A 143,609-nucleotide genomic window follows, 5' to 3' on the forward strand; every position below is an offset into this window, starting at 1 on the left:
GATGTTTGTTCAAGTGTTCGTTCTTCTGATCAGTTTGGTTTTAATTCGTTATTTGATGCTATAAAAACGGGGGTTAAACGTCATGATTGACAGCCGAGATTGACTGTGGTGTGCTCGCGATTGGGTCGGGCAGGTGTATGGGCACTTTGATACCGCGGCTCCACCCCCCGATCGCCACTGCGCAGATTCTGGCTCCAAATTATGTCACCAACACAAGATGGCAGGAGCCGTATCCGGGAGAGTTTGGCTTCATTTTTGTACTTGGAGGAAGTAGAAAGGCGTCGGCTGTCTTTACATGCAGTCTGTGGTGGAAACGCGTCGGCCATCTTTACATACTGTCCGTGGCGGAGACGCGTCCTTTGATATACAGTCTGTGGAATAAACACACACACCTCAGCAGGAGGAGCTGAGACTCGAACATCCAACTCAGAAACTCACCTGCAGCCAGATGTCACAGTTATACTTTATAGATGTTATATTTCCATGTGTTCATTTCAAACATTATTATTATCAGAAATAATAATAATAATAATGATAACATCATTATGGTGGCCAACAGGTTGAAGTTGTAACCATCTGATCATGTCCAATAAAGATATTTATTATTTCAAATTATTAGTTTGATTGTTTTTGGGGGGAAAATCCAGAAAACAAACAATAAATAAACATGGCTGCTGTGCAAAGCATGATGGGGTTTTTCTTCATCTGCATCTCCAGTCGTTTTCCTCCTCCTGTGTGATGAGTGTGTGATCTTCAGACTGGAGCCCCGACATGTTCGTGTGGATCTGACGATTATTAACCTATTAAAGGTCCCATATTGTAGAAAGTGAGATGTCCATGTCTTGTTGGATTATAAAGCATATATAAATACTGTATCAAAGTATCAAAACACTCTGTCCAGGAATACACACAGTCTGTATTCAGACTCAGTACCTTTAAACAAGCTGTCAGGACTTCTGTTAAGTTATGATGTCACAACTACTGGACTCTGGATCCAAATGACGTGAGGAGGCGGAGACACGTTGGCCATCTTTATATACAGTCTGTGTCTACACTCTTTGATTTCCAGATTTAAGGGATCTTTATCAAAAGTGTTTGTTTACATGAAGCATTTATGTTAAATATGTTATCAGACCTTTTGATTTCTCAGACATCGACAGACTTTAATAATATGTTAATGTTACGTGTTCAACACAACAGAAAACATGAACGAAACTCTAACTGGCTGCAGTGACGTACAGGTGTACTCCAGGACACTGTGACATCACTGTCGGGTGTGGTTATAGGCGCAACAGAGCACACACCTGACCTCACCTATCAGTGATGATGAACCAGAGGTCAGAGGTGAAACAGACTTCGAGTTTCTTTTAATAACTGAAAGCTAAATGCTAAGCTAACCATTTTCATTTCCTAAATTTAAGTTTCAAATTTGCATTTTATTGCTATAAAATTGCATAGAAGACTGAGAAATAACGTCCTGACATCCACAAAGGACCATAAAAATAAACAAATAAGACTTACTTGATCTAATAAGAATTCCAGGTCTCAGGAGGACCTGATCTGTGATTCAGTATCAGGTTCAGAGTCACTGACGTGTAAATATGAAGAGATCCAGCAGGAAGTGTGTGTGTTTTATAAATTAAAAGTTCTGTTTATAAAATCATTTCAGTTGATGTCAGAGGTCAGTTTTCATTCAGCTTCTTCCTGTTTGTTTTGTTCTGTTCAGTCCTGGACCTGGACCCTCCACCTCCACTCACTGATAAGATAAACCATAAACCTTTGAGCAGGGCAGCAGGCCGATAAGCGTCACTGTCAGCTGACTTTATGGTTTTGTTTGAGCAGCTGAAGCTCAAAAGCACAAAGTGAACCACTGATCTGGATCAGCTTAGTCCTTCAGAACTACAAGGTGAAGACTCAGGCAGATCTGGATCAACTCAGTCCCTCTGAACCACAAGGTCAAGACAGATCCGGATTAGAGAGAGTTCTTAGCTAATTTTTGTCCTTCATCCAGGACAGAGGACAAAAAATACTGGACTCAATCTGGAAACAGTTCTGGTAGGTCCAGCAGGTTTCAGGAGGTCCGTCGGGTTTCTCAATGTCTGGCAGGGTTCAGATGGTCCAGGAGGTTTTAAACTGGTTTCCGGAGGTTCAGCAGTTTTCTGGAGGTCTGGCAAGTTTAAGAAGGTCCGGCAGCTTTCAGAAGGTCTAGGAGGTCCATCTGTGTGGAGGTCTGGAGTTTTGACCTGGTGGACGGAGGCTTAACAGAACAAGGATGAAGAGGGGAACCAGGGCCGGTCTGACAGGTCTGCAGAATCCTGGACTGGAGCTGGAGATGACAGGAAGCACCAACACAATCCAGGTGAGTCTGAGCCAGAACCAGAGCCAGGTTCTGACTGTTTGTTTCAGCCTGCTGGGAGTCCCAGTAACCCATCCAGCTCGCCCAGCAGAATAAAACAACCCTAACAGTCCACTTTCACTTGTGAGAGCTAATAAAAACATAAAGTCAAAGTCCTGCAAACCTTCCTGAAGTAAAAGTCTAAGTATTCTCAGTATCAGCAGGTCCTGTGAGAACCACATATTCATTTTCCAGCTGATCAGAGGAGGGTTTAAATACACTGCTCAAAAAATTAAAGGAACACTTTGAAAACACATCAGATCTCAATGGGAAAAAAGTCATGCTGGATATCTATACAGATATGGACTGTGTAATGTGTTAGAAACTAAAGGATGCCACATCGTTTGATGGAAATGAAAATTATCAACCTACAGAGGACTGAATTCAAAGACACCCTGAAAATCCAAGTGAAAAAATGATGCAGCAGGCTAGTCAATTTTGCTGAAATTCCATTGTAGCAACTCAAAATGGTACTCAGTACTGTGTATTGCCCCCACGTGCTTGTAAGCATGCCTGACAACGTCGGGGCATGCTCCTAATGAGACGACGGATGGTGTCCTGGGGTATCTCCTCCCAGATCTGGACCAGGGCATCACTGAGCTCCTGGACAGTCTGAGGTGCAACCTGGCGGCGTCGGATGGACCGAAACATAATGTCCCAGAGGTGTTCTATTGGATTCAGGTCAGGCGAGCGTGGGGGCCAGTCAATGGTATCAATTCCTTCATCCTCCAGGAACTGCCTGCGTACTCTCGCCACATGAGGCCAGGCATTGTCGTGCACCAGGAGGAACCCAGGACCCACTGCACCAGCGTAGAGTCTGACAATGGGTCCAAGGATTTCATCCCGATACCTAATGGCAGTCAAGGTGCCGTTGTCTAGCCTGTAGAGGTCTGTGCGTGCCTCCATGGATATGCCTCCCCAGACCATCACTGAGCCACCACCAAACTGGTCATGCTGAAAGATGTTACAGGCAGCATAACGTTCTCCACGGCTTCTCCAGACCCTTTCACGTCTGTCACATGTGCTCAGGGTGAACCTGCTCTCATCTGTGAAAAGCACAGGGCGCCAGTGGCGGACCTGCCAATTCTGGTGTTCTATGGCAAATGCCAATCGAGCTCCACGGTGCCGGGCAGTGAGCACAGGGCCCACTAGAGGACGTTGGGCCCTCAGGCCACCCTCATGAAGTCCGTTTCTGATTGTTTGGTCAGAGACATTCACACCAGTGGCCTGCTGGAGGCCATTTTGTAGGGCTCTGGCAGTTAACCCATCAGCAGATACCGGTCCTGCTCATGGGTTAAGGACCTTCTACGGCCCTGTCCAGCTCTCCTAGAGTAACTGCCTGTCTCCTGGAATCTCCTCCATGCTCTTGAGACTGTGCTGGGAGACACAGCAAACCTTCTGGCAATGGCACGTATTGATGTGCCGTCCTGGAGCAGTTGGACTGCCTGTGCAACCTCTGTAGGGTCCAGGTATCGCCTCATGCTACCAGTAGTGACACTGACCCGAGCCAAATGCAAAACTAGTGAAAAACGGTCAGAAAAGATGAGGAGGGAAAAAATGTCAGTGGCCTCCACCTGGAAAACCATTCCTGTTTTGGGGGTCGTCTCATTGTTGCCCCTCTAGTGCACCTGTTGTTAATTTCATTAACACCAAAGCAGCTGAAACTGATTAACAAACCCCTCTGCTACTTAACTGATCAGATCAATATCCCAGAAGTTTAATTAACTTGATGCTATACTCTGATTAAAAAGTGTTCCTTTAATTTTTGAGCAGTGTAGTTTATTTAGCTCAAGAAGGAGGAGAATGTTCTCAACACATGAAGGGACACTTCATCCTTCAGTTCATCACAAACATCTGGAGATACACGGTTCATTACAAACATCTGGAGATACATGGTTTTCTCTGGACAGGAAGTAACTAGTAACTAAAGCTGTCAGACAGATGTGGTGCAGTAAAAAGTAGAATATTTCCCTCTGAGATGTAGTGATGTAGAAGAAGTACCCCAAATATGTACTTAAATACAGTACTTGAGTAAATGTGCTTGTACATGTATATTGCACCACTGTCCTCAGGTCTCTATTTCTCCTCAGGCCTCTGTTTGTCCTCAGGTCTCTGGGTGTCGTCAAGTCTCGGGGTATCCTCAGGTCTCAGGGTGTCCTCAGGGGTCCAGGTCCTCACTGTCAGCAGCAGTGAAGGCTGCAGCTCAGTGGGCGTCGTACTCCTGCGGCCGCAGGAAGCTGGGGAGAAAATTGACAGGTGACACACAGAGACACCAGGTGGTTTTTCAGTCAGATCAGCAGATCAGGATTTATTAATGTTAATATTGATGATTAACATTCAGGTGTTCAGCTGGAAAAGAAGTACAGAGGTCTGGCTGAGGATGATGAAGGTGATGAAGAGCAGAGAGACGAAACTGACACAACAAATAAAAACCAACAGCTGAATAAAAAACTGCTGAATCACTTCAGGCAGCTGGCTGCTACAAACCAGGATACCGACCAGGTAACATATAAACATTAATATGAACCAGAACACAGACCAGGTAACGCCATCCAGGTACGTACTACTGTACTATGAAGCAGGATTAGAGGTTAGCGAGGTACCTTCAGGGTTAACCCTGTGTTTTCAGGGTCACAACAGTGGTTCACTTCTTGCCGGGATATATCACCATGGTAACTTATGCTGTACACCTAACCTGCTCCAGAGATCAACTAGTATAAAAGCACCGCCTACTGACCAATCAACTCTCTTGGAAAACGACCTCACCCTCTCTTAGGGGGGCAGAGTGTTCAGAGAGTGGCAGCCCTTTGTCTTTCCCTGACGGTGTTTAATATGAGAGATATAGATTCTGGTCGGAGCGAATGACTCCTGTTTACTGATATCATCCTCCAGCAGAGACTGACTGAAGCACTGAAGCCTTGTACTTGTTGTTCTTAGAAGATATGAAAGTAAGCCTACTCACCGCTTTGAACCATGTTTTTATATGTATGTTTTATTTGCTCTGTCTTAAACTCCTGGGCTGCAGCTGACAGAATAAGACTAAAACTGTCACAAGACTGTAATCAACACGCCATAAGAATTAAAAAAATCTCAGCAACACATGAATTTAATAGAATACACAAATGTAATGACAGTAAGATCTCCTTGTGCCCTAATGATGGGGCAGTGATATTAGAAGCCTTCAGTCGTTCAGTCGATCATTTGCCAGCTGTCCTTCCTGCATCTGGCATCTGCAGCTGTGCTGCTTTCAGCCTGGATGATGTGTTTAACTTCTTCATATTTGTCTAATATTGTAGTTTCCTGTTCGGTTGTAAAATATGCCACTGTGCTGCCAGTAGACTTGTCCATGTTTGTGATTGGTCAGATGCTGCAAACCCTGCCCCTCTTACGTAAGCGCACTCATGGCTAGATTGTGAAACCCTGGGTTGATTTACAGAGTTGATAACCACTATTGTGTGATCGCTTAGCAGGATCGCGGGTGTTAGGCTCAGTGACGCCAGATAACAGAAAGATATCCTGGGTACATTGAACTTGCTTTGTAGTACAGGCCTCAGGTGACACCAACCAGGTAACACAAACTAGGTAACATGCAAATATTAATATCTGATGATCAGATAGGTGTCTTATTAATGTACCAGCAGCTTCACAGTTGGTGAAGAAATGTCAGTTTAAAATCCTCCTGAACATATTCGTGTGTTTGTGCAGGTGGACCTTCAGTTTCTGGATGAAGTTATCTCAGATGGAGCCGATCCTAACAGCTCAGACAGATACGGACAGACCATCCTGCACGAGGTCAACACGTGACTTTAATTTTTATTTATTCTACACTTTGTTTATGTTAATAATAATAAATAATACAGCGGTTGTCAATATCATTACACAAAGCAACCACAAAGAGACACAAAACTACGAGACACAAAACGACCACAAAAAGACGCGGAACTACAAAACACTTCACAACTTTTCTTGTGACTCCAATCCAACCTTAACCCAATCTGCACTGTGTTTATGCTGCATTTCAGAGGTGAAGAGTTTACCAGCAAAAGTGACCATCACAACTTCAAGTCATTATTTGATGACGGTTATTTGCATGTGACCCTCTGTTAAATGCATATGCAATAAGGAGAGAGACCCACCTTGCAAACACTCAGTAAATGAATCAAACTGTGACTCAAGCCTTAGTCTGCAGTATAATGTGTCACATCTGAACCTGAAAAAAAGGCACAAAAGCCTTTCAATGATTCTGGCCCACAGTGTTAGTGATTTGAGTGAACTAAGCCTTTAAGATGTTTCCTGAATACAGCTACTGGTGGTTTATCTTCCTTTATTATTATTTAGAGACAAACTTGATAAAAACATAGCGAAGAGTTTTATTTGCAGTTCTTGTACGATAAAGTTTGTTGCCAAAATCTGGTGTGTGTGTTCAGATCTCCAGGGCGTGGAGTGTGGATGTGATGCGGTTCTTCTTGGACCGGGGATCAGACCTCCTCCGGCCAGATCAGTTTGGAGTCACAGCGCTTCACGTGGCCTCTGCACTGAATTACCTGGACATGGTTCAGTTCCTGCTGGACCAAAAAGGTCTATGAGGAAGAGTCCAGGAGAGAGTTAAAGGAACACTTTTTTGTTATCTTTCTAACCCAGAGTCAGTCCATAGCTACAGTAATCAGTGAGGCCCAGTCCCCAGAAACACTCCAGCAGCATCTATCATTTTTCCAACCTACTTCTTATCTCATTTGTGGTCTGATAAACAGGAAGTTCATCACATTCAGTCCTCATGTCTCTATTTTACAAGCTAAGTTACTGTTGCTGCCATGCAGTCAACCACAGCGGCTCAGTATGAAGCAGTGTGCTGTGCTCAGGGCTCAGAAGAAAGTGGGCTTTTAGGGAGGCGGGCCTTGAAGAGACAGGAGCTCAGACGGCTTGTGTCAGACAGAGGGTGAACTGAGGGGCCGCATGAAGGGCCACAATAAGATGAAGAAGGACTTATTAGATCTGTGAATCATGCAGAGCTGCTCTAGTGGAGTCCCAGAATAAAGATAGAGAGCTGGACATGAGCAGAATACCTCCTCTTTAATAGTCCACCTATAGCAAAGACTCATGGGAACTGTAGTTGTTGAATGTACAGATCAGATGTACAGATCCTGATCAATAAGGGTGTGTGTGTGTGTGTGTGTGTGTGTGTGTTGTCCTCAGCTGATCCGGAGGCTCGGACTCTTCTGGACCAGCAGACTCCTCTTCATTACGCTGCAAAGAACGAAGCTGTAGGTTCCATCAGACTGCTGCTGCAGGCCGGAGCCTCCATCAGCTGCACCGACTACAAACACAGAACTCCTCTGCAGCTCGCCGCAAACATGGGTACCACTGGCATCATCAGTGACATCACTACTAATATTACCCCTGACATCACTACTCGGGGCAGCATGGTGGTGACTGTCGCATGGAAGGTAGAGCAGGGTAGAGCGGGTAGGGTGTCCTTGAGCAAGACACTGAACTCTAACTTGCTCCCGATGGAGACCAGCACCTTGTATGGTAGAGTGAGTGAATGGGTGAATGATACCTGATCTGTAAAGCGCTTTGGGAACTGTTAAGGTTGAAGAGCGCTATGTAAGTGAAGACCATTTACATCACCACTGACATCACCACTGACACTACTTACACTACAAATCGCTACTGGCTCTACTGACTCCACTGGGTCAGTACTGACACAGCACTGTCGGTGTGTGTTTTCAGAGCGTAGAGAAGCAGCTCGGGTGCTGTTGGAGCTTGGGGCGGAGGCAGGGATGAAGGACTCTGATGGACAGCTCTGTATAACTGCTCTGATTAGTCGGATGAGTCCAGTGGTAAGCTATTGACAGGGCTGTGATTGGTCCAAAAAAGTCAAATTAAAACTTCCAACTTTTTAATATTGTTGTTTTTCTATTTCCTTCAAGAAATGCACATTTGATTTCAGATCATATTGTAAAATATAGAAAGATGAAGCTAAGAATAGACCAGGGTGTATCCTGGTGATGATGAATGTGGTTGTATGTTGTGTTCAGGCCCGGCTGGCACTCAGTCAGTTCCATGTGACGGACAGAATGACCAGGCAGCAGTACTACTACCTGAACCTGCTGGAACCAGAACCACACTCATCTGAGACCCACCTGCAAGGTAACACTGCTATTACTGCTATTCAATTCAATTCATTTCAATTAAATTTTATTTATGTAGTGTCAAATCACAACAAAAGTCATCTCATGACACTTTACAAACAGAGCAGGTCTAGACCGACTCTTGATAATATTATTACTGAGACCCAACAGTTCCCACCATGAGCAAGCTACCGCAGTACTACTACAGAACTACCCTGGTTTATTACAGTACTACTACCTGAACCTGCTGTAACCATAACCATGGTCACCTGGCCCCCTCCATTGGTCTTTCACTGGTCCCCTACTGGTCATTCAATTTTCAACCTGAATGCCCCCTAACGATAATACTGCAATACTGCTGTAGTTCTACTATAGTACTGTTTGTATCACTGCTTATTCTGCTGCTGCTTTTTTACAGACAATACTACCATTCATGATACAGTGCTGTTTCATTCATTGACTCTACCTGTCTGTCTGACTGTCCTTCTGTTGTGTTGTGTTTTGTAGAAGAAGTCGTCAGTGAGCCGATGTCTCCAGTAAGTTCCATAAGTTAACTGTATTTCAGTTCAGTGTGTAGTTAACTGAACTGGACTGTGTTATACTACACTGTGTTGTATTGTACAGTGCGCAGTGAACTGTGCGCAGTGCAGTGTGAACTGTGTACAGTGAACAGTGAACTGTGTGTAGTGAACTGTGTACAGTGAACAGTGTGCAGTGCACAGTGAACTGTGTACAGTGGGCTGTGTTTAACTGTATTGTTCCTGTGGTGTCAGCTGGAGGTGGTGGTGCAGCAGGGGAAACTGGACCTCATCATGAATCCAGTCTTTCTCAAACTGATACAGGTCAAATGGAAACTGTACGGCAGGTAAACTCCACTCTGATTGGTTTGATTTATTTTATATCATCACTCAGTGAACTCTCAGGTGGAAGGTCACTGCTCTACCTGTCTGTCTATCTGTCTGTGCTGCTGCCAGGTTAGGGGCGTGGCTCCTCCTTATCCTCAACTTCCTGTTCAACGTTTCCTGGACAACCGTCGCCATCTCTGTGTCCTTCCACAGAGACTCAACTGATTGCTATGTCCTCCCCCAGGTGACCTACCTGTCTTTATGTCTGTCACCTGTGTCTTTCTACCTGTCTGTCTGTGTCTTCACCTGTCTGTCTGTCTCAGGACTGGTGGCGTGTCCTCCTTGTGATCCTGGCGCTCCTGTTGACTCTGGAGGAGGTGCTGAGGGAGGTGCAGGACATCCTGCGTTCGAGGGGGAAGCTCCGCCTCTGGCAGCGGTGGGCCGAACGTCGTCTCCATGATGACCTGCGCTGCTCACATCCCATGTGGCCTCAGGTAGGAATTAACATGTTTACAGTTTTTTTGGATTGCTTACATGTCAAAACCTTTCACACAGTCAGTGGAACAGAAGTCTGTGTGGACCAAACTCTGAATCACATTTCATTGCTTTAACACAAAATGCATTCAATGCCCACATTTTCCAAAATCCATGAAGTCTTTTCTCATTCATACTTCACCACCTGCAATACATTTTTCAAATGCTAACACACTGTTTTCAAAACTCAAATTTGCATTTCTGCAGTGGAACCCTACCTATGTTTTTACTGTAGTCTCGTTACCAAACAGTGAAATTTGCTTTGGAATTATTTTGTTTGGAAACCTGGATCAAGGAAGTCCAGTTGGTGGGGGAAGAAGAGTGGCAGGGAGAGGGAGAATGAGCAGAGGACAAAGGAGAGGAAGATCAAGAGGTGGTCTCTGATGAGATAAGGGCCACAATCATTGACCCTGTTGTAAACATGGTCTCTCTGTGAGAGAGGATCCAACCAAATCTGCATCGTTCAACAGTTCCATCAATAGTACAAATTTGTTTGTTTATTCAAACTTTTCACTTTTCAAATGACTATATGCAAAGAGAAAATGATATTGAAGCAAATTGCTGTATTTCTGATTATTTCTTGTTATATGTACTTTAGTACAGTCAATACAGTGAAAAGGTGTTATTCTATAATGAAGTACTGATTTATGTGAAGTCATTCAGTTCATCTTTGATGTAATGCTCCTTGTTGTTATTGTTTGTTCGGTATGTGTGAGTGACAGTGGATACTTTCTGAGGGAGAGCTGTTGCCAGCGTTTTGGTTGAAAGAGCTTATTTTGAGATGTATGAAGTGTTCTGGTGGTCTGAGGTGAGATTAAGACTGTATGAAGAGTTTTGAAAAAGTGGCTCCAGTATTGACCAATATTTGTTAGCAATCGAAAAAACTGTAAAGGGACAGTTTACTGAAATAGGAAGCTACAGCCAGCTACTGGTTAGCTTTGCTTAGCATAAACACTGGAAATGGGGGAAACAGCTAGCCTGGCTCTGTCCAAAGCCGAGGGGGTTTAAGTGTTTGAGGGGTGGTCCACAGCGTGTCAGACCTCTGATATAATGTGTGTGTGTGTGTGTGTGCAGGACAAAGTTTTCCTTTTGGATCAGAACAAACAGATTCACAGGATGAGAGGAAGCTACAGCCAAGACCTGTGGTAACACACATACACGCACACACACGAAAAGTATTAACATTACAAGAATAAAGTCAGAATTTAAAAATAAACACAATATTGGTAAATAAAGCACATTTTGGTGAGAATAAAGTAAGAATACAGGAATAAAGCTGTAATTTTACCAGAATGAATATGTGAGAAAGTAGAAAGACAAACCTGTGCGTGTGTGTATGTGTGTTGTCAGGAACGTGTTTGATTGGCTAGTGTACTCTCTCCTGGCGGTGTCGTTCAGCGTCCACATGGCTGACGTGTTTCGTCCGTCTGCCCGTCTTCACACCGCCAGCCTGCGTCTGTTCTCCGTCACCATCATCTTCCTGTGGCTGAGATTGATGAAGCACGTCAGAGCCTTCAGGTACAAACACACACACCTGAACAATAATCACACACCTGTTGTGTCCAACACCAAACACACTGACACACACAGATTTTTACATGATTTCCTCCATCATCAGTCCATGTTGTCTAAACGTGTTACTGTTACCACGGCAACGTCTTGTCGAAACGCGTTAATGTTACCATGGCAACATGTTGTGCCTGTGTGTGTGTGTGTGTGTGTGTGTGTCTGCGTGTATGTGTGTGTGTGTGTGTGTGCAGGTTGATGGGTCCATTCATCGTCATGTTGGGGAACATCGTTGGGGACGTGATGTGTTTCCTCTTCTTGTACGCTGAGATCTTTGTTCCCTACGCCTGCAGCTTCTGGATCATATTTGGAGGTCAGTGTGTGCATGACTTCCTGTTTTCTGTCTTTGTTTGATTGGTTGATCTCACCAACTTAGTTTATTCTTCTTTGTTTTGATGAACTGTCAAAACTGTTTTCATTTGCAAAACAGCGAAAGTTAAAATGTTCTGCGTTCTTCAAACTCTTCATACAATCAGAGGTGAAGGAAGTATTCAGATCCTTTACTGAGGTAAAAGTACTAATCCCAGCTGACATTGGGCGACCCCTGGAGCCAGCCAATCACAGGGCTGACATAGAGACAGACGCTCACAGTCACAACCAGACGTATAGCTTGCTGTTACGCACAGCAACAGTGCTAACCACTGCACCACCGTGTCGTCCACAAATAAATGTCCTTCACTAAAAGTATGTAAATATAATCAGGAAAATTTACTTAAAGTATTAAAAGCAGTAAAATGTCCCCTGTGACTGTTCTACTATTATATAGCAGAGCCCAAAGTGACACCTTCACAATGCTTGTTGTGTCCAAGCAACAGTCCAAAGCTCCACATTATTAACAGTACATTACAATTACTAACGGCATTCAGAGGAAAAGCAGCAAATCTTCATCTGAGAAACTGGAACCAGAAGATGTTTTACACATTCATATTTTATAAACTCTTCATATGTTTTGTGTAAAAATCTTAATTTGTAAAGTAACTAGTAACTAACCCCCCCCCAGGCTCGTCCTCAGTTCCCAGCATGCAGTCTGTCCCGGGCCTGCTCTACAGTCTATATCGCATCACTCTGGTGGACGAGTACGAGTACGCTGCCATGGCAACGGTTGACGGCGTCATGGCTCCTCTGCTGTGTGGGACATTTCTGGCTGCGTCCTCCATCCTGTGTGTCAACCTGCTGATCGCCCTGCTGACCGACACCTTCCAGAGGTCAGAGGTCAGAGTCTGTCCACACCTGAGGCTATCCTCCTCCATTTATTAACTTTCAAAAAGCAAAAACAAGATGAAGATGTATGTCATTAACCACAAAGATATCTTTAATAAAGAGGAGAAACTCATCCTCTCTGACTTCTGAAGGAAACCACCGCCATAATCAATCAGTGAAGGAAGTAAAGAGACTGGAGTCACTTAACTGTTGACACCCAGAGACACAGTCTCTGTGAGGAGAATCACACCAACTGTAACTGAACAATTCAGTTCAGTTCAGTTCAATTCAATTCAGTTCAGTTCAATTCAGTTCAGTTCAATTCCGTTGTGTGACATCAGATCAGTGTTTTACAGTCAGAATTACTGTTGGCTCCAGATGTTCATGTGTGTGTTTCTGTGTGTGTGTGTGTGTGTGTGTGTGTGTTTATATATATATATATATATATATATATATATATAGGGTGCACGATAATTCGCAGGCTAATGCTGTGATGCAGCAGGCTGCCGTCATCCTGCAGGTGGAGGAGTCCATGCCCCTTCTCCGCCGTTTCTATGACAACCAGTACATCTCCAACCACTGTGCGCCGCTGAATGACGCCTACGATGATGACATCACAACAAACCCCCGTTACCACGATGAGATGGGCCACATCAGCACACAGATCAAAGTGAGTGAAAAAGAAAAAGGTTTTATTTAAAGTGAAGTTTAGGAAGTAAAGGTGTATGTGTATGTGTGTGTGTGCGTGTGGTTGTGTATGTGTGTGTGTGTGTGTGTGTGTGTGTGTGTCCTGTAGGAGACTCTGGATCAGTTCCTGGCCCTGCAGAGAGACATGAAGACAGTCGGAGATTCTGGGTGAGAATCACAGAAAGGGTTCATTTAATGGTCATTTTACAACACAAGCTTGTATCATGAAATGTGCATCTGTTGTCCCTTCACACACACAAATAACACAGAGAAAAACATAACAACAAACTAGTGAGGCGGTTTAAAAGCCTCGCAGTTTTCAGTAGCAGGCTCATCTGTAGAGCTCGCAGTGGATGACGTACTAACTGGAACAAGATGCCTTCTATTAATATTCTTGGAAAATGTAAGTCACCTGCACACGAGACGGCGTGGGGATACGATGGTGAGTAGCAGTAAAATTCCGTATCTGGACTGGACCTCCTGACACAAACACAATCATTCAGACTCACCTGCTATCACAGGTTGAGCTGAGTCGGGACAACAACTCCCCTTTGTTACATAATATTGCAATTATTATTATTATTATTATTATTATTATTATGCAATGTTGAAAAGAAAGAGCATTTTTAAGAGCATTGCTCAAAACAGACACTTTTTCCACTGAAGTTTTGCCCTTCTGTGTTTTAAACATAGAAAAGTCATTTTCAGGAAAGGTTGAGTATAAATTTGCAAATACACCAATCAGGCATAACATTATGGCCACTGACAGGTGAAGTGAATAACACTGATTATCTCTTCATCATGGCACCTGGGATATATTAGCAACAAATGAACATGTTGTCCTCAAGGTTGATGTGTTAGAAGCAGGAAAAATGGGCAAGCGTAAGGATTTGAGCAAGTTTGCCAAGGGCCAAATTGTGATGGCTAGACGACTGGGTCAGAGCATCTCCAAAACTGCAGCTCTTGTGGGGTGTTCCTGGTCTGCAGTGGTCAGTATCTATCAAAAGTGGTCCAAGGAAGGAACAGTGGTGAGCCAGCGACAGGGTCATGATGCACGTGGGGAGCGAAGGCTGGCCCGGGTGGTCCGATCCAACAGACGAGCTACTGTAGCTCAAATTGCCAAAGAAGTTAATGCTGGTTGTGATAGAAAGGTGTCAGAATACACAGTGCATCGCAGTTTGATATTATCCATGTGGATGTTACTTTGACACGTACCACCTACCTAAGCATTGTTGCAGACTATGTACACCCTTTCATGGAAACGATATTCCCTGATGGCTGTGGCCTCTTTCAGCAGGATAATGCGCCCTGCCACAAAGCAAAAATGGTTCAGGAATGGTTTGAAGAGCACAACAACGAGTTTGAGGTGTTGACTTGGCCTCCAAATTCCCCAGATCTCAATCCAATCGAGCATCTGTGGGAAGTGCTGGACAAGTCTGTTCCATGGAGGCCCCACCTCGCAACTTACAGGACTTAAAGGATCTGCTGCTAACATCTTGGTGCCAGATACCACAGCACACCTTCAGGGGTCTAGTGGAGTCCATGCCTCGACGGTCAGGGCTGTTTTGGCAGCAAAAGGGGGACCAACACAATATTAGGCAGGTGGTCATAATGTTATGCCTGATCGGTGTATATATATATGTATATATATATGTACATGTATATGTAATACAGACAGGAATGTAAATAAGTACATTTACTCAACTACTGCACTTCAGTACAATTTGGAGGTACTTGTACTTTACTTGAGTAGTTCCATTTTAATCTATTTTATACTTCTACTCCACTACATTTATCTGATAACTTACTTTGATTATAAATACAAAACATAATCAACTAATAAATGATGATGTATAAATACAGATTAAACTATCCAGCAGAATATAAAGGTATTTAAATGAGAAACATGAATGCATCAATAATTATAATTCAAGAGACACGTGATGCGGGAAAGAAGATGGCTGCTTGAAAGACTCCTCTGTCCGCCCGGCAGTTAAACTTTAAATAACCTTGCGAAAGTTAGTTTTTGTTGGATTACACACTATATTCTGACAGGGTAAGGCAAGATGCCCCAGGGCGGCTACAAAAAAGTTGGAAATCCAAAATTGTTTTCAAGTTTCACCGCGGCCAACACAAAGGCTACTTATCAAGCTAACAAGGCTAGTGCGGACATGTCCACACGTCAGGCGCTAGCAAGTAACGAAGCACCTGTGGCCACCGACAGCGAAGTGGCGAGAGAGATAGCCAAGATGTCCAAGCTTATCAAAGAAACATCTGAAGCTCATGACAAGAAACTCGAGGATATTAAAAGATCTACGGCTGCAGTTGAAACTAATGGTGTTTCCCGACTACTCCAAGACTGTCACTGACAAACACCTGCGCTTCAACGAATGCAAGAAGTTGCTCCATGATCAACATGTGAAGTTCTCCTTGGTGTTCCCCGCTTTGCTTGTTATCCGGACGCCGGAGGGTCGCTGCGAATTCGATGATCCAAAGAAGGCACTCGCCTACATTCGTTCCCTGGGTTAGCGTGTCGCGCTTTCTATTCCCGTGCATCCACATGGCCAGACGGACTATGTCCATTTTCCGCAGGGTTATTGGCCTTTACATCTTTTTTCAACTGAATTTTCTTTTTCTTTTTCATCCTCTCTCTCTTCTCCCGGCTCAAGATGGGCATATGGCAAAATAAAAAGAAAGGCAAGGCCCTTTTTATTCTTTCTCACAAGAGAGAAAATAATTTTTGATGCCTTCTCCAGTGAATAGTTTTTTTCTCTCTTTTTTCTTCCCTTTTGGAATAACTTTATTTGTTATTACCGAATTGACATTTGTTGCCTTGACTCGCTGCTACAGAGGACGGGATTGTTTGAACAGGAAGGATTTGTTATATTTCCCAGCTCATGATGGACACACGGTAAAAAGGGCAAGGCCTATTTATTATTATTTTATAGTTATTTCTTCACATAAGAGAACGGCTCGAGCCGGCAGGGGTGTCTGAGCATCATATTAAGACATGTAACGTTAATATGCTTCAGGGTTTGTGGTGTTATAAAGCATAGAATTTTCGAATCCAATATGTCCTTAAGTTTGTATATAACTAGTATGTCTGGCTTTTGCATTTCTTTTTTTTTCTATGCCGCTCCCGTTGTCGCTGCGCTTGAGGAGTGGAGTGGGACGCGTCCCGGTGGTTGCTCCTCTCGTTCGCGGTGCTGAGAGGGCGGTTGTGATGACATCAGAGCGGGGCGGCTGTCTGGAAAGCAGCGGTCGAGTTATAGTGTCACGGTCCAAATAATGGTTTATATTTTTTGGCATCCTGTTCAGGAGATGCCAGTTGGTGACTGTGGGTCATCTGAGGTTTAGTGTTCGTTTTGCTTTTGTTTGTGTTTGTGTCTTTGTCTTTGTTTTTGTTTTTTTGCTATTGGTGCGCTTTTTTTCGGTAGTTATGGAGTTGCAGCATTTAAATATATTGAGTACTCATCCACATTATGTCAGTCAGTAATAGTGACCTAAACCTTATGACGTGGAATGTTAGTGGCCTTAACCATCCCATTAAAAAGAAAAAGGAATTACGTTTCATTAAATCAAAGAAGTGTGACATTGTTTTTCTGCAAGAGACCCACCTATTAGCGCAGGAATCACAGAAACTACGCCGTGACTGGGTTGGCTTCGTTGCAGCCTTTTGTGGGAGTAGGAATAGCAGGGGAGTCGCTATATTAATCAACAAACGTTTACAATTTAAGTGTCTTAAGGAAAGTACAGATGAGGCTGGGAGGATAGTGTTAATATTTTCCTAGATCCAGGGCCATAAAGTGGTATTAGCAAATGTGTATGTCACAAACATAGTGGACCCAGCATTTATTGGCCTGCTGGAGAGCAAGCTGATTGACATGGGGAACCTCCCAATAATCATGGGTGGGGACTTTAACGAGGTGTTAGACCCGACATTAGACCGCAGCACACCTGCGCAGCGCCCCACAAGGACTTGCGTTGTTCTGCAAGATATGTGTAAAACTTATGGGTGGGTGGACATTTGGCGCTTACACAACCCGACTAGCAGGGACTATACATTTTATTCCTCACCACATAAATCTCTCCAGAATAGATCTTATTTTGGTGTCTAATTCTATGATATCCTCCACCATATCAAGTTACATTGGCAGCATTATTATATCAGACCATGCACCAGTGTTCCTCCACATGGCTCCCTTTAGCAAGTCAGACAGATCACCTAGGTGGAGGCTCAATTCTACCCTTTTAATGGATATGACCTTTAGGGAGTCTCTGAGAACTCAGATTATTCTCTTTAAAGAAACCAACCTACACTCTTCGCCATCACTAGAAGTAGCTTGGGAAGCTTTCAAAGCTTTTATCAGAGGCCCTATAATCCAACACGCCTCCTTCAAGAAGAGGGAAAACATGGCCAAACAGTTGGATCTAGAAAAGCAGATCAGGGCGGCTGACACCAACTTTAAACAGAACATGTCTCCTGATAATCTGACAAAGCTGACTAGGTTGAAGTGCGAGCTCAACGCCATTCTCTCTCGTAAGGCGGAATTTTCTCTCTTCAGGGCAAGACAGAAATATTTTGAAGAGGGCGATAGGGCTGGGAAGCTTCTCGCAAGATACATCAAACAGAGAGAAACAATGAGCACTATACCAGCCATCAGAGGAGAGAGGGGTAACTTACTTTCCAGTACTAAGGAGATGAATAAAGCCTTTAGAACATTCTATGTGAAGCTCTACACCTCAGAGGCACTTATCTCCCTCATCCTGAAAAGTGGTAAGGACCCGTTCGAATGCAAAAATTATAGGCCCATTAGTTTGATCTCATGTGACAGTAAAATTTCATCCAAAATCCTTACAAACAGGCTGGACAGGGTTATAACATCTTTGATCCACCCTGACCAAGTTGGATTCATACGCTCTTGCTCCTCTGCTGATAATGTTAGGCGTCTCATTGACATCATGTGGGCAACACAGAATGATAATTCACCCGCTGCAGCCATTTCAATAGATGCTGAGAAGGCATTTGATAAGGTGGAGTGGCACTATCTATTCTCCACCCTAGAAACCTTTGGTTTTAGTAGCAAGTTCGTTGACTGGATTAAACTTATTTAACAATATATATATATATATATATATATATATATATATAACAATTTGATAGATTATTCAACACATTTTTATGGAACAACAAACGACCCAAACTCAATCTACGCAAACTGCAGAAACCAATTGACTGTGGTGAGTTGGGGGTTCCAAACCTTATGCTTTACCATCGTGCATTTAGTCTTAGACACATGGCACACTGGTTCTTGCCCCCGGAGAGAGCTCCACCCTGGTTTGTTTTGGAAAGTGCTCTGTGCAGCCCTCTTTCTCCAGTACATTTCATCACGGCTAAATTGCCCCCAGGGGTAAATACACATCCAGTTGTCTCTCATATACAATGGGTTTGGAGGAGAGTTGCGTTGAGTTACAAAGTCAGCCCCTATCTCCATCTGCATGCGGGAATCTGGTTAAATCCGAAGCTCTGTATAGGCAAAGCACCCTTTTTTTGGAAGCTGTGGTATCAAAAAGGGATCAAGGTTTTAGGTGACCTTTATGATGAGGGAACAATGAGATCATTTGAAAATCTAAAACAGCAATTCGATATTCCTCAGAGTCAGTTCTAGAGATACCTTCAGCTGAGGCATCTGCTGATACAGACCTTTGGCTCGACCTCTGTGCCCCCCCTGTGTGAACATCTGGTGTCGCATACTAGACATTTTTGGAAAGGGTCACGAGGCCGTAGCCTACTACTCCATGCTGCTTCTTAATTCTGACGGAAATACGTTGTCCCTCAGATTGACATGGGAAGCTGACCTCAATGTTGATTTCACAGAGGAGGATTGGAGTTTAATTCTTAGAAATTCAAAAAAAATGTCAAGGGAATTGAAAACAAGACTAGAGTGGGGCTGCAGGATGATGCGGGCTGTTGGAAGTGTAATGAAAACAATGGTACTCTGGTTCACATGCTGTGGAGCTGCCCGAAAGTACAAGAGTTTTGGTTAACTATCCATGACTATATTCAAATAATTATTGGCCAGGATGTCCCTTTCACTCCAGGCTTGTACATTTTGGGGGACCCCACGGTGTTAGACGATCTAACTCCTTCTGATGCAGATTGGGTCCAAACTGCCCTCATGCTGGGACGGAAACTCATTGTTATGAATTGGAAAGCCTCCTCTGCACCTACAGCTTCTCACTGGCACATCCAGCTGGGTAAGCTAGCTACACTAGAAAATCTATCATTCAGGTTACTCAATAGGGTGGAGGTCTGTCTCCGGAAGTGGGAGTGATATCATGCTTATATGGAAAGGGGTTAACAGGGTTGGATCGTCATAAGGCCAGTGCAACTTAATGGAACTGACGCTGTGGAATACTAGCTATTATATAATGCTGCTAACTATGTGTCTTCCCTATGTGCACCATTGTATGTATTTTTGTATTGTATTATTCTGTATTTTGTTTTATTTACTGTTTCTATTTTGAGTTATTTAGTTTTATTTTGTATGTATTTACGTTCAGGCATTTCTATTTTCATTTTTCTTCTTATACAGCTGTATATATTTTCTTTATTCATTTACTGTGTAATTATCTTCTGAAAACTCAAAATGTGAATCATACAAAAAAATAAAATAATAATAATTATAATTCAATAATATAATCTATTATTCTGCAGAATGAGGACTTTTAATTTTGGTATTTTAAGTATATTTTGATGTACTTTTACTTCTGAATGCAGGATTTTTACTTGTAACAGAGTATTTCTTTGCTGTGGTATTAGTACTTTCACTGAAGTAAAAGATCGGGGTACTTATTCCATTGTTGTCTATCAGACAGACATAATAATAGATAATATGTATATATATATATATATATATATATATATATAATTATTTAAACAACTGCAGAGGGTTTTGATCTTTCATAGATAAACCATTTCACTCAACTTCTGCTCCAACATGAATCAGGCTTCAGGTCTGTATTAAAATAAGTTCATCATTTAGATCCAGATGTTTCGCAGTCAAGTAAATATCAGGTGTTTAGTACGTACCTGCAGACTCAAACCAACACGGAATACATCCACTACAGTCCAAACCGGAGATTCTGAGGGAGCTGGTGGTCTAATAGTTATTCTTCTCTCTACCAGAGGCCCAAATCAGCACCAGAAATTGCAGAAGAAGGAGCTTCAGGACCATGAGATTCAGAACCAGGAGCTTCAGGACCAAAGCCTGCAGAGCCAGGAGCTTCAGGGCCAGAACCAGGAGCTTTGGGACCAGAGCCTGCAGAACCAGGAGCTTCAGGCTATCCAAGCAGAGCTGAAGCAGCTCCGGAGTCTGGTCCAGCAGCTGGTTCAGAACAGGACTGACTCAGGTTAACAGATCTTAGAGGAGATAAAACCTGTGAGGTCCAGACCAGATCAGCAGAGGAGCAGTGATCTAAATGTGTTTAAATACAACAGCATGCAGCTTTCTTCATCTCTCTGATTGCACATCAGAAATGTAAAATAAAATTAAATGATAATAAATTTGATTAAGTACGTTTTCTGTACTGGTAGCTGCTTTTCATGATGTAACTGCAGCATTTAAAAATGCAAATGAGATGTTTTATGTAGTTATGATTAGATTTTTGATGTATTTTTGAAGCCTCGTCAATCACTGTTTTCCTCTGTGTAAAGATTTGATTCAGTTCTCTGTCTTCATTGTATGGAACATTTCCTTCAGCAGAGAAAGGACACAGATGAAAAGTTTGTCACAATAAAAGAAAATGCACTTAGTAAGTCGACTTTAATGGAGAGATAAAAAGTCAAACTGATGTCTTTATTGTGAAAATCTTTTCATATACTATATTTTTCTTTAATTGGCGGAAGTGGGCTTCCACATGCATGTGCTGTTGGAAACTTGCTATTTAAAAAGTTCCGGCCCCGCCCACTCTGCTCCTCCGCCCCGCACTCTCAGCTGTTCATGATTTCCGGTTCCGGGTTCTTCTTCTTCCAGCAGTCACAGAACAGAGGGAGGAAAGATGGCGGCGGCCCAGTCCGACAGAGATCCACCGTCCGCTTTATGTTCTGAATTCCTGAATTTCTCCGCCAAAGACACCGCGTCGGTAAGCGGCGCCTCGAGCTGTCAGCCCCGCTGACCCTCACCTGTGCTGTCACTGCGTCACACTGACGTCTTTCACCTGCTGAACGACGTGTTTAGTGGTTAATCTGCCTCCGGCTCGGCTTGTTTTTCAGCCCAGCTCGGCTACACGGAGCTAATGCTAATCCTAGTGCTAAATGCTAGTGCTAGTGTTAGCTGCGCTGCTCGCAGGGATCTGTAAAACATCTGGATGTGAGGTTAAAGCTGTCAGAACCAGCTGCTGTGTGTCTGTCAGAACGAGCTCACATCTTAAACACAAACTCTTTGTTTTATTAAATTACATCTGCATGTTTTTCCTAGTTAAACCAGTTTCTGAACGTTTATTTAACATTAAAACCGCCTGTAACCATCTTGTTTTCCAGCTGTCATGAGCCTAGAGATAGATCGACTCTTTATTTTGACATATTTGACCAAACAATACGTTTTAAATGAGCTCAGAAATACTGACAGTATACTGATACTGTGATAACCAGTGATCTGTGTACACATACAAGGAATCTGACTCCGACTCTTTGTTGCTCTAATGTACACACACAGATATAGACACACATACACATTAAACTATAAATATACAAAACAAGAATAGTGCTGAAATAAATCTGATGAATGTAACAGGTTCTTTGTACACATGAGGCAGGTGGACCTGACAGTAGTTACAGTGTACACAGCGTGCAGAGGTTTGTGTTGAGTGATATTAATGAGATTATATATAATATAGGTGGATGTTTGTCGCAGGGATTGTTCTTGACACTGTGTGACTGGTGTCAGGTGTTCGTCAGAGTGATGGCTTGTGGGTAGTAGCTGTTCTTGTGTTGGGTTGTTTTGACGTTCAGTGCTCTGTAGCGCCCCCAGAGGGGAGCAGTTGGAACAGGTTGTGTGGTGGATCTGCAGTGAAGTTTCCTGACTGTCCGTTGTCCTGTTTGGTGGTTGATCCAAACCAGGCAGTGATGGATGTGCAGAGGAAGGACTGAATAATGGAGGTGTAAAGGTAGATCAGCAGCTCCTGAGGCAGGTTGAAGTACTTCCTCTGCTGGGCCCTGATGATGGAAGAGTAACACTTTTTTGTTCATAGCTATCTGAATTTGTGACTGTGTCTAATAATTATTTGGGCACCATTTCTGGTTACAGCCCAAAAATAACATCTGCAGTGACAGCATGTAGGTAAAACTGCTGTTAGCTGTTAGCTCCTGTTAGCTTTCTGCTTTATAGAGTAATATGTATTCGTTTCACAGGGAATGATCACAGTAGTCAGGTTATTAAAACATTTCTACATTATAATACGTGTTGTCAGGTGTTGTTTATTATTATTATTAGTATTATCAGTATTATTAGTATTATTATTATTATTGTGTCCATACCATCATGTGGGGAATACCTATTGAGGGTGGATGATATAAAATATAACTACACCATGATATTTATATAAACTGTGACATAGAAAACTTCAGGGTTTTCTATAAAGTCTGGAGTAGCCAGACATATTTGTCAAACACTGAAGACGACTCTATTCAGCAGCAGAGGTGTAGCGCTGTCTTTTTAATGATGTGACTCGTTTCAGAGTTTATGTTAGGACTGTTCCCACAGTCCACAAGTTTACATACATCAGTCAACTGTAACTGACCACACCATCAAATGTTAGACTGAATGTATGAAGAGTTTCATCATTATGAGAATATTGCGTGGCAGTCACCATGACGAATGATGAAGCGTAGCATTAAGCAATATAGGCCAATGAACACAAGCAGTTTGTGTTTTGAATGATTTCATTTACTTACTTGGAAACATCCAAAGTAGCAGTTCATGCAGCGGTCAAGCTCATCTAACACGCTAGGCTATGAAAGCTAAGCTAAGCTAACTTTCATTTCCTGCAGGCATTGTGGATGCAGCACAAGCTGTTTAACAGCTGTTTCTGTGAAACCATCAGAAGAGAGAATGATGGATGAAAGATGTGTTGCTGCTTTTCATCTTTACTAGTTAATTAGTTTAACGTTAGTGAGCTGTAGACTGGAGAAACCGGCAACTTTTAAGGTAGAATGTTTTTTTCCAAGTTATTTAATGCATGAGTTGACATTGTGAATCAATCAACACACCTTAAATGTCAATATGACAACTTTGACCAGTCGTTTGTTTTTATTGGCTCTCTTCATGATGATGATTGGATCTTCAAGCGCTTAAAAAAGATATATTAATCTAAACCGATTGATTTCCTCACTTGTCGCTCTGGTCATGTCACCTATCGGCAGCTGAAAGTAGCCGGCTGGTTTTAAATGAGTAGTCGGCTGTTTGGCCGGCAGCTGCAGAAACTTTCTGGACACACAGTTGAGAAGCCATTTTTAGATCAAAGAATTAGAGGGGAATTTAAATCCAGTGAATTAGATACTTAACTAATCAGGGTACATCAATGGCAAACCCTGAAAACCCAATATTACCAAAACCAGTCCTGCTCACCAGTCCTGTCTATAATGGTCGGTTCGGCTGTGTTCCAGGGCAGCAGCTTGTCATGTGACCATGTTAACTCAGCGGTGTTAGCAGTGTTAGCAGTGTTAGCGGTGTTGTCAGGTCGTATCCAGGTCAGTGTGTCACTGAGCCTCAGCAGGTAACACTAACTGACTGTGACAGCTGATCAACCTGCTGATGATCACTATACTACAGTACAGGAGTATTACATATAGTACAGTAGTACTGCGTACGGTTCAGGAATACTACATACATTACAGGAGTACTACATACAAACCACATATAGTACAGTAGTGCTGCCTACAGTTCAGTAGTACAATACTCCAGCACAGAATAAAGTTGTCTCAGTTCAGTATTCCTGACTGTTAGAAAATATTTGCTTCTTTGATAAAAGCTAAAGAAGTCGACTACGACTCCCAGGGTGCATTTCACTAACAGAAAATAACAGAGCTTCAGACCAACGGTGAGCTGAAGATAAAGATCACACTGATTTGATGACATGCAGCTTTAATTCATTCAGTTTCTGATTCTGGATCAGATCAGAATCAGAAATACTTTATTGATCCCTGGGGGGAAATTATACAAGATCAGAGGGTTTTACAGTTTCTGTGTGCACTTTAAACATTAGCTGACTTGTCAAGTGAATTTTAAGAGAACTTTTGAAATGTCGAAAAAAATAAATACTAATAGAGTCCTGCAGGGAGGACGTCTTCATGCAGGCTAACCCTGAAGTTAGCATCGCCCTGGTTCCCTCCGCAAACAGCCAATGAGATTCTTCCGTTGGATTTTGGATTATTGCAGAAAATAAACTCTGTGGCAAACAAATGTTTATGATACTTAAACGTTTTGTTCAGCAAGATAATCTTCACACATGAACATGATTTTTGATGGAATGGAATCTCAGAAAGTAAAAAGCTAATGTTAGACTATAAAGGAACTACACTACGGTCGCATTACTTCAACGTCACCACCACTAAGCTTAACTTTAAGAGAATATAGATAGATATAGATATATAGACAGATAGATATAGTATTAACACAACAAAGCTGTAAAGGCGGACTAGTGAGTAGATGACTTTCTGTGTTCGACATGAAGACGTTAATGTCCACGACAACCACTGTAGTCTCATTTAGCCACTTGTTCAGTTAAGTAAAACGTGGAAAAAATTCACGAGTGGGTTATCTACTGACGTATTTTATGTTGTAGAACAACCTTGTGTTAACCACAGACCTTATTTCAGGCATCTAACCAAAAACCCATTCAACAAACCTATTGACTTCGAGACGACCCTGTGTGGTCAATTCTTCATTGTCACTGAGAAACCAAAGGGGGTCTTGTGGTCTAATACATTGATCTGAATTAATTAGATTTATTAGTATGTCTTTGAACATTGTTTCAAAATGTGCTGTCCATGTCACCATGTTGGATGGGTAACTTAGAGCTTGTTGTTGTTCTACATATTCCAGAATTGATTTTGATTAATGGTTCAATATCTTCAAGTTTCATGTGGGTATCATTTAGGTTTTTGTTCCTATTTGTTAATTTATTATTTGTTTAAAATGTCCTCTTTATTCTTTTCCTCTTTATTCCTCCTTCCTTTTTATTTAATCTCACCTCCCTCCTCCTCCTCCTTCCTCCTCATCAGCGGTGGCTGGCGGCGACCGACCTGCAGCAGGAAGTGTACCATCACCTGGCCGTGTATGTACCCAGAATCCTTTGCCTGGGTCCGAGCGGGGGCAGCAGCAGGGAAGAGCAGAGGGAGGAGCAGAGGGAGGAGCTGGCCTGTCAGCTGCTCCTCCTGGCTCCTCTGGAGTGGCTCTTGCTGGGGGAGGAGCCAGCCGTTGGCCTGGCCCTCCTGCGGGAGAAGAACCAGCCGTCACCGCTGTGTGGACACGTGTTCAAGGTGGGAGAGCCCACCTACTCCTGCAGGTAACACACACGCACACACACACACACACACACACACACACACACACACACACACACACACACACACACACACTCTGTTCAGGTATTAACCAATTTCTGTGTGTGTGTGTGCATGTTCAGGGAGTGTGCAGCTGACCCAACCTGTGTTCTGTGCATGCAGTGTTTCCTGGGCAGCGTTCACAAAGAGCATCGATACAGGGTGAGTACACACACACACACACACACACACACACACACACAGGTAACACACACTCACACACAGGTAATGCACACACACCAGCTGGCTGATGTGAGAGCAGAAATGTGACACACTGCCATTACAGAGACACATACAGTCCTAAAACCTGGATGCGTCTGTAGCCCTAACACCTGGACACATTTGTAGTCCTAAAACCTGGAGGTCTCTGTAGTCCTAAAACCTGGAGGTGTCTGTAGTCCTAAAACCTGAACGTGTCTGTAGCCCTAAAACCTGAACGTGTCTCTAGTCCTAAAACGTGAACTTGTCTGTAGCCCTAAAAACTGGACACGTGTGTAGTCCTAAAACCGGGACGTGTCTGTAGCCCTAAAACCTGAACGTGTCTGTAGCCCTAAAACCTGGACATGTGTGTAGTCCTAAAACCTGAACGTGTCTGTAGTCCTAAAACCTGAACGTGTCTGTAGCCCTAAAACCTGGACACGTGTGTAGTCCTAAAACCTGAACGTGTCTGTAGCCCTAAAACCTGAACGTGTCTGTAGCCCTAAAATCTGGAGGTGTCTGTAGCCCTAAAACCTGGACGTGTCTGTAGTCCTAAAACTTGAATGTGTCTGTAGCCCTAAAACCTGGAGGTATCTGTAGGCCTAAAACCTGAACGTGTCTGTAGCCCTGAAACCTGTACACGTGTGTAGCCCTAAAACCTGAACGTGTCTGTAGCCCTAACAAATGGACACGTGTGTAGTCCTAAAACCAGGATGTGTCTGTAGTCCTAAAACCTGGACACGTGTGTAGTCCTAAAACCTGAACGTATCTGTAGCCCTAAAACCTTGAGGTGTCTGTAGCCCTAAAACCTGGACGTGTCTGTAGTCCTGGAGGTGAATCAGGTTGAAACCGGGTTCCTGTGTAGTCTTCATGATGATCTGTATCTGGTCAGGCAGCTCTGAGGTCAAAGGTCGACCTGTCAGCTGCACAAAGAGCTGCTGAGACACTTCAGCTGAGAGTCTGTCTGCTGCATGTGACACTACCAACACACACACACACACACTGTAGCTGCATGTTCACACTGTGTACATCTTAATATGTTAATATCTACCTTTCACTGTTATTTATGTATTTCTTCTATATAGGGCTGGGTGATAAAGCTGAAACTTTTATCACAATGAAATGTTTCATTTCAGTAGATATTGATAATTATTAATGAATGTTTAATGAAGACCAGGAGAAAACAGGTTGAATTGAACCACTCTAAATGTACATGTAAATGTAACCTGTGTCCTCTCCGCCTCCACTCCACCTGTTCAGTGATTGGCTGTTTGCGCTCGTTTGATTCGATATGTGCTTTCATGGTGGTTTGTATTTAATGCATTTAAGTGAAACTATTGAACATTCGATCAAACAGTTTTCTTTTTTCTATTGAAGCATCTATCGTCGGCACTTATCACTATTGTCTTATTGCCGGGGCCGACTTTATCTTATCTTATGGTTAGATGCAAAACTGCATTTTGTGTCTCAGTACTTGTACTCCGTGCAATGACAATAAAGTTGAATCTAATCTAATTTGTGTGTGTGTGGTAGATGACCACGTCAGGAGGTGGAGGTTTCTGTGACTGTGGAGATGCTGAAGCCTGGAAGAAGGGTCCTTACTGCCAGAAACACACACCTACAGCCAACAACAGAGACACAGAGGAAGTGAGACAGATACCTGTCTGTCTGTCTCTCCATCTCTCTCTCTACCTGTCTGTCTCTCTGTCAGTGTCTTGCTGCAGTATTGTCACTCTTTACTGTTTGTCCCTTCAGGACCCTGTAGCTCAGCTTCCAGCTGACATGGTTGCCCGTGGTTACAGCATCTTCTCCATAATCCTGAAGTACGCTGTGGACATGCTGACCTGGGATCAGGAGGACCAGCTACCTGCAGGACTGGAACCACCGTACGCACATGCGCAAACACACAATTCACAATCTTTAACGATCTCCTCCACATGTTAGGCATGCAGGGATGGAGCTCGGGATGAAGCGGGGGTAGAGCTGGGGTGTTGAGGGTGTGGGACCGAGATGTTGCGGGATGGTCATTTTCTCCATCATTAACCTCTCAGCTACAGAGCGACCATGACTCAGCAGTTTGTGTTGATGTGAGAGGATGACAAAACGCTCCAAATCTTCATCAGTGTGTTTCAGCAAGTATCAGAGTCTTCACAACAGGATCTGTACATTTTTTCCTGATGGCTGAAATATTTGAGACTGTTAAAAGCTCATGTCAAACCATCTGTGCAGGTGTTCTGACCTGTGTCATACACCAACATGTCTGCCTTTAAGAACAGATAAATAAATGTTTTCAGGTTGCAGCATGTAGGGCACACTGAAAGCACATTATACTGGTTATTATATTGTTTATTATACTGTTATACTGCTGTACTGATACTTCCTGTCTGTGTGCGTGTGTTCAGGGAGAGAGGAGACACCTACTATTGCATGTTGTTTAATGATGAAGTCCACACTTATGAACAAGTGATCTACACTCTGCAAAAAGCCGTCAACTGCAGCCAGAAAGAAGCCGTCAGTTTCGCCACCACCGTGGACAGAGACGTCAGTAATTACTCATTATATATAAAACAAAACACATCACTCATTATGTACATATGAAACACATCACACTGTTACCTGTTGGTTACAAATGTTAACATGTTTCTATGATATAGCAGATTAGTTTACCTGCAGCAGCACAGGTGAGGTTAACAGGACGAAATCCTTCAGTTAAATCAAACCAGAGAGGACGAGGACGAGGAGGAGGAGGAGAAGGAGAAGGAGAAGAAGAAGAAGAAGAAGAAGAAGAAGAAGAAGTGCCCAGGAGGTGAACTGGCACCTCTCCAGCTACCACTCCACAGTCCGTGTTTTGGCTCCCAAGCCAAGTCCCTACAGACTGAGCTACTACCGCCCCAGTTGTGGGAGGAGGAAGTTAGAAATATGAGGAGGAGGTCCATGTTATCAGTTGACAGGTCCAGGTGATGTTTACCTGCTGTCTGTCTGTCTGTGCAGGGCAGGAAGTCAGTTCGGTACGGAGATTTCCAGTTCTGTGAACAGGCCAAGTCTGTTATAGTGGTGAGTGTCTTTCTCTATATTAACATGACTGCTAACCTGGTTACTAACATGACTATAAATCTGGTTACTAACATGATGACTAACATGACTATGAATCTGGTTACTAACATGACTATGAATCTGGTTACTAACATGACTACCAATCTGGTTACTGACCTGGTTACTAACATGACTATGAATCTGGTTACTATCATGACTATTAATCTGGTTACAAACATGAGTACTAGCCTGGTTACTATCATGACTATTAATCTGATGACTAACATGACTATTAATCTGGTTACTAACATGATGACTTAGTCATGTTAGTCATCTTATTGTTTGTGGACAGTGGAGGGCTTGAATGCACTAACTCCCCCCACCCCATCTCATGCTCTCCCCCCCGTCAGAGGAACACCAGCCGTCAGTCGAAGCCTCTCAGGGTTGAAGTGATGCACTCGTCTGTTGTTGCTCATCAGTGTTTTGCTCTGAGGGCTCTCAGCTGGCTGGGACAGGTCATTCAGTACTCTGGTACGTCTGGACTTCATTACATGTGTCTGTGTCTGTGTCTGTGTGCCATGGATGTACAATAAAACCTGGATACAGCGTTGGAGACGGGGCCCCATTCATTCCTATTCAGCTATTAGTGAATTTTACAACTTTTAGGACATAATGATTTAAATATGAGCTGTTTAAGTGTTCGTACTGAAGTTGATAAAATATCTGCTGATGTACAGACGTCTCTGTCTCAATGTAAATCTATGGGAAGTCTTTCTGGGCCAGGGTGCATCATGTGATGAACCCGGAAGTTGTAATTACACCGTCTGGCAACTGTGTCAAACTGGCTTCAAAGCCCGGCACATGTCCTGGGGGCTTGTTGTCCAAGCTGCTGCATGTGTTTGCATGTGTTCCAGACGGTCTGAGGAGGATCCTATGTCAGGTCGGCCTGCAGAGAGGTCCTGAGGGAGAAAATTCCTCGCTGGTCGACCAGCTGATGCTCAACGACTCCAAGATGTGGAAAGGTACCAACATTCACCTCACACACACACACATATATATATATATATATATATATATATATATATATATATATATATATATGTCACCTTGTCTGTACAGCCAAAGATGTTTTATTAGAGGCTGTGTTGTTTCATGTAAGTCATCTGCCTGTCTGTCTCTCTCTCTGTAGGAGCGAGAAACATCTACCACCAGCTGCTGATGAACAGCCTCCTCATGGACCTCAAGTACAAGAAGATCTTTGCCATCCAGTTTGCCAAGGTAACACACCTGATCAATACACCAGAGTCATCAGAATCAGAAATACTTTATTGATCCCCGGCAGGGAAATTACACAGTTACAGGTGCTCCCATTCAAGAGTAGAAAAGTAGCATACATTTAGAAATGAGAAGTATGTACAAATAAAGATATAAAAATAAAGTGAAAAAAATATATATATATACACAGTAACAGTGTGTGTGTGTGTGTGTATATATATATATATATATATATATATATATACACACACATATATATGTGTATTGCACTAGTCGATGAAATAAATCCAGAATCAGTGTGTTTCTTCTGAGTGTCTGACACTCAGAGGGAGGAGTTGAACAGTTTGATGGCCACAAGCAGGAATGATTTCCTGTGGCGCTCTGTTGTACATTTGGGAGGAATGAGTCTCCCACAGAAGGTGCTCTTGTGGCTGAGGAGAGGATGTGAGACATTGACAAAGATCTGATCTCAGACCAGCAGCCCCCCTCAATAAGTTTTGTAACTAAGAGTTTCCTCTGAAGAACATTTCACAAAGCTCCTGAGACAAGAGAAGGATGACCTCATCATGACATCATGTTTCATCTATGAACTTCTTCACTATCTCCTCAGTGATTGGCTGTCAGGTGACAGTGAATGTGAAATAAATTATTCATCAATACGTAGGAGGAACTCATGCTAGATTTAGACAGACAGACAGGTAACTGACCTTCATGGTTTCATCCCACACTTGACACCAACTTTACTTTATTGTTTGTGTGAGTGACATCCGTCCTCAGGATTGAACCTCCTCTCTGAGGTCGTAACGAGCATGGGGACACTGTGAAGTTACCGGAAACGCGCCGCACATTGAGATACTGACTTGTCACTAATACTGCAAGTGTGTGTGATGGGACGAACCCATTGTTACTCAGGTTACTCTGGTTTTTAAAGATGGCGGTTGCTGGTACTGCATTGGCTCATGTGTTCAACCAATCAACAAACACTTACGTCACTCCAGGTCCCTCTTGTGCTGGGAGAGTACCTACTCTGAAGTAGGAGCTGAAATAGTCCCTCCAAACGGCGTTCTAAGAACTCCGATCATTCCCAGTTCTTGCGGTGCGAACACAATAAAAAGGGGCGGGGTCCTCCAACTGTTCTAGAACGATGAAAAAGTTCCTCCGGTCCAAAAACACCTCATGTCATCATGATGTCATGCTTCTTTCAGTTCCTCAGTGATCAGATATCTAATCAATGCCACCTCTAATTGACTGTAGATCCTGACTGATACATCAGCTGCTCCATGTTATCAGCAGATCAATCAGTATCTGCGTGTGGTCTGATCAGGTTTATCTTTACTCTGGAAAATGTTTCTGTATCAAACATGTTTATGTTGAAAAACAAGTTTATATTGATGATCAGCTTCAAACAGTCAAACCTGCTTTCAAAGTTCAGTCTTCACCTCGAAACAAATGTTCTCAAAGGTTGTTCAACTTTTGATCACACCACATGATTTTCATCGGTAGATGGAGTTTTTTGGACTTTTAATCCAATTTAACAAGAAATCCTTAAAAAGTTTAGATCTGAACATCCACATCTTCATGACAGCTAGGAAAACTAGGCCAAATTCCATCTGCTTAGGAAGATCATGTGACAAGGACAGATACTAAATGTGTCAAGGACCCCATGTCCTGACAACAATCGATCTTAGAAGTTGGTAGAAGAAGATGAGCTGAACTGAACTACAGACATCAGAGTCCTGGTCTGAGTTCAGGGCTCTTACAGACCTCTGTGAAGACTGTAAAACAAGTGCATTTGTTGGGGAATATTTCCAGCGGCAGATTAATCCACATGTGGTGCTCGAGATGAAATCAAGACATGTGGTCCTGGGGAGGCCTCACAGTTTGTAAACCTCTGCTTTAAAGAATCTGCAGTGAAGGCAGGGTTCAGGTTGATTCCAGACTGAGTTGTATCAGGGTCTGTTGGGGTTTAACATGGGGGGTTGGGGGGGACATCGGCCCGGCAGCAGCGACCTGTGACCCAGAGGTGAAATGTCGCCCCCCCCCCCTCTAGAACTACAGACGCCTCCAGACAGATTTTATGGAGGACGACCACGAGCGAGTGGTGTCAGTGACCTCACTGTCTGTTCAGCTCTTCACCGTCCCGACCATGGTGAGTACTCCTCCTCCTCCTCCGCACCTCCACACACCTGTCTCTCTCTCTGCCTGTCTCTCTCTCTCCTGCTGGTAGAGTTATGAACGCTTGCAGTGCGACTACGTGAGAGACGACCACGACCGTGAGTTCTCCATCACTGACCTGTCAGTACAAATATTCACCGTCCCGTCACTGGTGAGTTTAGTGTGTTTGTGTTGGAGGTGAGAAATGTTCCTCACTACAGGAAGTACAGCTGCTCCTCAAGTTCACCTCTTTAACCCTTTCAGTCACAGAAACTTCTTCTACTTCCAATTATGTGCCTCTCAAGTTTCTTGTGTAGTTTAAAATATGGATTTGTTGTACATTTTCTTTTTGTAACCAGCACTGTTTGACACAAACGTCCACTTGGACACAAGGATGAACTGATTAAAATTTGGTGGTCAAAGGTCACTGTGACCTCACAAAACACGTTTTGGACTTTAACTCAAGAACTGATGACCATATTTCACAGTTGATACTCTTTATTTTAAAATAACGTTATAAAGCGTACCATCCAGACCTACTCTATATGGAAAGTGCCCTGAGATAACTTCTGTTATTGTTGGCAATATTTAAATAAAATTGAATTGGTGACACTTTTGACTCAAAGGTCACTGTGACCTCAAAATGACCTTGACAAACACATTTTTGGCCATGACTCAAGAATTGATGCAGTAATTAGGACAAACTTTCATACAGATGATTTTGAGTTTGATGGGATACAACAATGAAGTGATGCCATTTTTTACCTAAAGGTCAACTTCACTGTGACATCATGAAGTCCATCATTCAGCACCATGACTCAGGAACAGAAGGGCGGACTGTGAACATCTCTCACAGCTGATCGGACACTGAATAGATGACACTTTTGACCCAAAGGTCACTGTGACCTCCAAAATAGGTTTTTAGCTATAATTTATGGGCTTTTCTCCATCTCGTCCATCCTGCCTTTCCTTACATTTTAATGTTTTGGAAACCTCACATATATCTACATCCTACAAACAACAACGGGCCGAACACTGAGCCTTGAGCAACACCATACGTAACCTGTAAGAAATATGTATCTGAACATATTGATACCCGTTTTCCAGGTAGCTACTTAACCAGCAGTGTGCAACCCTTCAAAGGTGAAGTAGTTGTACCGGTTTTAAAACCGTATTGCTGTTCACATAGCACATAATGTTTAGTGGTAAAAGCATTTTGTTATCTGTGCATGTTGCAGGCCCGGATGCTGATGGTGGAGGAGAACCTGATGACGACCATCATCCGGACCTTTGCGGATCACCTCCGTCACAGAGACCTGCAGGGGCGCTTCCAGTTCGACCGCTACACTGCCCAGCAGGCCTTCAAGTTCGGACGAGTCCAGAGCCTCATCGGAGACCTCAAGTTAGGACTAGTTACATAGCAGTTTATATTAGGGTTGGGCGACGGTATACACCAGTTATACACCTGCTATAGACCAGCAAATACATATATTGCGCTTGTGTACCAGTTTCACACCAGTAACACTACTGACATGAGTAAAATCAGTTCCACCAGCAAAACCTGTGTGTGTGCGCGTGTGTGTGTGTGTGCGCAGGTACGTCCTCATCAGTCGTCCCTCTGAGTGGAGCGATCAGCTCAGACTGAAGTTTCTAGAAGGTCTGGATGCTTTTTTGGAGCTGCTCAAGTGTATGCAGGTAACACACACACCTCACACTTACCTGGACAGGTAGAGCCCGTCTGTCTCTCAGTCTCTCTCTCTGTCTGTCTCTCTGTGTCTGAACCTGTCTCTCTCTCTCTCTCTCTCTCTCTCTCTCTCTCTCTCTCTCTCTCTCTCTCTCTCTCTCTCTCTCTCTCTCACCGAAACTGTGTGTCTCTCTGTGTCTGAACCTGTGACTCTGATCCTGTCTCTATCTCTCTGTGTCTGAACCTGTCTCTCTCTCTCTCTCTCTCTCTCTCTCACTGAAACTGTGTGTCTCTCTGTGTCTGAACCTGTGACTCTGATCCTGTCTCTATCTCTCTGTGTCTGAACCTGTCTCTCTCTCTCTCTCTCTCTCTCTCTCTCTCTCTCTCTCTCTCACTGAAACTGTGTGTCTCTCTGTGTCTGAACCTGTGACTCTGATCCTGTCTCTATCTCTCTGTGTCTGAACCTGTCTCTCTCTCTCTGAACCTGTCTCTCTCTCTGTGTCTAAACCTCTCTCTCTGTCTGTCTTTCTGTCTGAACCTGTCTGTGTAAACCTCTCTGTCTTTCTGAAGCTGTCTCTCTGTCTAAACCTGTCTGACTCTCTGTGAACCTCTCTCTCACACTCTGTCTCTGTCTTTCTCTCTCTTTCATACCCTCTCTCTGTCTGTGTCTGAACCTGTCTGTCTTCTCTCAGGGTATGGACCCGGTGGTGAGACAGGTGGGGCAGCACATAGAGATGGAGCCTGAGTGGGAGGCAGCGTTCACTCTGCAGATGAAACTGACTCACATCATCTCCATGATCCAGGAGTGGTGCTCCACTGACGTGAGACCACACACCACACACTGCTACTGCACACGACTATGTACTACTACATACAACTTCACCCTACTACTACACACTGCTACGTACGACTACGCTCTACTACTGCACACTACTACGTACTGCTACGTACTACTACGCACAACTACGTATTACTACTACACACTATTACGCACTACATATTACTACTGCACATACTACATACTAGTACGTACTACTACATACTACTACTGAGTATTTCTTAAATACACGTGTGTTTTTGTGTGTCAGGAGCGTGTGCTAATTGAGGCCTACAGGAAGTGTCTGAGCGCGCTCAGTCACTGTCACAGCAGCCTTCCAGACGGTGAGCAACCAATCAGCTTGAGTCTGGCCGGTCACTGTGTGGAGACGTTCAGGTACCAGGTGTCTCAAGACAAAGTGTCCATACACCTGCCGGTCTGCAGACTGCTGGCAGGTAAACACACACACTCAGACAGAGTGAGGCATACGTTTCCTATTGATGGGACAATTTGGAACCAGTTCTCGATTCCCATCCCTATAAATAACATAGCTTGCTAAGTCGTTGTATTCAGCTGATCCTGATAGCTGATTGGTTACTGTGGGAATCTCTATAAAACAGGTCAGACACTAACTGACATTCTCAATTCCTCCCCCCTCCAGGTCTCCATGTTCTCCTCAGCAGGACTGAAGTCGCGTCTCGCTTCCCTGAGCAGCTTCCTCTGGTCAGTAACCTGTCTGTCGGTCAGCTGGTCAGTAACCTGTCTATCAGTCAGCTGGTCAGTAACCTGTCTGTGTGTGTGTCTGCCTGTCCGCTGGTCAGTAACCTGTCTGTCTGTCTGTCTGGCAGCTGGTCAGTGACCTGTCTGTCTGGCAGCTGGTCAGTGACCTGTCTGTCTGGCAGCTGGTCAGTGACCTGTCTGTCTGGCAGCTGGTCAGTAGCCTGTCTGTCTGTCTGTCAGCCAGCTGCTCAGTAACCTGTCTGTCTGTCAGTCAGCTGCTCAGTAACCTGTCTGTCTGTCTGTCTGTTTGTTGACAGGATGAATAAACTGTATATTAAATTCTTTACATTTCTATGAAGATTGTTTATGTTTTCAAAATGACTGTCGACCGTTATGCCGTTATCTGTTTTATTAAACTTTCATCTGTCTGAACACCTTTACACCTGTTGACTCTGTTTAAATTGATACAGATCAATACACCAGTGTTAACATGTGTGTGTCCTCAGGGGGAACTCAGCCCCCCACTCCTGATTGAACTCCCCCTCCGCTGCCTGGTGCTCTGTGCCCAGGTGCATGCTGGGATGTGGAGGAGGAACGGCTTCTCCCTGATAAACCAGGTGAGTCGTCAATACTGAAGTGATCAGCTGCTGGGACTCTCAGGGATATCTCAGACAGGAGCAGACATCCCATAATACACATCCAGATGTAAACAACAAGCAGCAGGTAGACGACAAAGATAGCAGGTGTTCCACATACACCTGTTGTCTTCTTCCTGGAGGCGGGTCTTACTATGCAGAGGGCCACTGTGACACGTGCAAGCTGTCAATCTCAGAGACGCCTGACAGACTACATATTGTCTGGACAGGACTCCCTTTAACAAACATCATAACTGTCACTTATTGTATCAGTGACAGTGTCATTGAAGTGAGTGATACAACAGTGTGGAGATGCAAGTTAATTCTGGAATAAAGGACAGTTAATGAATAACCGGAAGAATGAATCACAGCTATCTAGCTGCTAGCTAACACCCAGTGGGTGATATGGGTCACACAAAAAATACATTTTCGGCTTCACCTCCGCTGCTACAACTCCATCCTCAGGGGAAAAACTGGAGCTGGTTATGAAGTCAAACATTATAAACCTACTGTTGAACAGTGTTATCTACTCGATTCAGAAGTCTGTCCGAAAATATTTATAGTTTGATACATTTCTTTAATAAAACGTTTGACGTTCAGACATAAAAGAGATGTGGGAAAATATTCTCTCTGTCTCTACATGATGTATAAATGAAATTCTGTTTCTGCTGAACTAACAGAGAATGACTCTGTGTGTTTCAGATTTATTATTATCACAATGTGAAATGCAGAGTGGAGATGTTCGACAAAGACCTCATCATGCTGCAGGTACAAACACACTACTGACTGTTAGTGCTGGGTGATAGAGCCAGATATATATGACAGTATATATCAGAATCAGAATATATATATATATATATATATATATATATGTATATAATATCCATATGTATGTGTGTATATATACATATATGTATATATGTACAATATACATATATGTATATATGTGTGTGTATATATGTGTTTATATATATATAAAAAACAGACACACATATACATATATACATATACATATATACACACATATGTATGTATATATATATATATGTGTATATATATACACATACAGTGCTTAACAAATTTATTCGACCACCACCCATTGTAAGGTGTTTGCCGCCGCTGCCCTAAATGAACAGTATTGCTGATTACCAAAATATTTTTAATTTTTCTGTAATGGTTAATCCACCAGTATGTGCAAGCTCTTTAATCAAAATTATATCTTTAATGCTAAAATATAATTATTGTTGTTATCCATGAATTTTCAAATTTACTGTTTTACAAAAAAGCAGAAAAAAATAGTAAAGCACATTATTATTTTTTGATTGAGATGCCAAATTACAGTTATTTACTTGCATTCCTCAACAGAAAAATGTGTTTTAGTGGTTGTATGTTATTCTTGATTAATTTCTGACTTCTCAGAGAATTCCAGTGTGCTGGCTCAAATGTGGGTATAAAAAGTGAAATCAGTTTGAAATTCCTCACCAAAATGGTGAAGCATAGGGAACTCACTGAGAAAGAAAGAGTCCGAATTAAAGTACTTCATGATGCTGGATGGTCTTTGAGACAAATAGGGCAAGACATAAAGTGTTCTCACAGTGTGGTCAAGTATGCCTTGGACTCAATTGCAGAGACTGGTACTTACAAAATGCGTCAAGGAAGAGGCCGAAAATGAAAGCTAACTGAAGCAGATGTCAGGCACCTCAAGATTTTAAGTACTAGAGACAGAAGGAAGACCACTGCTGATCTTCAGGCAGAGATTAATGCTTCTAGATCAGAATCTGAGAAAGTCTCCAGAATGACCATAAGCAGACGACTGAAGGAACAAGGCTTAAAGGGAAGAATAGCTGCTAAGAAGCCATTATTGAGGCCTGCAAACATCCACAAACGAATGAATCCTATTGAACAGATCTGGGATTTATTGAATTCAAAAATAGATCGCACAAAAGTTTCATCCAAAGCAAGTCTCTGGGAACAGCTACAAACTATTTGGAACTCAATAACAAAAGAGGCTGTTGAAAAGTACATAAAAACAATGCCAGCAAGAATGCAAGCTGTTATCAGGGCCAAAGGAGGTCATACAAAATGTTAAGGTTTTTGGTTAATATATGTGAATAAGGACTATTTAGTTGTTCCAGTTTGTTATTTGCCTAATAAACAACAATATAATTTTTAGATTGAAACAAGTTTCTGACAGATTTCTAAAATATTTGTGTTTACTCATTTTTATGACAGGTGGTCTAATAAATTTGTTAAGCACTGTATATATATATGTATATATATATGTATATATGTGTATATATATATATATATATGTATATATATGTATATATGTATGTATATGTGTATATGTATGTATATATGTATATATATGTAAATATATATGTATATGTAAATATATATATGTATATATGTATGTATATGTATATATGTATGTATATGTATGTAAATATGTATGTATATGTATATATGTGTATATGTATGTATATATGTGTATATGTATGTATATATATGTGTATATGTATATATATGTATATGTATATATATGTATATATGTGTATATATATGTATATGTATGTATATGTTTATATATGTGTGTATATGTATATATATATGTATGTATATATATGTATGTGTATATATATGTGTGTGTATATGTATGTGTGTGTATATATATGTGTGTATATGTATGTGTATATATATGTATATGTATATATATATGTGTGTATATATATATGTATATATATGTATATATGTACACTACTCACAATAAGTTAGGGATATTGTTATTTACATGAGTGCTTGTCCTATTTGGTCTGAATTTTAATGAAATAAGTAAAAGTTCCCTTTGATATTACTAATAATGAATGAGAAGAAACACCATTTTCATTAGTTTGATATTTATTACCCCAAAAATTTAGACAATAACAAGGATAGCCCCAAATAACAAAAATTGACAATGTCAGTAGCGGGTGTTTCCACCATTTGCCGCAATGACAGCTTGACAGCGACGTCTCATGCTCCTCACTAGCCTCATGATGTTGTTCTGAGGCAATGCGTTCCACTCTTCCACAAGTGCTACACGCAGTTCTGCCAGGTCACGTGGGGGTGGGGTACGATCATCCAGTCTCTGCTTCAGCTGGTCCCAGACGTGCTGCATGGGGTTCAGGTCAGGGGACATTGCTGGCCATACCATATAAGGCACTCCGACTTCCTGAAGTCGAGCTGTGACAATTCTGGCACGATGTGGTGGAGCATTATCATCCATGAACAGAAAGTTGGGGGTGTGCTGGCGGAATTGGGGGATGATGATGGGTTCTATGATGTCTCTGAGGTAAGAACGTGCAGTGACTGAGCCATCTACAATAACCAAATCTGTTTTGCGCTGACTGGTGATGCCTGCCCAGACTGTTGCACCTCCTCCACCAAAGCGAACCCTGGGGACCATGTTGACCTCGGCGTATCGCTCATCTCGCCTTCTCCAGCAACGCTGACGACCATCATTTCTGTGCAAGGTGACCCGACACTCATCAGTGAACAGGACGGTAGACCACTGCTGCATTGTCCAGGTCACATGGTCTTGTGCCCACTGCAAACGTTCACGGCGGTGTCTTGGTGTCAGTGGAGTCACCTGCAACGGTCGTCTGGCATTCAAGCCAAAGCGGTGGAGTCGGTTGCGAATGGTTTGTCTGGAAACCCTAGTACCCCTCACATCTCGTAAACGGGCCTGCAGCTGTGTGGCAGTTGCATAACGATGTCTGAGTGCATAGGTCCTTAGGTACTGGTCATCGTTGCGGTCTGTCACTCGTGGGGCTCCACTCCTGGGTCTGTCACGAACTCTGCCAGTAGTTCTGTGTCTTGATGCAAGTCTGCTGATGACACTTTGAGACACACCAAGTTCACGAGCAACATCTGACTGCCTGCCACCGACCCGAAGGCGCGCTATGGCCAGGTGGCGCTGCTTGTCCGTTAAGTGACGTTGTGTGTTCATGGCTGTTTGAATGATGAACTTGGAATGACTTACTGACAATACCAGCTTTTTATACCCACAGAATGTTGAAATTGATGCCACATTGAAAAGGGTTGTCTTTTGGTATTTTTTGGTATTGGCCCCAATATGTAAGGCACACTGTACACAGTGAGACCATTACGTGGAAAACACAAAATGAGGTGTGTCTATCACCCCAATACAATTTCCTCCCTATCCCAAAAATCTCTGAAGTGAAACAAACACCGTATGTATGACATCCACTGAGTCTCTCACAATATCCCTAACTTATTGTGAGTAGTGTATGTATATACAGTTGCAATCAGAAATATTCAACCACCTCACCTCAAAAGACATTATAGTGATGTGGATGAAAGGTAATGACAATAAATGACAAAAAACCTCATTAAACAACAAAATATTTATTGATACATATTTGAGTTATTTTGACAACAGAAGTTGACTTAACTTTAAAGTTCAAATGAAAAATGTAACTCTTTTAACACATGTGCATGTGCAGTATTATTCAACCCCCAGCTTCAGTACTTTGTGGAGCATCCTTTAGCTTTTATAAACAAACTTTTATAAACAAACTTTTCTAACAAACGTTTTCGGTAAGTGCTGACAAGCTTCTTACACCTCTCGTTCGGAATCTTTGCCCATTCTTCCAGGGCCAGGCAGGTTTGCAGCTGTTCCATAAGTTTTAAACTTCCTTATAATGCTCCCAATGGTGTCTCTTGGAATGTTAAATGTTTTGGAAATCTTCTTATACCCAAGGCCCTTCAGGTGTGATGAAATAATCTCCTCTCTCAGCTTTTGTGGAAGCTCCTTTGTCTTTCCCATGACTGCAATTCACCTTGAATACCTTTATGGGAGGGGTTTATATATGCATCACAGCTGAAGCAAATGAAGGATCATTATAGAGCTCCCAAAGGCTTAATTATGTTTCAACTCCACTTTAGGCCATAAAAACTGTCAGAAAGCTTTAAAAACAACAATATTATATAGGTGTTGAATAATTGTGACATGGCTATCTTAACAAAATATACTGTTACACACAAATACCACATCATGCATTTTCTGTGTTGATTTTATGTATCACTCAACTCATAAAGAAGTCATCCAAAGCAGAATCTTGCTCTTTGAAAAAACTTTAGTTGATAAATCCTTAAAATCTTTGGGGGGTTGAATATTTCTGATTGCAACTGTATATGTATATATGTACAGTACTGTGCAAAAGTTTTAGGCAGGTGTGAAAAAATGCTGTAAACTAAGAATGCTTTCAAAAATATAAATAATTGTTTATTTTTATCAATTTACAAAATGCAAAGTGAGCGAACAAAAGAAAAATCTAAATCAAATCAACATTTGGTGTTACTACCCTTCAAACCAGCATCAATTCTTATAGGTATACTTGCACAAAGTCAGGGCATTCTTAGTTTACAGCATTTTTTCACACCTGCCTAAAACTTTTGCACAGTACTGTATGTATATATGTGTATATATATATATATGTATATATATATATATGTATGTATATATATATATATACATATATATATATATAATATAGTGTATATATGTATATATATATATATATAATATAGTGTATATATATATATACACTATATTGCCAAAAGTATTCACTCACCCATCCAAATAATTGAAATCAGGTGTTCCAATCACTTCCATGGCCACAGGTGTATAAAATCATGCACCAAGGCATGCAGACTGTTTCTACAAACATTTGTGAAAGAATGGGTCGCTCTCAGGAGCTCAGTGAATTCCAGTGTGGTACTGTGATAGGATGCCACCTGTGCAACAAGTCCAGTCGTGAAATTTCCTCGCTCCTAAATATTCCACAGTCAACTGTCAGTGGTATTATAACAAAGTGGAAGCAATTGGGAACGATAGCAACTCAGCCACGAAGTGGTAGGCCACGTAAAATGACGGAGCAGGGTCAGCGGATGCTGAGGCGCATAGTGCACAGAGGTCGCCAACTTTCTGCAGAGTCAATCGCTACAGACCTCCAAACTTCATGTGGCCTTCAGATTAGCTCAAGAACAGTGCGTAGAGAGCTTCATGGAATGGGTTTCCATGGCCGAGCAGCTGCATCCAAGCCATACATCACCAAGTGCAATGCAAAGCGTCGGATGCAGTGGTGTAAAGCACGCCGCCACTGGACTCTAGAGCAGTGGAGACGCGTTCTCTGGAGTGACGAATCGCGCTTCACCACCTGGCGATCTGATGGACGAGTCTGGGTTTGGCGGTTGCCAGGAGAACGGTACTTGTCTGACTGCATTGTGCCAAGTGTAAAGTTTGGTGGAGGGGGGATTATGGTGTGGGGTTGTTTTTCAGGAGCTGGGCTTGGCGCCTTAGTTCCAGTGAAAGGAACTCTGAATGCTTCAGCATACCAAGAGATTTTGGATAATTCCTTGCTCCCAACTTTGTGGGAACAGTTTGGGGGTGGCCCCTTCCTGTTCCAACATGACTGTGCACCAGTGCACAAAGCAAGGTCCATAAAGACATGGACGAGAGAGTTTGGTGTGGATGAACTTGACTGGCCTGCACAGAGTCCTGACCTCAACCCGATAGAACACCTTTGGGATGAATTAGAGGGGAGACTGAGAGCCAGGCCTTCTCGTCCAACATCAGTGTGTCACCTCACAGATGCGCTTCTGGAAGAATGGTCAAAAATTCCCATAAACACACTCCTAAACCTTGTGGAAAGCCTTCCCAGAAGAGTTGAAGCTGTTATAGCTGCAAAGGGTGGACCGACATCATATTAAACTCTATGGACTAAGAATGGGATGTCACTTAAGTTCATATGCGAGTCAAGGCAGGTGAGCCAATACTTTTGGCAATATAGTGTGTATATATAAGTCTCTGAAGGTTGTTTCTGTTTCCATGCAGGCAGGGGCGTCCATGATGGATCCAAACCACTTCCTGATGATTGTTCTGAGTCGATTCGAACTTTTTCACATTTTCAGCTCTGTAGACTGTAGAAAGAGATACAGAGAGGCCAACAAGGTCAGTGCTGACACCCTAAAGACACTGTACTAACACTACTGACACACTACTGACACTCTACTAACACTACTGACACTCTACTGACTACTGAAACCCTAAAGACACTGTACTGACACTGTACTGACACTGTACTGACACCCCACTGACGCTGTACTGACGCCCCACTGACACCCCACTAACACTACTGACACCTCACTGACACTCTACTGACACACTACTAACACTACTGACACCCCACTGACACTCTACTGACACCCTAAAGACACTGTACTGACTCTACTGGCACCCTAAAGACACTCTACTGACACTCTACTGACACTCTACTGACACTCTACTGACACCCTACTGACACTACTGACATTCTACTGACTCCACTGACACCCTAAAGACACTGTACTAACTCCCCTGACACTCTCCTGACACTACTGACACCCTTCTAACACTACTGACACCTTACTGACACCCTACTGACTCCACTGACACTCCCCTGACCCTACTGATGCCCTACTGACGCCCTACTGACGCCCTAGTGACTCCACTGACACTCCACTGACGCCTAACTGACTCTACTGTCTGTATGACAGGATGTGGTCCAGCAGAACAATACTCTGATCGAGGAGATGCTTCACCTCATCATCATGGTCGTTGGTGAGTCTGTCTGTGCTGTTTCAACTTTATTAAAAAGAAAAGTTTAGTTTCTAGACATTTCAAACCAGAATCAGAGGAACAGTGATACTTTATACTACAATACTTTGGTTTATAACCAAATACATGCAGAACTAATGACATTCCCATCAGCCTCAGCTGTACTTTGTGTTGATAATAAGCTAATGTTAGTATGTTAACATGCTAAACTAAGATGAAAATTATAAACATACCTGTTAAACATAAGCATGTTAGCATTGTCATTGTGAGCATGTGAACATGCTGGTGTTAGCATTTAGCTCACAAAGCTGCTAGCATGGTTGTAGACTGTTAGTCAACTGTAAACTGTTGGTTTAAATGTGTGTGTGTTGTTTCTTTGTGTGGTACGGTACAGGTGAGCGGTACGTGTCAGGTGTCGGCCAGGTGGAGCCCTTTGATGAGGTCAGGAGAGAAATCATCCACCAGCTGTCAATCAGACCAATGGCTCACAGTGAGCTGGTGAAGGCTCTGCCAGAGAATGTGAGACACTGACCTGTCTGTCTGCCTGTCTCTCTGTTTACCTGTCTGTCTGTTTACATACCTCTCTGACTTGTTTTCTCTACAGGGGAACAAGGAGACGGGTCTGGAGAGAGTCATCGACAGCGTGGCTTCATTCAAGTCAGTCTGTTTCCTTCAACACTTCCACCTTAAATACTCATTCACCTTAACAACCACCAGTCCACCTTAAATACACATTTACCTGAACAACCACCAGTCCACCTTAAATACACATTCACCTGAACAACCACCAGTCCACCTTAAATACTCATTCACCTTAACAACCACCAGTCCACCTTAAATCCAACTTAAATACATATCCACCTTAACAGTCACCAGTCCACCTTAAATACACATTCATTTACCTGAATCAACAGTTGTGTCTGGGTTTTCCTATTAGAAGCCAGATGTCACAGTACTGACTGCAGTACTGTGGGTATTTGTACTGTGTTTACAGGAAGCCAGGTGTGACAGGTCGAAGTCTGTAGTACTGACTGTAGTACAGACTGTAGTACTGTGTGTATTCGTGCTGTGTTTACAGGAAGCCAGGTGTGACAGGTCGAGGTCTGTATGAACTGCGTCCTGAGTGGAACAAACACTTCAACCTGTACTTTCATCACTACAGCAGAGCCGACCAGTCAAAGGTACACACAGTGATCAGGCTACTGATCGGGCTACTGATCGGGCTACTGATCGGGCTACTGATCGGGCTACTGATCGGGCTACTGATCGGGCTACTGATTGGGCTACTGATTGGACTACTGATCGGGCTATCTTTGAACTACTGATGTGTGCGTTGTCATGGTAACAGTATGTGATGTGTGTTACAGGCTGAGGAGGCTCAGAGGAAGCTGAGGAGACAGAACGGAGAGGACACAGGTAAACACACCTGTCTTGTTCACACACCTGTCTGTCTCACAGGTACACATTAACAGGAAGTCACCTGTGTGTGTGTGTGTGTGTGTGTGTGTCACACCTGTTACCTGTTAAACACCTGCTGGTTTGTTCTGGTGTGAAAGCTGTCAATCAAACTCTGGTGTGAACTAAACAACCGGACTGAGAGCGTCTAAAAAGGTCTCAGTCCAGTTCCAAGTGGTTTATTTTAGTTGTGAAAGCAGATGGAACAAACAGGATCTCATGATTTTGACATTACTTTCAAAGTTGAATCACTAATTCCCTAAAACCCAACCGGTCAAAGCAGATGACCGCCCACCTAGAGTCTGGTTCTGCTCAAGGTTTCTGCCTCTTAAAAGGAAGTTTTTCCTTGCCACTGTCGCCAAAATGCTTGCTCATGGTGGGAACTGTTGGGTCTCTGTAATAACATTATAAAGAGTCGGTCTAGACCTGCTCTATTTTGTAAAGTGTCATGAGATGACTTTGTTGTGATTTGGCGCTATATAAATAAAATTGAATTGAATTGAATTGAATTGAATTGAACTAATAATCCGTGTACCATGGTGTGGACTTCACAATACATTAAACTGTGTAACACAGAGATCCTCCTGTTTCTACCTGTCTGCCATTATTAATTACATGCAGTTCATTTACAGTCTAATGATACTAATAATCTGTGTGTGATTCCAGAGTACTCATTAGAAACATTTAAGTTCAGACGTGCTGTCACTTTGATTCCTGGTCCGTTTGTAATAAGTCCAGTATGAACCAGAACCGGTCCAGTGTGAACCAGTACCAGAACTACAACAGTGGACCAATGAGCTGACTCTTTAAGCTCTTATCTATGAACAGACTTTGTTTACTGAACATGAATCAACAATAATCACATTTAACGATGACACTGAAAATGGTGTTGAATGTATTGATCAGTTTGTCACCATGGTAATGGTGTGTGTGTGTGTGTGTGTGTGTGTGTGTGTGTGTGTGTGTGTGTGTGTGTGTGTGTGTGTGTGTGTGTGTGTGTGTGTGTGTGTGTGTGTTGATCAGCCTTGCCGCCCCCCCTCCCTCCCCCCCTCTGTCCTCTGTTTGGCAGCCTGGTGAACCTGCTGCAGTGTGACGTGCTGCTGGCTGTAGAGGGCGCTGTGCTGCAGTGGGCTGTGGAGCCCAGCGGGGGGGGCTGGACTGAGTCCATGCTGCAGAGGGTACGACTCGCCGGGGGGGGGGGGCTCCTCACTGTGAGAAAATAACATGTAAATACTCAGTGTGTGATGTTTGGACAGTTGTGTTAACTGTGTACTCTCTGTACTGTATATGTGTGTGTACTGTGTGTACAGGTGCTCCACCTGGTGGGCGTGGCTCTGCTGGAGGAGCAGCAGCAGCTGGCAAACAGCAGCAGAGACGATGACGTCACCTTCAACTACACCTGCAAGATCACACGTCAGTACACACACAGTACACAGTCATTACTCGCAGTACACACCCAGTACTCACACACAGTACACACACAGTACTCACAATACACACACACATTAACAGGCTAAGAGGCCATCAAAGACTAGATATGATAATTGATTATTGATAGAATAGACAGTTTGATAAATTAAATGTCTTTCCTGAAACTAGATTAATGAATAATATAATATATCTCTAAATAAATCAGACTGCACTGAAATATAGAAATATCGGTTTATTCTATTTGATATATTTTAATAAATTTCTTTCAGGATGAATCTCTCTAAACTCTGTCGGCTTATTTGTTTATTCATTGTTCTGGAAATTAATTCATTTTGTAATTATCTGTCTTATTAGAACTCTGGTCTTCAATAGAGAGTCACATATCAAAACACACATTAAACAAAATATTTTGAGAATTTGAGAACTTGTTCACTGTAGTTTGTACATGCAGCAGCAGGTAGTCAGCAGAAAGAGTTAGACAGGAAGACATTCATTGTCACCTGAACCTGAAAACCATCCTGCTTCCACCCAACAGTCCTGAAACATGCTGCAGCTGAACCTTCCTCAGGCTGTTCATAGATCATGTGTTTTCTCTGCAGAGACTCAACGCGTTCACTCTGACTGATGTTCATGTGAATATGGGAGTTGTCTCAGATCGTGTGATACTGGTTCTGAAGGTTTTGGGGGGAGCTGTTAGAACCACTTTCTGAGTTTAAAAACACGTTCTGACTTTTTCAGTTTTCGTCCTTCAGTTCAGTCAGTCGGTCAGTTAACATCTACAGACACAAGATCACATTCTCTGTGTGTGTGTGTTCAGGTCCAGGTGAAGCTCCCAGTACTTCAGGAAGTGTCCTGGCTCTGTTGGAGAGTCTGCAAAACGCTCCTCACCTCGAGGTCCACAAAGACATGATCACCTGGATCCTCAAGGTAAACGCTGATGTCACTCTGATGTTACACTATACAAATGAATATGATCTATTTGATTAGATCCTAAAGGTCTCTCCACTCAAATTATGTTGGGGCACAACACCTCTCAGCTCTGTTAACAGGGGAGTTTAGTGCAGCACACCTGTTCCTCAGGGTGTCTCACAGAGCTCCATCCTGGGATCCTCTGTATTTTCATTCACATCGTGAAGGGGAGGTTTGTAGTAGAAGTCTCAGTGACTCTCTGGGTCAAACTTTTCGTCTGGATGTTTCTGTTGTTGATGTAGAAGTTTGTGTGTGCAGATGGTGACGAGTATCAAAACGATGAGAGAACGAACGTCCTCCACCTCCACCGTCACCATCAGCCAGGGACAAGGACTGGAGGAGGTGTGACACACAAACACTTTAATAACTATAAGGAATGAAATCAGAATGAAATGAATGAGTGTATTGTTGAGATGTAATTGATTATTGATCACCTCCCTACGTAAACTTGTCTGGTGGTGTCCCTGCAGATGGTACGAGATAAAGACAAGGCGGAGAGGAAGAGGAAGGCGGAGATGGCTCGGCTCAGGAGGGAGAAAATCATGGCTCAGATGTCTGAGATGCAGAAACATTTCATCAACGAGAACAAAGAACTTTTCCAGCAGAGTCTGGAGGAGCTAGAGGCCTCTACGTCTGCTGCTGCAGAGGACAGGTACACCTGCCCACGCCTGTTCGCACCTGTTCACACCTGTTCACACCTGCCCACACCTGCACACATGTGTACACACCTGCTCACACCTGCACGCATCTGTACACACCTGCTCACACCTGTCTACCCCTGTTCATGCCTGCCCATGCCTGTTCACACCTGCCCACGCTTGCCCAAACCTGCACACGTGTACACACCTGCTCACACCTGTCCACACCTTTACACGCCTGTCCACATCTGTCCACACGTGTACACACCTGCTCACACCTGTCCACACCTTTACACGCCTGTCCACACCTGCACACATCCGTACACACCGGTTAACATCTGTTGCAGATAGGGTTAGTCTGATCAGATCTTATATTTACCTGAGTGACACAATCAACCTACAACTTTGAAATAACAGCTGTAGATACTACTTATTGATCAGTTTAAATTTATGATCTGATATAACTGAAAATATAACTGGAGAATCTCATTCTCTGATGATAAGAAATCACCACAGAATCTTAAAATGTTCTCTGCCACCTCCTCCTCCCCTCCCAGTCCTCCCAGCTCGGAGCCGTCCTGTGTCTCTCAGGTGTGTGTTGGTCCCAGGAGGGTGGGCGGAGCTGAGCGCCGTCAGCTGGTGACCTGTATCCTGTGTCAGGAGGAGCAGGAGGTCAGAGGTCACGGCAGAGCCATGGTACTGGCAGCGTTTGTCCAGAGGTCGACAGTTTTGTCCAAAAACCGCCACCGCAACCTGCCCGACCCAGGTGGGTGGAGCCTCACTCTGACATCATCAGGACAGCAACCAATCCGTGTTAATCAGTGTTGATTGATAGATGTGTGACTTTGTTTCAGAGCGTCACGACCCTCTGTTCATGCACCCTGACCTGTCTCTGGGGATTCACACAGCCAGCTGTGGACACATCATGCATGCCACCTGCTGGCAGAGGTGAGACACTGCAGCTGCAAACTGATTGTCATTCAGAGGGCAACTAATCAGCCAAGATATCTCTAATAATTTGATTATTGGGGTATTTGAACTCTTAGAAGAAGTCTTGGGATTAATTTTTACCTTTTTATAGTGTATGTTTTTTAGTGTACTCTCTCCCTCCTGAGGACTCACAACGCTGTTGAATTTGTGTCGTCGTCCCAAAGGAAGGAGACACAAACTGAAAGACAACTTTGTTTGTGTCTCTCTGTGAGTCCACAGTTTTTACACAAGTTCAGCTCTCAGGAGATGACCTTGTGTGTGTGTGTGTGTGTGTGTGTGTGTGTGTGTGTGTGTGTGTGTGTGTTCAGGTACTTTGAGGCGGTGCAGTTGAAGGAGCAGAGACGTCAGCAGCGCCTTCGAGGTCACACCAGCTACGACGTGGAGAACGGAGAGTTCTTGTGTCCGCTGTGCGAGTGTCTGAGCAACACTGTGATCCCTCTGCTGCCACACACACACTCACCTGACCACAGGTACGTACACACCTGACCACAGGTACACACACACACACACACACACCTGACCACAGGTATATTCACACCTGTCTTTCTCTTTTTCTTCCTTTTTCTCTCAGTGTCGATCATCCCAGCCTGGGGGCGTGGCTTAAAACGACCAATCAGCAGATAGCAGCATTACACTCCGCCCACAGGAAGCAGTCTGATGGTCAGTCACCTGTCAATCATGTAGACGGCGGAGTCACATGATCTTGTAGTATCTTCCAGTGAAGAGCTGGATACATCATATCTGTGTTGAGCGATGTAACTGTAACCTTCCTCACAACACAAATGTCATATTTCTATCATGTTCTACACATGGTTCTCCATTGTTTGAGCTTCGACTGGAGCTCTTTAATGACGTCATCTCGTTGTGTCCTCTTCTTCTGTGATGGTTTAATGGAGAATTAGCTCCACCAGCTGTTTATCTCCATAAACCAGTGACTCATATTCACACAACAAACAAGAAGCAAGTCACGTTTTCTTTGGAGGATTTTCTGAAAATTCAGTTAAAATTTGAGCTCCATTTGGATGAAACGTGACTCTTGTGTGTATTTCAGGTGTTGCAGAGGGGGCAGAGCCTGCTGTTCCTGAAGGATTCAGAGTCGACTTCACTCCGCAGTGAGTCAGCAACTGTTGATCCTGATCAATAATCTGTATCACAGTTTGTTTTGTCCTTCACTGGATGTGTCGATGGCTTTCTCTCTCATAACTTTGGCTGGCTGTTTCTGCTATGTAATAATCAGATATATTGATATTTAAAATGACTGATCAGCTGAAAACATGTTTTCAATCGGCTGTAAAACATCAAAAACTGTTGTCTAAATAACTCAACTACATTAGAAACGTGTGCTGAAGAACAGACATGGTCGACTGTTAACAGAACTGACTCCTCATCTAGCACCATCATCAGGTCAACTTGTTAATGTGTTCAGTACTTTGGTTTAGCACCAAATACCTGTAGAACTAATGACATCCATCAGCCTCAGCTAGCCTCTGTGTTTACTCAGTTAGCTAATTTTAGCATGCTAACACGCTAAACTAAGATGGTGAACATGTGAGCACTATCACTGTGAGCATGTTAGGATGCTAATGTTAGCATTTAGCTCAAAGCACTAGTTTGTCACAGTACAGCCTCACAGGGCTGCTAACATGACTGCAGCCTCGGTCTGGTTTAAAGAACAACACTGCTGCTAAATGATAATGTTTACCTGTAATTACTGAATGGACTCACACCTACAGGTCTGGACCACAGAGTCCAGAGGTCTGCATGTGGAGTTTATTTACTGGAAGTGAATGTAGTTCAGTCTTCCCACTCTGATACTGATAAGTACTGTTATAGAAACTGTAGTACAACTGTACGCCTCTGTGAAGAGAAGTGTCAGCAGATGGTGATGTCAGCAGTGATGTCAGCAGTGATGTCATTGTCTCCCTCAGGAACCCGTTCTCCAGCAGCATCAGTGAGATGATCACCACCTTCAGCATGTCGACCTACAAGGTGGGACTGAAGGTGAACCCCAACGAGCAGGACCAGAGAGTCCCCATGCTGATCTGGTCCACCTGTGCCTACACCATCCAGAGTATAGGTATATAAATACCCGAGAGGTATTCACGCACACACACACACACACACACACACACACATACCTGAGAGGCGCGCACACACACACACTCCTGAGAGGTCAAAGGTCGTGCTGACAATGTGTTTCTTTGCAGAGCGCCTCCTGATGGACGAGGAGAAGCCGTTGTTTGGAAGTTTACCTTGCCGACAGGTAAAACACTCTCGGCCTCAACAGAACAATTAAAGAGATTCAGACTGTCAGATTGGACAAGAGGGGCGGGGAGTCTACTGGAGCAGGATGAGGTCGCTGTTCCTTCCAGGAAACTATTAGTTTAACCTGTAGCTGATCAATAATCGATCGCAGTCATCATGTAGTCAGCTGTATTTATCTCAAGTGGAGGTGTGTTGGAGCTGTGGCTGTTATTTCATCACCACAGCTGATTGATGAGATGTTTAATCAGAAACAGGATGTTGCTAGAATAACGTGTACAGATGTTCAGTCCTGACTGATGAACTCAAACGAGCCCAAAGTAAAAGATAAAATATAAAATGTGTAAAGATGTACCTGTGAATGGAGGAGGACCTTCTATCACTGATTCACCTGAGGTACATCATGACTGACAACATGAGGACTAGATAGAAACACGAGTCACCTGACTCTGTGTGTGTGTGTGTGTGTGTGTGTGTGTGTGTGTGTGTGTGTGTGTGTGTGTGTGTGTGTGTGTGTGTGTGTGTGTGTGTGTGTGTGTGTGTGTGTGTGTGTGTGTGTGTGTGTGTTACAGGACGACTGTCTGAGCTCTCTCACCAGGTTCAGTTCATCCTGTTGGACTGCAGCTCCCCTAACAACAGCTCACACACACTTCATCAGACTGCTCGCAGGTACACTCACACACACACACTTCATCAGACAGCTCAGAGGTACACACACTCACACACACTTCATCAGACTGCTCACAGTGATTTACAGTTGTATATGATTGTGTGTGTTTTGTGTGTATTGTATGTTGTAGCCCTGGTTCCAGACTCTCAGGTAGAAAACACTCCATGTATCCTCGACATCGACATGTTTCATTTGCTGGTGAGTTTCATCACTTCATGTCCAGTTTGCATCCGGTTTAAATTCAGTTGACTTTTAGTTTCAATCCGGGTTATCCAGTTAACTCCGTCCATAACCAACTAACATTCACTTTCAATCCAGTTCAAATCAAATTTTGATAACGTTTGTGTCCAGTCAAATTTAAATCCAGTTTGTTTTCTGTGTAAATCCAGTTTACTCTATGTGAATCCAGTTTAAACCCAGTTAATGGTCAGTGTAAATCTAGTTTAATCGAGTTAACTTTCAATGTGAATCCAGTGTAAATCCAGTTTGACTCTGGTTAACTGTCTGTGTATTTCTCTCTCTGCAGGTTTACATTGTGTTGTCCTACAGCTCAGTTCACAGTTTGGACCAATCAGGACGGAGGGTGGTAGACTCGGCCCATCTCCACCTTCTTCACCTGGTCACTGTGGCTCACCTGGTTCAGATCCTGCTCACCTCCACCACAGGTGACTCACACAAACACAAAAAAATACTAACAAAACACACACACACACCCTGTCTGTCTGTCTCTCACCTGTCTGTCTCTCACCTGTCTGTCTTTAGAGGAGGTGTGTATGGATCAGGACAGTGGGGGATCAGAGGAGGAGGAGCTCACGTGTCAGCTCTACAACACCCTGAGGAAACACCTGGGCAGGTCAGCACACACACACACACACACACACACACACACACACACACACACACACACACACACACACACACACAGACACAGACAGACAGACAGACAGACAGACATAAAAATGAATGGGTAAGATATAAACGAAGAATATTATATATATTCATTTCTTTATATTTATATATAAACAAACAAATACATAAATAAATAAACAAACAAATAAATGTGGTAAGGAATAAATGTAGAAATAATTCAAGTGGAACAGAAAAAGATAATAAAACTAATAATACTTTATTTATTGACCTATTTTGGCCAAATGATTTATTTATTTATGTTTAAGATATCATTTATTTATTTATCTCCTGTGTCACTTTTGGGTACTCTCAACAGCTCAGTTTTGTTCAATACCAGTTTGTGTGTGTTTGCTTGTGTCTGTGTGTGGGGATCAGTGTGTTACCTGAAGTGACCTCTGGGTGGCAGCTGTTTCGTTGTGTTAAAGTTGGCGTCCTGCCTTTCCTTCGAACTGCCGCCCTTTTCTTCCACTACCTGAACTCTACAGCACCGCCTGCTGACCTGCTGGGTAACTACACACACACTACACACACTAATACATACAGGTCTTCAGTGATTGACGGGTCCAGTGCTATAATATAAAACCTGTTTACAATAACATGTTCATGGAACAAGAAGTTTAAAATGTTTAGTGTTTGAAGCAGCAAGAAGAGAAGGAGTTCAGAGAACAGCTGCAGCTGTGAATGTGATCCAGGTGTTCCTGCTCTCCATCAAACTCAATAAATAGTCATTGACCAGAACAGCAGCAGCAGGTTGAACTCGTCCTGGAAACATCCTCAGAGACTAACTGTGGGAATATATGTTCCTAGAAATAGTTAGTTTACATTTACGTCTTTTACACAGTTTGTGTTGCACAGAATGTGATCTGTGTGTGTGTGTGTGTGTGTGTGTGTGTGTAGTTGCAGGTCCTGGTCAGTGGGAGGCGCTGTGCAGCTACCTCAGTCTGCCCTCCAACATACTGCAGCTCCACCAGAGCCAAAACACGCTGCTGGAGCCGCTTATACACAGGTAACACACACACACACAGGTAACACACAAACAAAAGTACAGTTTATAACCTGATTAAAAAGTCCATCTAAACCCTCCAACCCAAGCTGTAGTGCTAACTGTGCTTCTGATGAGACGATGAATGCCTGAGGTGGGGGGCGATGTAGGTATCGGAAATCCGGAATGAAAGATGTATACATATAGCCAGATTAATACAGAGAAAATGCCACCACCTATTGTTCAGCTAGCTACGTGGAGATGCTGGAGGAGGAGACGGCATGTGCACATGGGAGAAGTTTGCCTTCAAGGCTTTCCTTTCTGCCAGACAGCTGACGTTCCTGCGGCTATAAGACTGTTTAACTGCACATAAATCTTTGTACATACTTTATATTTTCCGTGTATATATTTATTTTTGTCCCCCATATTTTTTATATCTATTTATTATTTGTATATTGTTTTTCTTTTTAAAAAAATACTTCTAATTCTTATTGACACAGTGCTTGTCTGCTGTGTGTTTCTGCACCTTTCTGTCTTTGCTGCTGCTTGTAAATTTCCCCACTGTGGGATTAATAAAGTCTAAGTCTAAAAAGTCTAAGTCTGACGTAGTATAAAGAGCATCAAAGTCAATGAGGGAAGACGGTTTTGGTGGGTGAATGGGTCAAACACAGGACTCATCCAGGAGATTAAGGTTCAATTTCTCTATGAGGCAATTGTGACACTTTTTAGACTTAGTTGACTTATTTTCAGCTTTCAGTCAGTTTGGTTAGTTTAGGCAGCCATACTACTTGGTTAGGGTTAGGAGAAGACAATGGTTTGGGTTAAAAAGATAAGTCAACGTTGAAAAACTAATCTTGGTGCCTAAACTGAACCAAACTGCAGACGTTTCACAACTTTAACCATGTGTTAAGACTCACCTACTGAGTGTTTCTGTCTGTCTGTCTGTGTGTGTATGTGTGTGTCGGGGGGGGGGGGGGGGGTACAGGTGGTGTTGTCATCCAGGTGTGAGACAGATACTGCAGGGGGGCGGAGTCATAATCAGGTTCCCCAGAGAGTCGAACCGACTTATCGAACTGCCAGAAGATTACAGCATCCTGATAAACCAGGCGTCCAGCTTCACGTCAGTACGCACTATACACACACTATATACGCACTATACACACGAAATACGCACTACATACACGAAATACGCACTACATACACTATACGCACTATATACGAACTATGCGCACTATAAACACACTATACACACACTTTAAACACACTATATACACACTATATACACACTGTAAACACACTATAAACACACTATACACACACTATACACACACACTATATCAGAATCAGAATCAGAATCAGAAACTGTTTATTGCCAAGTAACATACATTACAAGGAATTTGCTGTGGTCTGAAGGTGCTATTGTTTTGATAACAAATAAGTAGAATATAAAAGCTAAAATAACAATAAGAATAAAAATAAAAATAAGATAAGATAAATAACAAACAGTGCAGTGACCAGAATAAAGTAAAGTAAAGTGTCCAGATAAAGTGTCCAGTAGGGGGTGAGTGCGTTAATGTAACGCAGTGGGGACAGGGGTGATGTACGTTAATATAACGTATAGCTTGTGGTAGTGTTCGGGGGGGTGTCAGTGAGAGTTTGTCAGGTAAATCAGAAACTGTTTATTGCCAAGTAACATACATTACAAGGGATTTGACGTGGTCTGATGGTGGCAGGTTAAACTTCCTCAGCTGCCTCAGGAAGTACATCCTCTGTCGGGCTTTCACACTATACACACAGTATACACACGCTATATACACACTATACACACACTATATACACACACTATATACATTATACACACAGTATACACACTATACACACACTATATACACACTATATACACACATGATATACACTATACACACACTATATACATGCTATACACACTCTGTACATGCTATACACACTATATACAATATATATGTATATATATATATATATATATATATATGTATATGTGTGTGTGTGTGTGTTGTGTTACCTGTGCAGGTGTCCGCGGTCAGGAGGTGATAAGTCTCGAGCTCCCACTCTGTGTCTGGTCTGCGGCTCCATGTTGTGTTCTCAGAGTTACTGCTGTCAGACGGAGGTGGACGGAGAGGATGTAGGAGCCTGCACCGCCCACACCCTCACCTGTGGAGCCGGCCTCGGCCTCTTCCTCAGGTAACACACCTGTACTCTAATACTACTGTAATACTACTGCTACTGTGGGTACTTCAACTGTGGGTAATCAAGTATATTTTTCTGTCCACTTTCAAATTTGAACCAACCTTACCTATTCATTACACACCTTTTCAAATGTTCATGTACATTATACACCTGTACACATGTCCATGTACATCACACACCTGTACACATGTTCATGTACATCATACACATGTTCATGTACATTGTACACATGTCCATGTACATCACACACCTGTACACATGTTCATGTACCTGTACACATGTTCGTGTACATCACACACCTGTTCAAATGTTCATGTTCATCACACCCCTGTAAATAACTGTGTTTTTAAGAATTCACTGTAAAGTTCATCCTCATACTCAGAAGCACCACATCAATACAACCCAATATAAACTTTCTACTACAGAACAGGACAGCCTGACTGCAGACTGTTGGTCATGATCACGTACTGTGTGTGTGTGTGTGTGTGTGTGTGTGTGTGTGTGTGTGTGTGTGTGTGTGTGTGTGTGTGTGTGTGTGTGTGTAGGGTCAGAGAGAGTCAGGTGTTGTTTGTAGCAGGTAAAACAAAGGGCTGTTTCTATCCTCCTCCATACCTGGACGACTATGGAGAGACGGACCAGGGCCTCAAGTAGGTGTACACACACACACACGTATTTATTTACTTGTTGGTTGTGTGTTTGTGTATTTGTTTATTTGTGTGTGTCCCTGCAGGCGGGGGAACCCCCTCCACCTGTGTGCGGAGCGTTACAGGAAGATCGAGCGCCTGTGGCGTCAGCACGGCATCGCTGAGGTCATCGGTCATGCTCAGGAGGCCAATCAGACGCTGGTCGCCATCGACTGGCAGCATCTGTGATGTTCGGCTCCGCCCTTACACGCTTAGTAAGACGGCCGGCGATTGGCTCTCAGCGTTTGCCCCGCCTCTTTTTAATAACAACTCCTTCCTCTCAACCAACCGGCTTCCAGCAGCCCAGCACTGAGCTCAGATCAGCTTTCAGGGATTTTTTTCAGGAATTTTGGCTTTTGGTTTTTGTTTCATGGAGGCTCCTGACCTTTGACCTCTGACCTATCAGAGAGAGGCAATATAAGTGACTCCACCCTTTCATCTCCTGCTCACACAGACGGGAAGTTAGAAAACGTCATTTTTTATAGTTTTTTAATTGGAAGTTTTTTTCAGATTTGAAATTTTGTTTTGGGAGATTTTTTGACTTTCTGTGAATCTTTAAAAATCCATATGAAGTTCTGCAGGAACACGACAGGAAATGATTGAGTAAACCAAAGTGAAGCCCCATCCACCTGCTGCTGTCACTCACAGGTTGATTGACAGGTCAAGCTGTTTTATCTTTAATTTATAATAAATTTAAACCTCTCTTTTTTTTTCTCAGCATGAGGGGAAAAACAAGCCTGTTTCAGAGGTCCAGATCACCGACCCCACATTTCTGATTCGTTCAGAGATTCAATAGGTGTGTTCAACAGGTGTGATGAACTGTGTTAGAAGATACCTGCTTCTTTGATACAAAGTCATAAAAACTGTCTTGGTCAACAGCCAATCAGAGCTTCACATTAACGGTAAGCTGAAGATAAAGATTCAATTGATGAAACATCCAGCTGTTTAAATCAGTTCCCTGCCAGCAACAGCTGCAGAGGCTCATGGATATTGTAGTATTTAGAGACGGAACACTAAGTAAGTTTCTGTATTCAGTCGCACTCAAAGGTTTCATTAAAGAAACATTAAAAACAGGATGAGGAAGCAGCAACTCGTCAGTCATCTGTAACAGATTTAGAATGATTGGCTGAGAGAAATCATTTAGTATTTCATTAATTATATATTTGATTATTATTATTATTATATACAATTGATTAAAATGAGGCAACAACATGCAGTAAGAACAGAAACAGACTGTGAAGTCTTTTATTGTGAAGTCTCTTCCTGTAGCAGCTGAATTTAATCTCCTTGATTCTGAGCGTTTCTATGACAACAGATTCCCAGAGTGAAACATTTAAAGCATCATGAATGATCAATGAAAACAGGAATAATAATAATAATAATAATCATATGTATAATATCTTCTTTGTGTCTTATTAGAGCTGGAGGTCGCCGTATTGATCAGTTTGACAACATATCAAAGCACATATCAGAAGTACGTACTGATTAAGAACGAAAGGCTGATATCAGATATTATTTTAGTTTTAACTTTTTATTTAACATACTTTGTGGGTCATGTGAGCTGTGTGGTGTCACTTCCTGTTAAAATGAGCTGAATGTTGTTTCTTATGGCTTTGCGGAACAGAAACACGGTAATCAGATCGAAACACAGAAATCTCCTTCAGTTATTTATTTATTTATTAGTTTGTAAAAATTGTTTTAAGTAAGTGAAAAACTTTGAGTTTATTGTCAGTCTTTGTTTTCACGTTTGAATAAAAACGGCATGTCGCCTCCTCACACTGCATCATTTATCACAGCTGACTTGTTTATATGTGAATTCTTGTATAAATGAGTAAATGTACAATATTGTATAAGAATAACAAAACCAATAAAAACTTTAAAAGGGACTTTATTTTTCAGCTCCATTTCTTCTCAGAGTTTAATCAGTTTATCCTGACGGTGGCGCTGGAGGACAGATCAGTCTTAAGGGTTCGGGTCCTCTGAGGAGGTTGAGCAATAGTAGGTTTCCTGTTTAAGGCAACACTAAAAGGATGGCCTAAATTCAAATTAGTACAACCTGAAGTGGAGGGATGGCCCTCAACTTCTACTATCAGAAATAATCAATATTTATATTTTAATACGGGGCACCACCTTAAAAAGGGAAAATGACAGCAAATCACTTAATTCAGTGTCAGTCTAAAAGGTTGCTACGGAGTTCTTGACTCGTGTTCAGTGACCGTAATACTTCATACACACAAACCACGTGATCAGTTTATAAATGAAATATTTATTAAACTACTAACTATAAACACACAACTGCAACTACTAAACATACAAATACATGAATAAATGCAACCATGAATCAATATCAAGCATGCAGCGACGAGCCATTAATAATTCAATCATGAATACAACCAAACACAATTAATGCGTGAAATGAGGACCATTTTACACCGGATGACACAGTGAAGGATTATTTTGGAAAGTTGTATTAAATTTGGGTAAACACGGGAAACCACTAAGTGGATGACTTTAAAACTGACCGGTGAAATGACCTGAATGCACCGGTCAGCAGCTGAGAGCTCACTGGGAAGCAGAGGGCAGTATGTCACGGTTCTTTATCGTGATTGTGTTGACGGGAGGTCTTATTCCTGAGCTAACGCTGCATTCGGTTTACTAATCTACAGCATCGACCCCACCATCACAGGAAAAGGAAAGTTTCACCTGGTGGTTCACATGGTCAGTGAAGGGAGGGGGGAGACGCACATCGTTTCTCTGTGGGCCAGCTTTCTGGGGCTCGATCGGACATCTTCGCCTGTGCTCGTTCCCACGTGGCGGTTCGGCTTGAACCGGGATTTCCTCTCTCAGCAGGCAGCTGGATGATAACATCTTCAGACACCCCCACTTGGTTGGGTGTGAAGGATTCAGAGTTTCTTCACTTCTAACAGTTGTGTTAGAATTTAGACGTCATTCAGAAAGTTCTTCTTTTCAAAGTTGGCTGGACTTCAGTGCGGTTCACTGAGTCAGCGTAAGAGTCAAGAGTAAGAGGTCAGGGCGTTAAGAGTCGGGTTGTCATGGTAACAAGCATATCAGAGGGAAGAGCCCAGAGGGACCCAAAAGGGAGAGATGTATATAGATCTCTACCTGTATATGTGTATCTATATATGGGTATAGTAAACTAAAATCAACACATGTTGGTTCCTTATCTCTGAACAGAGGAGGGGGTCATGCAGAAGAGGGGGGCTAGCAGTCACACCTGCACTCTGGGGGGATGAGAAATTTTGAGTATTTTAACATACATTTCTTTAGCTTTCATTACAAGCTATGATCAAACAATTTGTATATATAAATGCATATTCACATTTCCTGTGTCATTAGGTAAACAAAGAGACCACACATCTCATCTTTATCTTATCTGGATTAGTGAATACGTTCAATTAGTTAGGTTAACTCCTGTTGTAGCAGCATCAAAATCAGGATGTTGTTCCAAAGCTTCACATTCTCCATGAAGGAGAAATTAAACATCACATATCAATTAGTGTATATATTCGATTTTGCATTACAAAGTCAGTTTCTTTATTCTTGTATGAGTTCTTGAAGAACTGAAACTGCATCTGCCCACCTCCTGGATTGTGGGAGTATTGGTAGTTCTCAGGTTGGTCCGGTAGTAGTTTTTCGTCTTCTTTTAAATCTCTCACCTGTTCATGAGTTCATCATTAACACAGTCACCCCCCCCCCCCCCCCCCCCCAGTCTGTTGCCATGGTAACACCCTTTACTTCTTTCACAGCGCTGCCTCTGTCAGCCTCGCTACAGGGAGTTTCTAGTTTCTTCGTCATCACTTGATCAGTTCTCGTGCTTCCTGTCACTGAGGAGCACCTGCAGGGCGGTGCGACAGGTGAGCTTCTGCTGTCAGCAGAAGTGAACCGGCTGCAAGGAGGAAGCTGCTGCTTAACATCAAACCAATTAGCAGTAAGAAGGAGGATTAGAGGCAGCAGCTGATCTGCTGTTAATGGGATCAGAGCTGATCGGAGGTTTAGGATGACAAGTCGCAGTTCGCTCACATTCACACCTCGACGCTTTCTTCTGCAGGAAAATATCAGAGCTGAGTGCTGAGCTGACGGGTTTTATGTGAATATTTGGTTGTGATTTAATGGCAGACCCCTCCGCCCCCCCAGCAGCATGGACTGTCCTCCTGACCTGCAGCTCGGCATTATGGGTCTGAAACCAGGAGTTCTGGCCGAGTCGCGTTCAGCTGCTTCTTTCTGGAACGGATTAAAACTCTGAAACTGATTCTCGAACTGTTTTCTTCTTGATACCTGACGTTTAGTGATTGTTGATTTCAGTTGAGTGTTCCGATCCCACTGAGAGCTTAAAATGCCGTTCATGCCGGTGAAGTTCAACCTGCAGAAGCGGGTGAAGCTGGCTCAGGGTCTGTGGATGATCTACTGGCTCTCGGTCATCGTGGGGATCCTCATCTTCAGCCTCGGCATCTTCTTCAAGATCGAGTTGCGGAAGAGAAGCGAGATGATGGACAACAACGAGAGCCATTTAGTGCCCAACCTGCTGATCCTGGTGGGCTTGTTGGCCTGCGGGGTCAACGCCTTCGGAGGAAAGGTGTGCCACGACTCTTTGGACCCAGTCAAGTTCGCCAAGTGGAAGCCGATGCTGAAGTCGTACCTGCTGCTGTGCTGCGGCTTCAACGCGCTGCTGCTGCTGACGGCGCTGCTCTGCTTCCTCATGCAGTTCGCTGTGTACCTGACGCTGGCCGAGGGCCTGAAGAACAGCATCAAGTTCTACAAGGACACGGACACGCCGGGACGCTGCTTCATGAAGAGGACTCTGGACATGACGCAGATCGAGTTCCGCTGCTGCGGCAACAACAACTTCAGGGACTGGTTCGAGGTGCAGTGGATCAGCAATCGCTACCTGGACATGAGCAACGACCAGGTCAAAGAGTGAGTACACAGACCGAGTACAGCACCCTTCACTCAGTTACAGCTGAAACAGTTAAACTGTTCATCAGTTAGTTCACTGGCAGAAATCTTGATCATCGTCAGTTTATTATCAACCTCAAACTGAATCCATCATGTGGTGTCAGTTTCTTCAGAGCTTCTCATGTTGTGATTCTGTGTTTTCTATCTCAGAAAACTAAGCTCTGACCAGGATGTTTAATTCTGCAGGACATCCCATACTTTTTATTTTATTTTGAACTTTGAAGTTCACTTTGGTCTTCAGTCTCGTTTCTCTGTATTGTGGCTCATTTTTGTCTCTTGAGGTCATCGAGAGCACAAACTCGGATCATCTCTAAGCTTCCTAACGAGAAAAGCCTGATTCAAATCTCCAACATTTCCTAAAGAGTTTATCATCGTCACAGTCAGGTGTGTTTTTCAGCTGAATCACACTTGAACAGAGCTCAGCAGGCCGACAGAGAGAGTTTTGTTAAAGAGGGTCAGTGGAGGATAAATGAGGGAATTAAGGAGGTAAAAGTTACCGTGCATGAGGTCGATGTACCAGCTTCTCCTCCTTAAGTCTTTAATCTGTCAGGATCTGATTTCCACCTCGCTGCAGCTCACACGCCCGCTAACATGACAAGGTTAAACCAAACCATTCTCTCACCAGAGAGGCTTGAGAGATGTGATCATTACAAACATAGGAGGGGACAGCAGAACACATCTGATGTGATCAATAATCACGATTGATTATCAATATATCACCAGCTGGCGTTGCAGGTCTGAAGCGTGATGGAGATGCGTGCTTGCGTGTTTCCATGTTGTGTTCCTGTGTTAATGCACTTAAGAGATATTACGCTCTCTCCCTCTGAGATGATTATTTCACATCATCCAATTTCAACCTCCTGTCAGCCACAGGCCACGCCCACTGCCTGTTCCTGTCAGTCAGTCTCAGGCCCCGCCCCATTACCAGTAAAGTGCTGATTCTCTGAAGATTATCCAACTTTTCAGGAGGGTTTACTCTCTGAAGCATCGTCACCAACTGAACAACATTTCTACATTTTCATATTTCACAAGAAAAATCTTCGATTTTAATGACTGGTCTTCCCTGCAGCGCCACCCTCAGGACAAACATGTTTGTCCTGTTCAATCTCGAAGAACAGATACATCACCAGGATGTTTGTCCAGGGGCACTAACAGACTGTTAAACCCTAGTTAGACCAGAAAGTGGCACAGAAAAGTGAATCCACATGAAACATTTGGTCCTGGGGTCTTGGTGACATAGTGACAACTAACAAGTTAAAGTTGGTGAGCTGCTGGAGTCACCGCTAACACTAGCCTGGCGGGAGCATGGTCACACTAGTCAGCCACAATAGCTCTCCACGCTAGCTGGCTAGTTAGCTTGGATGCTAACAGGACAATAAGACTTCACAGTTTATTAAAAGCTGTACCTGCACGTCCTCCTGTGTCTGACTGTGTGTAAACCAGGTCTCTGTCGTGGAGCAGTTTGTACCCCAACAAGGGGAGCTTCAATAAAACTGTTAGCTAATAAGCTACAATAGCTTACCCCATTTTAGACTCTCGGGCTCTCCGTCCACTCAAAGCTCAGCTCTGTCAGGACGGCTTGTCATTGGTCGACATGGAGAATTTGCTGGTCAAAGTTCACCCATCAGTGAATCGTATAGATTCTACTGAAATGAACTGATTTCACTGTTAAAGAGACCATTTTAAAGTTTTGATAAAGAAAAAAACAAAGTGAACTTTCAGTCTGACTATCAGCTGGTCTTCCTCTTTGTCCCTCCTCGTATTAAAGGGCATTCCTCAGGGTTCTATACTAGGACTGTTACTCTTTTCCATGCACGTAAATAATCTGACTATTTATCAAAGAATTGTATCATCTTATGCTGATGATACTGTTGTTTATTGCTCTCCTTTGTCAGCAGAACTAACCTTTGACCTCCTGAAGTCAGATGGGGCTCAGTTCTGTTTAACTGTTCACAAATTCACCAAAGTTGAATTGATTAACTTCACCACCACAAGCAAATAGGCTGTTTTAAACGCTGCTGTAAATTAGCCTTTAGTCTGTTTGTGTTTCCATTCAGAACCAAAGAAATTTTTAAAAACTACCATATATAATGTTTAGTCCTGACGGTGGTGCTAAAGGAAAGGCCAAGGGGTCACCAAAGTTATTGAAAGTTTATTGAAACCTTCAAACAGAGCTCCTGATTAAGACATTTCTTGTTGGAAAGTCAAGCAAATGACCATAAAGCATCTCTTTGTAGTCGTTTGATTGACTTTCCAACAAGAAATGTGAACAGTCACATAGGCCCTGCCTGAGGGACCCGGATGGATGACCTTTGACCTTCCAGTGGAGTCCAGAAAACATTAACTCTGACTGTCTTTGTCCTGCAGTCGTGTCCTTAGTAACGTAGAGGGGAAGTACCTGATGGACAGCGTCCCGTTCAGCTGCTGTAACCCTGGGTCCCCTCGGCCCTGCATCCAGCATCACCTGACCAATAACTCCGCCCACTACGACTACGACCACCGCATAGAGGAGCTCAACATCTGGACTCGGGGCTGCCGCGAGGCCCTCTTCTCCTACTTCAGTGGCATGATGAATAGCATTGGAGCGCTCATCATCGCCACCATCATCCTGGAGGTAAGGGTCCGCCCACAACCGGCTTCAGCCAATCAGCATCCAGCCTGTGCCACACCATCACTTAAAGGAACAGTTCAACATTTAGTGAAATCTTCTTTTCTTTCTCTCTGAGAGTCAGATGTTCAGATTGATGACATCCAGCAGCTGGTTAACTTAGCTTAGCATAAAGACTGGAAGCAGGGGTAAACAGCTAGCCTGGATGTAGCGTCATATTAACCGTACTGACATGAGAGTGGCATCAATCTGAACATCTGACTCTCAGAGAGGAAGAGAAGAAGAAGATTTCACTAAATGTTGAACTGTTCCTTTAAATCCAACAGACAGTTGGTTGAAGATTGGTGAGATTTGAATCAGTGGAGTTTGTTGCAGCATCACTCCAGCCAGTGGAAGTAGCACACTAGCCTATAGCTTTACTTTGTTGGCCAAAATACAGCATTAGGTGACAAAGATACTCACTCAGTGGTCACCTGGCCTCTCGGCCCTGCTGGTCTTGGCTGTCTTTTCCAGTTTATCTTCGGGATCCTGAAGAAGGTCTCCATCACACCTCTGTCCAAGTTTGAAGTAAAACTTTCCAGCATATTAACGCACACACGGGCTCCCGGGGTTGTTCTCAGTGACAGCATCCAACAAAAACTGCCCCTGCTGAACTTCATTGCAGCAGGATGATTCAGTTTCTGTTGTGGAGGACCAGCAGTCACTGTTTGCTGTCGGAGGCTCGGGTTGGTCCCTGCAGGTCTCGTTCCTCTGCACGGCTGATGCAGCTGCAGCCTTGGCCTCTCCGCTGCATTTCTTTGGCCATAACACGGCTGAATATTCGAGTCTATAACGTCCTCTGCACTCATATTTTGGGATGCCATTTTCTCTGTGGCAAACAGCTCATTTAGTGAGAGGAACCTCACTTCTACCTGTTCAGTGAGTTTCAGCTCTATCTTTGATGGTCAGCCATTTAATAAACAGCCAATGAGATGAAAGCCTGACAACAAAAAAGGTGCAAGTTCACCCAAACTCTTGCTGATTCTTGGGTTCTTACCTTTCCTATTTGTGTTCAACTGAAATACTGAATTCACAAACACTTTTTACGAGACTTCACATTTCTGTTTTCCTGCCATTTAAAACTTGTTGATGGCTTAAACCTTCACAACACGTTGCCTCTGCACTCACGCCTCCTAGTCATGTGTAGATGGCTGTAGTGAAAGCATTTGATTGGACAGGAGGACTGGGGGGCAGGGCTATTGGAAGGTATGGTGCTTTCAGGAAAGAACAGGAGCTGCTTCATCACAAACAAAATTTAAAAGCTGTTTATTGTTGCAGAAAATGAGCTAACAAGGTGAAACCTCCGAGCTAAATCTACCGCTGCTGTTTTTAACCTCAGGGCTTTCTCCTGGAGGTGAACGCAGGATATGTTCTGTTCTTAATCTTCTGATTTAAAACAAGATAATCGCAGCACACCTGCAGTAAATTAACCGAAGCAACCTTAAATGCACCAGGTTAACAGCATAATTGATTAGCAAGTGATTAGCGTTATCGCTGAAGGAGCTGCTTCATCACAAACAAAAGCAGACTCAGCTCTGCAGGCTGCACACACCTGACTCCATATGCAAAAATGCTGTTTTTAAAATGCCATCCATTTCAAAATTTGTGAAATGTGACCACTTCATGGAATTTGGAAACTACCAGTCTAAAATATATTTCTAAAATACATTTCCAGGTGACTGCCTCATGAAGCTGATTGAGAGAATGCCAAGAGTGTGCAAAGCTGTCATCAAAGCAAAAGGTGGCTACTTTGAAGAATCTAAAATATAAAACATATTCTGGTTTGTTTAACACTTTTTTGTTTACTACATACATACATATGTTTTTGATTCCTGTTGCTGTGACTCAGGCTGCTTATTACTTTGGGTGTATTAAGATGCCGAGCGGTGGTCAGGCTCACCGAGGATCAGGAACTATTCTGGGGGGGTTAATCTGCCCGCAGCAGCAACAGGTTGCATTCTGGGAAGATCAGGATGAGGGACAGTTCCTGAGAGTGAAAAGCGATTCGTTAAGTGGGTCAAAACAACAAGTTTGACCTGAAGATTCATGACAGGCGGCGGATTTAAAAACAACATCCTGAACTCAATCACTCTGTTTGTAGGAACTTTACTGATGCTGCTGCTGGTCTCAGATCTGTTTTATTCTCTTCACTGAATTCAGTTTAGAAGAACACATCTCACTGGACCAAACAGAAGCCTTCTCCACATAAAAAAAGGTCATAACAAATCAAACCAACCAACTTCTTTACGAATACATGAAGATTCGTGGGACTCTGTTTCCCTTGACATCATCTTCTCAGGCAGAGCTTCCTCTCAGGCCTCAACAAACCTGTAAAACAAAACTCAACCAGTTCTCATGTGATCAACTTTTTATTGAACATTATAAAACAAACAGCACATAAAGAATAAGCAGCAACACCAATTACCATTGAGTAATTTAGTACACATGGAGTATTATATATATATATAAAATACTTACTGGGTACTTGACCTGAGACAAATATGAGTGTGAGGGAAGAGAATAAGTTGGTAATAACTTTAAGAGCGTGTTTAAATGTACTACAATGTAATTTACTACTGAGTACATATTTAATAATTACTAATGTCAGTAATATTATAACAATAATAATATATAATATATTATTTATTTGAAAATATTTAGATGTTAAGTAGAATGATTGATCTCACTGACCTCAGCTCAAGATATTAAACAGTTGTGTATGTTTTTAAAATGATAATAAAATCCTGACGAAGAAGAATGACGTAGTGTGGAGATCCAACCTGACGTCAGGGATGAACCTGCTTTAACGTCATATGGAGCAGAATGCTTTCACTAAACAAACTTTATGGAGGTTTATTGGACAACAGTCTGATGTCACATCAGAAAACACTTTGATTTGACTTTATTTCTGTGAGCAGCCTCGTTGTTAATCCCGCCTACAAAGCTCTGATTGGTCATTGTTTTTCCAACTGGGGAAGCAGCCGTTAATCTACTACACCAGGACTTCCTGAATCAGTGAACAGGAACCTGGTTACTACTACACTGTGGTGGTACCCGGTGGGTGACAGTTTAGTGGCTAAGCTAAGCTATCGGCCTGAGGCAGTCTGTGGGGGGCTGCAGCTGGACGTGATGAAGTCTGTAGCTGTTTATGGATCATCTTGATCCTCCCAACATTCAAACACATTAACTATGTGTAGAGACGCCTTATGTTACACAACATTACTATGTTGTCGCCCCCTGCTGGCCTGGAGTGCTAATGCCCCAACAGCTTCACCCAAAAGAAAAAAGCCAGCACAATGATGATATGATGATGATGATATACTAACCCTGTGTGTGTGTGTGTGTGTGTGTGTGTGTGTGTGTGTGTGTGTGTGTGTGTGTGTGTGTGTGTCAGTCGGTGGACATGGCAGGCTTGAAGTACCTCAGCACGGCTCTGGAGACGATGGAGGACCCGGAGAACCCAGAGTGTGAGAGCGACGGCTGGCTGCTGGAGAAAGGTGTGAAGGAGACGTTCAGTGAGATGCTCTCCAAGCTGAAGACGCTGGGGAAGACCAACCAGGTGGATGAGGGTGGGGACGCACAGGAGGCTGCCACCTGAGTGTCCTGCCCACCACAAAGGACTGAGGTCTCACCCCCCCACCCCCACCCCCTTCCCAGCTGCAGCCTCTCCCCCAGAAAACAGGGAGTGAGAGAGGAGAGGTCTTCTCCACCATCTGTACATACGCCATCGTACATGTGTTAAAATGCTACAACATGAATACTACACACACACACACACACACACACACACACACACACACACACACACATACACACGTGTTCAAAGTGAACAAGTCATTTAAACTTACTGTGAATGTTTTCCATTCTGTAAATATGTTGAACAGAGTTTATTTTTAAACAGGAGGAACAGAAACCTGCTGCTGTAAATAAAACATCTGGGTTGGGATTAAAAATTATAAACAAATATTAAATTAACCCCCCCCCCACCACCACCACCACCCCATCCCCCATCATTAATGCTTCCTGTCAGACACCATCAGGCCTGGAAGAAGCCAGTCTTTACTAGAGCCCGACCGATACACCACACCACTGATCTCTGATCTGGTGATCAGCTAGTCACTCAGATATCAAACATGTCTGAGATTGTTTAGAAACTGTTGCAATTCCGCAGTTTGTCCAGCAGAGAGCGCAGTGCATAAACAGAATATATTTTATACATTTGAGGGATTCTTGCCAAACATCAATGAATGTTCCATTATCAGCTTTTTGGTATTTGTTTCAGACATCGAGTATCGGTCGGACTCTGGTCTTTGCGGTCGCCACCTGACCTCTGATACAGTTGGTTGACATGGAAATAGACGGCCAAACATACAGGTATATACAGGTATACACGGAGTGCGGAAGATTCTTGTGGCTTCTTAAATTAACCCTTACTTGATCGTCTTTTTAATTTTAATTGTTTTGTTTTTACGTCACAACTTCTGACTTTTAATTATTTACTTTCACATGTTGAGTTTTTGAAGGTTTGTCGATGAACTGGGCTTTGTGAAAGATCACAGCTTCAGTCTCATCAGTTAAAGGAACGATAGCTAATGTTAATGCTAACATCTGTAACCTGAAGCACGTGATTGGTGGAGTGTGCTTGAGCAGGACTGAGCCTGGCAGTCTGAGTCCAGGTTGAGAATGTCCCGCTGTGGCCGTCTGGTTCCCTGTCAGAGCGATACTGGTTCAAACTGAAACAGGAACGTTTTTTTACTCTAAAGTTGCAGCCAAACCAACACATGCTTTGATGTGCAGTAATATTTAGTATTTACTCAGCTTAACAGACAGGAAGCTGCATCAGAGAGTGTGTGTGGATCTGGTCTGTGTTCAGTTTTACAGAGGTAAAGTCAGCTGTATAGTGATTAAAGGGTCAGTTTAAAGAGAAATTCAGTTTTCCATTACAGGTTGTAATATTTGTTTTCTTCCTTTGTGATATGGAAAGTTGTGATGTTTTCAGCCAGTTGTTGTGGGTTGGTTGGAGCTTGTAGTCGCTCTGCTGTGTATGATAAAACCTATAAAGAGATTGTGACTGACACCAATCTGTCTGACTCATCTTTTATTAAACTCATCGAAGCTGTTTCTGGACATGTAAACACAAGGTATATATGGAGGTATATACACGTGTATAGATAGGTATATGTAGAGGTATATACACGTCTACACACAGGTACATATAGAGGTATATATGAGTGTTTACACAGGTGTGTATATATAGAGGTATATACACGTGTATACACTGATATATACAGAGGTATATACACTTGTATACACAGGTATATATAGAGGTATGTACATGTGTATACACAGGTATTGGTAGAGGTATGTACTTGTTTATACATGGATATATATAGAGGAATAAAGGTATGTACATGTGTATACACAGGTATATATAGAGGTATACAGGCATGTACACGTGTATACACAGGCATATATAGAGGTATACAGGTATATACATGTATGTACACGGGTATACACAGGTATATAGAGCTATATACCTGTGTATACACCGGTATGTTTAAAGGTAAGTACAGTGATACACACTGTTACATACAGGCTCATACAGGTATATTTAGAGGTATATATAGCGTCTTGCATTGTTTTACAGTACATTGCAGTGTTTTAGTGTTTTTACAGCATCTTACAGTGTTTCACAGCGTTTCAGTGTTTGTTTCACAAGTGTTTCACAGGTGTAGCTTTACAGCTAAGTCTCATTCATCCATTCACTCACACATTCACACACCAATGGCGACCGAGCTGCCATGCAAGGTGCTGGTCTCCGTCAGGAGCATTGTTTCACAGTGTTTCACGTGTGTTTCACGTGTTTCACGTGTTTCATAGTGTTTCACAGTGTTTGTTTCACACTGTTTTACAGTGTTTCACATTGTTTTATAGTGTTTCACAATGTTTCACTATGTTTCACCGTGTTTCACAGTGTCTCTCAAGTGTTTTATAGTGTTTCACAATGTTTCAGTGTATTATAGTGTTTCACTGTGTTTTATAGTGTTTCACAAGTGTTTCACAGTGTTTTATAGTGTTTCACTGTGTTTCACAGTGTTTTATAGTGTTTCACAATGTTTCACCGTGTTTTATATTGTTTCACAATGTTTCACCGTGTTTCACAGTGTTTTACGATGTTTCACTGTGTTTGACAGTGTTTTATAGTGTTTTATAGTGTTTCACAGTGTTTCACAATGTTTCACCGTGTTTCACAGTGTTTTATAATGTTTCACAGTGTTTTACAGTTTTTCAGTGTTTCACAATGTTTCACCGTGTTTCACAATGTTTCACCGTGTTTTATAGTTTCACAATGTTTTATAGTGTTTCACTATGTTTCACCATGTTTCACAATGTTTCACAATGTTTCACCGTGTTTCACCGTGTTTCACAGTGTGTTATAGTTTTTCACGATGTTTCACTGTGCTTCACAGTGTTTCACTGTGTTTCACCATGTTTCAGTGTTTTAGTGTTTCACTATGTTTCACAGATTTTTTTAGTGTTTCACGATGTTTCACTGTTTTTCACCATGTTTTACAGTGTTTTATAGTGTTTTACCATGTTTTACAGTGTTTTATAGTGTTATACAGTGTTTTATAGTCTTTCACAATGTTTCAGTGTTTTATAGTGTTTCACAAAGTTTTATAGTGTTTCCCAGTGTTTCACAGTGTTTTATAGTGTTTCACAGTGTTTCACAGTGTTTCACAGTGTTTTATAGTGTTTCACAGTCTTTCACAGTGTTTCACAATGTTTCCCAGTGTTTCACAGTGCTTTATAGTGTTTCAGTGTTTCACAGTGTTTCATAGTTTTATAGTGTTTTATAGTCTTTCACAATGTTTCAGTGTTTTATAGTGTTTCACAGTGTTTTATAGTGTTTCAGTGTTTTACAGTGTTTCACTGTGTTTTATAGTGTTTCAGTGTTTTATAGTGTTTCACAGTGTTTTATAGTGTTTCAGTGTGTGCAGGTGGTTAACAGCAGCTGAGCAGATAAACAGAGTTAATCAGCTCAGAGGAACAGATTAACTGCTGATGTTAGTTCAGGGCCAAGGACAGAGGCCATGACGCAGAGAGACACCTGGGAGGTCCCGTGGGGGGGGCATAACAAACCATGAATGACTGGTTTATTATTATTAAACCACTCTCACTTGTCACCACCACATTAGTCACACACACTTAACTGGGTTAATACAAATGTAACACAGGAAACAGTCTTTTGTTTTGCCCCCCAGCAGCTCCTTTTATCGCCTTTAAAGAGTCGATCATTCCTCCGGTTCACACTGACTATGAAGTGATGCCTCTACAGTTCCAGTCCAGAATCTGATGCTAGACTGACTGTGGAACTGCTGAAGACTCAGATTAACTGTGGAGGTTTGAACAGGAGGAACATGGAGGACAAAGAACTCCGCACATGAGGACGGAGAAATAAGCTTTGAGGTACTTAAAGTGATGAACACATTAATGCATCAATAATTATTATCCAGTAATAAAATATATATTATTCTGCATGATGAGTACTTTTACTTTTGGTACTTTAAGTACATTTTGATGCCAATATTTACTCACTATTTGAATGCCGGACTTGTACTTGTAACAGACTATTTCTACACTGAGTACTTCTACTCTTCTTCTCAGGATGTGAACTCTGGTCTCTTCTGTCAAAGTCTGAAACTTCATACATCCAACATTCACCCCGACCTCTGACCTCTGAAGCTCAGGATCAGCTGATATTCAGGAGCTGAACCTGAGTCAGGATGATGACAAGTCACACTGAGGTCAGAGGTCAAGGTCAGGTGTGTGTGTGTGTGTGGACATGTATTACTCATATTGTGGGGACATAACTCGCCTTCCTTTTGGGGACAAAACACAAGTCCCTATAACGTCAATCATCAGATGCCAGGGTGAAAACTTGGTTTAAGGTAAGTCTCCAGGAAATTAATGCAAGTCAACATAATGTCCTCTGAAGTGGTGATAACACAACTGTAGTGTGTGTGTGTGTGTGTATTCTTAGCAGCAGCTGCGAGGAGATTAAAATGAACCTGAGGAGGAGATTTACAGTCAAATCCTTTTAACGCAGCACGCAACACACACACATTTACTCAGGAGCAGACGTTTCAAACTGTGAGCCAATCAGAAGAGTTCCCAGGTATATGGTGAGGTCACTTCCTGTTCTGCCACTAAAGTACAGTGGGGGAAATAAGTATGAAACGCATCAACATTTTTCTCAGTAAATATATTTCTGATGGGGCTATTGACATGAAATTTTCACCAGATGTCGGTAACAACCCAAGTAATCCACACATACAAAGAAATCAAAACATATAGAAGAAAAGGAGGTGCAAAAAGGCATGGGAAGCCAAGAAACCAGCTGAAATCTGTCAGTATTTAGGAAGCAGTCCTGCCCCCATCAGTGTAAATTAATATCAGCTAGTCCTAATTGATAGCCTATAAAAAGGTTTCTCATTACCAAGGTGTCACACAAGAAGCATCTCATGATGGGTAAAAGCAAAGAGCTCTCTCAAGACCTTCACAACCATATTGTTGCAAAACATACTGATGGCATTGGTTATAGATGTATTTCTAAACTTCTGAATGTTCCAGTGAGCACCGTTGGGGTCATTATCCGGAAGTGGAAGGAACATCATTTCAGCATAAACCGGCCACGACCAGGTGCTCCTCACAAGATTTCTGACAGAGGAGTCCAAAGAATAATCAGAAGAGTTGTCCAAGAACCAAGGACCACTCGCGGAGAGCTTCAGAAAGACCTGGAATTAGCAGGTACAGTTGTTTCAGAGAAAACAATAAGTAATGCACTCAACCGCCATGGCCTCTATGCACGCTCACCATGCAAGACACCATTGCTGAAGAAAAAGCATGTTGAAGCTCAATTAAAGTTTACTGCACAACATTTGGACAAGCCTATGAAATACTGGGAGAATATAATCTGGTCAGATGAGAGCAAAACTGAACTCTTTGGATGTCATAGCACACACCTTGTTTGGAGGAGAAATGGCACTGCACACCACCCTAAAAACACCATACCAACAGTAAAGTTTGGAGGTGGGAACATCATGGTGTGGGGCTGTTTTTCAGCATATGGTACTGGCAGACTTCATATAATTGAAGGGAGGACGAATGGAGAAATGTACCGAGACATTCTTGATAAGAGTCTGCTGCCATCTACCAGGATGCTGAAGATGAAACGAGGGTGGACATTTCAGCAAGACAATGATCCCAAACACACAGCCGAGGAAACTCTCAACTGGTTTCAGAGAAAGAAAATAAATCTGCTAGAATGGCCCAGTCAGTCACCCGACTTGAATCCAATTGAAAATCTATGGAAAGAACTGAAGATCAGAATTCATAGAAGAGGCCCCTGCAACCTTGAAGATTGTTTGGAAGAATGGGCAAAAATCACACCTGAGCAATGCATGCGACTAGTTCCTTCATACAGGAGGCGTCTTGAAGCTGTCATTACCAACAAAGGCTTTTCTACTAAGTATTAAATACATTTCAGCAAGCGTGTTCAATACTTTTTCCCTGTGTCATTCCACTTTATTACACATAACTTCATTTATGGACTTATTTGTTTTGATTTCTTTGTATGTGAAAATTTCAATAGCCCCATCAGAAATATATTTACTGAGAAAAATGTTGTATAATACTTATTTCCCCCGCTGTATAAAATCATACAGATTTTATTAAAGTAAATCAGGATTTAAGTGGTCATCAGTTGAACAGGTTGATGAAATCCTGACCTGTGAATTTCCAGGGTACAGCGTGGACTCTTCAGCCCAGCAGTAAACAGTTTCACTCCTGAATCCTGCAGGTTGTTGTTACTCAGGTCCAGCTCTCTCAGACTAAAGGACTGGGAGCTGAGAACTGAGGACAGAGCTTCACAGCTTCTCTCTGAGAGGTTACAGCCACTCAGTCTGAAGAGACAATAATAAACAACAATTAAAATGTCACTAATGTTAAAATGTGATTATCTTATAGGTTGAGTCTCGACCAAAGTACAATCAGAAAGAACAAAGGTCTCTAAGCTTGCACTTAAGCTCACATGGAACTACCAAAACTGCTTTATAAGACAGAGTCAAACGCAAAAACACTCCAAATTTTCCAGTGAAAGTGAAATATAAACTGGAAGTGTAAATGGTAACCAGTGCAGAGTAGCTCAGTTTGGTGATATACTGAACCACCTCTTCTCAGCACTGGCTAAAATCCTTAGTTACTTGTGATTAACTCATAAATAAATAGACATGTATATTTCTAAATCACATCATATCAAAGCATAATGGGTTTCCCTATATCAGCCAGACTTCGTATCTGTGTGCTGTTCAGTAGGTGAGGTTGAATCAGTAAAGAATTTATAAAATGTGAAATTTCAAATCCTGATGAAACATTTGTGAGATTAAAAAATGCTGATACGAGAGAGGCTGTTTAAACTGTGTGGATCTGAGAGAAATATGTGAAATAATATCAAAAATCCTGTAACTTGATCTGACCTCAGAGTTTCCAGCATACAGTGTGGACTCTCCAGTCCAGCAGACAGCAGCTTCACTCCTGCATCCTGCAGGCTATTACTCAGGTCCAGCTCTCTCAGACTAGAGGACTGGGAGCCGAGAACTGAAGACAGAGCTTCAAGATTTCTCTCTGAGATGTTACAGCCACTCTGTCTGAAGAGACAATAATCAACAATAATTAAACTGTCATTAATGTTAAAATGTTATTATCTTATAGATTAAGACTAAGTTACCATCCGAAAGCTGCATTTTATTACTGAGGCAAAAATAAAATAAAACATTTGCTCAGTGAACTGAAATAACAACTTTGTCTAGTTGGTAACCAGTGAGGAGTTGCCAATTTTGGTTATCTACAATTTCTTCTCCACACTGGCTAAATTCCTTGCTGTTCTACTCTAAACAAGATGAAAATGAAGCTAGAGCTTCTTTGTATCTGAAGAAGTTCATTTGTATTCCTGTTCAGTATATGGAGCTGAATAAAAAAATATCCTCTGGACAATTCAAAGCTTTTCTACACTATGAGGGCTTTTCCACAGCAGGAACTTTCCCAGGTGACCAAGGACCTTTTTAGGAACTCAGGAACTGACTCTGTGTTTCGACTGGAGGAACCGGGGACTATATTTAGCTCTCGTATGATAGCTGCAGATGCTAACAAAGTCCCTGCTACGGGGTTTACAGCGCTGACCGTCAGTAATTGGTCACAGACTCTGTGGCTGCTTCAACTTGTGTACTGCTTTTACATAAAACAAGGAAGTGCTGTAGTATTGATATCAGGACAAGGGGTCGAAATTTACTGTTGTGTAATGTTAAGTACAAAGTAAAGCTTTGTTGTTGTCTTCATGACTTGTTGGGCAAGAGGAAAAAAGAGAGATCGCAAACAAGCTGAGAGTGAAGGAGGGAGAGCGGCAGTAGAGAGGACAAAGTGAATGAAAAAGAGAAATAAAACTTTATTTGCTAATTGTTTCATGTCGGTTATGTTCTACGTAGAAATAAATAACCATTCATCCATTAAGTCAATCAGTCACAAAACAAGGAACAACAGAATGACCCAGAGTTGTTTTCTTGTGAGTAAAAAGTTTCTGAAGCCATCATGGGTATAATTTGCCTGTTCTACAAGGCTCTTACGATGCGGTGGAAACACACCAAATCAGAATCAGAAATACTTTATTGATCCCTGGGGGGAAATTACACTATAAGAAGTTATGATAAAGGAATAAAGGAAAAAAGTAAGAAAAAAATAAGAAAACAGACAGGAGCGACTGTAACAGGCTGCATGCACGATCAGCGCATGCGCACTGAGTTGGACCCTAGCTTAGTTCCTGAGATGAGTTCCTCTGGGTCCATGGTTCCTGAAAATTTCTGGTCAAAAAGGGGCTTATGAAATTTGAAATCCTGATGAACACATTTTTAATATTATATTTTATTCATATATTTTAATATGAAACTGGCTGTTTACACAGCATGGAGCTGATAGTTTAGAGAAATATTTCAAATAATTTCAGACAAACTAACTTGATCTGACCTGAGAGTTTCCAGGGTACAGTGTGGACTTTCCAGTCAAGCAGACAGCAGCTTCACTCCTGAATCCAGCAGGTTGTTGTTACTCAAGTCCAGCTCTCTCAGACTAGAGGACTGGGAGCTGAGAACTGAGGACAGAGCTTTAAGGTTTCTCTCTGAGAAGTTATAGCAACTCAGTCTGAGAATAAGAGTAAGAAGCAAAATAATAGTACATTATTTTCTTTCCTGTTGAAAATATAGCAGAAATGTGATAAATACTTTCAACTATCTCTGTACTTACAGAGCTTTGCTGGAGGCTTTGACCACTGGCAGCAGCCTCAGAAGAGCCTCCTCTGAAGAGTCTGAAACATGGTATTTCTTTAGCTCAAACACGTCCAGGTCTTTCTCTGGTGACAGTAAGATGAAGACCAGAGCTGACCACTGAGCAGGAGAGTTCAGTCTGGAGAGACTTCCTGATCTCAGGGACTGTTGGATCTCCTCCACTAGAGAACGATCATTGAGTTCATTCAGACAGTGGAACACATTGATGCTTTTCTCTGGAGACAGATCCTCACTGATCTTCTTCTTGATGTACTGGACTGTTTCCTGATTGGTCTGCAAGCTACTTCCTGTCTCTGTCAACAGGCCTCGTAGGAGAGTCTGATTGGTCTGCAGTGAAAGACCCAGGAGGAAGCGGAGGAACAAGTCCAGGTGTCTGTTTGGACTCTGTAAGGCCTTGTCCACAGCACTCTGGTGTAGATATTTTAGATTCTGTTTGCTTTTAAAGATTTTAGACAGCCAGGGTGTTGTTTGTTCTTCTGACACCAGATTGATACCAGAGTTGATGAATGTCAGATTGACATGAAGAGCAGCCAGAAACTCCTGAACACTCAGATGGACGAAGCTAAACATCTTGTCGTCCTCCTTCCTCTTTCCACGTTCCTCTTTAAAGATCTCTGTGAACACTCCTGAGTACACTGAGGCCCAGATGACGTCAATGCCACTCTTTTTTAGATCTTTCTCGTAGAAGATCAGGTTGCCCTTTTCCAGCTGGTGGAAAGCTAGTTTTGCTAATGACTCAATGTACCGAATGCACTTTTTTTATTCCTCTGGTTTGTCTGATGAGCCAGGAATTCTGTGTACATCTCAGTCAGGGTCTTGGGCAGCTCTCCACTCTGGTCTTCAACACTGTAGCAGTGATCCAGCAGAAGACCGGGATGTGGCACATGATGTGGAGGCTTCGTGAGGTCTTGATGTGGGAGATGATCCTGCTGGCCTGCTCCTTATTCCTGAACCTCTTCCTGAAGTACTCCTCCTTCTGTGGGTCAGTGAACCCTCTAACCTCTGTCACCATGTCAACACACTCAGGAGGGATCTGATTGGCTGCTGCAGGTCGAGTGGTTATCCAGAGGCGAGCAGAGGGAAGCAGATTTCCCTTTATGAGGTTCATCAGCAGCACATCCACTGAGGTTGACTCTGTAACATCAAAGTCTGCATCCAGGTTTTTATTGGTAAAGCAGTCCAGTTGGAGTCGGCTCTCATCCAGTCCATCCAAAACAAATAGAAGTTTGAATTTACTTTTGTCGTAGTTGGTGTTTCCTGATGACTGCAGAGTAGTAAAGATGTGATTGAGAGCATCTTGCTTGATGTCTCTGCTCTCCCTGATACATTGATGAATAAGCTTTGCCAAACACAATTTTTCTTCCTTCCATATGTTCAGCTGGCAGAAAGTGACAGGGAATACGAGATGCACATCTTGATTGTTTTTTCTTTCAGCCCAACGCAAACTTCAGGCAGGCTTCACCACCGCCTCAATCTGTCTGACCTCATACTGTTTGTTGATGTGTACGTCACCCCCGGCTGTGATGTACAGCTCTGTGTAGATATCATCCAGACGCTGCTCATCTGTGCCCACCCCTCTTGTGCACACATGATAAGTTCATGTGTGCACAAGAGGGGTGGGCACACATGAACTTATCCTGGAGATTTGATTGAAGCAAGCGTTTGTAATATGAGATGGGTTGTGGCTCAGGTACTGGAACAATCTCATCTGTGTGACATAAATAGAAAAAAACAATAGATTAGGCTGTATGTCTACAGTAAATGCTTCTTTTGCTAAAGGTTTGTTTCTGAAGGGAAACTAAAAAGCGGTCAAACAGTCAGTTAGTGGAGCAGGTACTAGAATACTAGAACACTGTCTGTGGACAGAAAGCAAGCTAGCTTAATGTTTAGCTTTGAACCCATCCTTGTCTTTTATACACATTTACAACATTTAAACATTTATGACAGGGAGATAACTAGAAGTAGTGACGGTGTTGCTACAGGTCTGATGGTGCTGACTGAACAGCCACCATCACAACAATCCCTCTTTAAATGTAAAGAAATGTATAACTTGTGTTACCGTCTACGGCGGCCAAGAAAAAAATATTCCACGTTTGCCAACAGAAAAAAATCTGTGACAGTTGAATTAATAAAATGTCAACTATAACCTGCTGATTACTGTGCACTGTAAAACATATATCTTAAAAAATTAAAATTAAAATATTATTATATTCTTCGACAATAAAATACCATTAGATGACAGATTCTTGCTGCAATTTTACAGCCAAACTTTAGTAGTTAGTTTGGTTAAATTTTTCATAATTAGAAAACATGTAAAAAGGTGCAAGAGAATACTGCATAAATACCTTTGAATTTCACTATTTGAACGGCTGCTGTCTTTTAAATTACAGTAAACTTTTGTTATTTCATAGAATTATTTAATTCATCTTCAAAATCTGTCTGTCAAAGTCAGATTTCTGGAGGTCAAACAAACAAAATGGCTTCAGTTCAGCTTCACTTTACCCTCTTTTAAACCCTGTTAACAACATGTCAAAGGTCATCTCTCATTTTACATGCTTATCCTATAAATTTACATTTTAGTACAGTAAAATATTTGTTCATCATCAGATGGAGCTGTGCTGTTTGTCCACATAATCTCCCCATCAGTAAAACACAGAAAAGTAGAGTCACTTCTAGAGAAGACTGTAGATGGTTCATTATATTCACCGTTTAATGAATTAAGAGAACAACCTGCTGCGAAATGACAGAAAAACAGTTTAAACACCAAATCAAACAGAAACACATTCAAACACTGTAAAACATGGAGTAAATATCTGCAAAATAAGATCAATAGACTTAATGAGTGAAAGCAGCAGACCTGTCTGTCTCTCAGGTGTGTTTCACTGCAGGAACAAAGGCCCAGGTGAGCTTTCAGCCCTTCTTTACACCCTCTGACGTCCTGCCGACGTTTGTGTTTGGAAGAAGCACAAGTTTTTAACAATTCAACATTTCTCCAACCAAAACAATCGATGACGTCACTGTGAACAGAAGCCGTTTCAATCAATCAGAGTTCCACTTACCGAACTTTTCCATGAACTTCATCAGCTCTCCTCTGTCCTCAGCAGGTCTGTGCTTCACTCATCAGACTGAAGTGACGCTGCTTCTTATCCTTCAACAGTGTGTGTGTGTGTGTGTGTGTGTGTGTGTCTGTTACGCCCCGCATAAAACGGGGAGAAATAAATACGAGCAGGGACGATCCTTTCCTCAGCGACAACTTCGCCGTAATGAGGAAAAGAGCCCGACTTCCCCAGGTATGTGGGCGGAGACAAAACCAATCGATCTTACGATCTTAGATTGAGACCTAGCCGATCACAAATCAACAGTTTTACAGCTTATTGAAACAAAGTGAACAATGTAATATAAACAACTTCTTTAACATTTTAACCATTTAAAAACATGTAACAGATTTTAAATATACTATGCAATATTACATTTTAGCCAATCCCGTATCATGAATGTATGATCTTTTTAACATTAGATTTTAACATTAAAGACCATGAACTTACTATGCTTTGAACATATAACACATGCTATAAAGTACTGTATTTATTATATTTCAACTTGTCACGTCCTCACTTCGCTATGAAAGTATGCAGTCTGACTGGTTGTACTGAATCTCAGTCTGAGCTGCGTTCACAGGATCAAATGTTTTTGTGAACAGAAACATCCTCCCAGGTCAGACAAGAGTCTTTCAGCATCAAATTCAGCATCTGAGGAAAAATAATGACAACTTAAAAAGAGTTGGTTTGACAGCAGACTGGTTACTGTTGTTGAGACCAGATAGTTCAGAACATGCCCCCCTTTGTGACCTGGTGTTCTTGTATATGTAGTCTGGTGGGGAAGAGATGATTGAGCAGAAATCTGAGCAGCCACTGTTGTGTACAGTTTGATTTCCTGGCCAGAACGTTAATGAACACATTCGTTCACACAGCAGAGACCTGAGGGTGTTTTTATTCATCACTCCACTTTGCTGACGATGTTGTAGCAGTTGGGGAGGGGCGATTAACCCACTTATCACTCTTAGTGCAGATAGTTTTTTACATTATCTGTAAACACAATATATCATAAACCTGTATAAATAACAGTTATGTAATCATGATACAGATCAGAAACAGAAACGGATGCAGCTAATTGTTAGTTATTATTATTATTGTTATTATTATTAAGTGCAGACGTACTGCAGGTATCCAGAAGATGCCTTCACCTCATTGAAATGAGACTGCAGGTGTTCCTGATGAAGTCTGGACGCATTCAAAACTAGAAGGAGAAACTACCAGAACAAGAAGTTTAGGGTTCAGTGAGTCTTAATATGAACTGTTGGATGGAGTGCTGCAGTTACTCACTCTGACCACTGCTCACTCATCTCTCTTCGCCTTCATCCTCCTCCTCCTCTTGGTAAATGTTTGCTGTCCTCTAGTGGCCACAGTGAGCAGCTGCAACACTCTACAAGCAGCACCGATTGATTGTAAACGTTTTACTGGCCTCTGGTGGTGACACAGGGGACCTACAGCTCTCAGCAGTGACGGAGGTCACTACACAAACTCAAACTTTTCTTTGTCGTCGTCAAAGGTTTTAAAGGCTGTAAAGGTTCTCCTCCCTCGTGTCCTCTCCGGGCTTCCATACAACACCTTCAGGGTTCAGACAGAACTTCACTGAGTGAAGACACAGAGGAAACTTCTTTTAAAGGTTTATTACAAAACGCAAGACAAAACATGTCAACTGGGTTTATTCTATTGGCAAACACGATACAATGACGAACAACCTTCTATCTGCAGGTGAAGCTTCGCTGAAACCACGAACCAAAGAGAAAACAAACCAACACAACATGGATCGAAATGCAAAACTGTGGACAAAGAGAGGAGAACGGCAGCTTTAAGGCCTGAAACTGAGAAAACACAAACCAGGAAGATGAGGAGCAGGAGGAGGAGGAGCAGGAGGAGGAACTTCTTTTTCTTAATTCTACGGGAGGTTCGTAGTGCGACTATCTGCCGCCTACACACAGTTATAAATAGGTCACCATTAAATTAAGTCAAATCCAATTCACACAGTAAAATGTTATTCACAAACTCAAAATGTCCGCCGCCGTCTGACGGCTCGACAAGCAGGAAACAATAAGTGAAGCAACTTCAGGGAGGTCAGGGTCCGCCGACGTCCTCGGGTGATGGATATATTTTGGCTAAAGCTGCTCCGTCTGTCAGGGGGGAAAAGCTCTGACGTGAAGTTCGTCCATGTTTGGTCCGAGACGTCCGTTAGAGTCTTTAAATCACCTCCAACTGTTCACCAAACTGCTGGTACAAGTTCACAGGATCAATTCCATCAACGGTTTCAGACGGACGTCCGTTTGAGTCACAAAATCTCACATTTTCTTTGTGGAAACAGCTGCTTTGTGGTGAGCTGTCATCTTTTCAGTCAACCAATAAAGATGACTTGTATTTTTGTTCCGTATGTCTGTTTTGGTCCAGATGTTATGTCAGAAGAATTTCTGTTTTTGCTCCAAATCACCAAAAATTGACACAAAATCTCATGTTTTACTTCACTGTTTAATAACCTGATTTGGAGGCTTTAACTTTGAAAAACTGGACGTCTGCTGGATGTTGCTGTTGTCGTCCGTCTGAGTGGTTTCCTGTCTGCTGTTGTTGATGATGACGATGCTAAACAATGACGATGGCTGTGGTGTTGCTACGGTAACAAGGGCAGCTAGGCCAGGCTTGGCCACCTAGACGCTCTCTTGTTTTTGTTGGGTTTTTTTTAAACTTGTGAATCACATTTAAATACCATTAATATTTATATATTACAACATTGTTCCAAATTCATAAATAAGTAGTGCAGTTTCCCCTTCGACCTCCACAACACGACGACTCTGCTGCTAAAACGAGAAATCCAAACGTCAGACACTGCAGATCGGTCTTCAAACACACACAGCTGAAAAACTACAAATATGGCCAACTAGCTGCAGGTTATAGTCTTCATGCAAACGTTAATGTGGAGAAACGCCAGTTCTGACCAATCGGCTTGTCTGCTGGGATTTCACATTTTAACCTGTTAAAAATATCAAAGCTACACAGTTAACCAATCAGAACGTTGTGCCAATAAGAACTTCAGCCAATCAAAATCACTCTGATGAAAACCAGGAAGGAACTGGGCGGTGAAGTCAGAGACGAAAGAAAACAAACGTGGAGACAAGCGGAGGAGTCGCTGCTCGGAACCATATCAGACTCGTACCTGATCAGACCTGTGCCAGCACCTGTACCTGATCAGACCTGTACCAGCACCTGATCAGAACCGTACAGAGATTTACTAACGACAAAATTAACTCCAACTTTTATCAACTCACGCTGAATCGATTAGTCGATCAACAAAAATGAATCTGCAATTATTTTGATAATCGATTGTTTGTCATTTATCTTTAGCTTCTGTTTTATATCCAGTTAACTGAATATCTTTGATCCCTAGATCCCTAATAATTGATAATAAAAAATAATCATTAGTTTCAGCCCTTTCAGAATTTCAGATTCTGACCTTTTCCTCTGAACTCTGCTGAAGAGATGAAATCATTTATTTTGTGACAGAAATCTGTGGGGGAAAAAAATATATATACATGTAAAGTCATAATTTTGAGGTTTTATTTTAAGGATTCTGACAAAATAAATCTCTGAATTCTAACAAATTATAAAACTACCTGCTTTAACTCAGAAAATCGTCTTCTTTTCTGTAATGCAACATATTTTCTGTTGAAACAGGGCACTGTTGGAGCGATATCCAACATGTGACAGATTCTACTGTAAACCAATAGGATTTAAAGAGAGAAAGCCACTTTGATTTGATTGGAGTAGAGGGGCGGGGTTTGTTTGAAAATATCTGATAGTTTATAAAGCTGGAGTTTGTATTTATGATTTCACTGACTTTCATCGTCACTCTCTAACGCTGATTTACTGTTTTGGTTTATTTTGCGTGTCCTGTAGTTTTTGTTTGTCGTTAATAAACTTCCGTAAAGTCAAACCGACCTGCTGCCGTCTGATATCAGCTAAATCAAATATAAACTGAATCTACTGGTTTTATTGTTGTTATGAATCTTTTCTGTGGAGACTCAGTTTCCCATAATGCTCTGCATGCTGACTTCTGACTGAAAGCCATTAAATGTACAGGTCCTGGCGCTGATTGGAAATATGGTGGCAGGTGGGTGTGGTCTGTGATGGACAGACAAGCTGACTCTAGCTCCCAGCTCTCTCCCCAGGTGGCTGATGGGAAATGGAGTGTAGAGAGGGCAGAATGAAAGCGAACAGCGTCCGTGTGCAACCTAACAGACAGGTGGAGGAGGGCAGGGGGCGGGGCACGGGGTAACACTTTAAATCTAATCCCATCCTTAAGAGCAATTAGCTAAGGGTCAGTTATGACCATATATGGATATGACCATATGTGGAGATCCCCTCGCCATACAACCATAAATGGATGTCCTGCTGCTATCTACACCAGAGAAGAATCAACCAGTTCCAGTTCCTGAAACCTGGACAAACAAACTGCCGCAAGCTGCCCAGAATCTGTCCCCAACTGGTCCAGAACTGGTGGAGAACTGGTCCAGAACTTTTCCAAATTAGAACTTTTCCAGAACTGGTCCCAAACCAGTCAAGAACCAATCAGTGCTGATTCAGAACCAACCCAGAACAGGTCTAGAACCGGTACAAACCCAGTCCAGCGCCGAGTGACTTCACTCGGAGTCGGACTCCAGTGGGGCGGTCTCGTCTAAGATGACTCTCTTCCGGCGCTTGGCGGCGGCAGCTCGGGCCCGCTGCTCCTCCTCCAGGTGGGCCTTCTTGTGGCGGGAGAAGCTGGACGAGTGCATGAAGGTCTTGTTGCAGGCCGCGCAGGTGTAGGTCTTGGTCTTGGCGGCGGCGAGTCCGGTCTTGACGTGAAGCTGCTTCTGGTGCTGCTGTAGGTTCCCCCGCCCACCGCCGTCCACCGCCCTGTGGGTCTGCTGGTGCCGCGCCAGGCTGGAGGCGTGGCTGAAACGCTTCCCGCACTGGCTGCAGCCATGGCGGCTGGCTCCTCCTCCTGCTCCTCCGCCCCCCTCCTCCTCCTCTGAGATGGCAGAGCCCCGTTTGCTGACCCGACCCCCCCTGCGGCGGCGGTTCTTCTTGCAGAGGGTGTAGAAGTTGGGCTTGTCGCGGGAGCAGAGCTTGAGGCGGATCTTGAGGTCGGACGAGCTCTCGCCTAGGTTCTCCTTGCCAGGTGTGTAGTTGTCCAGCAGCTCCTTGACGTGGGTCACTTGGTGTTTGGAGAGCTGTGTGGACGTCCTGAAGCTCATGTCACACTGCGGACAGGCGTAGAACTTATCTCCACCCTGACTGTGGATGATGGCGGCCGCCACATGTTGCTGCTGCCTCTGCTGCTGCCTCTTGGTCTTCTTGTTCTTGCCGCCAGCCTTCAGCGAGTGGCGTAGGGCGGCCATATTGGGGCCAAGGGCGACATCCTTGGGGAGGCCTTTTCCTTTCTTGTGGATGAGGCGGTGGCGTGACAGGCTAGAGCTGTGGTTAAACTCCTTCCCACAGATGTTGCAGGGGTGGATCCGCCGCTTCCCATGCAGCCGCAGGTGACTCCCCAGCATCCTGACAGGTACACAAACACAAACAAAAAATGTATCCGAAAAATCTGATACAACCAAGAACTAAACAAGGAACTCCACTAGGAACTAAACCTGGAACTAGTACATTTTAAGGATGATTAATCAAGACAGCAATTAGAGATGATGCGACAGAAACACTCATATATAAGAACTACAACAGTGAGTACAGACCTGCTGCCTTTGAAGCTCATCCCGCAGTGCGGACAGGTGTAGCGCGCTTCCTGATGCGTCGGCTCCAGCGCCCGTTTGGTGGGTGGCGCCGCCCCGGCGCTTTTCCCGGTGTGCGTCTGCTGGTGGCGGTACAGGCTGGAGGCATGGCTGTAACACTTCCCGCAGTAGCTGCAGCGGTACTGCCGCTCGTCCGGCTCAAAGTCGGCCTGGTCCGAGTCGACCTCACCATCCAGCTGGCTGCCCCCCGCCTCCACCAGCACCTCTTGCTCCTCCTCGGTGTCATCCTCGTCAGAGTCCGTCTTTATCTCCACACTTTGCTCCGTCACCTCGCAGGGGTACACTTCCTCGTAGGGTGCAAAGAAGGCCTCGTCCGTCTCGATCTTCAGCTGCTCAGTCGTTAGGTCTGACGGGTCGTCCGAGTCCTTCTTCACGCAGGAGATGGTGAACTTGGAGCCGACCTCCGCCCACTTCACCACGTACTCGATGGGCTGTGTGTCCAGCTCCACCGTGATAAAGTCTGCACCCAGGGCGTCCGACTCCGACACCGCCAGCTCCGTCTCCGAGTCCTCCATCCTGAACCGATGCCGGGTGGGGAGAGGAAGAGTAACAGGAGCAGCTACAGGCCTGAGGAGGAGGGGGGGACGAGAAGGAGGAGGAGGCGTGGAAGGAGGAAGAGGACGAGGAGGAGTGGAAGAAGGAAGAGGAGGAGGAGTGGAAGGAGGAAGAGGAGTGGAAGAAGGAGGAGGAGAATGTAAATATAATAAATGTATAAATGTATATTATCAGTCCACGTCTGAACAGATCAATAGAAATGATCATGTGATGTTTATGGAGCGACTCAGCGTCACAATGAAAAGATCAATAGTAATATAATAATAACATAATAATAATAATAATAATATCATTTTCTTGAGCGTGATCTAAACATGTTTCATACAGAAACTAAAGAAATCTGTAGAAACGTGTTTAAAGGATAAAAAGCATCAACACGGACGAAGCAGTCATTTGTATTTGGTATAAATAGTTGTTATATGTTGTTGTTATATTTTGAGAAAGATAACAAGAAATATAAACGTCCAGTATCAGATCATCTGTTCATCACCCGGACAACATCAATGATAAACAAGTTATTGATCAGTTCACAGCACCGTTAATAAAAACATGAGTATATGAAACAGATGAACAGCTCAGTGTTCAACACCTTCACTGCTTCATCATTCACGTCAGCAACTGTTTTGATAATCCACGAATCATTTACATCATTTTTCAAGCAAAAATACCAAAAGATTTGCTGCTTTCAGCTTCTCAAACTTGTATTTGTTTTATTTGTCAGTAAACTGGATCTCTTGTTGTTCTAATGAAATTATGAAAACGTGTGACCTGCAGGAATCAAAGCGGCTGAAACTCAAGACATTTCTTCTTGTTTCTTTGTTGTAAAAGACGACTAATGATCATATTCACTGTTCATTCATCTGACAACTTACTTTCTCAATTAATCAATGAATCGATTGGTCCATTAAACATCAGAGAGTGTTGAAATATTCAACTTTTAAGTTTCCACAAAGACAAACTGAACATTTGAAGCTTCAATGAGAACAACAGCAAAGCAACACGTTTGATTAATTAATTATTTAGTTAATTAATTAATTAATTAATGTTCTGTTGATCGACAGTCAACCCCAAACTTCTTGTGACCTCAAAAAACAAAACTCATCTACGATACAGTTACAGATACAGATACAGATACAGAGTTCTTTCTTCCTCTCGTTGTATTTGAATATGACAGAAGACGCCACGTTAGTCCGTCATTTACAAGAAGAAAGGAAACATTTATCTTGTGACCCTTTGTGTGGTCCCGACCCACAGGTTGGGAACCACTGGATTAGCTGGTTGTAAATCAATGAGCCGGGCTAAGGATTATTTTATTATCAATTAATCTGCTGATTATTTTCTCAATAAAACATCAGAAAACTGAAAAATGTCATGTCGTTTTGTCCAAAACTGAAAGAGATTGCGTTTCTAAACTCTGACACACAGGAGGAACTGATCGATAAATAATTACTTAATCGATTCAGCTGACTGATCGATATTCAGTGGTTTGTACACAATCAATCAGCCCATTAATTGATTAGTCAATTCTCAGGAAATGAATCAATGTTTTTTTAATCTTTGTGTGAACTGAACATCTCTGGGCTTCTGACAAAACACTTTATTTTGTCAGCGGTGTAGAAACTAATAATCAACTGATTAATAGGTCAATCATTAGCTGCAGGTTATCAGATTCACTTGTTTGAATTATTAGGTATTCAGAAAACAAGGAACATGTCAGAGGTCAGTTTGATGAGTCCGGAGTGACGCTGACACGCCCATATAAGGCCAGTACTCAGTGATGTCACAGTAAATGATAAAGACAGGTGACCTCTGACCTCTTGTCAGCCAAAACAACCGCGAACACTAAATGTAATATTTATAAAATCGTTGATATGAGCTTCATAAGGTCATGTGGCCTCCGTCAGTCTGCAGCTACCGCAGACGCCTGCGCTTAAAACAGTAACGTAGATAATAATCTTCAAGCTGCTCTGTGACACTTTCATTCTTTACTTTAACGAAGCCAGACCGTCACGCCGAACTCCGTTTAAATATCCGTAATTTTTAGTGTCTCACAGTTTGCCGGGAGCCCTACCTAGGTAACAGACGCCCCTTTGCTTTTTAACGAATTGTTCTCTCACTCTTCAATCTAGGATGCATTCACTAAAACAAGCAGCATCTAACCTGCATTGGATATCAACACATATGACAGATTTCCTCATTATTGCCGCGATTACTTCCCACTGAATAGCCCGCGGAGGGCGGTTGCTGGCAGGGCATCCATTATTAAAGATAGCATTTAATTCAGAATTAGAGCTGATTTGTGGGTTGTCTGTATACCGAAACAATTACAAGACCTCCTTGTTTCGTAAAATGTCTCAAATCGTTTTGAAATATATTTCATGTTTGTCGTAAATCGAGGAGGTTTTAGATTGTGCAGTTTTTGAGTGGAGTTCCGGGGCTCGGTCGGGCTCAGTGTCAGTGATGAGGAAGCAGAGGAGGGCTCTTCTCCTCCCTAAACGTTAACTGTCAAAATAAAAGAGCAAACCGCCGAATAAACGACTCAACCCGGATTTGGCCGTGAAACGTGTCGGGATTCGATTACTCACCGAGCTTTCGGCGGGGGCACAGCGGCGTAAACCTTAAAAATTTACCGGTGGAGACGGTCACAATAAACAGGAAGCAGGGGACGTGGACACAAAGCATTGTGGGAAAGGATTAAATGGTTGCGAACAACGGAAGTACAGCGGATTGTCCTTCAAAATAAAAACATAGACAAATTAAATAAAATGTAAAATATAGTAAAAATATAAAACAAAAAAGACTATAAAATCAAATTAAAGTTAAATAATGACGTTTAAAATTGTAATAATCCGATTATATGAGGGTCATGTGCAGCTTATATTATAATGACGATGATGATGATGTCTGTCTGTCTGTCTGTCTGTCTGTCTGTCCGCTGTCTGTCTGCCTGCCTGTCCGCTGTCTGTCTGTCTACCTGTCCGATGTCTGTCTGTTGTCTACTGCCTTGTTTTTAAATTAATAACTGATAATATTATTAATAATTGATACTACATATAACTATATAATAAGTGACAACTGTAATCATGTTGCCTTTGTCAGTAAATAGATACAGAGAGAGACTGAGTCAACATGGTGAGGAGAAGAGGAGAGGAGGAGGAGAGGAGAGGAGGAGAGAAGGAGGAGAGGAGAGGAGAGGAGGAGAGAAGAGAAGAGAGGAGGGGAGGAGAGGACTGGAGGAGGAGGAGGAGAGAAGAGAAGAGAGGAGGGGAAGAGGAGAGGAGAGAAGAGAAGAGAGGAGGAGAAGAGGAGAAGAGGAGGAGGAGAGGAGAGAAGGAGGAGAGGAGAGGAGGAGAAGAGAGGAGAGAAGGAGGAGAGGAGAGAAGGGGGAGAGGAAAGGAGAGGACTGGAGGAGGAGGAGAGGAGAGAAGAGAAGAGAGGAGGAGGAGAGGAGAGGAGAGGAGGAGAGAAGGAGAGGAGAGGAGGAGAGAAGGAGGAGAGGAGAGAAGAGAGGAGAGGAGAGGACTGGAGGAGGAGGAGGAGGAGGGGAGAGAAGAGAAGAGAGGAGGAGGAGAGGACTGGAGGAGGAGGAGGGAGAGGAGAGGAGGAGAGAAGAGAGGAGAGGAGAGGAGAGAAGGAGGAGAGGAGAGGAGAGGACTGGAGGAAAGAAGAGGAGGACAGGAGGAGGAGGAGAGGAGAGAAGGAGGAGGAGAGGAGGAGAGAAAGAGGAGAAGAGAGGAGAGAAGGAGAGGAAAGGAGAGGAGAGAAGAGAGAGGAGAGGAGAGGAGAGGAGGGGAGAGAGGAGGAGAGGAGGAGAGGAGAGAAGAGAGGAGGAGGAGAGGAGAGGAGAGGAGAGAGGAGGAGAGGAGAGGACAAGGAAAGGAGAGGAGGAGAGAAGGAGGAGAGGAGAGGAGGGAGGAGGAAGAGAAAATGAGGATGAAGAGGAGGAGGAGGAGAGAGGAGAGGAGAGGAGGAGACAGAAGGGGAGCAGTAAATATTCAGGCCTCCGGTTTGTTGTCTGTCACCGTCTTCACCGACATTTCCTGACGTCAGCATTAACCGGCTTTGTGACGGTATTTTGGCGCGTTGTCAGTCTTCATGTGAACATCTGCGGGACTCCAGGTGGAATCTGCGGGACTCCAGGTGGATGTCGAGTCACCGCAGATTTCCATCCGGACTCACTTCAACACACACAAGCCATGTTCGACACATCCACGCCGCCCCGCAGCTCCTCCGCAACCCGCCTCGTTTTCGGCTTTGTACCGCTCAAATCACGAAGATCATTTTCAACCCAAGCACTTACGATTCAACCCGGAACGGTCCCGCTTCTCCCGGTTCGGTCCTCGATGAGAATTTGAGTCAGTTATCTCTGCCGCACCTCTGTCACATCCCAGCCGGAGAGCAGCGGCAGCCTGTCGGCTAGCAACCGCTGCTGCGACGTCCTTGATGCGGGGAGGAGCGGCACAGAGCGGCAGAGAGCGGCAGGTCTCTGGGTAGAGTGGATGGGACGCTGCGGCTCAGAGGCGGCAGACGTCGAACCGTCCGGATCCTCTCCGTCCTGTGATTGGTTCAGCTGCTGCGCAGCCTGCTCGGTGCATCAAATCTGATTGGTCGGCGGACTGAAAACCCGCAAACTCTGCCCTCAAATGTCGCGGTGTGTCGTGAAGCTTCAGAACATCTTGTATCTGTCAGAGCGGAGACCGAGCAGTTTCAAACGAATAAAGTTCGTGTTTTTATGATTACATCCATATTTTTAAAGCCAACTCTACGTACTGAGTGTGTATTATCGGTGTGTATTCATCTCTGGAGTTATATTGTGTATTGTCAATGAATAACGGAGATAATAACGTCCTCTCAGAACATGTTGAACTTATTTGAAACATCAATGATTTCTAGGTAATCTTGCCTCTTATGTCTACGTTACACACAACTAATGATCATACCAGCACATATTTACAATCCGTATGGGCTTCCGGTAAATTCGGCATTAAAATAACGACTACTTAGCGATTACAATTTTCAACTTTTTATAATTTAATCATGGTGTTGCTCGAGGTTCCCGCCCTTCAGTGCCCCGTACGTAGCCGATGGAAATTGTAGATTTGAGAATAGAAGTTCATTCTTGACGTTCATGTGTGACAAAATAATGTCGACTCAAGGTTCACTTGCTGGATTTATGGGGTATTTCAACTGCATCTCACGGTCTTCATGAGCAAATGGAAGTGGCTAGTATCATCACGCGAGCTTATGTTGTCACACAACATCTGAAATATATTATTAATATATTAAATAATAATAATATATTAAAGGTGGTAAACTCTTTCCTAAAGTCGACATTTGAGCCCCAGACAACAGCACTCTGTCTACACAAATACGTCATGATGGACCTCCAAGTGAGCAGTACAGTGACGTCATGACACACGGAACTCAGTTAACCCACAAAATAACAAAGGGAACATGTATGTTTTTGCATTTCTTGATTTCTTTGGGCTAAAACAACAAAAAGAGATTTTTCTTCATTAAAGTGAAATAAAATAAATGTTTTAAGTTACACACAAGAACAATATGTAGAGCTCCATTACATGAACATTTTAAAGGTGATTAAATCAAATTAATACCTAAGAACAAACATATAATCTGCAGACTGTGTGTCGGGGATGCTGTCGGCAGGCTCTTCCTGTCTGCATTGAAGCTTGTTAATGTTATTGGGATTAAATGAGTGCTTGCTAAATCATCATTACTAATATTATCAGTCTGGATTCACCTGACTGCATTTTCAAACCATACTGATATAATAACTGCAAACAACAGACAAACAGACAATGACATAACATTCTATGTATTTTTACTGCCAGTAGTTTATAATCAGATGATTTTATTATTTATTATTTATATATTCACTTCACTTATTCAGCTGCTGCGAGTCTGAGTCTCCAGCAGGCAGCGCTCTTTGCCTCTCTATGTGACATCCTGAAATGCAGAGACCTCTATCGATATTAGAGAGGATTCATGGCAGAAAGTGATCTCACGTTTTGGCTGACTGACAAGTCAGTTAATCTCTTCTAAAAGCGTACATGGATAATATTTTACAGGCCCAAAACTGTTTCAAATGAGCTTCAGTCAAGATGATAAAGTAGGAACAGTTCCATGTTCAGAGGAGTCTCTCTCTTTTTGGAAAGAGGTGCTCAAAAACCTTGAAGAGTCAAACAGCCTGTTTGACTTGACTCGAGTCACCAAGTCTTGACCTGCACTCGTCTCGGCTGAACCCCCACGATGTGTCTGTTAGAGGTTGTAATATTTGTGTGATGCCAAAATGTTAAAACAAATGAAAACAAATAAAAGAAAGAGGGAAAGTGGAGCTGCACACACCTGTCCTCCTCTGGCCTCATGTTTCTATGTGTTTGTGTTCATTTCAGGCTGATTTTAACTTCAATAACAGGAAGAAAACATGATGCAAACGTCTCCGTTCACTTCAAGACCATTAAAACCTAGAACTGAATCTGAAAAATAAACCCAGAAAATCCCAAAGTGTAAAAACCTGCTCACCTGGAAAAGTTGATTTATTCATTTTTAATGTTTGTTCTCCGTCTGTCATCAGCTGATTCTTTGAATCAGAATATAATCCAGGTTAATAATCCTGCAAATAAAGAATAACTAAAAGCAGTAAATATATAAATATATAAATATTTGGGCCAGCTCTGTAATAAACATGAAACTATAAAACTTTCAAAAAGCAACTAACACAGACAGGAAATAAAGTCCAAAATAAAAGCCTCTGTGTGTGTGTGTTAGGTCACGTCCTGTCTGTCCAAACACACCTGAGTCCACTGATCCTCAGTGCTGCGTTTTCCTGGTGACCCTGAAGTACACAAACACAGCTGTGTTAACTCACCTGAGGTCGGGGTCAAAGGTCACAGAGCAAGTATCAAACAAGGAGAACACATGTTGAGATGCAACCGGTCGACTGATTCAACTCATTATTGATTTCTTCACATTTCAGTTTAAAAAGAGACAAACGGAATGGAGTCATTCTTTAATCGATCACGAGAATTATTGATTTATCGATTCATCTGTTTTAGATCTCAGCAGAGCTGCAGACTTGAGACTTTAGTCACTCATCTTGATGGATTTAAGACTAAACTTGGACTTGAGACTTGTCTAGCTGGCAGCTCCTGTAGATAATAAACTGATCTGACTTCAGTGTAAATAATCGCAGTGTGAACAGGCTGTTGGTCACGTGTGGGTCATCTCTGTGTTGAAGATCTTTGACTTTCAGACTCACCTGAACCTGTTTGACAGCTGCAGGTAACCAGGAAGTTTATCAGCGTGTCATCAGGCCCAAATGAACAGTTTATTAAAGAAAAAAAACTGGAAGAAACAGACGTGTGAGTCAGCTGCACTGCCGAGTCTGGACCAGGGCCCCCCCAGGGCCCCCTCAGCCCTCAGGTCCCCTGGCCCAGAGCCCGGTAGGCCCTCAGTAATCCATCATGGATCAGTTTTCATAAACTCTGAATCTGAAAGGTAACTGCAGCTAAATAAGATAAAGAAGTTTAAAGTAACATAAAGTACAGTGTAGTAAAAGTACCTCACATACAGTACTTCAGTAACTGGAAGTTACTTTCCTCCTCTGAGGGTTTTTTAAATGCTGGCGGCGTGTTCAGTGATGTCATAGTGATGTCACAGCTCTGTCTATCAGTGTCCTCCTGGTGGAGGGTGTGACCTCATCAGCTGCAGTAAATAGGAAGTCTATCAGTGTTATCTGTGTGTGTGTGTGTGTGTGTGTGTGTCGCTCTCAGTCAGCTGATGGTTCATGCAAGTTTTTATTTTAAACTAAACGTTCAGTTTCTTGAGTCTGAAAAACAGAAAATCAATTCATATTGATCTCCGTCAGTCAATCAATAAAGCATCAAAGAACTGGTAGTTGTGTCAGTCTGCTACTGGTTTCACTGGTGGTTCAACTGGTTTAGTGTGTATTAGTGGATGTGTTCATGACCGTATTTTATAATAATTCAACATGTGCTGTGTGTCATGTGACCATCAACACCATGAGTTCACATGAGGACTAGAGTCTCTGTTCTGAGTCGGATCCAGACTTGAACCATGAACCTGGTGCTGCTTTACTTCAAGTTAACCCAGAGTGATGTCACAGACACAGCGATGATGTCAACATGTTTTATTACTGTAGAGAATCACAGCAGGAAGAGAGTACTGATGACATCACAGCTCTATATGACAGAAGCCCCACCCCCCCCACCAAAAAATAACAAAGCTTCAATAAAAAGCACCAATCACTGCTGACTGTGGAGTCATGTGACCTGTCTGCTAACAGACTGCAGGCTGCTTCCACCCAAGGCATTCTGGGAAAGATTTAAAAAACTTGTTTTCTGCCCTGAACTAAGTCTTAAAGGTGATAATGACACATGACGAGCTCCACCAATCAAACGCTTCAGATTAGAGATAGTTGCGATGTTGTACAGAGTCTGTAAGCCTGTAAGACTCTACTTGGGGCACAACAAGGAGCTTTTAATGTGAAAGACCCAACAGAGATCAAAGGACTGCAAGCTTCACACTCACTTCACACATTTATAGTAATAATAATAATAATAATAATAATAATAATAACAATAATAAAACTTGTCTACATGCATAAACTGAGAGGAAGTCGCCCTCTGCTGGTCGGAGGACCAGGCGACTAGTTACGGTCATGCATCTACTAACTAATAACTAATTGACCGATGTATCAATAGACATATTGACAGTCGTGATGTGGCGCCTCCACTCAGCTGGTGGTCACTCGCGGTACTGCAGCTAAAACTCATTTCTTCATAGACTGCCATTATAAAAGTGATGTGTGTAAACTGCTGACAGAAAACAGCTCAGTTCTTCTTCTTTGTGTTGTGAATGTTAATCCATGAAGGTTTTATATTTGTTACGTCACTACTGAGCATGTGCAAACGCCAACAAAAGTAATAGTGTGAAAAACTGGAGGACTAAGTTTAAGACAGCAGGTATCATCACTGACGTCTCCTCGAAACTAAAATCTGAAAGTGATGTGAACAGCCTGCAGTCTGGACAGGAAGTAGATCTCTGTAGTTCAGCAGTTTTACAGGAAAACAAACAACGAAGAAGAGGAATACTCCACCAAAACAGAACAAAGTGAAATCATAAAAACAGGTTTTTTAAAATAAAGGCTACTTTATATCTAACTTTAACCCCGCCCATCAATGTATTTAACTCCGCCCATTCGGCCCTACCCCATCCCCTCAGTCTCCGCCCCCTCTCCTCCTGTCAGGATCAGCTAATGAAATGCATTCTGGGACCTGTTTCACCACAATAAATTTGGTCTGCAGATAAGTATTTTCATTATCGATTCATCTTCAGCACGTCAGACGGCCATGAAGAACATCAAAGACCAAGCTGATGTTTCCAAACGTCTCAATTTGTCCAATTAAAAGTAAAGAAAAAACAAAATTAGTGATTTTCTATCTCAAAAGTCACAGAAAAACCTCAAATTAAAGAAGCTAACATCAGATTGTTAGACATTTTTGCTTAAAAAACAACTTAAAATGCAAACAATTAGCAAAATAGTCTGCGTTTCACGGTCAACTGAAACTATAAAGTAGAAAATCTGACATCTTCTCAATTAATTGATTAATTTAAGTTTCCTGAAGTGAGACGTCTTCAAACAAAGAGTTCAAGAAGGAACGCCCATCCTCATGAATAAAGTTTGGAGATACAAGGTTTTCCCACAGATGACCAGTTAGTGTATTGATTGGTCGGTTCCTGATCCTGATTGGAGGAGAGCGGCAGGCAGCAGCTCAGCGTGGTGATGTCACAGGTAAAAGGCAAGGGTTAGATTGTTGTGGTCATGTGTGCTGATCAGCGATAATAAAGTGACTCCCAGAGGAGAGAAGAAGAAACATCCATCATCATCATCATCATCATCATCATCATCATCATCATCATCATCGTCACATCTGGAAGGAAAACAGAGACTCAGAGTTATCAGAGAAGAAACATTTATTGTTTATCATTTACCTCAATAATAATAAATCACATATCTTAAATAAAGGGTGAGTCTGTTTTACTGCAGCGAGACACTTCCTGTCTGCTGCTGCTATGCTAACATCCGCTAACATTAGCTGGTCAGATATCAAATTAAAGAACGGTGAGTTTACCAACGAAACACATGCTGGCTTTCATGTGTTCTCTGGCTCCTCCCTCACCGTGATGTCATAGACTCTGAGGTCTACTACGTACGCTGACCAAAGCAGAACTCAGTTTGAGCCTCTCACAGAGCTGCTAGCAGCGTTAGCATCAGCATTAGTGAGCCTGATTAGCAGCAGTGACATGACTCTGTTGACTACAGAAGTCCAATCAGCAGAAGCAGGTTGTGACTGACTGAACTCACCTGTTCAGGAACCCTGTGCAGCCACTTCTCTTTGTCTCCGCCCACCTTCATACAGGAGAACAGGTCACAGACAGACGGCAGCGCCAGACGCTCCTAGAAGGAAACAGGAGGCAAACGGGAGGTAAACGGGATGCAAACAGGAAGTAAACAGGAAGTAAACAGGAAGTAAACAGGAGGCGAACGGAAGGTAAACAGGAAGTAAACAGGAGGTAAACAGGAGGCAAATAGGAGGTTAACAGTCAGGCCGTGGAACAAGAAGACACACAGGTTGAATGCTGGTGGACGGCGTTCAGTATCTCTAAATGACACCGTCATGACACATCTTTGCTGGTCTCTGCGGGTCTGTACTGGTCTGATCCTGTTACCTGAGCCTGACTCCTCTTTTTCAGTAGCCATTTGTCCTCCTCGGCTGCAGGGTGGGCCTGACCTCCTGAAGCAGGAGATGTCTGGCCTGGAAGCACCCAGAGTTCTGGATCCAGAGGGCGCTGGAATGGAGACAAGGAGGAGGAGGAAGGCTTGAACTGGGAGCTGTGCTCCTCCCTGCTAGCCTTTTCCTCCTCAGGAGCCACCCAGCCAGAGAGGGAGGAGTTGAGAGCCTGCAGAGGAGTCCTACAGGAGGAGGTGGTGTTGGTGGGGTGGAGCCAGGCCTCCAGGATGGCCTGAACCTGAAGAGAGACGATACTGAGTTTAATCGGTCACTGATGGACCATCAATAAGGAGACCAGAAACCACATTTGGAGAATAAATGTCACTGAGGAGAGTCAAGATGAAGTACGACACCTTCTGTTCCTGCTCCCTGAGGTGCAGAGTGGTCGGGGCGTTCTTGGCGACAGGGACTCCGTTCTTGTCTCGTCCGTCCTGTCTGAGCAGCCAGAGGCTCAGAGCTTCTCTCCCACAGTTCTCCTCACAGATGCAGTCAGAGTAGGTAGAGCAGACCTCGTTGGCCCTACAGGTCTGCTGCACCGGAACCACGTGCTGGAGCCATGCCTCCAGGGCTGTCGGCGTCACTGAGGTTGCCGGGGGGACAGGGGCAGTGGGAGAGTCGGGGCTGGAGGAGGGCGGGGTTTTCAGGCACTTCAGCTGGCCCAGGTTCTCGATCTCCACGGCCTTGGTGGTCTGGCAGCAAGAGATGCAGTCGGTGGGGGGACGGCTCGAGCCCACCAGCCAATCACTGGACGACCAGCTGTCCTCGAACGGCTTCATCACCTGCCGCCACCGCTCGGCATCTGACATGGCCTCCATGGCAACACTGGGCGGGGTGATGAGCCAGTCGCTCAGATCCTCCTCCTCTTCCTCAGGAGAGACTGTGAACTCTGATTCATCGATCTTCTCGATGGAGAAGGAGGAGCTGCAGCTGCTGTTGGTCCTCTCCCTGCTGACGGGGGTCTGGTCCTGGAAGAGCCATGCCTCCAGGTCCCTGAGCTGACCCCAGGCCTGCAGGAAGTCCACCGAAGCCAGGACTGGACAAGAAGTCTGACACAAACACACAGAAAGTCATTGATCAACAGGAACAAATTCAAATGGCTGACTCATGGCTGCTGCTGGATCATCAACGATAACTGTCTGTACTTCTGTCCAGGAAACCTTCAAGGAATTATTAATAAATTAGTGCTGAAAACTCCTTTGAAAATCAGCAGCAACACATTTTATAATCGATTCATTATTTCAGTAATTTTTCAAGCAATAATGCAAAATACTTCCTGGTTTAAGTTTCTCTAATGTGAACTGATGGCTTTGGGTTTGGGTCTGTTGGACTCCTCGGACTCTGATGGTTGCCTGTCTCACCTTGCTCTCCTTGTGTGACATCAGCCAATCCTGAGGGTTCTTGCTGGACTGGTAACCAACAGGAGCGCTGCTTGCTGGAGGAGTTCCCAGCAGCCAGTCGCCCAGAGCTCCGGCCTCCATCTTCTGAGGAGACACAGATTCACAGTGTGATCACAAACACAAGAACCTGGAGAACCTCTTCAGTCCCTCAGAACTGTTCAGTACAGTGGAACAACTTCACACGAGAACAAACTGTTTATTAGAATCTTTGATACCAGCACTGAACCTGCAGCATTGATGTTTGTTTACTGTTTGTTTACTCTGATGCTTGTATATTCTGGTGTTTGCATCCTGACCTTTCAGCTGTGAGAAACCTGCTGGGTGGAGTTACCTGTTTCTTGGCAGCGATTGGACAACTCTGCACCTGACCTCTCTGGTGGGCGGGACTCTGAGAGGACACACCCTCCACAAGCTACAAACAGGAAGTACAGAAAACACCTGATCAGCATCATGTCTGTCTGTCTGTCTGTCTGTCTGTCTGTCTGTCTGTCTGTCTGTCTGTGTGTGTTACCTGAGCTGTGATGCTGCCAAATGTGGTGATGGCCTGCCTCAGAGAGCGAGCGTCGGCGTGGAAACTCATCTCAGGTGTTTCCTCTGGTGTCAGACTCAGAGAGGACAACCTGCACACACAGGAGAAGAAAACAAACACACCCAGCAGTTACAACACACTCACCTTCATCCTCCTCCTCATCACTGCAGACAGCCCTGTCCTGGACTTCATCATGTTTGAAGTGTCGTGTTGTGTTCAGGGTGTTTTATCTTTAGCTCCACATAACAGTTTTTGGGTTTTGGACTGTCGGATGAAGGGTTAAACATTTTATAGACACCGATTAATCAATAATGAAAATAATTAGCTGCAGGCTTCAAAGTGACCAGTACCTCCTGCTGTCAGACAAATGTAATTAAGTATATATATATATACACACACAACACATATATTATATAAATAGAATATATATATATAATTTAGTGTTTTTATATATTCTTTAATTGCAGGATTATTAATCTGAATTATAGTCTGACTCAAAGCAATCAGCTGTTTCTTCACACATTGATCTCTCAGATTCAGTTCTAGTTCTCTTCAAGTTTTGGAGGTTTTTGGTGGTTTGAGCAGTTACTGAGTGAACGCAGACGTTTCCATCAGACTGAAAACTGTGATGGACATTTTTCACACATTTAAAATGGCAGTTTGGGGCTACAGGACAGAAATGAAAAAGATAAGAGTCATCTAATGATTATTTTCATTATTGATTATTCTGAGGATTATTTTAGTCTATTTAATGTAATACAATTTCCCCCCGGGGATCAATAAAGTATTTCTGATTCTGAAAAAAAAAACAAAAAAAAAACAGTGAAGGATGTCCGTCACAGTCCGAGGGGACGTCTTCAGAGATCCAGTTTACTGTGAAACTGGAACCAGAGAACAGTTGACATGTTTGAACTGAAACGATCAATTGATGATCAAATAGCTGCCGATTCATTTTCTGTCAATCAATTAGTTGATTAATGGTTGCAGCTTTGCATGTGACTGGTTGTGACTGCTTTGTTTCCCTCCTCAGTTCCACAGAGACTCTGGATCACAGGACGTCTCAGGACAGCATCCTGAGCTTAGTCCTGCTGCAGAGCTCAACATGTCAGCAGAGTCTCTGCCAAAGTCTGTCATTAACTCAAGTCTGTCCTCCTCCTCCTCCTCAACCTCCTCCTCCTCCTCCTCCTCCTCCTCAACCTCCTCAACCTCATCATCCTCCTCCGAGTGTCTCTGTTTGATTGTTTCAACTGGTTTAAGGTTCAACTCAACCAGGAAGAAAAACACTCGTGATTCACAATGATTCACTCATACCGTTTAGAATACCAGTACACACGCATTACTGAGCTCTGTGTGTGTGTGTGTGTGTGTGTGTGTGTGTGTGTGTGTGTGTGTGTGTGTGTGTGTGTGTGTGTGTGTAGTTACTTCTCCATGCAGCTGGTCAGCTGGTTGCTCAGGTCGTTGCTGCTGTTGGAGTTCTGCAGCTGATGGACGATCACATCAAACTGACCTCGGAGCTGAAACACACACACACACACACACACACACACACAGTAAAGTGAGAATCAAACTGTCGAGCTCCTGATTGGTCAGAGTCATCATGTAACTGACTTGTTGTTTTATTGATCAGCTGTTTGTAACATTTAAAAAGGTATATTTCTGTTTCATAGTTGGCGTCACAGCTGAGACTACAGTATCCAGTCAGTGACCAGTACGACCAGTACGACCAGTAGAGAGGGAGCACTTACCCAGTGCAGCTGGTGCAGCTGCTGCTGCAGAGTTTCAGTCTTGAGTTGTTCCAGCAGCTCGATCTGACCCAGCAGGTAAACCTCTCTGCAGCGCAGCGCCTCCTGCTGACGACTCACACAGCTCTGCAGCTCCGCTCGCACCTGAGACAGGCAGACAGACAGGTGAGGCAGGCAGGTGAGACAGACAGGTGAGTGAGACAGGCAGGTGAGACAGACAGGTGAGGCAGGAAGAGAGACAGACAGAGAGACAGACAGGGTGTGTCTCTATTTGCTCGTCGAGCTGTGGACCAATCAGATGTTAGAATGTTTTCTTTATTTCTGGTTAATAGCCGATTTTATAATTGAGTTTTCTACGTTTAAACAAAGTCCGTTTGAACATTAAGTGAATCATCATTTGCTGCTTTTCTTTGACTGACGTGACAGAAAATCCATCATTTAGGGTTTTTGGACATTTGAAGACTTCATCTGTGAGAGTTCCTCACCTACGCTTCATCCAGGAAATAAGAAGCAGATGTAGAGTCAGCTGATGCAGTGGTGACATTACGCTCCAGTGTGGAGGCAAACGTATGTGTGTTTGTAATGACGGCTATCTTAGCTTAGCTTAAGTAACAGAAGTAAACAGGACTGGCTATCCGCACTCTAAAGGCACAAAGTGTGTTTGCTGCACACGGTCTCCAGCCTTCTCACCACCTTTGTCTCACAACAATCCAGAGGAGACCCTGACTGGACCGGAGGTAATGAAAACTACGCTGAGATTTACTCCAATCCTAAATACACACACACACACACTGTCAGCTTTTGCACATACTTTTAGCTCTAAATTATGCTATATATCTATATTATTCTACTGTTGAATGGGAGCACCGGTACTGTACAATTTCCCCCCGGGGATCAATAAAGTATTTCTGATTCTGATTACCTGAGGCTGCAGAGGAGGTACGGATATGCTAGAACACAGTAGAGTCCAGTAGAGTCCAGTAGATGAAGCTGATCTCAGTCTGTCAGTGATATGAACTCGTCTCTCTCTCTCCTCCACTCTTTTATATACTGACTCTACCACACCCTGCTCTGTCTCTCTCTCCTGCTTTATATGCTGACTCGACCAGCTCCACCTCCACACACACGTTTCTTTGTACCGTCAAAACACTCACACACACACACACACACACACACACACACACACACACACACACACACACGTAACGTGACCAAAGCCGTCAACAGTTAATTGAGCCTGGGTTACCACGGTGACCGCAGGAGCAGGACCAAACAACGGGAGGAATTAAGGTGTTTTTGGTGTTTCTCACACACACACACACAGGTTTCACTGGTGGTAATCGTTTTGTCCTTCAAACACCAGAAAATATTCAAAATGTCCGTCTCCGTTTCTCAGCATCGAACACGTCTTCTTCATCATTATCATCTTGTGAACTTTTCTGGTGTCTCTTTTTATTTTATTTAGTCTTCGTTTAACTCTGACGGACTGAAACATTTTCAGTTTCAATAAAATGTTATTGAGCTGTTGCCGACAGGAGTGACAGTCAGGTGACTGTCAGGTGACTAACGTGTTTTTCCTGCACGTGGTCTCAGCTGGTTCTCCTCAACATGTTGATGTGTAAGGACATTCAGTTTGTCTTTATATTTTAAACACCAAAGCAAACAAAGCAGAACAAAATGGCCGTCTGTTATAAGGTCCTGACCTCTCTAGTGTTTTCCCTCAGCTGCTGCTCGGCCTTCATCACGCCGTTGATGGCGTCCTCCAGCTGTTCCTGGGCCTGCCGGCACTGCTTCAGCCCACTCGCTGAGGCCTCCACCGACGGCATCCTAGACAGGAAACAGGAAATGGACGGACACAGCGTCAAAACAAAACAGGTCAAACAGGATCTGTACTGAAGTTAAAACACTTCACAGTTCAGCTCAGATCAGTCTGGTGTCACTGAAACAGCTGATCAGCAGCGTAACATCGAGGCTGTTGGGGCCCGAAGGTCTGTTAACACATATGGTCCGACCCCTCTCATGTCCCGGTCTCCGTTCAGTCTGCTGTGGCTTTTGTTGTCCTTTCTCACTTCCACACAGACAGTGAAACAAACTTTCTCTTCTGCTTTCTTGACTAACGCTGGCCTCTTTCCTCATCCTTCACTTCTGCTTTTCACTTTGCTTCCATGATTACAGCGTTTGTTTTTCTGATCATTTTCCATGTTGAAGGTTTTATAAGTTCAACACTGTTCGACACATATACATTATATTTTCTTTGGGCTATGTGTATGCTGCAGTGAGGTCAGTACACATCGTTAAGACAAAGTATTGTTCCTTACCTCGTTTGTATTTTTGATTAGTTTTTATGTTTCATTAATTCTCCCTCAGAGTAAAACATTTACAACAACTGTTTATGGAGTATGAAGAGAATGAAGAGAGTCCAACATGAAGTGTCGACACACATCTCGACAGACTGCAGCCTGAACACACAGGCGAGTCTGTTCAAGTCTTTTGGACAGGCGAGTCTGTTCGAGTCTGGCGGACAGGCGAGTCTGATGGACAGGCGAGTCTGTTCGAGTCTGGTGGACAGGCGAGTCTGTTCGAGTCTGGCGGACAGGCGAGTCTGATGGACAGGCGAGTCTGTTCGAGTCTGGCGGACAGGTGAGTCCTGACAGGAGGAGGACTAATGCAGCACCTATTTGTTCAGGCGTTTCTATTTTTCTGTTCACGGTGTGCCTGACTCAGCTGACTGCAGATCAGTGGTTGGTTCAGTCGGCTGTGTTGTGGGCAAAGCCTCAGCGGACATTCATGGTGTTTGTGAACAGAGCTGCATTGTGCTCTGGGATTGGTCAGATGGCTGGTTGGTCACCAGGATCGACTGGGATTAAACCAGTCAGACCACTGAACCATTTTCAGACACAACAGTCCTCACAAATACAGATACATCAGACACACTTTAAGTACTTTCATTTAAACGCAACATTGTGAAGAAAACATCCCTTATTCTCTCTGTGGTCTTTTATTTTGAAATGTGTTGCAGCCACGTGATCCAGGTGTTGTCACCTGTCTGAAACTGAGCAAACTCATGTTGTCTTTCCTTGGTGTTGGTGGGAGTGGGCGTGGCCTCAGGGTGCGGCGCTGCTCCTCTATCAGCTGTAAACAGCCGCTGATAAGAAACACGCTTCACTTTCTCACTGAGGAAAAACAACCACGTGACCTCTGACCTTCAGACTGTGCTGCTGTGTGTATCACTTCTGTTAATATCTGACCATGTTGTCTTTGTCCTCACCACAACGTGTCTCAGCTGGAGGTCTGAACTCAGTTTGTCAGTTTAACAAAGTATAAAGCTGCTAGGAAGCAAAACACAAGAGAAATGACACCAAAACACTTTTTATAGTGATAATTACTAAAAATATTACCATAGAACAGTAATAGCAAATGTCTTGTTTTGTCCAAACCCAGAGATTCCGTTTAATATCAAGATTCATACACCTGAAAATATCCACATCTGAGAAGTTTAAACCAGTGGACTTTAACAAATATTCAAATACACAAGCATTTCAGCTCTCCTATAGAACAGTTCAAGGATGTAAAAAATGTTGTTTCACTGTTTATACAAACAAATGTAAGAAATAAAACTATAATACAGTCTGTTTACATGTGAAGTGATTTTATGTCCGTCTGTTAATTGAGGATGGGGTGTGAAGTGTTGACAAGCTGACAGATCAATACTTTTTGAAGATATATCAGAAGCTGATTATTTCAAACGTTTCAAACTGAATTTAAAGAGACATCAACACAACTAGAATTGTTTCTTTGTGTGTGATGGTGTCTGTCAGCTGATCTACGTGAACTAAAAACATGTCTGATGTGGAAACACATGAAACATCACAAAAGTTCAGTCTCTTCAAGTGAAACTAAAAGTTTTATTCTGCATGTGTTACAGCTATTTTCATGAATAATTCATCTGTCCATTACGTTTTCAAAGTGATCAATTCATCTGTCTATGCTTCATGCTTGAAATTTGACTTAATGATCCAAATTGTTGAAGATTCATTTGTTGATTGATCATCAACAATATCAATAATCCATAATCACAACGTCTCTAATAACTCAACCTGCAGATGTGCGCAATTTTAATATGATCTTTAATTTAAATATTAACAGTAATTGAAAGTAGCGAAGTACATTTACTCCAGCACTGAGGTACTTGTACTGTATTTGAGTATATTCAGATCATGTTACTTTACTTTTATCTGACAGGTGAAGCTACTGGTTTCTAAAACCTCTGATCTGATTTAACTGTATATAAAGTAGTTTAAATCATCTGAATCATACGACTACACATTAATACATCTGTAATATTTAGTGTGATAATCGGGGGCCAGTTTTCTGCATATCAAGTACTTTCGCTTTGGATATTTAAATACATGTCGCTGTAGTTTGATTTAAGTTAGGATGTGAGAATGCAGGTTTGTCACTTGTACATTATGCTCTGAGTCGTTCCTCCAATAGTGAATATTAGCATGTAACGTCTTACTGAGGCCTAATAATTAACTTTTTATTTTCCTTTTAGATATTAGAGTTGTTGTCTGAGTTTATATAATGACGACAATACTGCAGGTTCTTTGGATCAAATCTGCATCTTATATAATCAATAACTCAATAACACAGCCATGTGGAGGCTAACCCGGCAGCTAAAATGGCGAATAAAGTCGGTATATTCTCTGTTATCGTACCTCATGCTGATGACTCCGTGACAATAAAACACCACTAAAAAATCCACGACCGTCTTCGGCTCCGAGTTCAACCGCCGACAATTAACTAAAACCGGTAACTGTTTCTCTCCTGCGGTCGGAGCTCAGAGGAATGAGGAAACTATGATCTGACTGTCCGCCATCACTGCCTGTCGACCCGCACGTCCACACTCACACCGTAGGGGAGGGCCCCGCAGAGGGGGCCGAAGAACACCGTGAGCTGCTGCTGTATAATCTAGTCTGACTTAAACACCAATATTACATCTATTAGTGATTAACCAAGATGTGACAGAGGCCAGTGTATACAGCTGATAACTCGGTTTCATATTAACCCAGAATAAACGTGACAAGCAGCTGTCTCAGTTCAGCTCGCCAAACTCCGTACAAAAGCACTGGATGTTTATATTTGTTCAAGTTTGTTCGACAGAGTGCATAGCTGGCCGAACAACTTCACACTTTCTCTAAATCTCAAATGTCTCCGAGTAAACTCGGTTTACAGATAATCCACCTGCAGCACTTTACTTTAATAAAATATCTACTTTAAAAGTCGGAGCCCAGCACTCACTCTCTGCTGTGAGTTTCACTGGAAGGGGGCAGTGAGAATGACAGAGGAACCACATCTAAAAGATGACATCTTGATACAGGTGACATTGATCGGCGAATTATGAGTATGCCGAATTACAGAGTGGATTCTAGTAATGTGTAAAAGATTTAAAAACTAAACCTCCACCACCAAAACCTTAACGATGAGCGGGGGACTTTAAAATTAGAGTTGTTATGGAGTGAATTTAGTTTTAAAACACAAGAACGTAAGTATCGGGTGAAAATCAATATACATTTCAGAACTATTGGGATGGGATAATTAAGACCTTCTTAAAGAGCCGAAAACGCTTACTTATCTTGGGTTTTGTCACCAACTGGAGGTCATAGTGTGTTTTTAGCTAAGCTAGCTCGGCATTTCACATTACAGATTTTAGCTATCGGCAGGAACGTTATTGAAAACACTAACAACGCGATAAACCTTTTTAACCAATATCAAAAACACATTTTCCTAAAGCTGAGAAAACACCTGCTTTGCAGTTGTCAGAGTTAGCAGCTAGCTTACGTGGATCACCGTTAGCCTTTATGGTCACATCGGCAGGTCAGCTGAGCTAGCTGCGCCAACAAGCTGACATTTTGGAAGTGAAGAGAGCCGTTTTCTGAGCCGCAGATAGGTGAACTCACCGTGTGCCTTTGCTGTGGACTCTCAACTTCGATGTCATAAATAATCCAAGTTAGTTCGGTGACTCGTTAAACCGAAAAAGAGATCCGTCAAAGGTCGGTGTTTCCCACCAGCTTGTACCCAATGTCAAGATCACGTCAAGGAAAAATTATACATATGCAGCTATGTAGAAGTCTCGCGAGAGCAACATCCCGTTGGAGTAAGACAGAGAGCGGGACTGTCCCCTGCTGGTGACACTGGCTGTAACTGCAGCCTGTTTATTATTTTATAGGATTTCCGGTGGTCTCCAACCGTTTGGCTTGTGACCTCTAGTATAAATCAGTGTGGTTGTGTCTCCCCGTCATGTTTCAGATATCTTTGAGTTGTTGCCAGGTTCATCAGAGACATTTCTCCTCAAACGTCACACATGGTTTCATTTCAATAACTGTTCAAATAAAGAAAAGTCAAAAAACTGAAAACAGATTTAGGTATTAGAAATTCTCTCCCATTAATCTTCTCACGACCCTTTGGAGGGGCTCGACCCCTGATGTATTTAGCTGATTCTGTATTTTAAATGCAGGACTTGTACTTGTAATTGAGTATTTTTAAATGACATAGTTTTACTTCTTCCACCTTTGGTTTTGAATAGATTTGCCAACAAATCATACAACTGACAATCTCACACATAGAATACATCACTCCTCACAAAGTGGAAAAACCGACCATTTGGGTTTGTTTTTATCTAAAACTGTTTAAAGTGTAGTTTTGGACTTGTGTGAAAAATAGCCTACTCAAAAATAATTGTTGTTAATAAATTACACCTTAAAACATTATTTTAGAGACAGAGGAGAGCACACACCCCCTGAGAAAAAATAGTTTAACTAGAGCTCTGATAAAAATTTAGAATCGTTATTTCATTATTGATCATATATTTGAGGAAGTGACCACTGTACACTTAACAAAGTTATTTATGGTGTTTAGTAAAACACTATCTATTGAATAATGTGCAAAAAGTTTTACAAGCATTCTTATTTTTAGAGCACAACGTTGTATTCATGTACTGCTTGGTGAATTTCAAGGAATAAAAATGGTTTGTTATTGGAGAACTCAGATTTATGTGTTTTGCTAACAATAAAATTTGATTAATAATCTCGTACTCAATAATCAGTTAAACCAAAAGGTTCACGTTCATAAGAAAGGGAACATTGACATTTATGTTGATATACGGGCTCACCGACAACACGAGAATCTCGCGAAGCTAGGACGGGGATGGAATTTGGAAGGGATTTTAGGGATGGGTGAGAAAATGAGGCAATGTTGTTTATCTTAAAGATACAAGATTAGATGGTAAGATATAGGTTTTGTTTATTTATTTATTTATTTTCTTTTTTCTTACTGCTTAATTTCTTTGCTGTAACAAGAAGTACGTAAAATCCGGCTGCGACACATGTATCTATTCACGTTGGTTTGCGATCCGCCATTAAATCAGAGAAGAAGAAGAAGAAGAATCTCGCGACATTTCGCCTCCACGTCGCCTCAGCCCACAGAAACGTCATCGCGCAGTCAGAGAGCAGGATCGGCTGTTTGTGACGTAGATTTTAGAGACCAAAACATCTGATTTTTCATTATTTCTGTGGCGATTAAGCTCTACCAGTCAGCTGAGAGGACATTCACACAGCCACAGAACCGGGTCAAACACGTTAAAGTACCTGGTGAACTGCCACTGGGGGGAAAATGTCTGCGGGCTCCGGGAACAGAAACACGAACACGGAACCATGGGGAAGCTTCGATGATAACCTCATCCAGGTGAACTAACATTCTAACCACACAGCTAACACGTTAACTAACCTGCTAACAGGAGAACTAACCGATCAGCTAACGTGGTAACAAGGAAAGCCGAGCTAACTTACCAGGCTAGGTTAGCTGCTAATAGGCGAACTAACCTGTAAGACATGTTGACTAGCATAGCTAAAATAATCCACCAAGCTAACCTGAAGACAACACGCAGGCTAACCTAACCTGCTAACAGACGCTCCGAACTGTAGAGTATTTAAAACTGCAAAATAAGAACGTTTATGTTAAACACAGTAACCCCTCTGAAGGCAGCTGGGCAGGTACACATGTACACAAATCACACATGACTGACGTCATGGTGGTGGAAGGAGTATTCATACGTACGTAAGTAAAAGTATCAATACAACAATGTTACAAGTAAAAGTCCGGCATTCTTAATCTTACTTACACACGAGACACAACTACACACTGAACTTGGCTGATTTAAGAGCTTTAGACCTCTAAATCACAACGTTGTCATGCTGATTTATTAATTGGTTAATTAATCTATTGTTCTAAATATCTGGTTAAAATGGCTGTTAACCCTGTGGGTCTCTCCTGTGTTTGCTGTGTTGTGTTCAGGGCAGCGGCTCAGCGGTCGTGGACATGGAGAACATGGACGACACGTCGGGCTCCAGCTTCGAGGACATGGGAGAGATGCACCAGAGGATGAAGGAGGAGGAGGAAGTGGCGGCCGAGGCGGCAGCCACTGAGGACGACGTCGCAGAAGACGGAGAGTTTCTGGGCATGAAGGGGTTAAAGGGCCAGCTGGGCCGACAGGTGGCGGACGAAGTGAGTCCAGACAGCAGCTGAAACACTGCTTATCTGACAAGAAGCATGACTGTGACCCCTCAATATGTAGATCTGTAGGTAACACTTTAACCCTGTATTACTTTAACCCTATCTCAATAAACTAAGACACGCTGAGGTCTTCTACTCCTTACGTCAGTCTGAAGTCAAAGGTCTCGGTGCCCCTTTGAGTTGATCAACAGATGATTTAACAGTGATTCAGCAGTTACTACTGTACCTGAACGCATCCTGTTAAAACACATACAGCGCACCGAAGCTGCTGCTGCAAACATGCTAACGTGTTCCACGTCCTGTGTAGGTACAATATAAATAAATCTTTATTGAACAAAATGATGGACAATCATCCACCTGCCAAAGAGGCGTCAACGACAGCAAACAGTGAGACTGTTAAAGTAAGTAGAATAAATAGAATCATAAAAACGGAGGTGGATAGAAAAGGCTACATCTTCTGAAGGAAAGTGATGAGATGTTGCAGTACCTGAAGTCATTTTTTGTAGCTTAAAGGTGAAACCTGAAGGGTTTGAAGTGCCATTGAATTAAAATGAAAAACACAATGTAAAGAGATGAAAGCAGCTGAGGGGTCAACATGAATGAAACATTGTTATTTACTAACTACCTGTGTGATGCGGTCAGGTGTGGCAGGCGGGAAAGCGTCAGGCCTCTAGAGCTTTCAACCTGTACGCCAACATCGACATCCTGAGGCCATACTTTGACGTGGAGCCGGTGCAGGTCCGCAGCAGGTGGTACCCTCCACTTTCTGTCAGGTATTTCCTGTTTAGTCTGATGCTAACTGATGATAACTGATGCTAACTGTCTCCTCTCAGGCTGATGGAGTCCATGATACCTGTCCGCATGATCAACTTCCCCCAGGTACTCACTTCTACTTCCTGTCTCTTCTCAAGTTCAGCCTGACGGAAACAGGTCTGACTGCTCACATGAGCTCCAGACTTATCCTGGGTCAGTTTGTCAGGTTCATTCAAGACAAGCTTTTCACAAGAAGAGCTGCTTTTCTGAGACATCTTTATGAAACACCCTTCTGGTGTTCAGGTCCAGGTCCAGGTCCAGTCCTCTGACAGTTTGTACTTCCTGTGTGTAGAAGATCGCAGGTGAGCTGTATGGTCCTCTGATGCTGGTCTTCACTCTGGTGGCGATCCTGCTGCACGGCATGAAGACGTCAGGAACTGTCATCGTAAGAACACACACACAGTGATACTCCTGAAAACACTAAACAATATCTACTCTGTAGTCCTTTGATGTTACTGATGTGTGTGTGTGTGTGTGTTACAGAGGGAGGGGACCCTGATGGGAACAGCTATAGGAACATGTTTTGGGTACTGGCTCTGTGTTTCCTCCTTCATCTACTTCCTGGCGTACCTGGTCAACGCTCAGATCACCATGCTGCAGATGCTCTCCCTGCTGGTCAGTGACAGTACTGCACACACACACACACACACACACACACACACACAGTACACACAGAACACACAGTATGCAGTACACTTTCTGTTTGGTAGTTAAGATCACGTTTTGCATCTGCAGTTCCCATGATGCTTTGGGGGATGTAAACAGAAAGTATAATATTAGCTGTGGGCTACATTGTCTCCATTTAGTCCAGTTGTCTCCTTTTCAAAGTGTCAGGATGAGCTATTAGCAGCTGATCCTGAGTCAGTGGATGTTATCACAGGTGAGTGAACTGACCTGGATGAAGCGTCTGCAGAGCAAAACAACAAAACGTATAACTAATATGATAAAAGTTTCTAAAGAGATAAGATGGAGCCTCCTCTCCTCTCCTCCCCTACTGCCAGGGTTACGGTCTTTTTGGTCACTGCGTGGTCCTTCTCATCACCTACAACATCCACTTCCACTTCCTGTTCTACGTCCTGTGGCTGCTGGTTGGAGGATTGTCCACTCTGCGCATGGTGAGGACTATGTTTCCCATCAGCCCCCTGTTCTCCCTCAGCTGTGAGCTAACCTGGTCTCTGTGTCTCGTCCTCTGTCAGGTAGCGGCTCTGCTGTCTCGTACGGTGGGTCAGACTCCTCGTCTTCTCCTCTGTGGGACTCTGTCTGTCCTCCACATGCTCTTCCTGCTCTACCTTCACTTCGCCTACCACAAGATCGTAGAAGGTCAGAGGCTTTATATTGGCATTCTTATCAGGGGTGTAATGGGGCAGGACGTTACCCAAACAATTTCTGTCAAGTCTATTTATGTCGACTACTGTCACATGGAACAGAAGTTATAGAGTGGGTTTTACCTGGAATGTTTTGGCAGCGCACCGGTTGTTGTCCATCAGCTGTAGCTGAAGAGACAATGAGCCTTCACGTGTTAGTCAGCCTGCTGGTCCTGTATGAACCAGCTCAGGAGTCATCAACAGCTCAGAGTCTTGGATGGAGCATCACTGATATTTGTGTTATGTATTTATTTTTATTGACAATATGTCAGTATTTGAGTGCATTAACTGTTACAATAAGAATTATGGCCACTGAGCCACTGTTAAATGCTTACTTTTTTAAAAATGAATGACAGCAATTATATTCTCTACATTTGTGTTTTCCCTGCTGTGTCTAAAATGTACTGAACCGTAAATGTTGTGTACCGTTACACTCCTAATTATTATATATAAAATACATCATTCACTGAGGTCATGTGACTGAGTGTCATGCTGCTGTCAGAGTGAGACCTCCTGTTATTTTGGTTTCAGGGCTGCTGGACTCCCTGGAAGGACCCAACATGGCTCCCATGCAACGTGTGGCCAGAGACGTGCCTGAACTGACACTCAACGCCACAGTGAGGAGCCTGGGGGTCCTGCTGAGGACTCACTGAGGCCCCCCCACACACATAGAGTGAAGCATCTCTTCCTGTCAAAGTCGATCAGTTTTCTCTCTGAATTCTTCTGTTGATGTTTGCACATTTTCCTTCTGTCTGTAATGTTTTTGGTTTTTTATTCCCACGTTCACATGTATTTATAGTTTCTGTACAGAGACTCAAATAAACTTTATGAACTTAATGAGCTTTAATACACAACAGATTCTTTCTCTACATTTTGGTACTTTTTATATATCAGCTACATTTCTCATTTTTAAGTAAACGGTCATAAATGGTGGTGCAGCCTATGAACAAAATATTTTTTTTAAAACTTTATTTTGAAAGGTATATCAGGAAGTGTCTTGTCAAGCACGAAAAACGGAAACAAAGATTTTGGAAAATATGAAGTTATTGCTCTGTAAGTCCTGTGCGGAGCCCCCCCCCCCCCCCCGGGTACCGCCTCAGTCTGCACCAATCAGAGGTTGGGGAGTTTGGATTCCACCAATCAAAAAAAACATTTTCTTTACAGCCGTGTACCTGCGAGACTCAGGGTACGTTACGTATGGTGGAACGTCACCACCACACAGAGCCTCGTTTGCGTCCAGCGCGGGAAACGGCGGCAGGAAGACGCGACTCAGACAGAGAGATAAACAGAGAGACAGACAGGATGAAGGTGTATTTCTGCGGGAGTATACGCGGCGGGAGAGATGACGTGCACGTTTACCGGAGGATCGTTCAGAAGCTGCAGAGCTACGGGACCGTGCTGACCGAGCACGTGAGCAGCACAGAGGTCACCGAGAGAGGTCAGAGGTCAAACACAGTACTACACACTGAGTACACACAGTACAACACAAACAACAAAGAACGTTGACTTCTTGTTTACTACTAACAGTGTACTATAAAAATAAGTAGGTACTACATACTGTGTACAATAAGTATTTAGTCTACACTTTTACTAAAGTAAAATTTTGAATGCAGTACAGAGTCTTTATACACTGCGATACTTCTACTTTTACTACTTTAAGTAAAAGATTAAAATACTTCCTGCACTGCTGCTTAAAACGTGATTGATGGATCAATAATCAGTTAATAAACAGTTTCAGTTCTGGGTCTGATCACTGATGAATTCTGGGTCATGTAGTCGTTCACACAGTGAGACGGACTGAAAAACCCCAAATATAAGAAAATACTTTGTAAAAACACAAACAGGTGATCAGAACATCATAAAGGTTGTGACAGCACCGGCCTCAAGGCCTATTGTCTGATTAGTAGGTTTTTGGGATCTGGGGAGTGACTTATCAGGAGTTATGGCTGACACCTGGGTTGGTGTGACGCCTCACCTATTTATATAGGTGCCTGAGCAGCCAGTCTCTCTCTCCTCCCTGGGTTGGTTGGTTTCGTTTTGTTTTCTTACACCTGTACATCCGCACACTGCACACATTACTGATGGACTGACTGCAGATTTAAGGTAGTTTTCTTAAATACATTTATTTTACTTTAAAGAGTATTGTGTGGTCTCCACATTCCTTTGAGCCAGGTCGTGACAAGGTTAAGACTGGATAACAAACTGACCAGGGCCAGACCAGGTTCCTCAGTTCTGAATAAACTAAACTGTACAACAGTTTTATTACTTTGAGTTAAATGATGATGTCAGCAAAGAAAAACTATAAAGTATTCTTTACATAAATGTTGACTCGTGTGTGTGTGTGTGTGTGTGTGTGTGATGTCACTGAGCTGCTGTGCTGTGATTGGACAGGAGAGGACGCCACAGCAGCAGGAGAACGAGCCATTCATGACCGGGACATGGACTGGCTCCGACAGTCTGACGGTGAGACTCTGATCCCTTGATTGATTATTCGGGTGCTTTTTCCCTGAGTCGTGTCTGCAGGTGTGTGAGACCTCTGACCTTTGTTTGTTCAGTCATCGTGGCGGAGGTGACGCAGCCGTCTCTGGGCGTCGGCTACGAGCTCGGCCGTGCCGTCGACATGAAGAAGAAAATCTTCTGTCTGTTCAGACCGTCGTCAGGACGCAGTGAGGACACTTCCTGTTTCCTTCCCTCCTTCTCTAACCTGACTGCTTTACATCGGTTGCATTCCAATTCCATTAACAGTGTCCTCGTTTCCTTCAATCATTTCATTCGTTTCATTTAATCATCCAGATTATGATTCTGTCACAAGTCCAGTATTCAAACTTATTACTTGAGTAAAAGTACAAAAGTATTGGCATCAAAATATACTTAAAGTACTCATTATAAGTACCTCAACATCTCAACATGAAATTACTTTGTAGATGTTACTTGTCCAGTGATGAAGCGTCTCCCCACCCCCCCCCGACAGGTCTCTCGGCCATGATTCGAGGAGCTGATGACGGCGGGCTCTTCGTGGTGAGAGACTACAGCGAGGACGAGGTGGAGAACATTCTGGACGAGTTCTTCAACAAACTGAAGAGAACCTGAAGATTCAGTTTGTTGGTGCTGACTCAATAAAGTTGAAGTGCAGAATAAAAGCTGCCTGTATAGTTTGTTTCTACCTGAACAGGTGAGTTGAGCTGCAGGTAAATTCACCTGGTCCCACCAGGAGACAGTGGAGAGGAAAAACTTCCTTTAAGGCGTGGAAACCTCAAGCAGAACCAGACTCTAGGCTGGGGGGGGGTCATCTGCATCTGAGAGGGGGAGAGACGCATAGAGACACTGACTGACACACAGACAGACATAGATAGAGACACAGACAGACAGACATACACAGAGACACAGACAGATGTAGAGACACAGACAGACAGACAATAAACTTGTAGAATATTTTATTATCTGATGATCTGAAAAACAATAATATATACTAAAATGAATAATAAATCAGAGCTGCAACAATGTGATCAATAATATTGATATAATATATTGATACATAATACGATGCTGTCAGAGCTCAAAGAGGAGGATGAAGGATTTAAAGGAAAGACCTGAAAGTTCTGCTGTTCTCTGGTTCTGGTGCAGCTCCTCAGACGTCCAGCAGGTGGCAGTGCAGCTCAGAGAGTGAAGCTCAGACAACAGACAGAGTTTCAAAATGGCCTCCGAGTCCAGAGAGGAGAAGGTCAGCCTGATGACACCTGGGGGGGCTTTTCATTATGCTAACTATCGCTCCCCTCCACCGTCACGGAGGATCTTCCAATCCCTTAAATGCACCTTGAGGAGACGAGGAGGCTTCTGGAGGAGCTTAGAGCGAGGAAACACAGGTGTGTCCTATGCGGAAGTCAGACAGGTGATGCAGCACATCGCTTTGACTGTCGCCGTGGAAACAAGGATGTCTCATGTGGCACCTTCGGCTCCTTCGTCCTCACGTCTCATCAGCTTGCACAGGTGAGAAGGAACAAGGATTCCATAGAGAACCTCTAAGATGTTCCAAAGGGGCAGCATTCTTTATGGTCCACAAAGCCTGAAGAACCCAGAACCCTGAAAGTTCCTAACGAACCTATATAGATATGTCTGAGAACCAGCAGGGTTCTTCCGGGTTCCTGACAAACCCCAAAGAACCCTAACAAACCCAGAAGAACCCAGAAAGACCTTATACAACTGCTGATGAACCTTGAAGGTTCCTGACAGACCCCTCAGACTTCAGTTTGGGCCGCGAGAAGATGATTGACAGATGCTGTGACATCATCAGGAGGGAGCGGCGCCCTCTGACAGCAGCTGCAGAACACAAATTATCAGAATCAGAAATACTTTATTGATCCCGGGGGGAAATTGTACAATTATTACAATTACAATAGTCAGTACAATTAATTAATGACTAATTAGTACAATTAGTCATTAATTATAAATAATTCACAGACCAGTCCGATCAATATCAGTACACACAGGCAGGTGATTATCACATCGTTGATTAGTGTTAATGAAGCTGCTTCATTAACTGTTTTTCACTGCTGATGTGAGCAGCTGTGTGTCAGACAGACAATGACAGCATTCATCAAAATTAATGGTCATTTAATCAGCAGCTGATCAGGTAACAAACTGCCTGAGAGCTGCTGCATGAACAAACTTCTAATAATTATAATTAAACACTTTCTTCATCAACAGAAGTTTGAAATGATAAGTAGGTTGGAAAAACGAAAAATGCTGCCCGAGCGGATTCACTGGTTTTGGTGAAACTCCATCATTTTATGGAGAAACTATTTTCTGGTTTTCCCTCTGATGTCCTCTGGCTGCTCTGCCTCAACTCTCGGTGATTTACGGAGTTTCCTGATGGACAAACAGCTTTAGAACGTAACTGCTAACTGCTGCTAACTGTAGCTGCCGTTAGCTCAGTTAGCGCTGAGCACTGGGGGAGCACAGGAGCTTTGGACCGCCAGGAGGAGGAGGAGGTTTTCTGTCCATCAAGAAGCTAACCAACTTTCCTTCACAGACAGACAAATTGAACAACTTGCAAAAACCAACAGTCTTAATAATAATAATATAATAACATCACACAACAACAATGTAATAACATATAATAATTACACTGAGCGGGTGGATGAGATTCCCCGTGCGCGTGCTGTGCCTGGAGCAGATGACCTGTTGGGGGCGTGGCTATGGGCGGTGCTGCATGTGTAGTTATGACATCACAACCTTACAGAAGTCCTGTTGGAGAAGCTAACAGTGATGCTAACCTGTCGGAGAAGTGAACAGTGAACGCAGTGTTTTCTGAACGTAAACATCAAATCTAAATATTTTTTACCTGCTGTCTGTCCCGCAACATAAGGTCTGCAGGTGGACCCTCTTACCAATGTAAGTTCTTTACTGTTGCTCAGATGGGGGACTGGAGCGTATCCCAGCATGCACTGGGACCGGGGCCCTTCCTGTGGGGAGGTTATCATTTGTCATGTGACTCCCTCGGATAAAGTGAAACATCCAGAAACACAAAGACTGAGCTATGTTTAAAATATTTTATTTGTTTTAAAATATACATCGGTTTACAAATTCAGAAAATAAAATCGTTAGTAGAGTTTTAACAGTCTTTTTTGTAGGTTTTTTCATCCTTTTTGTAGTTTTATTTCCAAACAGGAAGTGAAACAAACAATCAGACCAGGAAAAACCTGCTGAGACAATCACAGGAACCGCAGACACAAGGAAAGAAAACAGTTCTGGTGACCCTGAAAGCACCACGGCTGGGGTCAGAGGTCAATGAACTGTGAGTGACAGCACCTGTGAGTGAAGGAGGCGGGGCTACAATCTGCTGAACGTTAAAAGTTCAGCTCCGAACATCCAACTGTGAAGAAAACAATCATTCCTCAAAACCTCCGCAGGTTCCACTCCAGTTCTCAGTTTGTTACAAAAGTTCCACATTTCATTTGTCCTCAGGTGAGTCCACGTCCTGAATAAAGGACCGAGTCCCTGGCGGCCATGTTGGAGGTCCTCAGCTGTGCAAACAGCTGTTTGTGTTTTGAGTCTCAGAAGAACAGAATTTTTTTCCCCATCTGATTGACTTTGTGATTAGGTAACTTAAGCTTATTAACCGGCTAACCAGCACTGTTCAGTTACTAAAATTTTTTTTAGCACATAAGCTAACATTGCCAGTAGGCTAATGTGTTAACATGTTAGCATTAGCAGGCTACAGGCTAGCTAGTTTGCTAACAGTTTGTTCAGGTGTGTCACTACCTGCTTGTTTCTCTGCTGAATCTGATGAAATGAATGACACAACACCAACGTCCTCTTTACTCACTTACGAGCTTCTTTCAGGGCTTTCAACACATCTACAGTCAGTAAGCTGTAACACTAATTATCTAGTGGAACTAGCCACTAAATAAATATAATAGTAATTGAGCAGCTGAGTCATGGGGCGGAAATAAACCTCAATTTAAACATTTGGGGGGACTTTTGGACACAATATCATCAGAATAATTGAGTTTTCCTTTACAGAAGCTCCAGATAGAGAAGAGAAAATCAGGCTGTGACAAACTCAATTTCTTTAGAATGCTAGCTAATGTAGCTAGTGGGAGCTACTGTTAGCTTTGGATATAAATTCAAAGTGTTTGCTAATGCTGTGTTCATGTTGGATGGATTATGACTACAGGAGGTTAAAAATTATGTCAATTAATTATGTAGCACTGCAGCCATTTAATTTGGGTTAACAATTGACTTATGCCAACATGAATTATGTGTTTCCTTTTTGTATTTAGTGCCAAACTTTCCACATTTAGAATGTCTTTAGAATAGCTATACGTAGCACTAAGTAGCGAGGTATCTCACGTTAGCTTAAGTCTAAATATAGAATATTTCACAGTCGGATAAATTTAAGCTTTTGGAAAAATGTAACTTTCCACGTTGACGTGAACACTGTTTACAACTCTGAATCTGTGAACTCCCATCAGACTTGAATGCAGCTGAAGTGACAAATAAAAACAGGTTCAGGTAAAGCGGGTTTTGAAGAGAGAACAGATTTTAAGATGTGACAGTGAAGTGTGAACAGACCGTCAAACTGAAGGCGTGCACACAGACGGGAGTGATGCCTTCGTCCTCCTGATGCATGCTGGGACACGGCTGCTTTAAACGAGTACAAAGACTGACTTTAAACTGACCTTGGATCAGCAGAGAAACAGACCGTCAGAATAATGTTGAGCAGCTGAGGAGAAATCCCTTTTATTTCTGCATTCATACATTGTTATTTCACTTCCTGTCTTCTGAATTCATCTTTTATTCTGAAGAGGAGTTTGTAAATTGTTAATTTAAAATAAATACTCAACTATTAGTTTGATATAGTATAACTATATGCTTTTTTTAATAGTGACCCTTTATGAAGGCTTTATTAATGGTTACTAAAATGTTAACTGAGTTATAGAGCAGTTATTAACCCTTAATAACAACTAAGTTTGGGTTCTTTAATAAAAAGTCAGCAGTTTAGAAGCCAACAAGACTTCTGTTGTAAACATCAACAAGTCATTAATAAAGGGTAATAAGTTAATACATTAATTTAGCTTCAGAAGCCCTGCAGAGCTCAAGAACTTTCAACTGTATGACATGATCGTCATCAGCAGGTCTTTGCATCAAAGTTCATTCTTGAGTTTGACAAAACGAAAAGTCCTAAAAACAGACTCGTCTCCTTGACAACTGAACAAGCTCACGAAGACCCTGTGATTTAGTTAAAAGCTCTGGAACATCTAGTAAGTGGACCTGGAGGAAGGGAAGAAGAGAAACAGGGAGGAGACGGAGAGGAGGAAGATAAATGGTGGAGGGGAAAGAATGAAGATGAGGAGGAAGAAGAAGTGGTAAGTTTGGGAAGGAAAAGGGAAGGAGAAAAGAAAAGTAAGAGAAGAGGAGGAGGAGGAGGAGGAGGTGACCTTGGCCGAGATGAGGCGGCTGGTTGACGTCTCCAATTATATTCATGAAGAAGAGTCATTAAAGTTGCACGAGTCCAGATGTAAAGTCTATTTATACCCAGAGTGCATCACTCTACAACACACACACACTCTCTCTCTCATGTCTGACTTCCTGCTCTCTCTTCACGTCTCCTGTACATCTGATGACTCATATGAAATATTAAACACACACACACACACACACACACACACACACACACACACACACACACACACACACACACACACACACACACACACACACACACACACACACACACACACACACACACACACACACACACACACACACACACACACACACACACGTATTAGCGACCCATTTCTGACTGTAATAAAACCTTAATAATTTAACAGCAGCCGCTCGTTCTGTTAATAATTACAGCCAAGGACGAAAAATCAGTCGGATAAAAGCAGGGGGAGGGGGAGGATGGTGTGTTTATGTGTTAATGTGTGTGTGGGATTTGGGAGGTTTTCATTCCTCATCTTGCAGCCATCACACAGAAGAAATTTTTTAAAAAAGGTTTTTAAATAATTCAGCAGCCCAGAGACAAACTGGCTGCTGTTAAAGGACCAAACCGCTGTTTCTACATGTTTTATTTACTCACCTGGAAACATTCAGTAACCACAACGTGACTGCCGACCAGCTCCCAAACTAACTCCAGACTGTGTTTCTGTAGTTGACCAAAACATGCAGAAACGCCGGTATGGTCCTTTAAAAACATTTTAAGCACAAAGGCTGGCAGTAGGGGGAAACTGCTAGCCAGTGTAGCCACAAACAGCTAGCATACTTAATGTTATGTTAGTTGCTAACAGACAGTTTATGTTTTGGTAGCTACAGACAGTTAGCATATCCAACATTACCATATATGTTTGTAGCTAGCAGATATCATTAGCTGTCAGTAGTTACAAACAGCTAGCATTTCCAAAGTCATCTTAGCTGTTAGAAGCTAACTCATGTTATAACACGTTTAGCCACATTCAGAAAGCTGTTGGAAACTGTCAGCGTAGCACTATCCTAAGTAAAAAGCTAAAGAGAGAATATGTTTATAGGTAACTAGTGTTATATCATAACATCTTAAGCCTAGCTTAGCACAAAGGCTGTAAGCAAAAATTAAAAATAAAAATAAAAAACAATCGATACGTTCTGCAGCAAATGAAGTCATTTCCAGCCTCAGGAAACTATATGAGATCCTGGTGGAACTGTTAAAATATGATAGTCAGGCCATTATCATCAGCAGAGGCAAGTTATGCTAACTTTCTAATTCTGTGTCTCTGTTTTAACTGCTCTGTTGCCAAATTTTGTTGCCAAAATGTCAGATAAGCATTTTTATTTCGATAAATCTTTACTCTCTTCATGTTGGACCTTGTGGTGAGATTGTTTCCTCAGCTGTTGTTTCAAAGTGTTTAAACACCTACAATTCTATGACAACCGGGCAAACTCCGTCTGCTGAGGAAGATCATGTGATACAGTGAAAAGTTTAATGATTTATCAGCTGCTGTCATTTCTTTCATTTTCTGATTTTGCTGCATTATTTTAAATATCTCATTGTCTGTTTCGTGAATCTCGTGTTTGGGATCAATAAAGTGTTATCTTTCGCTACATCAGCTGATCGTTGCTCAAAGACACGTCGGCAGGCTGATGTGGGGATTGAACCTGTGACCAGCCAGTTAAAGGGAAGTTGTCTCAATTCTGCTTGCATCGTCTGTGTCCCATCATGCACTCTGACAGCACCTATATCCCATAATGCACCAGCAGAGATCGTAGTGTTATCACACCACATGGTCATGAAGCTGGTCTGTGATTGGTGCTTGTGTGCACCGTCTTTATCTCGTTATCCTGCAATAAACCAGATAACGAAATAATTAATTTGTGACCTTAAAATGACGGGATTAAAGAAATAATTAATACCGCGACCGCTCTCAACTTCAACGGGTGTCGTAATTTTAAATACTAATCAATCAATTAACTAATGATGAAAACAGTTGTTTTCCTACAGATCAATACTGGTCTTCAGCGCACCGACACGGATCACAGACCAAAGCTTTAACACAGAGTTCAAACACTTTTCAATACTTTTAAATCAACAAACGGAGTTCAGTGCTGATCAATACTCAATCACTTCCTGTGAAAACAGCTGAGGAAGCAAACCGTCTCTGCAACAAAGAAGAACTGTTCAGGTTTTAAATCAAATGACTTTCATCAAGTCGAACTGAAAACCTGCAATCAATCAATTAGTGGATCAATCATTGATCATTGATCCTCGGTGAGAGTCACAATCGGAGAGCTGTGAGGAAGGCAACGAGCCAACATTCAACAAACGACTCAGAAGAACGAACTGAAAGCTACAGTTAAAGTACGGAAGCTCTGTGATGCCAGAAACACACAACCAACAGATGAATACTTATAATTATCAATAATTAATTAATAATTATTCAGTCAGAACTCTGAACCCATTTACACCTGAAGTGTTGCACTTCTTTAATACACTTTTATTGGTGCATTTGTTTAGTTTTAACTTCATATTTGGGACCTAACACAGTTTTAAACTTGCGTATACAAATAAAACTAAAACTGAAACTAGCCAACATTAACAGCAAGACAAAAGTTTTATTGTGACCCTCACAGATCCTTCAGTGTTTAAACTGATCAGGGATCAGATCAACAAGACAGCAGCTTGATCAGAAGATGGAAATCTTCTGATCTTAGGGGTTGAAATCACTGGAGCTGCTTTAGTTCTGTTGTTTTAATGAGACCACGGTTCATTTCAGTATAAGATTAGTTTAATTTCACAGGAAACGGACCATGTGAATCAAATATTATAATAAACTCTAATTATTCCTTCCGGCGATATAAAAAAAAAAGTGTTGGAAACCATAGTGACAAATGTGATGCATTTCCTGTGGTGACTTCACAATAAAAGCCTTGGATTAGCAGTAACTGGACACAGCAGGTGCAGTCCTGACATGACCGCTCACTGACGTAGATGCAGCCGGGACGAGTAAAGATTACGTACATAGGTATTATGTATCTTAGAGATACATTTACACCTTTTTAACATGGTGTATTCAATCTGTCTCCAATATTTCTTGGTTGATTTCTGATATTTTATCGCTAATTGAACAGCCAAGACACATTAACAGACTGAGTGTAAATGGGGTCCCTGAGATACTGATGCCCTAAACTAAAGCTTAATTTTGACTCGACTTATAACGCAGTGAAAGAAGCTTTAACTTTCATCCATGCTCAGTTTTCATCTGTTTATTTTCTTAGTTCATGCTGAGTATTGATCCTCAGTACATGAAAGTTGTCATCAAATATCTGATCAGATTTATACTCATGTTGATTTATTCTTCGATCTTATAGTTCCCATTTAAAATCTCTCCAGTTTCAGACTGTATATTCTTCAAAGTAAAGGATCCTTGTTGAAACCCAGTCCTGTTTCTGGCACCAACAGGCTTCCGTAGCACCGTGAGAACATTTGAACATAAAAACCAAACTGATCAAAAAAACAATAAAACAAATCAACAACAAATCAAATCCAAACAGAAAATAATCTCTTAATTACGGATTTATACTTCAGATTTCATAACGAAGAAAAACAAAAAGGTGATAACAACAAAAACAGCTTGATGGTTACATTCCAGGTGGGAGAAGCTCTGCCCCTTGCCCCGCCCCCCTGCAGGTACAGTCAGAGAGTTGGTGGAGGGAAGGGGGGAGGGGAGGGTTGAGGTCAGTCAGGGTAAAGGTTAAACCTCAGACGGTCTGTGACTACCCGACAAACCAATCAGGTGACTGAATAATAACAAGCCATGACAGGAAATCAATGATTAGTATAGATGAGAAAATAAAAGTCTGACCTTCAGCAGGCCCGGAGCCTGGCGATTAGAGAGAGAGAGAGTGATAGGCACTGAGAGTCTGAGTTTGTGTGTGTTTGTGTGCGTGTGTGTGCGTGCGTGCGTGTGCGTGCGTGCGCGTGTGTGTGCGCGTGTGTGTTTATCCAGGTGTGTCTTTTCTGTTCTCTTCAAAATAAAAGCCCCAGGTCAGGAAACAAGGCAAAGACGTCCGTAAAGTTTTTTGTTTTAGTTTCGATTCTTTTTTTCTACTCTGACAAACAACCCAACAAGCACGCGCACACACGCTCACGTGCACACACACAAGGCCGATATGGGGTTTCTAAGATTGTTTGTAATACTGATTATTCAGTATTGAATTTCCATGTGTTGTGGTTTCATCAGCTGTCCACATACTATAGACACCCAATCAATGTTCACTACATGAACAAACACTTTGTACAATTCGAGTATTTAAACCTTTCAAATGTATTAATCCAAGTTAAATTATATTTTCTGTAAATTTCATCTTCTTCCATTACAGTTGAAATGTGGAATACTAAATCCCTTTAATCTTACTTAGTTTTTTGCCTAGAGTCTAAAATAACTCTTGTAACAGAGTAAAGTACGTGCGTTTGCTGAATTTTCGGTGATGTTTATCAGAATTTTGAAGAATAAGAAACTAAAATATGACAAATGTTTTCTAATACTAATTAATCTTTTAAAATACTGTTTTCAATACAGAAAAATAAATCATCTTTGTAGGTTTTTATTTACTCATTCTATTTGTTTGTGTGAAGTTGAACAACACAAACATGAACACTGGGTTTAAATCACTGATAATGAAGTCGATTATCAGACTTAACTGATTGGTCTGACACACACACACACACACACACACACACACACACACACACACAGCTCAGGTGACGAGCTCGGCAGCATACGGTAGAGTATGGCTATATCCTGGATGGGCGTGACCTCTGACCTCTGTGGCAGTTGCCATGGAAACAGACAGCAGCTGAGGGAGCACAGTGTGGGGCGAGCGTCAGTCCAGCAGCGTGCCTTGCTCCTGGGCTCGGGTCAGGCTGTCTTTGCGGTGCAGATGGTGTACGCCCATCCTCTTCGGGCTCTTCTGCGGCCGCTGTGGAGCGGCGGCGGCGGCGGCGAGGGCGGGGTCGAAGTCCAGGAGGCGGGGCGAGATGACGGGCAGGTCGTGGGGGAGGACATCTCTCTCCTCAGCCGAGCTCTCCTCCTCCTCCTCCTCTTCTAGCGCCTTTCTGCGGCTGTCGGCGGGGCTGGTCGCCACGGTGACCGCTGTGTCCCCGCTGCCGCCGTCATCCTCCAGGTTCATCAGCAGCCTCTCGCCCTCCTCCATGGAGCCACCGTCACCGCCACCGTAGCGCCCCCTCCTGCCGGGCCGGGGGTCGGTGTCAGTGTCGGTGTCGAGGCTGGACCCGCGGCTCGGCGTCCAGCTCCGCGCCGACGAGCCCTCTTCACCGTCTGAGTACGCCGCTCTGTGGCAGTCGGAGGAGGATGAAGCCCCGCCCCCCGGCGTCGGCCTCCTCCTCTGCAGCTCCTGAGCCGTCTGACTGCTGAACGACGTGCGGTGAACCACCGAGCCGTCGCAGGATGGCGCCATCTTTTCCACAAACATCCGCTGCCAGCTGGCCAGCAGGTCCTCCTCAGAGCTGCCGGAGCTCGCCAGAACGCTGGGAGCCTGGAGGGGGGGGGGGGTTATTATTAGTACAAACCAGGTTTGATTTTAGACATGGAGGTCTCAACAGAGTTAGCTCTAGTTATGTTAATAATAATAAAAATTGATAATGATTAGTGGTTTACTTTAACTAGCAGACAGGTCCTAGCCCTGACCCTGACCCTGACCCCGGACCCCTGACCCCTGACCCTTGAGGAAACAAACCTCAGGACATTTTCTTTCACATTCTTGAAACTGTATAAATAATAAACCTGACACCTGCGTCAGGTTTACCTGCGGCGGGCTGCTGAACGGGCTGGACTGGTTGGATAGTGGCTCGCTGGCGGCTTCCCGTTGTGACGGCGGTGTGTGATGGTGGACCCCCCCGCCGGAGGAGGAGGAGGGGGCGGGGCTGCCGGGGGTCAGCCGCTCATCGTCGTTCTGGACAAGGCTCAGAGAGATGGCCTGCCGCGTGGCGTAGGTGCAGTTCGGCAGCGGGGAGTTTTTGGGGATCTTCACTTTGTCGTCTGACGAGAACTCAATAACCTTGCGGCCAGGGTAGAGTGGGTGGGGGGGCAGTGGCGCCGGGTATGGGTTCAGCTTCTCGAAGGATGGAGCCCCGCCCGCCTCCTCTCCACCCGACTGCCCGTCCAGACTGCTCTGACTGCGACAGGAACCATTCTGCTGCGCTGCCTCCTGACTGCCGCCGTTTTCCCGGCCACGGCCCTCAGCCCCCGGAGGGCCTGTCATGTCCACATGCACAAAGACGTCCTCGGCAACGGGCCGGCCGCAGCTGCTGGACTGGGCAGAGTTCAGGACCAATGGCTCAGGTTTCTCCAGGACGCGGGCAATGACAGAAGTCGGCACAACGTCAGCGGGAGTCAAACTGAGCGTGTCCGGGTCTTGAGAGCCGGGGGCGGGGCCTCGCTCCGGCAGGCTGCTCTTCATGTGTTTATTCAGCATGTCCTGAAGCTCATAAGGCAGCTGCCACACACACACACACACACACACACACACACACACACACACACACACACACACACACACACACACACACACACACACACACACACACACACACACACACACACACACACACACAGTGTTAGAGTGTTTCCAGGAAGTGGGTCGGTTCAGAGGCGACGGGTTGGAACAGCTGAGTCACTATAAACTCTAATGGAACTAATGGAACCATCAACGCTCTCAGCAGAACACACACACACACTTCAGCCATTAAAAAGGAGTCTACTGGTGATTCTGCATTAAGAGATTCACTCTGGGTCCTGCTGACGGGAGTCAACATCATGATATATTAAAATATTTAGCCGCAGATAAATGTGTGAAGTTTGTCCTGAGGGCGGCACCAGAGGAAAGCTCACGTGATCTTTCAAATCTGCAGAGTTCGCCCTGGACCAAAGGACAACAACCTGGACAGAAAGAGTCCTGCTTAAAAGTGTGACAAGCGTCAGCAGTCAGAGAGGCAGTTCACACCTGCTGTTAACCTGCATCTCCAGTATGGTGAAACTGGATCGATTTATGGAGAAAATGTTTTCCGTTTTCCCTCTGATGTCCTCCGACTGCTCTGCCTCAACTCTGATTTACAGAGTTTCCTGACTCCTGACAGATAGTTTTACTTGTTGCTAAAGTAACCGCTAACTGTAGCTACAGTTAGCTAATTAGCTCAGTTTGTCGCGCAGCTAGCGGCCTATACACCCAGTGTGTCGAGCTCGCAGTCCGGGCAGAGTCAGCTAGCGTTAACAGGACCGCTGGCTGCATGGCTAACTGAGAAGCATAGAAATACCAGAAACAGCTCTCAGTACGTAGTCCAGCACAACAGCACCTTTGACTATGACCTCAGTAATAAACAGAATTACATTTACACAGAGAATGTAAACAAACCCTGAACATTATAAACCTCATGAAGACAGATATTATGGCACAGCTGTTGCATTGGACTGCATTAGATTGTACATCTGTTCCTAATAAAAGGGCTATGGAGTTTATTACTTGTTGGTTTTATGTTTTATTTCTCTATATTTGACCCCTTCATGAGCTCCTTGCTGTATTTCATGGTTTTGTATTTTCTGTGGATCTGTGCAGCCACCTGTGACTAAATAAAGTTTATTTACTTATAAAACTACAGTAGAACCAAAGTTACAATAAACTACAATCACAGTTACTTACATCAGCAAACTTGTGGTTCCTGAAGTGCGACTTGTTGCACTTGAGCAGCTGGACGGCCAAGTTACAGTCCTGCCTGTAACGCTCCTGAAGACACACATAATAAATACATTTAATGAAATATTAAAGCACTGAGTCATTCTGTCGTTTCTCTGCAGAGCAACAACAGAGAGAAGTCATGCTGACAAACACGTGTTTTTTCCATTAATCAGATGAATAGACCATATTCACATGGCAGCCATTTTCCTCTGACGTCGAGCTCAGGGTGGGAAGCTAAATGCTGTTATCATGTCGTGCTTGGACTCACGTTGAGCTCCTCCAGTCGGTCAATGGTGTTCTTGGCGTCAAGCAGTTTGTTGGTGAGCTCCACGATCTCCTGGTCCATCGTCTTTTTGTCCCTCTCCACCTTCCGTAGCTGTGGGAGGAGCAATGAAATGTTAGACCATTAATTGTCAATCACAGGTGAGACAGCCAATCAGGATCCTGATGTGACAGGAGGCGGGCCTTCAGTGGAAAAATCTACATTCAGATCATGTGGGAATAAACTTCTAAATACACGTTAAAATAAATATTCATACAAGTTTAAACTGGTTAGAATCCATGTAAACGCCATGTTGTAGTTTTCTGTAGAGTTTTGCTTCTCCTGATCTTTATTTTATTTTGTAAAAAACTTTTTTTTTTTTAAAAAAGCAGTATCGACCATAAACTTAACGTCCATCCAGGAGTTAAAATCTGCGATCAGAAGGTGAAAATCCTTCATGCTTTATTTAATATTAAACTGGAGATTTCACACTTTATCATCGGAAAGCTTGTTACTATTCAAGTACAAGTATATCTTATACTATCTTGTCTCCATTTCTACAGTTTTCCCAGACAATTTGAATGCTGCATTAACTACCAGCACTTCACAGATGCATTATGGGATGCAGCGGTGTGGATCAATAAGATCCGTTAAGATCTTGATTGAAGCGTCAAAGCTGAAAGCTGAAATGTTTTTATCAAGTTTCTTCTGGAGCACTGAACAAAGCTAGCAGCTAACACTAGCTACGATAGCTAGCATGAAGTAAACGCTTCCGTTGGCATGGACTTCCTGTCGTCCCTGGTCGTTCCTCCCCAACAGATCAGGAAGTATCACTGCTGTTGACGACACATTACATCTGCTGTAACTCTAAGTAAAAACTTTATTCCGTATCCCGTTTGTTGACGTTGGAAAGAGTAAATTATTATAATATATTATACAACATCAGGTCTAAGGAAGTTATTGGTGATTATAAGGGTCACGATTGTTTATTTGCAATAGATGCAGGAAACCCTTCCTCCCTCAGTTCAGGGGCTAACATTAGCTAAGATTAGCTCCTGAACAGAATAATGTGAGCTAACTAACACAGCTAACTAGTGCTTGCATGCTAGCTAAAACATATCGTTAAATCAGCAGTGGGGAGGGAACTTTGACAACAGCTTTGAAACACAAGAGTACATTTGGCACAAGTGTGCTATACTTAGTTGGCTTGCTACTTAGCTGATGTTAGCATAGCTTAGCCTTTAGCCTTGATAGAGACTCAGTGCAGAATACTAGAAACTAGAAACTATATTCTTATTATCTGTCTAACAGAGAATTGACTTGTTCTTTGGTCCTGATCTGTCGGAGAGGAACAATCAGCGACACGTCAGCTTCATTTTAACTGCTGTTGTAACTTAAACAGTTTTATCTAGAAACACAGAAAAAGAAACCTACAGTCATCAGCTGGGATGAGACAGAGTTTTCGCACCAAGTCCAAAGATTTTGTAGTCCGATTTGTTTTAGTGTGAATTTCTTGTGAATACAAAATGCAGCTCTCCAATAGTGATGATAACATCAAAGATTGTGAGTGAGAAAGTAAGTAGTAAGTTACAACTATTAAAACTATAAAGTCAAATTTCTCACTTATATTCAACATTTATTTGACAGCTGCCAGTACAATGTTTCTCCTCCAGCTGAATTTCATTCATAAAATCAGTGTATTAACGGATTAAACACTTGAAGTCAGGACTTGGTGTTCAAACACATTCAGACAGAAAACAGACACCAGAGAAGAAGAAAGCTGAGGAAGAGGATGGAAAGATGTTGGATGTGAAAGAGGAGGAAGGATGGACAGAAGGCGAGGAGGAGGAAGAACATCATGAATGAAACGCAACTGCATGAACCCATGTCTGACTGACGGCAGCCTGATGAAGATGATGAAGATGAGGAAGGTGAGGAAGGTGAGGAAGGTGAGTCAATCCGTCACAGAGCAGCGTGAGAAAAGAGGAGAAAAAAGAAAGAGAAAAGACAGATGAAGACATCAGACAATCAGGAAGTTTGAAAAGAAGATTTCTGATTCGTTTCTAAATACTTATTTTAATGAACTTTTTCACATTAATCAAACAAGTCAGGGGCTTCAGAGTACACGTAGTTTATATATACACCAAGTATTAGAGTATTAGGGCCACTGTGAGAGAGAAAGTCTGAGACTTTGAAAGTTGAAATATTTAGAGAGAAAATTTTTGAAAAGTCATGACATCATACTGAATAAATATTCTGTATCACTGGCATGAAGTATGATCTATGATATCTGATCTGTAATCAGTTTACTGCTGCACCAGGTCTTCATGTTTCCATTAAGCACTTAGTCAAAAGAAACAAATAAAACTACAGATGTGATGAGGGACCGCCAGACTGTAACCGTGGCAACAAGGTCACGACTGTAAACTGACTCACAGTGACCTCTGACCTCCTGCTCTGTCGCCCATGGAAACCATCCTCCTGTCCGTCAACCCCACTTTTCCACAGTTAAATCAATACACTGCCTCAGAGTGTGTTTTCATTTAGTCATCGATCAGTGTGATCAATGAGCCACACACACACATAGTAAACATAAACCATCACATATTGATCAGTGACATGCGATCCTCCAGTCAGACTGAGAGAAGGTTCATTACAAAGAAGACAGAACTTGATAATTCATCTGAATCTAGAAAAGTTACTGTAGCTCATTCAGTTATAATAACGTCTGCACATTACATTGACACTTCTTTCATTATTCTAATCACTGCATTCAAAAGTCTGAAAAATTAAAACATAAGAATAGATTAATGGGCAAAAAAATAAAGAATATTGTATTCATTATTACTTATTACTGTAATATTGACTGACTTGCACATACTGAAAATCAGAAAGGTGCTGAGGTCAAAGGTCAGGTGAAGAAGGTGAGAGGTTACCAGAGCGTGAAGCTTCTCCTCCAGATCCTGATTGGCTCTCTGAGATGCTGTGTAGCTGTTCTGGAGTCTGCAGAGAGAGAGACAGAGAGAGACAGACAGAGACAGAGAATTTTGAAATCAACTTTATTAGCCGCTCTTCAAATGTACACAGCGTACATTAAAAGCCTAATAAATTACATTAAAAACATTCCAGAAATAAATAAATAACTTGGACGAGCACATCTCGAGTTCTCCCTCTGCCACAGAACAGAGAGAAGTGTTCCTGCATATGCTTGCTCGCCCTCACGAGCACAAACTATACATGGAAATTTTTACTTTTATTTACAGTTAAACTTAAATAAACTCATTTATTTCTTTACTTCTTTTGTTTTACATTTTTACAGGGAGTCTTGTTTTACTAGCCAAAGTCGAGTTATAGCCGAGTCACAGCTGAACTATAGCCGAGTCATAGTTGAATTACAGCCGAGACATAGTTGAACTATAGCCAAGTCACAGCTGCACTATAGCCGAGTCATAGTTGAATTATAGCCGAGTCATAGTTGAATTACAGCCGAGTCATGGTTGAATTCTAGCCAAGTCATAGTTGAGTCCTAGTCGAGTCACAGTTGGATTATAGCCGAGTCATGGCTGAGCTGTAGCCTCTCAGTGGAAACGAAGGAGCTTCATCTACAGATTCATTAATCTCCTCGTTATCCTGTTAAATCTTCGGCCTCATTAAGCAGCGACTCACAGACTTCCTCCCTCATTTACAGACTGATTATCACCGCAGAGCAAAATAAAAATGATGAATTGTTTTACAGAAAATTAAACAAACGCACACCACACACACGGCCGTCCTGTTTTCACCTGCAGAGAAACAAAAGCCTGAACAAACTGACTTCATAACCGCGACAGTGACGGAGATTGGTGCTTGGTGATGTGGTGCTTTGAATGTAAGAAATGAAATGATTTAATCAACTCTAAAACAAACAGGCAGCCAGTGTTAAGAGGCTGAAACAAGTGTCAAAGCAGAGTTTTGTTCAGTCTGTAGCCTTTCTAAGACTGGAGAGAATATATCTGCCAGAATCTGATGAACATCATCATCATGGACAGCAGAGTGACGTTAGCATACAACTACAGTGAGACAGGAAAAATCACCCAGCAATAAACTGGGATAATAAAATTGCTAATTGAACAGTTCAAGAAATCACACAGGAGTTTGCTGAGAAACGTTCCAACTGTGTGTGAAAGCATCCGACTGAGGACCTGAAGGAAGACAGGCATACAGGAAACATAACTTCCTGCTGTGTGACAAACAAAACCTCTTCACAGCCTGATGATCAGAGTGTCTCTGATCAGATTCATTAAATATGGATCCAGAGTGTGTGTGTGTGTGTGTTTAGAGCGAGCAGTGTTGGTGATGTTCTCTCGCCCTGAGGCGTCGGGCCTCTTTGTGTGTCTGAACGCAGCTCAGCTCTGCAGACTCCAGCTGATTAAAACACATTAAAAATCTGCAGAGAAACACTGACATCATCAACGGAAACAGCCAATCAGCATCGACACTGGAATAATCCAGTGATGGTTGTCCGTTTTCATGGTTACAAGAGAAGCAAGAACTTCTGAGTCTGATCCAGATCACCAGAGTCCTCACCTGCGGAACTTGTCCCTCATCTTGTCCAGGTCGTCTCTGGTCCGGCTGAGCTCCGCCTCCATGTAGTGACGGCTGCCGTCAAACTCTGCCTCCATGGCCTCCATCTTGTGGGTGGAGAGAGAGAGGCGGCGCTGCAGGTCCTCATTCTGCTGCTGGAGGATTCTGGGTAATGGGAGGAGAGGTCAGAGGTCAAAGGTCAGAGGTCGCAACAGACAGAAGATTTAGTTTTATATTAATAATCTATTAATAATATATGTGTGTGTGTATATATATATATATATATATATATATATATATATATATACATACACACACACATATATACATATACAGTGCTTAACAAATTTATTAGACCACCTGTCTAAAATGAGAAAACAAATATTTTAGAAATCTGTCAAAAACTTGTTTCAAACTAAAAATTGTATTGTTATTTATTAGGCAAATAACAAACTGGAACAACTAAATAGTCCTTATTCACATATATTAACCAAAAATCTTGATATTTTGTATGACCTCCTTTGGCCCTGATAACAGCTTGCATTCTTGCAACCACAAAACAAATTTTTCTGTTCAGGAATGCATATAAATAACTGTAATTTGGCATCTCAATCAAAAAATAATAATGTGCTTCACTATTTTTTTCTGCTTTTTTGTAAAACAGTAAATTTGAGAATTCATGGATAACAACAATAATTATATTTTAGCATTAAAGATATCATTTTGATTAAAGAGCTTGGCTTGCACATACTGGTGGATTAACCATTACAGAAACATAAAATATTTTGGTCATCAGCAATACTGTTAATTTAGGGCAGCGGTGGCAAACACCTTACACTGGGTGGTGGTCTAATAAATTTGTTAAGCACTGTATATATACATACGCTAATATATAAAGTAAAGACTTTTACTTGTAACAGAGTATTTCTTCACTGTGGTATTACTATGTTGACTGACGTAAAAGTACTTGTAAGAATAGAGTAAAACAGAGTCTCACCTGATTCTGTCAGAGTCTGATAAAGCCTCCTGAAACAGAACAAACAGAATTAGAACAAACAGAAAACTACAGCGACAAGTAAATGGTGTCATGATGACATGAAAACATGTCGTTATAATGTAAAAAAGTCTGTCGTGGTGGCAGCGACACACTGCTGTAAACAACATTAATTGGTTTTATTTATTATCACAGTGAAAACAGGAGTGAACAGGAGGGAGACATCAGGCAAAGGAGAACAGACCAAACCAACAGAACATCAAGTCTGCATCAACCAGAGTCGAAACTCTCCAAACTCCACTCCAATACAGCATGATGTTCATTTAGTAAATTATGGTCCCATTTAGAGTAAAATAGACAATAAAGTGGGGTATGCTTTAGGGCGGGGCTACCTTGTGATTGACAGGTCGCAGGATAGAGGCATTCGGTTGTACTAAAGGAAGCTCTCGGAGTCGGCTGTTCACTTTTTCCAGTAAGAACATTCACAAGCTAACTTTGTTAGCAGATAAATAAATATTGATTATTGAGTAAGTTCTAACAACCTGACTGGTATTTAAAAACCCCTCCTTCTTGTTTTCCATGACGTTTCTCTGTTTTGTTATTTTCCAGGATTTTTCCAGTACTGTAGAGCTGCTACACATGAGTGATCACATGACCGACATGTGACAGTGATGTCAGGTCAGTAAAATGTCAATGAAGCAACATCATCGAGACGGGCGGATGTTTCCTGTCACTGTCTTTATCGTCTCATCGATCTCTGTCGATGTATGGAAACGTGTCCTCTCCCAGCATGCAGCGGGGTTTTACATGATGGATCCTCTCAGCTCTCTGATTGATCGCCTACAGAGCCGTAAAATCAATGACTCAGCTGCTGTGATTAGAGCGGCTAAAAGGCCAATCAGATCGCTCCGTTATGTGGCTGCAGGTTTCTGCTCTGATGATTTGTGCATTTGTTTCCTCAAGTGTCATTATTGATAATCAATATGAAGAGCATGTAGGAATTAAAATCCTGTGGCTGGTTGCATGAAGATAAATGAAAGTTTCTCCTGACCTTTATGCTGTTGCATTCTGGGTGTTTCAGGGACTAATCAAACCTGTCAGCAGCTGCTGTCTGAAGACGTCTTTAAACTTGATTTATTACTTCAATGTCACATTTACAATAAAGACGCTGTCTGTCTTCAAGCAAGAAAACTTAAATTGCCAGATTTCTGAATGGAGTTTGGTGACTCTGTATCCACATCACGCTAAGCGGCCACTCAACGGTGGTTATCAATAGTACAGGCCTCTGAGGAGGAACAACCTACAAACTCTCCACAGGTCTCATCTGTCTGTTTCCGTTTCATTCTGCTGATCAAGATTATGTGAAAAGGATTACTGGTTTTTAGGACCTAGAAATATAAATTACCAGCATTCAAAGAAAAAATAAAGCAATAACATGCTGTTGAGATAACCTTTAGCTGTGACAAAGTTTTATTAACTTGTTTGAGTTCACGCCATGTTTCCTCAACAAAGAAAATGAGAAACCCTTTCAAGAATAAACAAACACACATTGAAGCTCATATTAATGTGGATAGGTTTACAATATTGACGTCTATCTCCATCTAACAAAATCATATATAAAATTATGGAAAAATAATAATCAAAACATTTAATTCAATTAACCGTGTTCCACTTTTCTGCATTACATGAAATAAAAAAGAAACAAATAAAAATAACAAATTTTCACAGCTTTTAATTATAATTAGCATATTAACAGAGATAAAAAGGCTTCTTTATTAGCTTAGCATCATTGATATGAGTAGGTGGCAGTCTGTGAACATAACGTGGGCTGGACTTGGTCAAGACCAAAAACAACGCTTTTTATTTTTAAATACATTACGTAAAATCCAGTGGATCAATGTGATTTATTATCTCAAATTTAAGACTTGTTAAGACATTTTGTTTCAAGACATTTTAGGACCTTTTAATGCTTTTTAAAAGATCCATGGATGTTTATGTTCATTTATTCAATGTCATGGAGAGCAGTATTCACTCTGTAGCTACGGCATAACTCCTTAACTAGACACAGGAAGTATTTTCATTCAGATAGTTTCAACAAGGAGGAGGAGGACGAGGACGAGGAGGAGGACGACCTACCTTAATGTGGGACAGAAGAGACTGATTAGAAACAGGAGGTTTGTGTCTCTGTGGCTCTACTGTCTCCTGAACCTCCATCTTTACTCCTCTATTCACCCCCAACATTTCCTCTTTAGGCCTCGCCCCTTCTGTGATGTCACCCTGCTGTCGCGGGGTCTCCTGCCCTGCCCCCACCTCCTGCAGAGGCTGGTACCAGCTGCCTGGCTGCTGCATCGCCGCCACCCAGTCGTCCCAGCGCCGAGTGCGGTCTCCAGGCGTACTCTCCACCTGTTTCTTCCTGTGGGCGAGATGGTGGCGACGCTTGGGGGCGGGGCTTTCTTGCTCTCTGGAAGACACCCTGCCGAGCAGCATGAGGTTGGCAGGGCTCATGACCCGGCAGGTGATCTCATCTAGAAAGTTGGAGAAGCGGATCTTCTCCTCCAGAACCTGCATTCTCCAGTTCCAGTTGGACCTGCAGGGGGAGGGTGGGGCCGAGGACCGTCGTGAGGCCGGCGCCCACTGCTCCATCCTGTCCAGAGAGCGAGTGGGTGGATGGCGGGCGGCATCACCCCGCCCTCTGCTGTCATTAAGCAGCTCCGCTGACTTTGACTTCCTGATGATGTCGTAGGCGTGCTCCACACTCAGCGATGCCGGCTGCTTGAGGATGCTCTTTGGAGGGGCGGCAGTCTGCGTCCGGTGAGTCCGGCCGTGGCGCTCTCCTCTGGGGCTGCAGGTCGGGGAGGGTTTTCTGGCTGCGGTGGGGCTTCGATGCTCTGAAAAACCCTCGTCACCACCACTGATGAAGTGACTCGCTGCACGACGAGGACTCCTGGTGACGCCCACCGCCGTGGTTCTGGTCCGGTTGGGCCGGTGTGCGTGGTTGCTGAACAGCGGTGGCGGCGGCGGAATGCAGAGCTCCAGGCTGGACAGACTGGAGACGTCTAGCTCGCTGTCAGAGAGCGGGAGCGGTGAGGTCAGGACGCCATGCCGCGACCCGGCGCTCTGCGGCCGTTTACAGACGGCGGCGGTTGGGAGGTGGGTGAGGTGCTGCAGGAGGGGTGGAGGTGTGTTAAGGGTGTGTTGGTTTACCTGACTGATGTCGTGCTGCAGCACAGGTGGGGGCGGAGCAACGGGCAGGGTATGGCGCGTCTCACGGTGCTGCGGCGGAGCCTTACGGTACGGCTTCCTGGCCGGGGCCGTGCTCGTCATCCTGGGCCCTACTTCCTTCCTTATTTCCTCACTTCCTGTCAGTCTGTCAGTCCTGCCAGGAGAAGAAGAGTTAGATGAGGTAGAAAGTGACGCCCGCCACCCGCCCGCCAACCGCCGACCACAACGCCTCTACCACAACTGGACTCTGTCACTGTTGTCACTCTCTCCCCCACTCTCTCCCTCTCCCTCTCCCTCTCTCTCTCTGTGTGTGCAGATCAATGCTCGGTCGTCCCTCATCATCATCATCAAACACGTGTCTCTGCACACACCTGCATGTGTGTTCGTGCATGTGTGACGGATGCAGCATAAATGAGTGTCTGTGTTGACTTTTTTTGTTGTTGTATCTTTGTGAGGACCAGGCTGGAGGCTGAGACCTGCAGAGGACCATTTTGGCTCTAAAAACAAGTCTCAGTCCTAAGAGAGCCTCCCTGCAGAAAATGTCCCCACTGTGCAGGTAAAAAAAGTCACACTAGTCCTCACAAAAACCTCTAACAAGCGTATCTGTCCTCACAAATAAAGACAGAAGTAGCAAATCATTGTGTATCATTGGTCCTCACACATGTACGCGAGTAGTCATGTACCTTTGTGAGGACCAGATTTCAGACCACTACTGTGAGGACATTTTTGACACTTTGTTAGAAATGTCCCCACTGTGAAGGCCAAAAGTTAAAGTGTAAATGTCAGGTTATGGTGATGACTGAGTTTTGGGTTTAGGGAATGTATACATGAGTTTACGGCCCTCACAAGGTTCTTTGTGTGTGCTACTTGTATCTTTGTGAGGAACAGGTATCACAACTTCACTGTGAGGACATTTTGGACAAACTATCTTCACTTTGTAGGTCCAAAGCTCAAACATGAATGAATGATGGTCCTCACAAGTGTGTCAATACATGTACTGTGTATGTGTGTAGCGTGAGCAGAGTATGTGTGAGCCTCAGGCAACACATTGATCTTAGTTTGTTTCCAGAACAGGAAGTGCAGCTCCATTGATCTGAATGAGACAGAACAGAGCTAACACAGCTAACATGCTATCTGTCAGAGCACAGCACACTCTGATCTGACTGACCAACATCATATTCTTCATAGAGTAATAAAAGAATATACACTGCTCAAAAGAATTAAAAGAACACTTTGAAAACACATCAGATCTCAATGGGAAAAAAAGTCATGCTGGATATCTATACAGATATGGACTGTGTAATGTGTTAGAAACGAAAGGATGCCACATCGTTTGATGGAAATGAAAATTATCAACCTACAGAGGGCAGAATTCAAAGACACCCCGAAAATCAAAGTGAAAAAATGATGCAGCAGGCTCGTCCATTTTGCTGAAATTCCATTGCAGCAACTCAAAATGGTACTCAGTACTGTGTATTGCCCCCATGTGCTTGTAAGCATGCCTGACAACGTCTGCATACTCTGCCTGCATACTCTCGCCACAAGGCCGGGGATTGTCGTGCACCAGGAGGAACCCAGGACCCACTGCACCAGCGTAGGGTCTGACAATAGGTCCAAGGATTTCATCCCGATACCTAATGGCAGTCAAGGTGCCGTTGTCTAGCCTGTAGAGGTCTGTGCGTCCCTCCATGGATATGCCTCCCCAGACCATCACTGAGCCACCACCAAACTGGTCATGCTGAAAGATGTTACAGGCAGCTTAACGTTCTCCATGGCTTCTCCAGACCCTTTCACGTCTGTCACATGTGCTCAGGGTGAGCCTGCTCTCATCTGTGAAAAGCACAGGGCGCCAGTGGCAGACCTGCCAATTCTGGTGTTCTATGGCAAATGCCAATCGAGCTCCACGGTGCCGGACAGTGAGCACAGGGCCCACTAGAGGACGTCGGGCCCTCAGGCCACCCTCATGAAGTCCGTTTCTGATTGTTTGGTCAGAGACATTCACACCAGTGGCCTGCTGGAGGTCATTTTGTAGGGCTCTGGCAGTTAACCCATCAGCAGATAACGGTCCTGCTGATGGGTTAAGGACCTTCTACGGCCCTGTCCAGCTCTCCTAGAGCAACTGCCTGTCTCCTGGAATCTCCTCCATGCTCTTGAGACTGTGCTGGGAGACACAGCAAACCTTCTGGCAATGGCACGTATTGATGTGCCATCCTGGAGGAGTTGGACTGGCTGTGCAACCTCTGTAGGGTCCAGGTATGGCCTCATGCTACCAGTAGTGACACTGACCCTAGCCAAATGCAAAACTAGTGAAAAACATTCAGAAAAGATGAGGAGGGAAAAAATGTCAGTGGCCTCCACCTGGAAAACCATTCCTGTTTTGGGGGTCGTCTCATTGTTGCCCCTCTAGCGCACCTCTTGTTAATTTCATTAACACCAAAGCAGCTGAAACTGATTAACAACCCCCTCTGCTACTTAACTGACCAGATCAATATCCCAGAGTTTAATTAACTTGATGCTATACTCTGATTAAAAAGTGTTCCTTTAAGTTTTTTGGGCAGTGTACAAGACCACAAAAACAGTGTTTGTCTTGGAAGTGAGTTCACAGCTTCGAAGTCGGCCTTCTGCTTAATGACCCATTACACTTAGAGTTTGTCCACGTCACGTGACCACGTTGTGCCCTGACTGGGACCAATGACAAGCCATCGATCACTGTGTGACTTCCTGTTTCTCACACACACACACACACACACCATTATATATATCATCATGATGCTATTTCTGCTGCCGTTTAAAGCGAACACATCCCTCGCTGTCGTCCTCAGAGTGAAATCCATCGATCATTTAATGAAGTTTCATTGCCTCATTTCAACTTCCAATCAGCCTGTTATCTGTCTCTACAGACGACATTACCCATGAGCTTCAGCTGCTGTTACCATGGAGAAGAAGCCAGAGTCTGACAGTGGACTGACACAGTGACAACAAACTGTCCTCTTGATGTTTGATGTGTGAACAGCAGCTGGACAGATATGAGCTGACAGACAGACTCTGCTTCACCTCAATGTTCCCAAAGGATCCATGTGGGCACATCTTTAAAAACACCTCACAAATATATCGTTTCAGTTTTGAACTAGACTTACGAGCAGGTACCCTAGGGTGCAAACACATGACTTTAACAGGTGCACCAACGCCAGCCAATCAGGAAGCTGAGAGCATTTGTTGTTGTGGAACATTTTATATAAAACGATTTCCTCCAACAGCTGCTCACTGTTGTCTTTATCAAACACACAGTCCATTTGTTGGGGACTATTTTCAGCAGCAGGGTCACTTCCTGCCAACATGGAAACCTTTCATCTATTTAAACTTAAGAAGAAGAAAATAAAAGCTAAACAGGTGGCTAAGCTAACTCCTGTCAGTCACAGGTGAGGATGAGGAGGAGGATGAAGCAGAAGAACGTCTTCACCTCGTCTGACTGCAGCATCTGAATTTTACATTCAACCTCCTTTTACCCAGCATGCTCTGCTCTCAGGCAACACACACACACATATTTTGTATTACTGTATTTGTGAGGGCCATCCTCTGATGCAGCAGCACTCATGACTTCTTCCTTTTTCTTTTTTCTTTACCATGTTCTCTTCTTTGTCCTTTCACAACTCGTGTTTCTGTTTTCTATTATTTATTCTCTTCTTTCTGCCCTCATTCACTTGTTTCATCATTTCACTGCCTTACAGCTTTCTCTTCTTCCACCCTCTTCCCCTTTTTCTTTTCTCTTCTCCTTTCCCGTTTCCCTTCTTTCGCCAGTCTCTTTTCTCTCTTCCTTTCCTTATTCATTTCTTTCTTTTCTTTTTCCTTTTTCCCTCCCTTGCTTTCTTGCTCTCATACTCCCCTCCTTTCTTTCTTCCACACTTCCTGTCTTCCTCATCATAATGTGTTGTATGGGTGTTAAAACATTCCAGGCTTCAGTGTAAATGTTCATTCTTGACCTTGTGAATAATTTTACGAAATAATCTTAACTCAAGGTCCACTTAGTAGCTTCTTTCTCAGCTTTTAACCTTTAACTTTGAGAAAACACCTCACTGTTAAAGACCGTTAGATGTGGTCAAAAGGTCTGAAGATTATTTAATATTTCATTCTTTTTCAGAGTTTTGGGCTGTTTGAGTGTGTCGGATGTTTCAGGCCGTTATAGATGTTCAGGGTTTTTCCAGGCGTTTCAAGGTTTTTCCGGATGTGACATCGTCAGTTCAGAAGTGTGTTTGTACCTGAAGTGTGAGCTGCTCCAGAGTCGACTTCATCCACAGAAACAACACAGCTGAAACAAACACACAGAATCAGCTGTTAATGTTCACAATGTGGAAAGACTCAATCGAAATCAGACGATCACAAGAAAATGTTTAATGTTCAGAAAACACACACACTTTGCAGCCGAGGACAGAAAGCACTAGACTCATCATCCAGTTCACACTTTAATCAGTTGCCATGGTTACATGGCAGGTCGTTAGGGGTTAATAAACCTGCAGACCCCCTGAGGGGGAAACCAGAGAAGAAGTGAGGAGGAGGACCACCTGCTGTGATCTCTGCAGGACTCCAAGTTAAAAAAGTTTCCACATGAAGGTTCAAAGACTGACTAACTGAATAACTAATTAACAAACATAGTTTGGAATAATATTTCAGATTTGCAGTTTTTGGACTCATCCTGTTTTGTTTAATTAATCGCTTTCTGTCATCAAACCAATGATACTCATCAGCTGATCTCCAGTCAGTCATGCAGAGACAGCAGAGCAGAGTAAGTGAAACCAAACGACTACATGGTAAGTTCTGAAAATATGTATCTGTTGATTCCAGCTATCGGTTGTACTTTACTACCAACCAAGTTAGCACTAGCATTAGCTGCCTTCCCCACTACATCCATTGGCTTAAAGGCGAATATTCTCGGGTTGCGAAATACTCCAAAAAGCACTCCAGCAGTCGTATTTGTACGAGTAATGCAAGGCAAAAGTTCTCTTTGCATTTGGTCTGAACAGACCTTTAGATTATAATCACAGACAGTTTTAAAACAGTGTTCAGAGAGTAAAATGTATCTTATCTCCACTGTGGAGGAGGAAGAACATTCAGGTAAACACCTCAGACTGAGATCCAGCACACCTGAATTTACACAGATTCATTCTGTCCACAAGGCTGAGTGTATTAACACACGTAGAAACAAAACATTAAACAAAGTGAGGTTATTACAAACTTCATCATAACCATCCTGAAAATCCATACCTGTGACTCACAGGTAAAAGTCATTTGATGAGTCAAATCATCACTGCATTGAAGAGGATCAAAGGAGACAAAAGAGCCAAGAGACAGAGAGAGTGTGTGTGAGTGTGTGTTCCTCACCTTGTACGTCAGCACAGAAAACTCTTCATCCTCGCTGCTGCATCCGTCCTCACACACTCAGTCCAGTTTCTCCTCTTCCTCCTCCTCTGGGCATGTGAGCCTCAGGCCTCCGATAACCTGAAACACAAGACGGCCAGATGGAAAAACACCAGTCAATACCTGCTGTCAGTCAGCATGCAAGACAGCACAGAGGAGACAAGAAGAAAGGGCTAACGGCTGAAAACACAGGCTAAAGACAGGCTAACGGTTTAAAACACAGGCTGAAGACGGGCTGACGGTTTAAAACACAGGCTGAAGACGGGCTGACGGTTTAAACCACAGGCTAAAGACAAGCTGACAGCTTAAAACACAGGCTAAAGACAAGCTTACACCTTAAAATACAGGCTAAAGACGAGCTAAAAGGCTTAAAACACAGGCTAAAGACGAGCTGACAGCTTAAAATACAGGCTAAAGACGAGCTAAAGGCTTAAAACACAGGCTAAAGACGAGCTAAAGGCTTAAAACACAGGCTAAAGATGAGCTAACAGCTTAAAATACAGGCTAAAGATGGGCTGACAGCTTAAAACACAGGCTAAAGACGGGCTGACAGCTTAAAACAAAGGCTAAAGACGAGCTAAAAGGCTTAAAACACAGGCTAAAGACGAGCTAATGGCTTAAAACGCAGGCTAAAGACAGGCTAACGGCTTAAAACACAGGCTAAAGACGGGCTGACGGCTTAAAACACAAGCTAAAGACGAGCTAACGGCTTAAAACACAGGCTAAAGACAAGATGACGGCTTAAAGCACAAACTAAAGACGGGCTGACAGCTTAAAACACAGGCTAAAGACGAGCTAACGGCTTAAAATACAGGCTAAAGACGAGCTAAAAGGCTTAAAACACAGGCTAAAGACGAGCTGACAGCTTAAAACACAGGCTAAAGACGGGCTGACGGCTTACAACACAGGCTAAAGACGGGCTGACGGCTTAAAACACAAGCTAAAGACGAGCTAACGGCTTAAAACACAGGCTAAAGACAAGATGACGGCTTAAAGCACAAACTAAAGACGGGCTGACAGCTTAAAACACAGGCTAAAGACGAGCTAACGGCTTAAAACACAGGCTAAAGACGAGCTAACGGCTTAAAATACAGGCTAAAGACGAGCTAAAAGGCTTAAAACACAGGCTAAAGATGAGCTGATGGCTTAAAATACAGGCTAAAGATGAGCTGACGGCTTAAAATACAGGCTAAAATAAAAGTGATTGCTGGACGAGAATCATGAAAAAATGACACTTGATTCTTAAAAAAATTGGAGTTGTATTAGAAACAGGTCAGAATGATCTCAATTCACTGACAGAGACTAAAACTATCTGCAAAGATAGCAAGAAAGAAAAAGAGAGAACATTTTATTTTCTAATTTGGG

At 43.0% G+C, this 143,609-nt stretch overlaps 10 protein-coding genes across 10 annotated transcripts in view; 6 read left to right on the forward strand and 4 right to left on the reverse strand.

The window, feature by feature from the left end:
- The window catches only part of prkn (parkin RBR E3 ubiquitin protein ligase), a 12,299-nt gene extending 11,505 nt beyond the window's left edge, over positions 1-794 (forward strand). The window contains exon 11 of the mRNA XM_070916114.1: positions 1-794. This exon is cut by the window's left edge and continues 311 nt beyond it. The gene's annotated coding sequence lies outside the window, so the exon portion shown is untranslated.
- Positions 795-4,916: 4,122 nt separating this feature from the next.
- On the forward strand, positions 4,917-21,183 carry LOC139294545 (transient receptor potential channel pyrexia). Its single transcript, XM_070916460.1, is given in 17 exon segments — positions 4,917-4,937; positions 6,101-6,187; positions 6,823-6,987; positions 7,621-7,750; positions 8,126-8,235; positions 8,434-8,545; positions 9,034-9,062; positions 9,300-9,391; positions 9,501-9,615; positions 9,695-9,865; positions 10,980-11,050; positions 11,256-11,423; positions 11,666-11,790; positions 12,484-12,676; positions 13,134-13,341; positions 13,468-13,526; positions 20,548-21,183. Coding segments are annotated over 17 exon segments (2,085 nt in total). The 3' UTR covers positions 20,777-21,183.
- Positions 21,184-21,419: 236 nt separating this feature from the next.
- Positions 21,420-59,239, forward strand: ubr2 (ubiquitin protein ligase E3 component n-recognin 2). Its single transcript, XM_070916617.1, has 47 exons — positions 21,420-21,503; positions 25,642-25,925; positions 26,046-26,124; positions 27,694-27,807; positions 27,916-28,046; positions 28,563-28,701; positions 29,152-29,214; positions 29,604-29,724; positions 30,108-30,215; positions 30,383-30,471; positions 32,519-32,617; positions 32,696-32,794; positions 33,861-34,024; positions 34,218-34,317; positions 34,999-35,127; positions 35,395-35,578; positions 35,785-35,846; positions 36,350-36,460; positions 37,181-37,246; positions 43,377-43,493; positions 44,078-44,141; positions 44,533-44,657; positions 44,743-44,795; positions 45,217-45,319; positions 45,506-45,554; positions 46,617-46,771; positions 46,904-47,006; positions 47,842-47,951; positions 48,252-48,335; positions 48,464-48,645; positions 49,189-49,397; positions 49,486-49,579; positions 49,930-50,091; positions 50,193-50,281; positions 50,673-50,733; positions 51,550-51,698; positions 51,829-51,884; positions 52,456-52,552; positions 52,684-52,751; positions 53,080-53,218; positions 53,316-53,406; positions 53,838-53,968; positions 54,360-54,468; positions 55,430-55,564; positions 56,494-56,664; positions 57,216-57,317; positions 57,401-59,239. The coding sequence occupies exons 1-47, from the start codon at positions 21,420-21,422 to the stop codon at positions 57,540-57,542; spliced, it is 5,376 nt and encodes a 1,791-aa protein (XP_070772718.1). The 3' UTR covers positions 57,543-59,239.
- A 2,468-nt stretch (positions 59,240-61,707) lies between these two features.
- prph2b (peripherin 2b (retinal degeneration, slow)) lies at positions 61,708-68,572 on the forward strand. Its single transcript, XM_070916236.1, has 3 exons — positions 61,708-62,288; positions 64,695-64,941; positions 68,369-68,572. The coding sequence occupies exons 1-3, from the start codon at positions 61,708-61,710 to the stop codon at positions 68,570-68,572; spliced, it is 1,032 nt and encodes a 343-aa protein (XP_070772337.1).
- A 5,383-nt stretch (positions 68,573-73,955) lies between these two features.
- Positions 73,956-80,441, reverse strand: LOC139294546 (NLR family CARD domain-containing protein 3). The gene is given in 9 exon segments (XM_070916461.1): positions 73,956-74,034; positions 74,766-74,939; positions 75,513-75,683; positions 77,053-77,226; positions 77,329-78,130; positions 78,133-78,201; positions 78,204-78,944; positions 78,979-79,077; positions 80,429-80,441. Coding segments are annotated over 9 exon segments (2,322 nt in total).
- A 4,672-nt stretch (positions 80,442-85,113) lies between these two features.
- LOC139294547 (zinc finger protein 135) lies at positions 85,114-89,469 on the reverse strand. The gene is made up of 3 exons (XM_070916463.1): positions 89,397-89,469; positions 86,200-86,823; positions 85,114-86,011 (listed from the first exon to the last, which is right to left on the reverse strand). The coding sequence occupies exons 2-3, from the start codon at positions 86,769-86,771 to the stop codon at positions 85,114-85,116; spliced, it is 1,470 nt and encodes a 489-aa protein (XP_070772564.1). The 5' UTR covers positions 86,772-86,823; positions 89,397-89,469.
- A 5,497-nt stretch (positions 89,470-94,966) lies between these two features.
- ncoa4 (nuclear receptor coactivator 4) lies at positions 94,967-107,403 on the reverse strand. Its single transcript, XM_070916287.1, has 11 exons — positions 107,275-107,403; positions 103,018-103,141; positions 101,318-101,458; positions 100,995-101,086; positions 99,555-99,663; positions 99,375-99,455; positions 99,005-99,127; positions 98,000-98,692; positions 97,585-97,884; positions 97,220-97,312; positions 94,967-96,785 (listed from the first exon to the last, which is right to left on the reverse strand). The coding sequence occupies exons 1-11, from the start codon at positions 107,310-107,312 to the stop codon at positions 96,780-96,782; spliced, it is 1,800 nt and encodes a 599-aa protein (XP_070772388.1). The 5' UTR covers positions 107,313-107,403; the 3' UTR covers positions 94,967-96,779.
- A 1,418-nt stretch (positions 107,404-108,821) lies between these two features.
- On the forward strand, positions 108,822-112,899 carry yipf3 (Yip1 domain family, member 3). The gene is made up of 9 exons (XM_070916143.1): positions 108,822-109,057; positions 109,667-109,876; positions 110,528-110,634; positions 110,719-110,764; positions 110,991-111,083; positions 111,182-111,313; positions 111,700-111,813; positions 111,895-112,018; positions 112,594-112,899. Exons 1-9 carry the CDS (start codon positions 108,986-108,988, stop codon positions 112,713-112,715), a joined length of 1,020 nt encoding a protein of 339 aa, XP_070772244.1. The 5' UTR covers positions 108,822-108,985; the 3' UTR covers positions 112,716-112,899.
- A 341-nt stretch (positions 112,900-113,240) lies between these two features.
- dnph1 (2'-deoxynucleoside 5'-phosphate N-hydrolase 1) lies at positions 113,241-115,196 on the forward strand. The gene is made up of 4 exons (XM_070916411.1): positions 113,241-113,500; positions 114,454-114,525; positions 114,618-114,728; positions 115,034-115,196. Exons 1-4 carry the CDS (start codon positions 113,260-113,262, stop codon positions 115,150-115,152), a joined length of 543 nt encoding a protein of 180 aa, XP_070772512.1. The 5' UTR covers positions 113,241-113,259; the 3' UTR covers positions 115,153-115,196.
- A 9,641-nt stretch (positions 115,197-124,837) lies between these two features.
- tjap1 (tight junction associated protein 1 (peripheral)) lies at positions 124,838-136,934 on the reverse strand. The gene is made up of 8 exons (XM_070916132.1): positions 136,815-136,934; positions 133,614-133,642; positions 132,620-132,781; positions 130,990-131,056; positions 128,060-128,167; positions 127,756-127,839; positions 125,866-126,555; positions 124,838-125,595 (listed from the first exon to the last, which is right to left on the reverse strand). Exons 1-8 carry the CDS (start codon positions 136,932-136,934, stop codon positions 124,924-124,926), a joined length of 1,932 nt encoding a protein of 643 aa, XP_070772233.1. The 3' UTR covers positions 124,838-124,923.
- Positions 136,935-143,609: the final 6,675 nt, after the last annotated feature.

This window comes from Enoplosus armatus, chromosome 12 (assembly GCF_043641665.1).
Source record: "Enoplosus armatus isolate fEnoArm2 chromosome 12, fEnoArm2.hap1, whole genome shotgun sequence".
Classification (NCBI taxonomy): domain Eukaryota; kingdom Metazoa; phylum Chordata; class Actinopteri; order Centrarchiformes; family Enoplosidae; genus Enoplosus; species Enoplosus armatus.

Coding starts and splice junctions, on each gene's coding strand:
- ubr2 (XM_070916617.1), top strand. CDS start 21,420: ATGGCGGCGGCCCAGTCCGACAGAGATCCACCGTCCGCTTTATGTTCT. Junction 27,808..27,915: donor ACAACAGAGACACAGAGGAA/GTGAGACAGATA, acceptor TTGTCCCTTCAG/GACCCTGTAGCTCAGCTTCC. Junction 44,796..45,216: donor GACAGCGTGGCTTCATTCAA/GTCAGTCTGTTT, acceptor CTGTGTTTACAG/GAAGCCAGGTGTGACAGGTC.
- prph2b (XM_070916236.1), top strand. CDS start 61,708: ATGCCGTTCATGCCGGTGAAGTTCAACCTGCAGAAGCGGGTGAAGCTG. Junction 62,289..64,694: donor AGCAACGACCAGGTCAAAGA/GTGAGTACACAG, acceptor TTTGTCCTGCAG/TCGTGTCCTTAGTAACGTAG. Junction 64,942..68,368: donor TCGCCACCATCATCCTGGAG/GTAAGGGTCCGC, acceptor TGTGTGTGTCAG/TCGGTGGACATGGCAGGCTT.
- LOC139294547 (XM_070916463.1), bottom strand. CDS start 86,771: ATGGAGGACTCGGAGACGGAGCTGGCGGTGTCGGAGTCGGACGCCCTG. Junction 86,012..86,199: donor ATGAGCTTCAAAGGCAGCAG/GTCTGTACTCAC, acceptor TGTACCTGTCAG/GATGCTGGGGAGTCACCTGC.
- ncoa4 (XM_070916287.1), bottom strand. CDS start 107,312: ATGACATCGAAGTTGAGAGTCCACAGCAAAGGCACACG. Junction 103,142..107,274: donor GTCCACAGCAAAGGCACACG/GTGAGTTCACCT, acceptor TTTCCTGTCTAG/GATGCCGTCGGTGGAGGCCT. Junction 99,128..99,374: donor CAATCGCTGCCAAGAAACAG/GTAACTCCACCC, acceptor GTGTCTCCTCAG/AAGATGGAGGCCGGAGCTCT.
- yipf3 (XM_070916143.1), top strand. CDS start 108,986: ATGTCTGCGGGCTCCGGGAACAGAAACACGAACACGGAACCATGGGGA. Junction 110,635..110,718: donor CCGGTGCAGGTCCGCAGCAG/GTGGTACCCTCC, acceptor GTCTCCTCTCAG/GCTGATGGAGTCCATGATAC. Junction 112,019..112,593: donor CTACCACAAGATCGTAGAAG/GTCAGAGGCTTT, acceptor TTTTGGTTTCAG/GGCTGCTGGACTCCCTGGAA.
- dnph1 (XM_070916411.1), top strand. CDS start 113,260: ATGGTGGAACGTCACCACCACACAGAGCCTCGTTTGCGTCCAGCGCGG. Junction 113,501..114,453: donor CACAGAGGTCACCGAGAGAG/GTCAGAGGTCAA, acceptor GTGATTGGACAG/GAGAGGACGCCACAGCAGCA. Junction 114,729..115,033: donor CAGACCGTCGTCAGGACGCA/GTGAGGACACTT, acceptor CCCCCCCGACAG/GTCTCTCGGCCATGATTCGA.
- tjap1 (XM_070916132.1), bottom strand. CDS start 136,934: ATGACGAGCACGGCCCCGGCCAGGAAGCCGTACCGTAAGGCTCCGCCG. Junction 132,782..133,613: donor TCAGACTCTGACAGAATCAG/GTGAGACTCTGT, acceptor CCCATTACCCAG/AATCCTCCAGCAGCAGAATG. Junction 126,556..127,755: donor GGAACCACAAGTTTGCTGAT/GTAAGTAACTGT, acceptor TGTGTGTGGCAG/CTGCCTTATGAGCTTCAGGA.